The sequence below is a fragment of the Littorina saxatilis genome, linkage group LG6 (assembly GCF_037325665.1).
Source record: "Littorina saxatilis isolate snail1 linkage group LG6, US_GU_Lsax_2.0, whole genome shotgun sequence".
Lineage (NCBI taxonomy): Eukaryota > Metazoa > Mollusca > Gastropoda > Littorinimorpha > Littorinidae > Littorina > Littorina saxatilis.
In genome coordinates this window covers 29672366-29816544 of record NC_090250.1, presented here as the reverse complement: position 1 = coordinate 29816544, position 144179 = coordinate 29672366, and the positions used below count along the sequence as shown (strand labels likewise).

The 144179-nt window shown below is 43.4% G+C and overlaps 4 protein-coding genes across 5 annotated transcripts; all 4 read left to right on the top strand.

The window, feature by feature from the left end:
- Positions 1-5824: 5824 nt before the first annotated feature.
- On the top strand, positions 5825-44919 carry LOC138968969 (glycine receptor subunit alpha-2-like). Its single transcript, XM_070341657.1, has 9 exons — positions 5825-6262; positions 32106-32197; positions 35293-35360; positions 36592-36815; positions 37151-37233; positions 38365-38502; positions 39322-39527; positions 40444-40632; positions 42351-44919. Exons 1-9 carry the CDS (start codon positions 6192-6194, stop codon positions 42642-42644), a joined length of 1365 nt encoding a protein of 454 aa, XP_070197758.1. The 5' UTR covers positions 5825-6191; the 3' UTR covers positions 42645-44919.
- A 6538-nt stretch (positions 44920-51457) lies between these two features.
- LOC138968963 (trafficking protein particle complex subunit 11-like) lies at positions 51458-115718 on the top strand. 2 transcript variants are annotated; one of them, XM_070341649.1, is made up of 31 exons: positions 51458-51551; positions 52189-52410; positions 53791-53960; positions 54407-54477; positions 56821-56935; positions 57794-57893; positions 58626-58699; positions 59245-59341; positions 60294-60427; positions 60914-61055; positions 62169-62259; positions 80259-80338; positions 80925-81003; positions 81257-81311; positions 81639-81784; positions 82371-82432; positions 83343-83469; positions 84117-84189; positions 84514-84571; positions 85007-85171; positions 85687-85862; positions 87364-87489; positions 88248-88294; positions 95131-95282; positions 101480-101605; positions 110664-110771; positions 111191-111242; positions 111703-111808; positions 112213-112432; positions 113120-113287; positions 113910-115718. In XM_070341649.1, the coding sequence occupies exons 2-31, from the start codon at positions 52210-52212 to the stop codon at positions 113940-113942; spliced, it is 3354 nt and encodes a 1117-aa protein (XP_070197750.1). In that variant the 5' UTR covers positions 51458-51551; positions 52189-52209; the 3' UTR covers positions 113943-115718. The 2 variants fall into 2 exon arrangements, with proteins under 2 accessions (XP_070197750.1, XP_070197751.1); XM_070341650.1 differs by having other exon boundaries at positions 51479-51551; positions 52193-52410.
- Positions 115719-119240: 3522 nt separating this feature from the next.
- On the top strand, positions 119241-125278 carry LOC138968968 (glyoxylate reductase/hydroxypyruvate reductase-like). The gene is made up of 3 exons (XM_070341656.1): positions 119241-119582; positions 122409-122579; positions 123092-125278. Exons 1-3 carry the CDS (start codon positions 119273-119275, stop codon positions 123694-123696), a joined length of 1086 nt encoding a protein of 361 aa, XP_070197757.1. The 5' UTR covers positions 119241-119272; the 3' UTR covers positions 123697-125278.
- A 250-nt stretch (positions 125279-125528) lies between these two features.
- Positions 125529-143595, top strand: LOC138968967 (glyoxylate reductase/hydroxypyruvate reductase-like). The gene is made up of 3 exons (XM_070341655.1): positions 125529-125931; positions 132626-132796; positions 142037-143595. The coding sequence occupies exons 1-3, from the start codon at positions 125613-125615 to the stop codon at positions 142636-142638; spliced, it is 1092 nt and encodes a 363-aa protein (XP_070197756.1). The 5' UTR covers positions 125529-125612; the 3' UTR covers positions 142639-143595.
- The last annotated feature ends 584 nt before the right edge of the window (positions 143596-144179 follow it).

Sequence of the window (144179 nt, the reverse complement as noted above, 5' to 3'; positions counted from 1 at the left end):
TAGTAGTAGATGAACCATGCAGTCTTTGCTAAATGAAACCAACAGCTTCCCTGTGGTTGGAGCAAAACAAGTGGTTAATGAAATAGTCCTGGCAAATAAAGCTTGTATACAGTGAAAAAAAAACCTTCAGACCTCCACAAATATAAAAAAATCAGGTCTTAAAAAGGAGGGAGTTAAAATGGGGGTAAAACTACAGAGGTTATGAACAAAGTCTTAAAAAGGACGGAGTTAAAATGGGGGTAAAACTACAGAGGTTATGAACAAAAAGTCAGGTCTTAAAAAGGAGGGAGTTAAAATGGGGGTAAAACTACAGAGATTATGAACAAAAAGTCAAAAATCAGGTCTTAAAAAGGAGGGAGTCTTAAAACAAAATGGGGGGGGGGGGGGGGTCTTAAAAATGGGGTTCCACTGTGCAGGTTGTGTTTGGTTAGGGCAAAACAAGTGTTAGTCTTGGCAAAATGTATCTTATTGTATACAGGTTGTGTTTGGTTAGGGCAAAACAAGTGTTAGTCTTGGCAAACTGTATCTTATTGTATACAGGTTGTGTTTGGTTAGGGCAAAACAAGTGTTAGTCTTGGCAAAATGTATCTTATTGTATACAGGTTGTGTTTGGTTAGGGCAAAACAAGTGTTAGTCTTGGCAAAATGTATCTTATTGTATACAGGTTGTGTTTGGTTAGGGCAAAACAAGTGTTGGTCTTGGCAAAATGTATCTTATTGTATACAGGTTGTGTTTGGTTAGGGCAAAACAAGTGTTAGTCTTGGCAAAATGTATCTTATTGTATACAGGTTGTGTTTGGTTAGGGCAAAACAAGTGTTAGTCTTGGCAAAATGTATCTTATTGTATACAGGTTGTGTTTGGTTGTAGCATTAAAACAACCAGTAGATGAAACAGGCTTTGCAACATGAAGCCTTTACATTTCTTGTGGTAAAAACATTGAAGACAACTGAAGGATGAATCAGTCTGTAAAAGGAAGCCAGTAGATCGCCTGTGGTTGGAGCGATAGAGTGTGGGCTCATATAAGTTTAGTACAGTGGAACCCCCCCACACGCACACACACACACACACACACACACACACACACACACACACACACACACACACACACACGTTTAAGATATAAGAAAATGAGGTTTTATAAAGGAGTTCAAAGGAGGGAGTCTTAAAATGGGGGAACATTTACGGAGGTTAAGAACAAAAAGTCTGAGAAAACAGTATAAAAAACAGGGACGGACTAGGTAAGTACTTGGGGGGGGGGGGGGGGGGGTTACAGATGGGGGTCCAGGGGGCGAAGCCCCTTGGTGGGGGTCCAGGGGGCAATTAAAGCCCCCTTGGTGGGGGTTGAAGCTGAACGTTTTTTGATGTTTCTGGAGGGATCCAAGGAAGCCTCTCCTTCAACGAAAAAGGTAAATTCGACAGCAAGCAATGTAGAGGCAATGAAGAAACCACTGTCGCGGCAGTCTATACGAGTGCCGATGGATCCCCTATGACGCATAGACAACGGAATGCAATGCAAGGAATGTTCTCTTTTTCATGATTTTTTTAGAGGGGGTGAGAGGTGCGATTTCTCCTCGGATTTCATGATGATCCAGATGCAACCCCCCCCCCCCAAAAAAAAAAACCCAAAAAAAAAGCGTTTGGGAGGTACATGCTTAAGCCAAGGAGGGGGGGGGGGTTGCGCAACCCCTGTAACCCCCCCCCCCCCCGCCCCTAGTCCGGCCCTGAAAAGGGGGTTCCCCTGTAACGGACACTTTGCTTGGCTGGCCAAGACTAGTGTAATGCAGTTTTCTGTCATCGGCAAGCATTGTGGGACGGTTAGAAGAGTATCGTCTGCTCAGGTTTAGTCCGGTGTGTGTGTACGTGTGTGTGTACGTCAGTGTTTCTGTTCACTTTCGGCAAAAGTAGAGGTGAAACGTAGACGGGCTTCTGCTAAGATAAACTCCAGACTTAAGTGTCATTCAAAAACATACTGGGTAAGTTATGTCCCTACATGTGAGACGCCGATCGATTTTGCGTTGAAGCATTTTCATAAAGTTCGATCAGCAGTACTTGGGGGTGCGGAAGGGGGCGGGGGGTGTTATAGAATGTCAGTATGAAGTTCATATGTTGAATCAACAATTAAGACCCGGACGACGACGGTCCTACCTTTGTGACAAGAACCAGTTAGGAAAGAGAAAAGAAATGACGGGAAAACTACAGGAGCTTGTATCAAAGCGCGGTCGATCTACTCTTTCCTGTACGACTGTATCACTACAAGGAATATAATTATAACCATGGAAGCTTTCACTGCCGACTCGAGTCGCTCCGTTTCAAGCTTTGTATATACGTCGCTTTTTGCACCCCCTTCTCGAACGCATGAGGCTTAGTCAAGAAACATTAAGCTTTCACTTCAAGTAACAAACTCGAAACCACCACTGACTCACCAACTTCGAGAAGTTTGTCAAGAACGGGCGCTGTGTCAACACCACACCAAGCTGCCAAACGGGTGGTCAAGAATCATAAGTACAATAATTATGATAATGTCAATATGTTTACATAGTCAAGCAAACGTGGAACTGGGTTTTTTCCCGAGCTCCTGGTATGTTAGGAGGTTCTGTTGACAGGAGTTTTGAAAACAAGAGCAGAACAGATGCAAGAAATACGTCATGGGAATTGGGATCAAGCCGGAATCACCGTTTGTGAAAATGCCCTTATTGTTGAGTAGCTTAAGTGTGTGTGTGTGTGTGGTGTGGGTGTGGGTGTGTGTGTGTTGTGTGTGCATGAGTGTGTGTGTGTGTGTGTGTGTGTGTGTGTGTGTGTGTGTGTGTGTGTGTGTGTGTTCTGTGTAGTTAAAAGTGCAAATTACCACAAGCATAATATATATATGTGGATTTCCAGTCAGTTTTGAAGAATGAAAACATTACCTTTGATATATTGCACTTGTCCTTTAAATTATTCAAGATTGTATTAATTACAAACCAGTAGCATATCAAACTGACCATATCACCGGTGTTACTTTTATGGAACGCCGAATAGTATGGAACACACTGTCCAACTATGATTTGCTAACCGCTGATGATTTTCTGTATGGCAATAGAGACAAGCCAGACAGCGAAAATGCATTGATATTTGACCTGTTATTCAGGTTTATCTTATTAAGCAAACGTTTTGAATAATGAATGCATTTATCTCATCCATGTTCGAAACGACCATGTGCAATACTATTCACATTTTCCTGTTCTGGTAGTATTCTATTTTTTACCATGTGGAAGTCATTGTGTGCGTCAGTGTGTGCGAGTGAATGTGCGAGCGCGTGTGAGTACTGTTGTTAGTTTAGCATTGTGTTTTTTGTTCCTTTTATTGTTATATGATTGTCTACCATAATTCACCATTATTATTTTGACATTATTTCAAACTTGTTATATTACAATCGTCCGCCAAATTTCATTTGCTTTTAAGAGTACGCTCATAAGCCTAGCTTGTTGTGCTCCATGTTCCTTATTTTATGTATGCGGCATGCAGGCAATATTCTAATGAAATTTACTGAATAAACTTGTTTAAACCAATAGTAGAGAACGCCGAATAGGCCATGTCCCCGCGGAATTCCGCGCGGACTTTCGAGCTATTCTCGTCGTTGATTGGTCAGAAATTCCGACCGAACTTCGAACTTTTAATGTCCTCGCACAATTCCGGCCGGAATTCCACACGGAATTCCCGGACTTTGGAGCTATACTCGTGTTTGATTGGTTAAAATGTCCTCGCGCTATTCCGCCCGGACTTTTCTCGGGAACGTTCGTATGGGTTCGGCACTTTTTGCCCGGACTTTTAGATCGAGAAATTTAAAAAAGTTGGAACGAAAGAGAATCGGATCGAAGAACCAATAGATTGGTTAAAATGTCCTCGCGCAATTCCGCCCGGACTTTTATCGCAAACGTTCGGCACTCGTTTTGCACGGAATTTTAGAGAGAGACATCAAAACAGTGGGATTGGAAGAGAGTCGGATCAAAGAACCAACATTTATCGCGCGCAATCAAGTGTAAGCAACAAAAGAAAACAAAACACACAGCCATATCGGTTGAAGGGACGTTAAAAACCAACGACGAACCTCGCACTCGCATCACTAAATACAGACGTCGGCGTCGCGCGCGGGTTATTGATTTTAAACGAACCAGCTCGTCCACGCTGGGATTGTCGGGTCCATGGGGCTGTTTCGTGGAATAATCGCCGACGCGTTGGTCGCTACTCGCAGATGGCAGACATCCTCTCTTCTTCTCTGATTGTCAGCCTGCTGTGCTGCCAGAGTGGGGATGAGGAAATACCCGGAATTCAGATCTACCCGGACCTAGTACTAGTGATTCTCTTGGAATAAAACTGCGGACGTTAGCAATTTGTTTTATAAGGTAATTTCTTCGGTGTAGTGGTTGTTCTTAATCATGTGAAAACGTGTTTTTGAGAAGAGTGTGAGTCCGAAAGTACCCGGAATTCAGATCTACCGGAACTAGTGATTCTCTTTGGAGACAACTGTGGACGTCAGCGATTTGTTTTATAAGGGGATTTCTTCGGTGTAGTGGTTGTTCTGACTCATGTGAAAACGTGTTTCTGAGAAGAGTGTGAGTCCGAAAAAGTGTATGAGGATTTTCTTGTGGTATAACTCAGCGTACCACGGATTCGAGTGACCAAAGAAAACAACACTTCGTGTTTATAATGAATTTTAGAAATATAAAAAAATAAGGAAACGGTTTTTTTTTAAATTCCGAAAGATATTTATGGTACTTCTTTTTCTTTCTCCCTTATGCTAAAAACTCTTCTAAAAGGGATAAAGAAAGCAAGACAGGGGCTATGATGATCTATGATGAAGTGTATTTAGGAACGCGTTGCGATGTTCGTGCTCGGTGTGTTGGGGAAAACGTTGGTAAACATAAAGAGACACGGAATGATTGATATATTATTGACATCATTTTCGATCACACACAGACACACACACACACACATACAGACACACACAGATACACACACACACATACACACACACACACACACACACACACACCCACACATACACACACACATACACATACAAACACACACACACACATACACACACACGCATGCACGCACACACACACACACACGCACGCACGCGCACACTGACGCACACACACATACACACACACACGCACGCACGCACACACACACACACACACACACACACAGAAATCCGCCGTCTAATAAACAAGCGTATAACAAAACGACTTGCACCCATGTCAAAGAGACGTATATGTACATAAATTATCATAAAAGTAAACAGCGTGTGTGAATTCGTTGCATTTAGTACCCCCCACCGACTTTCAGCCTGAAAGACATTGTCAGAATATTGACGGTTCTGGTGCCTGAACAGAATGCTTTTTATGGTTCACGCCACGAGTATTGCCTTGGCTTTTCTGTTGAGCGGTGCCCTTTGGCTAGACATCTCGACAGGTTGTGGGCATGTTGTAAGGTTGCGAACTTTTGTATTGCAAGCTGTGAGATCAAGATTTTTAACAAGATTTGAATTACAATTGTGAAAGCTATTATGTTTTAGAATCTTCTTTGTACAGTGATAGACCTGATTGTAAATATTTTAAGCATGGAGCTTGCCATGTGAACTGAGAAAGGAACAAGCTAGCATCGGTCTCGAAAAGCAACTGTGGAGACGATACAAAATAATAACCCAACCAACCAACCAACCTGTGAGCTGTCTTTAATATGGAAAAAAAACCTCTTCGCGCGCATGAAACGACCGAAGAGCTTCATCGGTCACTTGTGTAAAGCACTGTATGCTGTCAATGTTGACGATTACTGTCGGCTGTAGAGTCATGTGAATTGATCTTATTTTAGCCGCGAGTTTTTTCTTTACTTTCAGAGAATAACCTTCTTCACCTTACTTTCTACCAAAGTGCTTCGGCAACGGTCAATCGTATGGCGAATCGTTTGCTGTCAGTATTTACGTTTACTGCAACACAATGTCTCCCAAACAGTCGCAGATTGAAAAATATCGGCAAGCCTCGATATGAATTGGTTGTGATTTCTTTTGGACGAAAGTGGTGAATGAACACACAAACTCAAAACAACACGACATATATGTAGCACTTGGTGACTTCGGTGCATCATCAACAACAACAACAACAACAACAACAACAACAACAACAACAACAACAACAACAACAACAACAATGTTGACACGTATTCTGTGCATCGTCTGCTTCATTACTTGGGTGTGGAATCGACAAGGCTTCGCCAAAGGGTGAGTTAAGCAAAGAATATTATTTTGACATTTTACTGTTTGTAAATTTGTCAAAGCTTTTCTGGTGCGAAGTGATTGCTCTGTTAATTTGTTTTTAGCACTTGTTGTCCCTCCTTTCGGTTTGTGACGGGCGCATTGGCCTGGTGGATAAGACTGACATCGGCCTGAATGTAAAAAAAGAAGAAGTTTTGTTGTGTTTGATTGAAAATGTTATTAAGATGAACTAATCATTGGATTAGAAACTACGCTTAACGTTTCGACTTTAAAAAGAGGATATTGATCGATAAAGTATTGATGGCATTTACTTGTGTCCCGTTGCTCTGCTCGAGTTGATGACGTCATGTATGTGTTTTAATCAAAGTTGAGGCAGCACTCTGGTAGCCGCAATTTTAAGGCTATTTTGTCTAAAGTTTAACCAAACAATATATGGCTCGGTCCAGACAATGGGATTGCATTTCAGCGTGGTAATTTAAAAATTCACACACTCGACAAACCACTCTTTCTTAGGGTACCGTTACACATAATTTGCCGTATATGATATCAGATCGATCACCGGCCAGAGTTTCGTAAGAAAGCTAATACAAAAGAACGTGTGTGCTCTCGTACGTGTAGCTGAATGAGGAAGTCAAATAATACGAGTTATGGTCGATGGCGTCTGTTCTTATGCAACCCGCAAAACAACGAATAAAAAAAACTTTAGACCATCGCTTTGGGTCCCAGAGAATGTCAGTGTTAGATGTGCTTAAGCGCAGGTTTTTAATTATCAGTTGTTTTTGTTTAACATTTAGTCAAGTTTAGACTGTGTTTTCATATAGACTGGGAATCGACACGAGCCTGGTGGTTGTGTATGTGTGTGAGTATGTACGTGTGTGTAGAGCGATTCCGAGAAAACTACCGAACAGATCTTTATGGAACTCAGCGTACACATTCTTGAACACATTGCACGATATGCAGCATGACTTTGGGTTATTTCCCTTCAGCGATCGTTCCGTTTTCAAGTTCCAAAATCTAATGATGGTGCAGTTAGTCGGAGAGAACGGTAAACACGCTTAAAAAGTGTATTGCTGATTTCATGCAGTAAAAAAACGGCTTTGTAATAAATAACATGTCATTTGGTAATCCAAAAACTGATAAACTGCCAACTTTTTAACAAATTTGAACAAATATGTTATTTGGTAAACTGACTTTCTTCTTTTAAATCTTTCTCAGACCCAAATAGCAATCTGAAAGCAACCCACGGGTATAAACATTAAATAAGTACACGTGACTGTTTCGTTTTGTCTATAATCAAACTTTCTATAAACTAACCTTTCTTTTTTTTGTTGAGTCGTGATTTGATCAAGTTAGCACAACAGAGTGACTCGTCTGAAAGAATGAACATTGTAATGTTTTCTACCACTACCAGTCATAATAACGCGTTTTTGTGGATATCTCAATGCTTTAGAACAGCATTTAACCATGAATGGTACTGTTTAATGTCGACCTCACTGCGGACTTCCTGGCAGCCACTGGTCTGAGCCTGATTTAGCACGGCCATCAACATCGAACGCAGAAGAAGAAGAAGAAGAATGTCGACCTCAGAAAATGTGTTTTGTGAAAGCAACACAAGGCGCTTTACGACAGATCACGTAGATGTAAACATTCAGTGATTCCTTCGGTTATACTTGTGTTGTTTGGGTGTCAGAAAAGGCAGTGCTTCGTTACCCGAGATATATTTCAGATCCAAAACAAAGATGTAATGTTCAACCGGGTTTCACTGCTTCCAAACAGTTACCCTTACAGGTGGATGTTTTACCCCCCCCCCCCCCCCGCCCCCCTCGTCTTTGTCGATTGACATTTTCCTCTACCCTTTCTTCTAGCCACTGTAGTAAACACAGTGCGCGATTTATTCTCTCCCTTCGAGTCGCGGATCTCCCGTGGTAAACACGCCAGTTCCAGACAAGTTTGGTGAGTGTCATGCAAATCGTGACAAAGTTGGATAAGTGTGTCTTTGTTTCCTTCTCTGATTTATTCATATATAATTTTACCTAATCTTTTATCCTATACATTTAGCACGTGGAATATTTTTGACATGTATTGTTAGCTCTCTGTTTATCATGTCAATGGCGATTGTGTCCTTTTGTCACCCTTGGTCAGATCGATTATTTATCAGGCGAGAATTAATTTGTGGTTCGATCAATGTCGAACGTACGAGGGTTGGTTCTACAAGAAGCTTCATTCAGGTGTCTTTTCTTCTTCTTCTTCGTTCATGGGCTTGGACTCCCACGTTCACTCATGTTTTTAGCACGAGTGGATTTTTACGTGTATGACCGTTTTTACCCCGCCATTCAGGCGGCATACGCCGATTTCGGGGGATAATATTCAGGTGTAACAATTGAACGTACGTGTCAAACGCATGGTGGGGCATTTATAAAAAGATTTGGAGGTAAACGCATTTTTGTGTTTTCTCTTTACACTCTCATTTTAATATTTGATTTATGGTGGCTTGTAAATAATATATCGTGCGTGTTCTCGAGCTGTGTATGCCTTCTTTAATCCGTGTATAGAAAAGCATAGGTACTGCGGTTTACTTCGAAAATGTATTTAGAACCGTGCCTTCTGAAAAAGGAGTTTTAAAGCTCACCGCAAGCTATCCGGCCACTTGATCCATAATGAACCACTTGTGATTCAAATTTTTAGAACTGGAGATCAAGAACTGAAGGAAGATATGAAGCGACAAAAAGCAAAACAAGAACAAAGCAAAACAAACACAAAACAGAAACAAGTCGCGTAAGGCGAAATTACTACATTTAGTCAAGCTGTGGAACTCACAGAATGAAACTGAACGCACTGCATTTTTTCACAATGACCGTAGTCCGCCGCTTGTGCATAACGGAGTGAAAGTGACGAGCCTGTTCAGCGCGGTAGTGGTTTCGCTGTGCTGCATAGCACGCTTTTCTGTACCTCTCTTCGTTTTAACTTTCTGAGCGTGTTTTTAATCCAAACATATCATATCTATATGTTTTTGGAATCAGGAACCGACGAGGAATAAGATGAAATTGTTTTTAAATCGATTTCGAAAATTTGATTTTGATCATAATTTTTATATTTTTAATTTTCAGAGCTTGTTTTTAATCCAAATATAACATATTTATATGTTTTTGGAATCAGAAAATGATGTAGAATAAGATAAACGTAAATTTGGATCGTTTTATTAAAACAATTTTCAGATTTTTAATGACCAAAGTCATTAATTAATTTTTAAGCCACCAAGCTGAAATGCAATACCGAAGTCCGGCCTTCGTCGAAGATTGCTTTACAAAAATGTCAATCAATTTGATTGAAAAATGAGGGTGTGACAGTGCCGCCTCAACTTTTACAAAAAGCCGGATATGACGTCATCAAAAGTATTTATCGAAAAAAAGAAAAACAATTTCCGGGGATATCATTCCCAGGAACTCTCATGTAAAATTTCATAAAGATCGGTCCAGTAGTTTGGTCTGAATCGCTCTACACACACACACACACGCACACACACACACACACACACACACACACACACACACACCACGACCCTCGTCTCGATTCCCCCTCTATGTTAAAAATAACACTGAACTTCAGCAAGTTTGAAGGAACATTAAAAACCAAAAAACCAACCAACTTCAGCAATTAACTAGGATGACGTTACATATTTCAACATGACTGTGTTACGAACAGCACCCGAAGCGGCATGGCCAGGCGATTTTGCGACAGGATAGCGAGCAATGCAACAACCTATTGAGTCCTTGCAAAAGCCTCCCAAGCGATAGCAATACTTTTGTGACTTGCTATTCAGTCATTGCTGCACATGGATATTTGGTGCCCTCCCCTGGTTAAACAGAATGTTGGGTTCGATGACTTTTCTGGTTCAAGGCCAGGCCCGCACACACAGCAACAGGGTTTGGTAATTTACAAAACTGTAGAAGCGGTGTGGCTGGCGTTTTGATCATTTAAACACAAGTCTGTGTGACACACTGATTGCTTTATTTCCTGGCGAGACTGTTTACACAGGCGCGTGGGGGCTACTACATCCGCTGTTACAGGGTTCGGTGAACCAGCTCATAATTTAGTGCTACATCGTGACAACAGCCTGAATGTGTCCACGTCAAAACACTGTATGTGTGTATATGTGTGTGTGTGCGTGTGTGGGTGGGTGTGCGTGTGTGTGTGTGTGTGCGTGCGTACGTGTGTGTGTGTGCGTTCCGGCGTGCGTGTCAGTGTGCCTGCGTGCGTGCGTACGTGTGTGTCACAGTGTGTGTGTGTGTGTGTGTGTTTGCAACCGTCGGTAATTATATACTTACTTTCCTTAATTTCTTTAAGTAAGAACCTAATTAAGGATAAACCTTGACTCGAAATGAACCTCTCTGCTCTCTGCTGAAAATTGAAAGAAGAAAATTCCTTCCTTCGATAAATGCACAAATTCGCACCGCTTACGCGTGTACATGCAAATTAAATCGGAAAACTCGGATGATTGCAACATCCGGTTATTTTTACCCCCACTAACCGTTGGAATTGAGTGTTCGGAAATGCACAGAAATCGGAGCAAATAAACTTAATTACAAACAAACAACAAGTCGCGTAAGGCGAAAATACAACATTTAGTCAAGTAGCTGTCGAACTCACAGAATGAAACGGAACGCAATGCAATTTTTCAGCAAGACCGTATACTCGTAGCATCGTCAGTCCACCGCTCATGGCAAAGGCAGTGAAATTGACAAGAAGAGCGGGGTAGTACTTGCGCTGAGAAGGATAGCACACTTTTCTGTACCTATCTTCGTTTTAACTTTCTGAGCGTGTTTTTAATCCAAACATATCATATCTATATGTTTTTGGAATCAGGAACCGACAAGGAATAAGATGAAGGTGTTTTTAAATTGATTTCGACAATTTAATTTTGATAATAATTTTTATATTTTTAATTTTCAGAGCTTGTTTTTAATCCAAATATAACATATTTATATGTTTTTGTAATCAGAAAATGATGGAGAATAAGATGAACGTAAATTTGAATCGTTTTATAAAAAAAATAATTTTTTTACAATTTTCAGATTTTTAATGACCAAAGTCATTAATTAATTTTTAAGCCACCAAGCTGAAATGCAATACCGAAGTCCGGGCTTCGTCGAAGATTACTTGACCAAAATTTCAACCAATTTGGTTGAAAAATGAGAGCGTGACAGTGCCGCCTCAACTTTCACGAAAAGCCGGATATGACGTCATCAAAGACATTTATCAAAAAAACGAAAAAAACGTTCGGGGATATCAATCCCAGGAACTCTCATGGAAAATTTCATAAAGATCGGTCCAGTAGTTTGGTCTGAATCGCTCTACACACACGCACGCACGCACACACACACACACACACACACACACACACACACACACACACACACACACACACACACACACACACACACACACACACACACACACACACATACACCACGACCCTCGTTTCGATTCCCCCTCTATGTTAATACATTTAGTCAAAACTTGACTAAATGTACCAAGTCGCGTAAGGCGAAAATACAATATTTAGTCAAGTAGCTGTCGAACTCACAGAATGAAACTGAACGCAACGCAACGCAGCAAGACCGTATACTCGTAGCATCGTCACTCCACCGCCCGTGGCAAAGGCAGTGTCCGTGGAATTGACAAGAAGAGCGGAGTATTCGTTGCGCTGAGAAGGATAGCACGCTTTTCTGTACCTCTCTTCGTTTTAACTTTCTGAGCGTGTTTTTAATCCAAACATATCATATCTATATGTTTTTGGAATCAGGAACCGACAAGGAATAAGATGAAAGTGTTTTTAAATTGATTTCGAAAAAAAAATTTTGATAATAATTTTTATATATTTAATTTTCAGAGCTTGTTTTTAATCCGAATATAACATATTTATATGTTTTTGGAATCAGCAAATGATGGAGAATAAGATAAACGTAAATTTGGATCGTTTTATAAATTTTTATTTTTTTTTTACAATTTTCCGATTTTTAATGACCAAAGTCATAAATTAATGTTTAAGCCACCAAGCTGAAATGCAATACCGAACCCCGGGCTTCGTCGAAGATTACTTGACCAAAATTTCAACCAATTTGGTTGAAAAATGAGGGCGTGACAGTGCCGCCTCAACTTTCACGAAAAGCCGGATATGACGTCATCAAAGACATTTATCAAAAAAATGAAAAAAACGTTCGGGGATTTCATACCCAGGAACTCTCATGTCAAATTTCATAAAGATCGGTCCAGTAGTTTAGTCTGAATCGCTCTACACACACACACAGACACACACACAGACACACGCACATACACCATACCCTCGTTTCGATTCCCCCTCGATGTTAAAATATTTAGTCAAAACTTGACTAAATATAACAAGTCGCGTAAGGCGAAAATACAATATTTAGTCAAGTAGCTGTCGAACTCACAGAATGAAACTGAACGCAATGCCATTTTACTCGTAGCATCGTCAGGCCACCGCTCATGGCAAAGGCAGTGAAATTGACAAGAAGAGCGGGGTAGTAGTTGCGCTAAGAAGGATAGCACGCTTTTCTGTACCTCTCTTTGTTTTAACTTTCTGAGCGTGTTTTTAATCCAAACATATCATATCTATATGTTTTTAGAATAAGGAACCGACAAGGAATAAGATGAAAGTATTTTTAAATTGATTTGGACAATTTAATTTTGATAATAATTTTTATATATTTAATTTTCAGAGCTTGTTTTTAATCCGAATATAACATATTTATATGTTTTTGGAATCAGCAAATGATGGAGAATAAGATAAACGTAAATTTGGATCGTTTTATAAATTTTTATTTTTTTTTACAATTTTCAGATTTTTAATGACCAAAGTCATTAATTAATTTTTAAGCCACCAAGCTGAAATGCAATACCGAACCCCGGGCTTCGTCGAAGATTACTTGACCAAAATTTGAACCAATTTGGTTGAAAAATGAGGGCGTGACAGTGCCGCCTCAACTTTCACGAAAAGCCGGATATGACGTCATCAAAGACATTTATCAAAAAAATGAAAAAAACGTTCGGGGATTTCATACCCAGGAACTCTCATGTCAAATTTCATAAAGATCGGTCCAGTAGTTTAGTCTGAATCGCTCTACACACACACACAGACACACACACACACACACACACACACACACACACACACACACACATACACCACGACCCTCGTCTCGATTCCCCCCTCGATGTTAAAACATTTAGTCATAACTTGACTAAATGTAAAAAGACGGATATGGGCAATATCCGGCTACGTGTTTTCTCCTGAGCGTTCACTTCTTTCGCACATTTCACATGCAGGTGGCCACACGTAGAGAATAAACAAAGCAGTTCTGCACTTGATATGCGTTGTCTAAATTGTGTGTGTGTGTGTATGTATGTGTGTGTGTATATGTGTGGCTGTGTGTGCGTGTGTGTGTGTGTGTGTGTCTGTGTGTGTGTGTTCGATGCCGTGTGTGCGTGAGTGTGTGTGTGTGTGTGTGTTCGATGTGTGTGTGCGTGAGTGTGTGTGTGTGTGTGTGTGTGTGTGAATGTGTGTGTGTGTGTGTGTTCGATGTGTGTGTGCGTGAGTGTGTGTGTGTGTGTGTGTGTGTGTGTGTGTGTGCGCGCGCGCGTGAGTGTGTGTGTAAGGAAAGTAAGGAATTTTGCCGTTCACTTCACTTGCCCCCACCCCCACCAGCTCCCCATTCCATCCGTCCGACCCTCCTTCCCTCAAATTCTTTTTTTTCCGAGGCATGACATGGTTGTTCGTTTTGATCCCCAGCAGTATTCATCCTCAAGTTCTCAAATGTTACAGGTGATTAGAGTTCTGTTTGTGATAGGATCTGGCTGCTGCGATCTCCTTGTATATGTTCTTGCTTGCCTTTGTGTAACCATAATAGTTTGTATAGGACTAAGAAATTAGCTCTAAAATTCTCAATCCTGTTTGATTGGACTTCGCCTCCAAAGGTGATTTTTGTGTGACGACACTCGGTTACATATACTTCTTTCTTCAAGTTGATCGTCCGTGATAAAACTACCACAAACCGGGCTTATTCTGGTTTCCCATGGCAACGAGGTAACTGCACCGCCAGAGTGCCGATGATTGACGGTGGCTATCCACGCTATCACACCATCACCACTGTGGTCAACCTGCAGTGGACACCTTCACTGGAAAACGGTGTTGCACAATGTTGTCCACGTATGGATGTTGCGGTCTGTCTTGGTGCAAGAGCCCAGTCAGCAAATCTTTAGGGGTGGGTGGGGGCGTTGGGGATGGGAGGGGTTTAGGGGAGGCAGAGTGTATAATTGTGTAGCTTTTTACACAGTTCTTGTTGTTAAATCAAGTTGCCTATGCTATGTTAGGGGAGGCAGAGTGTATAATTGTGTAGCTTTTTACACAGTTCTTGTTGTTAAATTGTCTATGCTATGAAGTGGAAGTGCACGTACTGTGGCAATCGTAGGGTTTGGGAGGGGGGGTGTTTGGGGGGAGGCAGGGTGTATAATTGTGTAGCTTTTTACACAGTTCTTCTTGTTAAATATTCTATGCTATGAAGAGCAAGTGCACGTACTGTAGCAATTGAAGACATTTTTGGAATGAAGATATCTACCTAACACAAGGTCTCTTGACTGTCCATGGCTAGCAGTATAAACTTCTGACTTTATAATCAATAGTTCACTAGCATTTCATGAAAAAAGTCCGCCTCTCCGGTCGAACTCAAACTTCTCCTTTTACATTTAGTCAAGTTTTGACTAAATGTTTTAACATAGAGGGGGGAATCGAGACGAGGGTCGTGGTGTATGTGTGTGTGTGTGTGTGTGTGTGTAGAGCGATTCAGAGTAAACTACTGGACCGATCTTTATGAAATTTTTCATGAGAGTTCCTGGGTATGATATCCCCAGATGTTTTTTTTATTTTTTCGATAAATGTCTTTGATGACGTCATATCCGGCATTTTGTAAAAGTTGAGGCGGCACTGTCACACCCTCATTTTTCAATCAAATTGATTGAAATTTTGGCAAAGCAATCTTCGACGAAGGCCGGACTTTGGTATTGCATTTCAGCTTGGAGGCTTAAAAATTAATTAATGACTTTGGTCATTAAAAATCTGAAAATTGTAATAAAAATTATTTTTTATAAATCGATCCAAAATTACGTTCATCTTATTTTTCATCATTTTCTGATTCCAAAAACATATAAATATGTTATATTCGGATTAAAAACAAGCTCTGAAAATTAAAAATATAAAAATTATGATTAAAATTAAATTTCCGAAATCGATTTAAAAACAATTTTATCTTATTCCTTGTCCGTTCCTGATTCCAAAAACATATAGATATGATATGTTTGGATTAAAAACACGTTCAGAGAGTTAAAAAGAATAGAGATATAGAAAAGCGGGCTATCCTCCTTAGCGCAACCGCTACCGCGCTTTTCTGGATTGTTAATTTCACTGCCTTTGCCACGAGCGGTGGACAGACGATGCTACGAGTGTACGGTCTTGCGGAAAAAATGCAATGCGTTCAGTTTCATTCTGTGAGTTCGACTGAGCTTGACTAAATGTTGTATTTTCGCCTTACGCGACTTGTTTGGGGAATCGAGACGAGGGTCGTGGTGTATGTGTGTGTGTGTGTGTGTGTGTGTGTGTGTGTGTGTGTGTCTGTGCGAAATTTTGGCAAAGCAATCTTCGACGAAGGCCGGACTTCGGTATTGCATTTCAGCTTGGAGGCTTAACAATTAATTGATGACTTTGGTCATTAAAAATCTAAAAATTGTAAAAAAAATAAAATAAAATTATAAAACGATCCAAATTTACGTTCATCTTATTCTTCATCATTTTCTGATTCCAAAAACATATAAATATGTTATATTTGGATTAAAAACAAGCTCTGAAAATTAAAAATATAACAAGAAGAGCAAACGCTCGATCGAGTCACTTTCGCAGTTCTGAATATTATATGAGGCATCAGATGGACAGGAAGAAATTGCTATTCACAACACAATGAGTCACGTTCACATAAAATTTGAGCCCGGTCACTTTTATAGTTTCCGAGAAAAGCCCAACGTTAAGTTGTGTGTTGCCGAACAGAAAAGGCTAGTTATCTCCCTTGTTTTTCTGATAACGTTCGTAAAAGGCTACAGATGTAAATACTTTGATGTAAAGAATAATCCTACAAAGTTTCAATCACATCCGATGAACTTTGTCAAAGATATAAAATGTCTAATTTTTCCTTTGACGCTGACCTGTGACCTTGAAAAAGGTCAAAGGTCAACGAAACCATCGTTAAAGTGTAGAGGTCATTGGAGGTCACGACTAAACAAAATATGAGCCCGATCGCTTTGATAGTTTCCGAGAAAAGTCCAACGTTAAGGTGGTGTCTACGGACGGCCGGCCGGACGGCCGGCCGGCCGGACAGACTAACACTGACCGATTACATAGAGTCACTTTTTCTCAAGTGACTCAAAAATTATGATCAAAATTAAATTTCCGAAATCGTTTTAAAAACTATTTCATCTTATTCCTTGTCGGTTCCTGATTCCAAAAACATATAGATATGATATGTTTGGATTAAAAACACGCTCAGAAAGTTAAAACGAAGAGAGGTACAGTAAAGCGTGCTATGAAGCACAGCGCAACCGCTACCGCGCCAAACAGGCTCGTCACTTTCACTGCCTTTTGCACTAGCGGCGGACTACATTCAGTTTCATTCTGTGAGTTCCACAGCTTGACTAAATGTAGTAATTTCGCCTTACGCGACTTGTTCTTTCTTTTTTTTTGTAATCAACAACCTATGTGCTTAGGATTTTCAACACGTATCCAGCGGTGAGTTTTAGCGTTCCTGACAGAAATTGTACGTACATAGACTGTTATTCTATCAGGTTTACGACATTGATGTTCCATTGGTCAATGGCTACCACTTGTTCTGCTCTTTGATCTGGAGACTCAGTCTCCATTCCGCAAGGGTTACTTCCTTTTGTTCGTTTCTCTTTTGTTTCGGTTCGTTCGTTTAGAGAAGAAAGCTGCTTCATCGACCCCTCGTTGTCCAGTTTTCTTTAGTTTTATTCAGTTTATAAAAGCATGAAAAGTCTCTGGTTTGATCAGCTTTCGTTTTAATGTCCTCTCCGCACGCGCGCGCGTGTGTGTGTGTGTGGTAAACTGTGCGTGAGCGTTCGTGCGTGCGTGCATGCGTGTTTGTGTGCTCGTGGATTTCTGATCATCTGTCTTTCTGTCAGTGTTTTTGAGTGAAAATAATGCATTCACACACAGGTGGTGATTTAAAAACAAATAAACTCAACACCGCAAGCGAAAACCTTTCTTTTCAACTAAAAGTGGGGCAGTGAATCGGTCGATGTCAGATAGCGAAGGTCATATAGCTGTCGTTTGTATTTCCGTTATGGAGTTTTTATCAGGCTTTTAGAGAACAAAAACAACAAGTCGAGTCGAGTCACCGATTAGCCCAACACGTCTGCCCTGTTTTATGTCTTTGGGTGGGTTTTTTTTTCGCCAGCTAATCAAGTGAATTTATGAAGTCATTTTTTTTCTTCAAGCTTCCTTTATTTCTTCCGCCCCGTGATCGGGAGGTCGTGGGTTCAAACCCCGGCCGGGTCATACCTAAGATTTTAAAATTGGCAATCTAGTGGCTGCTCCGCCTGGCGTCTGGCATTATGGGGTTAGTGCTAGGACTGGTTGGTCCGGTGTCAGAATAATGTGACTGGGTGAGACATGAAGCCTGTACTGCGACTTCTGTCTTGTGTGTGACGCACGTTTTATGTCAAAGCAGCACCGCCCTGATATGGCCCTTCGTGTTCGGCTGGGCGTTAAAGCAAACAAACAAACAAACAAACAAACTGTATTTCTTCTATTGCTTGTCAGTAGTGTGCCTTTCTGTGACTACTTTGACAGACCCTGAAGGCTGTTTTCGAGTTAGCTTTTTGCGTTTTGCTCTTTTGCCAAAAAGTGTGTAGTTACTCTTACTTGCCTAACAGAACAAGAAATTCCTCCGAGGTAGGAAAAACACCCCCGTCAAAGGGAAATAACCTTCTCAGTTGGTGGCAGTGAGAATGGTTATTTCCCTTTGACCATTAATATGTCCCTCTATAAGTCCTTGTATAATTTTAATCCACCAATAACTCCCTAACCGTGTGTTTGACTGGTCCCAATTTTTGTAAGGACCGTCTCAGGAATGTATAGAACCTGTTCACCAAGTTTGGTGACGATCGGTCCGTTCATTCTTGAGATCTATATGCGAACACAAACACACAAACAAACAAACAAACAAACAAACAAACAAACAAACACATCGACCGAATCCTATACACACCCCTATACCGGGGGTGTAAAAAGGGTTGACCTTAAAACAAATTTACGATGAAATAACTCTTCTAACTGTTTGTGACATTTATTTTTATGACAGACACATGAAAGATCGTGATACCGATAGTTCCTGTTGTTGCGGTCTCGTTTTCGTCCATACCAGTCGGCCATGAACAATGTTGAAATAGCGTCGTCCATCCCAAAGGAGTAATGGGCACGATAAAGATCCCAGGGTCACAGCGAAAGCCTCAGGGGGGGGGGGGGGGGTGGGTGGGGCGGGGCGGTAGAGACAAATGTGGTGGACAATCAGCGTGTTTTCAGTCAGTGTGAAACAGGATGTACGAGGCTATTGGTTACAAGCGATGAGACGATTTCCCAACCACAAATGCGTGATCCTGGGAGTTAAAGGCTCCAGACCAGGTAATTTGATTCGCAATTGAGAGAGATTAAGTTGAATGAAAGAGAAAACTCGAACTCGAAACTAAAGGAGAGAGAGAGAGAGAGAGAGAGAGAGAGAGAGAGAGAGAGAGAGAGAGAGAGAGAGAGAGAGAGAGAGAGAGAGACAGAGAGAGAGAGAAAGAGAGAGAGAGACAGAGAGAGAGAGAGAGAGAGAAAGAGAGAGACAGAGAGACAGAGAGAGAGAGAGAGAGAGAGAGAGAGAGCACCCGTTTGTATTCCAAACTACTACATCACAGGGGCTTATTATTTCTAAAACCAAACTCTTCTACCATGTACGACATATTTTTCCCTATCTCCGGGTATTGCAGAGCTATAAGTAGGCATACGACAAGCAACAGTTATATACACTCGCCACGGATGTTTGTGCATGTTTTTTTTTCTAGGTTGTAAACAAACACCTCTTAGTGGGGCTCCTATGTTGCAAAATCATTCAAATCATGCAACAAACACCAAATTAAGCAAATATGAAGAGTTTTATGTGCTTAACAAAACCTGATACAGAGCCATCGCGAAAATTAAAAAATGGGTAGTTTTTAAACAATTTTTCAAAATGGCCGCCAGTGTAAGCGGTTGGGTATGTTAGGCATATTTCACTTCATGTGATTAACAGCAAATTTGGCGTAAATGGACATTTGCTTTTGCTTAACAAAACCTGATACAGAGCCACCGTGAAAAAATTAAGAAATCAGTAGTTTTTTTACAATTTTCAAAATGGCCGCCAATAAAAGGGTATTTAGGCATTTTTGATGCTACAAGACATTCTCTTGCAATAGAAACTAACACAAACACATTTTTAAACAAAACAATACATGTATTGTTGGTGCAGAGAATGATTGGACGGTGTGGGTGGCAGGGTTGAAGAATTTGTGGATTACCTAAACTGTGCAAAAATAAATATATTGCACCAATTTTCATACCAAAACGAAAACATTCATTCCTGTGCTGTTATATTCAATGTATGCTAATGAGGGCACTCAACTTGGCTAACTGGAACACTTTTAAGATAAAAGGTGGCCTTTATACATGGGTTATTTGACCGCCGCCCAAATAAGGGTACCCCCAAAATAAAACTGATAAAAATGTAATGTATCAACTCAAAAGTCGACTAAAATTCATAATCGCTGTATTTCGAAAACGTTGTTTGTTCTCATGTGTTTACACAACTAGCACATTCCGGCAAGTGTCTATACTCAAAAGAAACTTTGGCAGTACTTGAAACAACCATCTGTCATATATACATGCGAAGTCAAAAATATGTGGGATGTAAGTCAACAAACCTGTGGCAGTTTTTAAAATATTATTTCGTGAAGATTTGAAAGTGTACTCAAACGGTTGAACTACGCCTCGTGCGTAGACACACATTCCTGAAAGTTTCAACGCAACCCACTTGGTCATTGCTAAAATACATGGATTTTAGTTGACTTGGGTATCCCTCAAATTTGACACATAAACATCTCATCCGCGAGATTGACACATACATCAGTAGGTACAATGGCACAACACTAGAAATATGCAAGATGGCGAAATAAAACAACCTGTTCTGGATGGATAATCAAGTTGACTTTCTCTTCGTATACAACAGTGACCCAGTTGTGCCTCAGGAATTGTCGTCGGCTTTTTAAAAGGTACCCGAAGTTTTTGTCACATCTCTTTGTCACGTCAAGGGTATCCTTATTTTGACGGCGTAAATGATGATGTTAAAAAAAAATGTGCCAGATAGCGAAGATGCGAGCTTTTAATCGCATAGACAGTTTGAATAAAATGACACAGGAATAAAAGTTTGATTTGGGGTATGAAAATGGGTGCAATAATATTTTTGCACAGTTTAGATGCTGACAGTTTTCACAGGCATGCAAGCACATTTGCAGAGAGCTGTGCTCTGCAGTCCTTCTTAGCAGCATTTGCAGCGTTTTGTTGTACAGCTCTTCTTGCAGGCACACCTCATGAGTTCTCGGCACACGCTGGATACCTCTTGAAAGCTCGTCCAGAATGACTCCCACTTTCCAGCCTTGAACTGCCAGCCCACAGAGTTTGGAAGTCTAATAGGTAGATGGCTCTTCTCAATCTCATGTCCTGCAGCAGCACCTCACTTGTAAGGGGATTATGGTCAATTTGGCAGCTCTTTTTACTGAAGAGGTACCGTCTAGCACTGTTTACACCCAGTACGTTGCTGGTTTTGTCCTACAAATGTACACCAAAAAGCTCTTGTGCTGCCCTGTCAGTGGTACTCAGCTTACAAAGAGGAGCAGACAACCTGAAGAAAGTTTGAGTGACGTCTTCAAATGCTTGCCATACTTCCCAAGCCTTCTGATTCCCCAATACCATTGAAGAACGACATAGTGTCACAGCCTGTAAGGCTATGCAAAATGGGCAGACAGGGTGACTTCTCTTGGCCAATGGCTTTGGCAATGTGGCGATACACTTCACGAGCAGAAAAAAACGCAACACAGCTGGAATGAGAAGCAGACTGTCTGGCCTCCTCTACATCCATGGTGCAGGAAATCAGCCTGTGGTACCCTTCACACAAAAGATGAAAAGTGACATTTTTATTTGAATGTATTTGAATAATGTTTACTATCTCAGAGAGTCGGTCAAAGCCGGGTTAGCAAGTCTTCACACAACAGACCAAAATGAAAGAAAATTATATTTTATGAATTCGTATAATTCTTACTGTTTCAGGTTAAAAAAACAAACAAACACAGTTTCCAGTGACCCAACTGATTCTGGAATCTTTCTGACCGCTACATTTATTCGCTTCAAACAGTCGCTAACAGAATGTTGACCATAGTGAGGGTTCGTACGTTAAACCCATCAAATTCACAGAGGTCGCTTACAAATGATGTGCAAACATGTTCCAATTAATACAAAGAAAAAAATCTTACTGTTAAGATGTATTAGGTAACAAACCTTGATACAGTAGTACTAGTGAAATCGGCTCCCTTCTGTGGCACCGGAATAAATGCAGAACGCTTGTTCCCAGGAACCGGCATGTGGTGTAACTCTTGTATATATCCTGTAAAAATACAATTCACACCAATGCACGGTCAACTTAAAATAAGCAAAAGGATGAGAAACAAGCAACAAACCAAAATTGTAAAACTCAAAGAGCGGTACCTCTTCATTTTTCAAAACCACTTATCTCATTTGATTAGCATACACTGTATGCTTTTGTCTGTTACCTACCGTCTTTGAAAGTTTGATCACAACACTGTAAAGACATGGGGAGTGGAGTGTTTTTATCTCCAGCTGGTCATCCTACTATCTGGCCTACCCTCACTCAGTTTTTGACTCTACCCCTCCCCACCTTATGGAAGTCCTTAACGTAGGCAGGACTAATCATTTATCATACCATGAACAATCTCTTTCTCCTCGCCTTTTATTAAAAGTTCGTTTAATCTGTTTAAAATCACCAGCGTGGCGATCATGATTTCCTTACTTGTAATCAACAGATAGATCTAGATCTATCAGCATCACAATCCAGCTTGATGAGCTATTGCAAGATTACTCTGCATTTCAGCGCTTCACCCGATGAATAACAGACCCCAGGGGAGAATTAAACAGTAAAATGATGTGACATTGGTGAATGGATGCGTATTCTTGAAAACTTACCTTCAGAAACGTTGTTTTCGCTCAAATCAAAACACGCAATGTTGCGGAGGCCGCCATCTTGAATTTTCATGCTGCGGATATATAAAATTCTAAAAACGATCAAATTAAATACCAGAACACAAAAATACCCATAAGAGTATTTATGTCATGCATGTGTTATCAGCAGACAACTTCTGGTGCATGGTAAACCATTGCATTTTACATTTGCTGAGTTGGGAATATTTACTGCTGAGCGCTTTTGGTACGAATTTCGTCTGCTGTAATGCAGCCTTTTATTCCCTATCAAAGACACAAAAAAAACGATTTCTGAAGTGGCTCTGTATCTGAAATCCCTTAAATAATTATAAGGAACAATACCACAAAGTATGATGTTTGTTGCAAGATGTGAATGATTTATGAGTGCGTCTGCAACATACGAGCCCCACTATCTGGGAAAGCGACAAAATCACCGTCACAAAAGATTGGCATACCCACCCCGGTTTCAACTTGGCATCAATAATTCAGTCAGGATTCTGCGTTAATGCCCCGAGAAAAGGCCTAGTAATGGGTTTGTAATGACCCAATAGGTGAATAGGTCACGCCAACAGCTTTCTTTAGGAAACCACTGCCCTGTTACGACAGTGGAACCCCCTTTATACGACCTCCAAAAATCTGAGAAAATCAGGTCTTTAAAAGGAAGGAAGTCTTAAAATGGGGGTACATTTGTAGAGGTTATGAACAGAAAATCTGCAGAAATATGGTCTTAAAAGGGAGGAGTCTTAAAATGGAGGTACATTTGTAGAGGTTATGAACAGAAAATCTGCAGAAATATGGTCTTAGAAAGGAGGGAATCTTAAAATGGGGGATCTTGAAAAGGGGGTTCCACTGTATCACCATCATTTTATTCTCATCTGGTTTACGTATGTTACTGGAGGAGGGTCTGGGATGGTGGCCAAAAGCATTAGTTATGTCACTAGAGCTTCCATTAATGACAGTTGAGAGCGATAACCCGCAAGATGTTTGTAGCACAGCATCTCAAGAGGTGGACCGAGTTTATGCAGATCTTTAATTTTGACCATCTGGACTCTCAACGGCCTTGCGCTGCGCTTAAGTTCTGAAAATAAAAACGTGTCTACGATTCCTCAAACGCAGAACTAAAACAAAAATGTACCCGATCGAAATTATATAAGTATTTGAAAGGGAAAATTACGAAAACATGAAATAAATCAGGTAGGGCAACATCCACCACAACATCAGACACATCTCAAGGGAATAATAAACCTCACACCGTCCCGTTTTCATCAGGAAAGTGCCAGAAAAAGGAATATTTGCCTCTGGAAGACCATCTGTGGTCGAGTAACTTTCAGAGAGATAACATTGATTAAAATGTCATGGTTTGATAGGAGGTGAATAAACACGGGTCTAACGTAAATGAAGGAAAGCAAATGATGGGACAGTCAGGCTGAGGCAGAGAGAGAAATAAAGGACAAACACTAGATTCACAGATGTAACAAGGATGGGACAGACAGGCTGAGGCAGAGAGATAATTCAGGGACAAACACTAGATTAACAGATGTAAAACAAGCTCAAGATTCAATCACCTGTGATTGCAATCGATTTGTGAGTACGCACAACTTCGGAAAATAGCGTTCTGCGACGCATTCACTTGAAACAATTAAACAATCTCTCTTTCAGGACGTCATAAACTGGTGAACCGAGACGACCCAGCTTAGCTATTGTTCTAAAATATCCGCGCACTTTCACTATCTAAAGGGATTTAATAGACAAACTCAGAACTACAGAATTGGCCTCCATTCGCATATGCGGACGCATTCCATAAATTGCCACCCACCCGTCGCACCGAGGGGAGACTCCATCAATAGACACATACACAAACACACACACTGACACACACACACACATATATACACACACACACGCACGTGCACACGTACGCACACACATGCACACACACGCACACGCCACACACACACACACACACACACACACACACACACACACACACACACACACACACTGCCTCTAATCGCATTAAGTTCGGGTTGGGGTTGTAATTACGTCACAACACAAGAGGAATCCATAAAAATAAGTGTTCTAACACGCTGCTATTGAATGAAACGGCTGTGTTTGATGATGTTTCGAGACTGGGATTTCTCCACTACACATTCTTCCGCGGCTGTCTTTGTTTTGATCACTTTTTTCGTCACTGAGAGGAGCTTGTACTTCATGCGCTATTGCTAGAGGTACATTCTTGAAATCGCCCAAAGAGCTACAGAGTTAGCTTTGGGGTTTGAATAGATTGCAACAACACACAAAGAATGCTTTAGAATTAGCGTTTGAGCGACTCTATTTTTGAAATCTAAATCAGTGATGTGCTGGGTAGTCTCTCGGGACTGTGTACATTTATTTTCTCCAATGGACAGTGTGTAATGTGTTTTAGCCCCGTACACTGATCATTGAGTGTGCATGCGTTCGCTAGATTTGAATTCCTAAATCCAACGGTTTTTGTCTGATTCGACGAATGCGTACCCACCAGGCGGACTACATGAAATATGACGACGAACGAAAGTCGGGACCCCTGATACAGGAGAGTGAGCGAAGGAAACCGCTCTCCGGTTAAAATTAATTAATTGGCATAGTCACGGAGCATAGTCGAGCAAATCTTTGCATGTGTAATTTAACTGTACTACAGAACTTCGATCGTCTCTTGAACTTGTTAAGGTCCAACTCACGAAACAACTTTTCCAGACAACTGTTTCCTTACATGGTGTTATGTCCGAGTTCGGTGGGTTATAGAAACACAAAAATACCCAGCATGCCTCTCCCGAAAGCGGCGTATGGCTGCCTTAATGGCGGGGTTATAAAGGGTCATACACGTAAAGACCCACGCATGCAAAAACATGAGTGAACGTGGGAGTTTCAGCCCATGAACGAAGAAGAAGAAGAAGAGTGACATGGTGGTACACCTTCAAGCATTGATGGACAGGCAGCTTTTCTTGTCTCTGCAAGATGTGATTAAACAAATTCAAGATCTTGAGGCATCACGTAAGTGAAAGGTTGAGACGATCACTCTGTTGCACGTGCGCCGTAGTCAATACGCACGTGTGCATACATATTTAACAAGAAACATCGGTTCCAACAATGAAGCTTTATATAATATTGATTTTCTTGTATAGAGAACATACGGATAAGACGAAGACATTCAATGTGTACATTTTGTATTTGTTTGTTGTGACATTTAGTTCACCTCATTGAGCCCCCCGCGGGTTAGGGGGAGTCCCATATTGGTTGGGTCGACGAGAAAGAATTTACCCGATGCTCCCCAGCATGTCGTAAGAGGCGACTTACGGATTCTGTTTCTCCTGTTACCCTTGTTAAGTGTTTCTTGTATAGAATATAGTCAATTTTTGTAAAGATTTTAGTCAAGCAGTATGTAAGAAATGTTAAGTCCTTTGTACTGGAAACTTGCATTCTCCCAGTAAGGTAATATATTGTACTACGTTGCAAGCCCCTGGGGCAAATTTTTGATTAGTGCTTTTGTGAACAAGAAACAATTGACAAGTGGCTCTATCCCATCACCCCCCTTCCCTCCGTCGCGATATAACCTTGAACGGTTGAAAACGACGTTAAACACCAAATAAAGAAAGAAAGTTCACCTCATTGAGAGGGGGGGAGGGGGAATATAACATGCGATGCAGGTCAGATTAGCTCTCTCTCTCTCTCCCTTCCTTTCTCTCTATATCTCTCACTCTCTCTTTCTCTCACTCTCTCCCATTGTCTCTCTCTCTCCCTTTCTCTCTCTCTTTCTCACTCTCTCTCTCACTCTTTCTCTCTCTCTCTCTCTCTCTCTCTCTCTCTCTCTCTCTCTCTCTCTCTCTCTCTCTCTCTCTCTTAAAAAGCAATACTCTCGTAAATAAAGAATGATCATATCCTTGACGCAGGTCATATTATCTCTCTCTCTCTCTCTCTCTCTCTTTCTCACTCTTTCACTCTCTCTCTCACTCTCTCTCTCTGTCTGTCTGTCTGTCTCTCTCTCTCTCTCTCTCTCTCTCTCTCTCTCTCTCTCTCTCTCTCTCTCTCTCTCTCTCTCATCTTCATATCTGTATATCACTTTAAGCTGAACTCGTATTTTCTTGAAGATGTGGTTCGATTTTACGACAAAAAGAACTTGGGTCGCCATGCGTTATGAAACTGTTTCGAAGGAAAACATTTCAAAAATCAATAAACTAACCGACCTTTTAGGATAATTACATTGAAACAATCTAGAATATGTATTTCTTTTGCTCAGAAGAATGTAATTGAAAGTTCCATTGGCTGCTTTTAAATAAAAATTGTGTTAAAACCTTTCCTACTGTACTTGATTTCTCCTCGTTGCCATGGGGACCGAGAAACACGCTTGATGACGTTGCCATTTCCCTCTTTTTGGGTCAGAAATTATTTGCTGTTGTCTAGTTTAAGTTTTTGAGGGATTGATGTTATTTTGCTTGTTAATGTTATTTTCTTCATCATTTTCTGGTAAATTTTGTTTGTCTTGACCAACGTTGCTCAAAACAAGACGCCTCTTTGAAGCCAGAAGTAGGATGTGATTGTCTCACATTCTTTGATTCAGTTAGTATGCAGCACTCTTCTGTAATTTTTTTAAAAAATATAGTGAGTTTAAGTGAACATGCCCGATCTGAAACCGTGTTTAAAAAAAAAAAATTCAGGTGATGGTTGGAACAGTGATGTGCTTTTCAAAAGAGGGGTTAGAAGTGGCACGTGGATTTTCAGGTTTTAAAGGTGCGAACGTGCAAACCAGAATCTTGTACGCACGAGGGGCTATTTCGGAAACTTTTTCCCCCGAAATCGGAATATCGTTGCCTAAATGTCGGGAAAACGGTTATACTCGTGTATAAAAATGAGTGGACGTGGAAGTTTGAGACCCTGAACGCAGAATAAGGAGAAGAAAAAGAAGGACGCGTTTTCAAATGAATCTGGGGAAGAAAAAACAAGTCGCGTAAGGCGAAAATACAACATTTAGTCAAGCTGTCGAACTTACAGAATGAAACTGAACGCAATGCAATTTTTCAGCAAGACCGTATACTCGTAGCATCGTCAGTCCACCGCTCGTGGCAAAGGCAGTGAAATTGACAAGAAGAGCGGGGTAGTAGTTGCGCTGAGAAGGATAGCACGCTTTTCTGTACCTCTCTTCGTTTTAACTTTCTGAGCGTGTTTTTAATCCAAACATATCATATCTATATGTTTTTGGAATCAGGAACCGACAAGGAATAAGATAAAAGTGTTTTTAAATTGATTTCAAAAATTTAATTTTGATCATAATTTTTATATTTTTAATTTTCAGAGCTTGTTTTTAATCCAAATATAACATATTTATATGTTTTTGGAATCAGAAAATGATGAAGAATAAGATGAACGTAAATTTGGATCGTTTTATAAACATTTTTTTTTTTTTACAATTTTCAGATTTTTAATGACCAAAGTCATTAATTAATGTTTAAGCCACCAAGCTGAAATGCAATACCGAAGTCCGGCCTTCGTCGAAGATTGCCTGGCCAAAATTTTAATCAATTTGATTGAAAAATGAGGGTGTGACAGTGCCGCCTCAACTTTAACAAAAATCCGGATATGACGTCATGAAAGACATTTATCGAAAAAATGAAAAAAATGTCCGGGGATATCATTCCCAGGAACTCTCATGTAAAATTTCATAAAAATCGGTCCAGTAGTTCAGTTTGAATCGCTCTACACACACACACGCACAGACAAACAGACAGACACACACTCACACACACACACACACACACACACACACACACACACACACACACACACACACACACACACACACACACATACACAACGACCCTCGTTTCGATTCCCCCTCTATGTTAAAACATTTAGTCAAAACTTGACTAAATGTAACACAAGTCGCGTAAGGCGAAAATACAACATTTAGTCAAGTAGCTGTCGAACTCACAGAATGAAACGGAACGCAATGCACTTTTTCAGCAAGACCGTATCACTCGTAGCATCGTCAGTCCACCGCTCATGGCAAAGGCAGTGAAATTGACAAGAAGAGCGGGGTAGTACTTGCGCTGAGAAGGATAGCACGCTTTTCTGTACCTCTCTTCGTTTTAACTTTCTGAGCGTGTTTTTAATCCAAACATATCATATCTATATGTTTTTGGAATCAGGAACCGACAAGGAATAAGATGAAAGTGTTTTTAAATTGATTTCGACAATTTAATGTTGATAATAATTTTTATATTTTTAATTTTCAGAGCTTGTTTTTAATCTAAATATAACATATTTATATGTTTTTGGAATCAGAAAATGATGGAGAATAAGATGAACGTAAATTTGAATCGTTTTATAAAAAAAATAATTTTTTTACAATTTTCAGATTTTTAATGACCAAAGTCATTAATTAATTTTTAAGCCACCAAGCTGAAATGCAATACCGAAGTCCGGCCTTCGTCGAAGATTACTTGACCAAATTTCAACCAATTTGGTTGAAAAATGAGAGCGTGACAGTGCCGCCTCAACTTTCACGAAAAGCCGGATATGACGTCATCAAAGACATTTATCCAAAAAAAGAAAAAAACGTTCGGGGATATCAATCCCAGGAACTCTCATGGAAAATTTCATAAAGATCGGTCCAGTAGTTTGGTCTGAATCGCTCTACACACACGCACGCACGCACGCACACACACACATACACCACGACCCTCGTTTCGATTCCCCCTCTATGTTAAAACATTTAGTCAAAACTTGACTAAATGTAAAAAAAGGCCAGCGTTCATTCGCGTCATCATAGCTGAAACATTGGTCCTATGGCACACCCGGTCTTACTCTTCAGCGTCGAAATTCCAAGTCTTCTTCGTCATATTCCCAGGAAGGTTTGTCCTGCATACGCATACGCATAACAGGCAAAACCAGTAGGATCTTGCGAAATTGAATCTGGAATCTGGCAAATTGTGTCGCAAGCTCCAGTGCTGTCAGGAGCGAAAAGCTGGACGAAGCAAATGTAACAAAGCGCTGTACCCAGAATCGCCTTTTGAGTAGGCTTCATGAACACGTTGCTTAATGATATACGGTACCGATGCATGCACATCCTGGCGGCGATCTTATGAGAAATTCTCTACTGCTGATGGACGAGGTCACCGAGACAAACTTCGTTCATTTCATTTTATTTGTCAGTTCCTCGAGGGATTATGGAGGAGAAATGTCAGCGTTATGACGTCTTGTCGAACTTTGTTTCGCCTTTGTCGTCAGAGATTTCAATTTCGAAGAAAGGGCCAAGAGGAGACGTCTTGGTTTATTCAGTTGGTGTCGTTTCACATTAAACCTAGAATACTTGAACTTTTCAAACACTAAGTTTTAAGGTATTCAAGAGTTGTCATTATTCCAAACCCGACACCGACATGTGTAACTCTTTGGGAGATCTGATATTTGTTTTTGTGTTGGGTTAAGCCCCTTTAAACAGCAAGGAAACGAACCCCGAACATAACAAGTGGATACGGGCGTGCCCAATTGCACTTTATTCTTCTATACTACTTCGTTTTCCTGATAAATACAGGAGCTACACTCATAACGTGCACAATTAGGAAACAAACGTTGGCATGATGGGCAGAAATGTAGAATACCATGACAGGCTTTGTGAAAGAAAGAAAAACAGTTCTTTGCTTAGGCGGGGATGTAGCTCAGTCGGTAGCGCGCTGGATTTGTATCCAGTTGGCCGCTGTCTGCGTGAGTTCGTCCCCACGTTCGGCGATAGATTTATTTCTCAGAGTCAACTTTGTGTGCAGACTCTCCTCGGTGTCCGAACACCCCCGTGTGTACACGCAAGCACAAGACCAAGTGCGTACGAAAAAGATCCTGTAATCCATGTCAGAGTTCGGTGGGTTATAGAAACACGAAAATACCCAGCATGCTTCCTCCGAAAGCGGCGTATGGCTGCCTAAATGGCGGGGTAAAAACGGTCATACACGTAAAAGCCGTGGGAGTTTCAGCCCATGAACGAACAAACAAACAAGTTCTTTGCTTAGAAATGTCAGTTCTGAGTTTCTAGGGTAACATCCTTAGGCTGATTTTTTCTGTGAACTGACAGTAACAAGAAGGCTTGTGGACTTCTTATAATCACTTGACACGTGCGTAGAAGTTTATTTCCTGAGAAACCCCCGGTCGGTAAAGAGATCAAGGCGCACGTTGTCTCTATAATGAGGTATCAAATAAAAGAAACATATCTTAAAAGTTAACGTCATTTAAATGTCATTTTCAATGTCATTTTCAATCAGTCATCATCCAAAGATGCCAAAACGAGATGAAAGGATGCCTGCATACATCATTAGTGTTGTAATCTACCTGAACAAATAGACTGTCAGGGGAAATTATCGGGGTGATCATTGTAGCTTCGGCCCAACCTGCAACCGCACATTTCTTTACAGATCGATCGTGGTGACGGTTACGGACACAAAACTTCTCTTGTAAACGATTCGGCTCACGATTTTAGAGCTGACCAGGCTTTTACATGGGATAAGACCATATCTCTACTCTCTGAGATCTAAATTGTCACGTGGGAAATTTTGCCTCAATAAAAGTAGGAGTATTCATTAATGTCACAACCCATACAAACCCGACAGAGTTATTTCCAAACATCGTCTATTCCGTCACCCCTGACCTAACACTGGACAGAGCCAAAAATAGAAAATAGCGGTGCTGTTTCCACGCCGGCTAACGACACAACACGCATGAGCAGGGGACAAACACACACTGAGCAGACGATTGAACACTTAATTTGATCCCCCTCCCCCTTCTTCATAAAATATTTAGATGCACTTTTGCTTTTATGTGAATGGATAAATGGCGGTAATGATGGAACGTTGCCTTTTTGATGTCCGGTGAAGTTTCCCTTTTTAAGTAATGTTACACTCACGCAAGCCGGTTATGTAACTGATAAAATGCTTCATTCACAACACTTCCTCAGATGTTTCTGCAAACTAGATTACTCTGTCTGTTAATGTTGAAAGAGAAAAAACAATCTGTCTGAAGAGCCAACCAACGTAGACACGTACTAACATCAAAACTCTCGTCTCCCCAGAGACAGTACAAGGCTAACCTGAACCAAACAAACAAACACTCTCATTATCACCACCTGAAAACAAATACAACAATATGGGGTGTGTTATTGCACCTCGGCTAAACATTCATGCCAGTGTTAAATGGAAAATGCCAATATAAAGCTATAGGCAAGATAGTTAAATATGCATCAATAGTACATCTGGACAATACTGTAAACTGTACTGTATACTTCTATAGTCTGGAGCTATTCGTCATTGTACAGCTTTCAATGTGGATGGGCATTGTCAAATAAAACCGAGCACTTAACTGCGCCATATAACCTCCAAGATCGAAAGGTGATTTGTGTGTAATCGTTTGCAGGGCTAACAGCAGTGGGACTTTGAAGGATATCATTGACAACTTGCTAGACAATGGCAGTTACGATCACACCATCAGACCGCTCTACGACTGTGGTGAGTTTGGTGTGTGTGTGTGTGTGTGTGTGTGCGTGTGTGTGTGTGCGTTTGTGAGTGTGAGTGTGTGTGTGAGTGTGTGAGTGTGTGTGTGCGTGCGTGCATGTGTCTGTTTGTCTGTCCATGTGGTTTGTTTGTTTGGTTGGTTGGTGTGTTGCTTTGGTTATTGAATGAGTGTGTGTGTGTGTGTGTGTGTGTGCGTGCGTGTGTGTGTGTGTGTGTGTGTGTGTGTGTGTGTGTCTGTCTGTCTGTCTGTGTGATGTGTTTGGTTGGTTGGTGTTTTTTTTTGGTTATTGAATGAGTGAATGAAAGTGTTTGTGTGTGCCAGTGAGTGAGTCGGTATGTGTGTGGGTGTGTGTGTTGGTGAGTGAGTGACTGAGGTAGTAAGTGGAAAAAAAGAAAGAAGGAAACAAAGAAATAAGCAAAGAAACACAGATGAGAAGGGAGAACGTGTGAATGAATAGCTAAATGAGTATCTTGAACCCAAAATATAGGCCATCAGTCACTCTTTTTGACATATCCGTAATCAAGCATCTAAACGAAGTACCAAACCGATTGGTAAATCAAACAGATGACCAAATTGTGTAAAAGTATTTACGAGTGCAATAAGGCGGGGAGGGACCTATTAATATGAGTTGAAGACTGACTATAGCTGACTGAATGACTTACATAATTAATGAGCTTAGAAGGAGCAATAGATGGACGAAAAAATATCATAATAGATAGATATAGACACGGGTCTCAACGACTACGTTTGATAAGGGGCTGATTTATTGTTAATTGATTTATACTTTTAAAGATCATTGTCTTGTAGTCTTGACTACTTCGGTGTCACAGTTAAAAGAAAATAATTAAATTTTCTGTCTTTTAATCAAAGACAAGCAAACAAAGAATTTAAAACAATTCGGTGTGTGGGAAGTGTGCACCTATTTCGACCTTACGTCAGTTGTAGGCCTACTTACTTTCATACTTGTTTTTTTTTAAAGTGCTTTTTTTTTAAATTGTAAATGAGCACGACTTTCTCCGTTCAAAAGAACCTCCTTGATTTGAAATCTGTACAAACTTTATCATCAATGAAAAACACAAGTTTTTTGCATTGTCATCCATCGTTTGACCGAATTGAGTTTCCTGACTGAACGAAACGGAAAGCAAGAAAATGGACATTTGTTTACACGTCCACTATAACCGAGAAAAAAAGAAAAAAATTACTTTAATTCTCATTGGAATATAAGTATTAGCTCCTCCAATTGAAAGTATTGATTCTATACCTTCACCTGACAGCGGAATATACCTTTGAATTTAAAGCACTGAGGTCTGTTTGTACACGAACGTGTCGAACACGTTATGTTTGAACTCGCAGAAAAGTCAGCAGGAAATGTTTTGGTAAAGTACCACGCTCGGTTTGTTCAGGAATACGTTTTGTTCCAGACAACAAGGACAGTCAGAATGAAGTGCCTCCTTCTTCTCTTTTCTTTATTTCAATAGAAATTAGGTTGGGAGAAAAAAAAGCAATGTCTTCCTCAAATGGGCATTGTTTCTTGTTTTGTATGAACGCGTTGCCCACTGTCTTCCGTGCGTTACAAACAACAGGCGTTACTTTGGCTTTACTTATGCACCATAGCAACCAAGTGACAAACAGATGAATTTTTGTTTTCGATTGTGTTCGTTAAAATTTAACAGAGAGGTCAAAACATAGATTTTTAAAAAGTAATTTCTCTTAGAAGCGCGTTAATTTGCATTAGATTCGGAGATAGTGCTTTCGATTCCTAGATTTTGCAGTGATCGTGTAAGACTGTTTTTACAGAGGAAAGAAGAACCCTGCAGCAAAAGTTCATTAGAACGTCTTCAATTTCTGTTGTTAAAAGTAATGAAATGTAACAGACAATGGACATAGTTGCCAGGTACGAAATTGTTTCATTCGTGTGTACACGCAAGCACAAGACCAAGTGCGCACGGAAAGGATCCTGTAATCCATGTCGGAGTTCGGTGGGTTATGGAAACACGAAAATACCCAGCATGCCTACTCAACGAAAGCGGAGTGAGCTGACTATGCTCTCAGAGTATAGTGTGGGGAACCCAAATGGGCAAACGAGCTCACACGTAACCAGAACATTCTGGAACGCTGAAGAAGAAGAAGAAGTTTCAGTGGAAAAAAAAACCTGCAAAAAAACAACAGCAAAACAAAGTGGAAAAAAAAAACCAGAAAAAAACCCACACACACAAACAAAGATCGAAGATTTTTAAAAATTAAGTATTCAAGTATAAGAATGCTGTCATCCAATATAAAAGCTTGGACGGACCAAAGGTTACTTACCACATGGTGTGCAGGGGAGGAGAGAGGTATATGTTTATATATTGAGTAAGCCAGAACTGGTTAACTATGAAAATGTACGCACCATTTTCTGGTGAGTACATTTTTCATTATTATCTTGGTCTAGTTCTTCTCCCCTGCACTCTCTTGTTCCATAATTGTCAAATAAGCTAACCATTGAAACGGGTAGAAAAGAAACAAACACAAAATGGCATTGTCAAAAGTTAATTTCAGCACCCAAAGAGAAAAAGAAAACTGGTAACCGCAAGAAGACTACGCCGTACCTTCCATGCAATATTTACCGTTGAACTCTCGATTTCTGAGTGATCTGTAGCTTATGGAATTTGGCATTTTTTTTATCATGCGGGGGTGGGGTTGGGGTGGCCACATTGGCCGGGCGGTGGTGGTGGTGATGGGGGGAGGGCGTGGGGGTGATAGTATTTGTATAACCCCATTTTATGTGTGTCTGTTATGTGATTTTTGTTGGTTTATTGACTACATGAATGACAACTTTTAGATCGTTTCAGTCGAATAACTGGAGGGAGAGAGAGAGAGAGAGAGAGAGAGAGAGAGAGAGAGAGAGAGAGAGAGAGAGAGAGAGAGAGAGACAGAGACAGACAGAGACAGACAGACAGACAGACAGACAGACAGACAGACAGACAGACATAGGGAGAGAAAGAGGGATGATGATGCTGATGTTATTGTTGCCGTTGATGACGACGATGACGATGACGATGATGATGACGATGATGATGACAATCACGGTATGGTTTGACTGTTTCAGACGAGGCCCTGAGGTTAGAGGTGGACGTTGTCCTCAACACACTGGGTCCCGTCATTGAGCGGGAAATGGTGAGTAGTTCCACAGTGAGGTGTACAAAGTCAGTTCCACACCACAAAAATGAATCACACAAGAAAAAAGAAAAGAAAAAAGTTATTGTTGCCGTTGATGACGACGATGACGATGACGATGATGATGACGATGATGATGACGATGATGATGACGATGATGAAGTACATGATGATGACAATCACGATATGCCAATGGTCACACAAGCTTTAAAAGTACAATGCAACCCCATTTACGACTTTGAAAAAATCATGAAAATCAGGTTTAAAAATGGGAGGTGGACCTGTTCTTGGCCAAGACCAGGCTACTTACGAAACACAACATGGTACAGGTGCATGCAAGAATATGTGCGACGATTCCGTAATGTCCTTACAGCAAGCCTTTAAACAGATTTTCTTTGCTCGTAATCTATATAGACATTTCTTGTGGGCTACTTTCGGCAAATGAACGCCAGTTTCTATCTACCCTTTGTACACCGATCCTGTACCTTCTCTAATGCAATCCTTATAATTGCTTTTCTTTGCTATAGTCATTTGTATCATAGACATTTCTTGTACTTGCAGCAAATGAGCGCCAGATTCTATTTGCAACAGTTTCTTTCTGTCATATCTTCAGGACTGTGTGCAGCAATCTCGTAACTGTTCTACGGCAAGCTTCGTCATCTGTATATAGACATTTCTTGTCCTAACAGCAAGCCTTTAAAATGATTTTTTTTTGCTCGCAATCTGTATAGATATTTCTTGTACTATTTCAGCAAATGAACGCCAGTTTCTATCAAGACTTTGTGCGGCGACCCCATAACTGTCTAACAGCAAGCCTTTTTAATGCTTTTCTTTGCTCGTAAACGGTACAGACATTTCTTGTACTTGCAGCATACGAGCGTCAGTTTCTATCTGCAACAGTTTCTTTCTGTCATATACGTTCACGACTGTGTACACTAATCCGATATCTTCCCTACTGCAAACTTCGTCATCTGTATAAAGACATTTCTTGTACTTTCAGCAAATGAGCGCCAGTTTCTATGTACCCTGTGCTCAAGACTTTGTGCGGCGATCTCAGACCTCAGTGCTTAACATGTATTTCTTTGCTTGTCATCTGTAGAGACATTTTTGGCAACTGCAGCAAATGAGCGCAATTTCTATCTCAGGACTTTTCCCCGTATCTTCCCGACGGAAAGCCTTTAAAATGTATTTCCTTGCTCGTCATCTGTATAGATATTTCGTGTGCTTGCAGCAAATGACCACCAGTTTCTACCTGCGTCAGCAGTGGCGGGACCCTCGTCTAGCCTTCCACGCAGCAGGCAACCAGACCATCCTGCTGAGTCACCGCAGACTGCAGTCCCTCTGGCTGCCAGATATCTACTTCTCCGCGTCCAAGAACGAGAAGAACCATGACATCACAGTGCCTAATGTCCTCATAAGGCTGCACCCTGACGGCACCATTCTCTTCAGTCAGAGGTACAATACAATACAATTCAATCAATACAATACAATTCAATCAATACAATACAATACGAAGTCAACTTCGGGCTCAACCAAGGATGGCCTAAAGGGTTGATTGTTGGGTGGGGCAAAATGGGCGAGGAATGTCCATTTTCATTTTACATAAACATGGAAATCTGTCAGTTAGCACCATATCGCATTTCTAATAACACAAACACACGGATCATAAAGCATAATTAGAACTCGAAAAACAAACAAACTGCATTACCAAAGGATTGTAGAATAAGCGGAAACAGACAGGCATACCGACAAGCAAAATGCATCACTGACTCTGATACTCTGCGTTACAGGCTGACGGTGACGTTCCAGTGTCTGATGGATCTTCGCAACTTTCCCTTGGACCGGCAGACCTGCTACATCCGTATGGAAAGCTGTGAGGGACACATACGTTTTGTCTGTTGTCATTGCTGGTTGTTGTTGTCTAGTAGTTTGTTTTCTTCTTTGTTCATACACGTAAAACATGTATCAGTCACTTAACCGATGTTTCGGTCAATAATCGTGTGTGTGTGTGTGTGTGTGTGTGTGTGTGTGTGTGTCGGTGTGTTTGTGTGTGTGTGTGTGTGTGTGTGTGTTACTGTCATGGCTAGATTTGTTGGTGTATGTCATTAACTGTACCAACTGGTAAATCTCTGCTTCGGTGGCCGTTCAAATCAAATCAATTAAAATCAAATTAACTTTATTATCCCACTGCAATTTCTCCATGTGAAATAATAAAGTTAATTTGATTTGATTTGATTTGATTTGATTTGAACGGCCACCGAAGCGGAGATTTAGGCTACCTCTACAGGAGAAATACACTTGTTGAGAGGGCTGTATTTTTATCAGTGAGAGGCACTGCAGTTGTTTTTTTGGGTTTTTTTGTTTGCTAAACGCCCAGCCGACCACGAAGGGCCATATGAGGGCGGTGCTGCTTTGACATATAACGTGCGCCACACACAAGACAGAAGTCGCAGCACAGGCTTCATGTCTCACCCAGTCACATTATTCTGACACCGGACCAACCAGTCCTAGCACTAACCCCATAATTCCAGACGCCAGGCGGAGCAGCCACTAGATTGCCAATTTTAAAGTCTTAGGTATGACCCGGCCGGGGTTCGAACCCACGATCTCCCGCTCACTGGGCGGACGCCTTACCACTAGGCCACCGTGTTGCGGTAGGCACTGCAGTAATCGATGAAGAAGACAAAAACAGATATTATAAAACATGGAAGACAAGTACTCAGGACCACTATTTATATGAGTTGTATCCTTTTAATTAACTGAGTGATCATTCTGAATTCTTCAGTACGGAAAATATGAATGTGTGTGTAAAGGGTAACCTACAGACTATAATGAAATGGTATCCTTATTCTTGTCAATGCGAAACAAGAATTGTGGGTAAGGAACATGATTTACCTTTGCTTATCCGGGCAGTTTTCAGATAAACGGTGTAACGTGAAATAGCAACACTTGTAGTAGAATTATCTACGTGATTGTATGCTTAATGATAGTCGTCCCTTTACAGACAGCTACACGACAGACGACATGTACTTCGCCTGGTCATCAGAGCGGAAATCTATGGACATTCTGGAGAACGCTCACATCCCGGACTTCGAGTTGACAGGAATCACCACGCATGACTGCACCGCTGAATATGCTACAGGTAATTCTACATTGTACTAGTCTTCCCGTCAAAGTAATCAAGCGTGGAGCATCACAGAATAGACCCGATCAGCCTCCTGCGCTGAAGCTTTGTATGACTACCGATCGGCAACCAAAATATAGTTCACCGAGAGTATTTGAAAGAGGAATGAGGCGAAAAGCGACTCTTGGGTCGCAGGCTACAGAAATCTCCATGGATGCAGTGTTCATTCTGGCATGTACCTTTGATGTGGTATATAATTTCTTTCTTCCTCTCCCAGTTCAGGTTGGTTTTTATTCGTCGTCAATGCTTCTGTAACAGTTGTGGGGTTTTGGTTTCTTGGCAGGGGGGGTTGGCCTAACGAGGTGGGATGGACCATGTGGTGGAGTGTGGTATATAGGGGAGAGGTTGTTTCAAAGAAAGCGCATGCAAGCCAATCTCCAGGGTTGATTTGTGAAGGTTTTAAAACAGAATAGGCGAAAATGAAAAGTTCATAGTTCAAAGTAAATTTTTAAACATAACAACAAACGAAAAAAAAAACCACAAACACACAACCAACAACAAACAAAAAGGTACAATATCCTGGCTTATCTAAGTGGCCTACGGGAATTGCACGCAGGCAGCAGTGAAGTGAGGTGGGGAATGGGGTGGGTAAAAGAAAGCCGGGTGTTTTAGACGCTTAAACTGAGTTAAGCTACTTTAATTTTTTACGAAATTGTATCGCATTTATTGTTTTCAGCATACATGAATAATTCAACCTGTCAATAAACCACCCAGCTTCTTTCAATTCTCACTGCAGCATTTTATCAGCCATCTCAAAACGTTCGTGTCCAACATCAGGTACTTTCCCGTGCCTGGAGGCCCGGTTGATGCTGCATCGTCAGATCGGGTTCTACATGACGCAGACCTACATCCCGTGCATTCTAATCGTCAGTCTCTCCTGGGTGTCCTTCTGGTTGGACACACAGGCCATTCCTGCGCGGATTTCTGTAGGACTGCTGACAGTTCTCACCATCACCACGCAGAGTTCCGGCGTACGGTCAGAGGTAGGAAAAACAGAGAAGGTGCTCGGATTGGGTTTGAAGGGAAACAACATTGAGAAACTGTTATAAATTCTCGTATTGTTATTATTAATAGATGGTTTGTAAGGCACACATATCTCACCACAAGGCGACTCAAGGCGCACAATATATAGCGCGAACCACAATTGACTGTGCTCTCCGCGCTTTACATATTCATTTCTGCCGTGTGAGATGGACTTTTTTTTTTTAAATTTTTTTTCACTATTGCACATCTGCCACGTTTCTTTTCGGCATGATTAGCTTGATACGCACAGACTCGTTTTGCTTTCGATCTATCAAATACAAACACTTATCAGAAAATGTATAAACTGACTTTGATGCCCAAATCTCCATCATTGATGTTGTTTTCTTCTCGCGGTTTTCTCTTTTGACCAAGTTATTCCACAAAAGGAAGCCTGTAAACAAGCGATCAGGACAGCAAGCAGACAGACAGGGCCAGTCTCCCGGAACGAAATAGGCTGGCAACTCCGTTCAGTAATAATGATTTTAGGACTATTTAAAGCACAGAATAGGTACAAAAAAGCAGAAAAAAAGTTTAAATAAGACTGTTAAAAATGAAGAATAGAGAAAAATTTAGGCTTAGATTCCCCCTCCGCTCTTGTCAAAAGAGATTGATTACTTCTATCGTGAGAGATTGATTACTTCTATCGTGAGAGATTGATTACTTCTATCGTGAGAGATTGATTACATCTATCGTGAGAGATTGATTACTACTTCTATCGTGAGAGATTGATTACATCTATCGTGAGAGATTGATTACTTCTATCGTGAGAAGCAAATCATTTGGTTTTTCTCAGAAGTCCTGTACGTCCTTTAGACCATGTATCACTTAGACACGGAGAACAATGCACACACATAATTATTTTGTTTGCATTTTCAGCTTCCACGGGTGCCTTATACCAAGTCTATCGACGTGTGGATGTCTGTATGTTTGGTTTTTGTGTTCGCCGCCTACATGCAGTACGCCTTCGTGACTGTCTTCTCACGGCGCCACCGCAAGTCCAAGGGTTTAGCACTGTACTCCGACATTCATCCCATCGACGGCAGAACCCCCACCTTGAACACTATCGTAAGTAATTCGATTAATATCAGATAGGATGAATAGAGAATACTACATGGCTTCTTTGTGGCAAATGCAATTTTCCATTGTAATGTATTCAAGCTGATGGACAATACAGAGTTTCATAATGTTATTAGTAAGTCAGTCAGTGAACATTTTGCAAAAATGTGATTACTTTCAATTGTTTAACTGTCTGTGTTCCTCTTACCAGCATCGCAGGCAAAGTAAGATTCACTCAGTTTTAGCGTCGAGACTCATCCGGGTGTCTTTTACTCTCTCTCTCTCTCTCTCTCTCTCTCTCTCTCTCTCTCTCTCTCTCTCTCTCTCTCTCTCTCTCTCTCTCTCTCTCTCTCTCTCTCTCTCTCTCTCTTCTTACTTTCATTTTATTATAATCATGTAGCAGTAGTTTTCTTTACTTGCTTATTCTTTAGCAATTTTAGACTAGTCCCTCTTTAGGGCGAGGGCCAGATGTAAAAAAGCAGATCACTGCTTACTCTATTACCCTCGTTAAATAAAGAATTGTTCTTGATTGTTCTTGTTCTTGTTCTCTCTCTCTCTCTCTCTCTCTCTCTCTCTCTCTCTCTCTCTCTCTCTCTCTGTCTCTCTCTCTCTCTCTCTCTCTCTCTCTCTCTCTCCAGGCATGGGAATTGAAAAAAGTAAAAAAGGCTGAAAATGTGTAAGTAATGGCAAAGTCGACGGCGCGAAGCGCCTAGCCCTGCTAGGGGAGTTCGAGGGCATACCCCCCCCCCCCCCCCTCCGGAATTTTTTTCTCCAAAGAACCCAAATGGTGCAATTTGGTGTCATCTAAGCTCCAAGTTTGCCATTAATTCAGTTTTTAGAACCATTTTTGCCTCCCCATTTATTTTTTCGGCGGACACTTTTGCTTTTTCGGCGGAACAAAAATTCGGCGGAAATTTGCCTTTCGGCGGACAATTCCCATGCCTGTCTCTCTCTCTCTCTCTCTCGCCCCCCCCCCCTCCCATCATTAATTTGAATTGTTGCTTCAACGAAAAAGATCTCCTTGTTAACCTTCGCCGTAGGTCGCTAAAAACATTCTTTGCAGCACGTCGTGAGTACTAATGTAACCATACTTCTCAAAGAAGGAAAAACATGCACGGGTAAACAAAACAAGAACAAGGCACAACCACAACTCACACAAACGTAGGCACACACACACACTCACACACACGATACAAAAAGAACAGGAAAGAAAAAAAGAAGAAAAAAAAAGAAAAGAAAAAAGGATGTAGAAGAAAAAATTACCCGGGGTTCTCAAACTCCCGCTCGAGTTCGCTGCTTGTTCCTTGAGCCATCTTGAAATAGATCAGAACTCTTCTCAGAAAGAGAACCAGAAAGTCACATTACACTGTTAGAAGTATGGTTACATAAGTACTCACGACGTGCTGCGAAGATAGTCGATGTTTGACCTTTGTTTATTTAATTACCTGTCAATCAATTATAATGCGGGTTTAGGAGATAATAGATGTTTAGGTGTTTGAGGCATTTCCAAAAGCTCATTACAGAATTCCACATAGTTTTTGAGATAGGCCTATTCGCAATTAAAGTCCGGACAGTTACTAAAGTACTCACGACCTACGGCGAAGGTTAAGACTGTTGAGATGGTAGCAGACGTAGGGCTACATAGCACCGCTCTGACTTGACGAAGAAGTTATGAACAAATGACGCTCTTGCATCGTTGAAATTCTGTGGGTTTTATTTTTTCTCAGCTCCGCTCTGCAAACAGCTTGGCAAGAAATTCAACAGACAGTTCACTACAGAACGGACATGCGGCAAATGGTAGCGTCTTGAACGGCCGTACTACCAACGGAAAGATGTCATCTTTGCGGCGATCTGCTTCCGCTTCCACTCTGCGCAGGCGCAGTAGCGTGTTCCAGCTGGATCACGAATCACGTGACTTGGGTCGCGTGGTCGACAAGTGGTCACGTGTTGCCTTTCCGTTGGCTTTCCTCGCCTTCAACGTCGGTTACTGGTTGCATTACACAAGAAGGTTATACATTTAGACAACATACGTGTTGTTGTTTTTACATCATTTTGATGGCGACGATCGTACCTGTGCCGTGTGTGGCAAGACTGACTCACTGACGGCCTAAAAGACGCTTTGAACAGGGATTTGCAGACACTTGCCAAAACGTTGCACTTAGAGGTTTTACTGAAAATATCCAGAGCCTCTGATAGCCTATAGGGCCTAATTGGGGTCAAGGTATGAATATGTTATGCATGCATTGCTTTCAGTGGCATTCGCTATACATTCAGACTGGCTTGTGATATGATGCGTACAAACAAAGAAATGAAACTCTTCTGTCTGTCTATCTGTCTAAATGTACGCCTTGAGTCGCCTTGTGGTGAGATTATGTGCGCGTTATAAATTCTCGTATTAATATTATTATTATTATTATCTATCTGTATGTCTGTCTCTCTGTCTGTCTGTGTTTAAAAAAAAGAAGTGTGTTTTATGTATGTCAGTGTACGCGCCCACTTGCTTTCATGTGTGTATACGCCTGTACCATTATGTAAGCCTTCTTTTGTTTGAACATGTGAAGATAAAAGAAACAGAAATACCATTTGAATGTTTAACTCCTCGATCGTGCATTCAAACATTGTTACCCTATCATACTTTATGTTGAAGTAGCACTTCGTCGGCTACGTCCATGCTGTTTTGACATCTGTTCATCTACTCGATCTACATCACCTCCCGTCATACAGGCTGAAGGATATCGCCCATGCTTTAACATGGGATAACAGTATCTTTCAACTTTGGCGGATGTGCAAACAATAACATCGACAACCTGGTTCATTTCTGTGAATTGACTTAGCATGCTGATACTAGTGGTGTCAGTTTCACAATCAAATAATGACATACGACACCGATTAACCAACTAAGACGCCTCTTCTTGACCCGCTTTTCCAAATTGAAATCTCTGACGTCAAAAGCGAAATAAAATTCGAGAAGGTCAGGTGTCATAATGCAAATAATGAAGCAACGCAACAAATTCTGTCACTTCTTCTTTATGTTTCCCTAGCTATTTGTTTGTTTGTTTGTTTGTTTGTTTGTTTGCTTAACGCCCAGCCGACCACGAAGGGCCATATCAGGGTGGTGCTGCTTTGACACATAACAAGACAGAAGTCGCAGCACAGGCTTCATGTCTCACCCAGTCACATTATTCTGACACCGGACCAACCAGTCCTAGCACTAACCCCATAATGCCAGACGCCAGGCGGAGCAGCCACTAGATTGCCAATTTTAAAGTCTTAGGTATGACCCGGCCGGGGTTCGAACCCACGACCTCCCGATCACAGGGCGGATGCCTTACCACTAGGCCAACCGTGCCGGTCCCTAGCTATTGCCCAAAAGATTGAGAACGCAGTTTGTCTCGGTTAAATCGTCATATCAGCAGTAAAAAAATCACCCAGCTGTATGATACTAGGCTGTGCATGTATCGGTATCACATCTCATTAAAAAAAGTTCATTAATGAAAAAAACACAACTAAAAGTACTCTACTCTGCACAGAAAGAGGCAAGGCCGTTCATTGTTGGTATGTGTTCAATGTTAGGGGTACTCACACTCTAAGCAAAAGTGTTACACTTTCGAACACACTTTTTATAACCAGTTGTGAACACTGTGTGAGATACTATATAATCTATACCAGCAAAAGGAGCACACATTGTAAACGTTATATTTAGAGTTTACCTGTGTGCTACTTTTGCTTGTAGAATCGTATCGTATTTCACACAGTGTTTACAACTGGTTACAAAATATGTGTTCATAAATGGAACACTTCAATTTACAGTGCAAGCTGACATCCCATGTAAAGGCTGGACAGGTGGGTGGTGGGTGACACGATGGGCTACATGACATGGAAGGCTGGACAGGTGGGTGGTGGGTGACACGATGGGCTACATGACATGGAAGGCTGGACAGGTGGGTGGTGGGTGACACGATGGGCTACATGACATGGAAGGCTGGACAGGTGTGTGGTGGGTGACACGATGGGCTACATAACATGAAAGGCTGGACAGGTGTGTGGTGGGTGACACGATGGGCTACATGACAATGGAAGGCTGGACAGGTGGGTGGTGGGTGACACGATGGGCTACATGACATGGAAGGCTGGACAGGTGGGTGACACGATGGGCTACATGACATGGAAGGCTGGACAGGTGGGTGGTGGGTGACACGATGGGCTAAATGACATGGAAGGCTGGACAGGTGGGTGGTGGGTGACACGATGGGCTACATGACATGGAAGGCTGGACAGGTGTGTGGTGGGTGACACGATGGGTTACATGACATGGAAGGCTGGACAGGTGGGTGGTGGGTGACACGATGGGCTACATGACATGGAAGGCTGGACAGGTGTGTGGTGGGTGACACGATGGGCTACAGAACATGGAAGGCTCGACAGGTGGGTGGTGGGTGACACGATGGGCTACATGACATGGAAGGCTGGACAGGTGGGTGGTGGGTGACACGATGGGCTACATGACATGGAAGGCTGGACAGGTGGGTGGTGGGTGACACGATGGGCTACATGACATGGAAGGCTGGACAGGTGGGTGGTGGGTGACACGATGTGTTACATGACATGGAAGGTTGGACAGGTGGGTGGTGGGTGACACGATGGGCTACATGACATGGAAGGCACCATACCTTTAATGTGTTGTAACCGTGTAATGAATTACAGATTTGTGATCGCTGTTGTGCGCACATTAACCGCAATATCCACCGAGTTATATATAGCATCTTCAGTGGATATTACTCAGCGGTTTCATCCAACAAATAATCCTGTGGCACGTTCCTCACTGATGAATAAATTATCACTATATGCCGTAATGGTACGTGTATTGATTTCAGACCTGATCTGGATACGTCATAATAAACTTTGCTGGACGCATGGTAGATGGCTGTACACGGCATGTATAACTAGATATTTTTTTTACTAAGTGTTTTCTGTGATGTAACCTTGCTTTATGAATAAAATATTGCACGCCATGATAATGGCGGTGGGATTCTTTCCCATACTTATTCTTGTGCAACGACATTGTATACAAGCCAGAAATGTTTTGTATGGAGAGCGGTTACATATTTTGTTTCTGTTTTTGTTTGAATGGTCGCGAGTTTTTCGTGGTTTGTTTTCCTTGTGTTTGTCTTGTGTTTACCTTGTACTGACAGTGTAACCCTATCCCGTACAGTACATGCAAATGACATATATATATGTAAGCCACACAAAAAAGATTATATTGTTGCATGCTGACGAAAGAAAATATAATGATGCATGCATTTCTAGCTACAGTTATTCAATTATCAATAGTAAAACCTGAAGCGAAAAGAGCGTTGCGTGATACAGTTGCATAACGAGGCATCCATAACTGCAGATATATGATCAAATTATTTCTAAAGAATCAGTTGCTGACAGCATGAGATATTTTGCTCTCGGAAAAAAATAAAAAGAGAGAGAGAGAGAGAGAGAGAGAGAGAGAGAGAGAGAGAGCTTTAGCTTTGTTTACTCCTCGGCTTTTTACTTATATCGCGAAATAACAGATTAAATCAGCGCTCGACATCAAGCGATGACAATTATTTGACAATGACAATGACAATTGTTTCTTTTACGAGGGTAATATTATAGGCGGTAGTTCGCTTTTTCACATCTGGCTCTCGTCCTGATATAAAGGGACTAATCTACTATTGCTATACAATAAACAAGCAAAGATTTTTTTATTTATTGTATTACAGATAAATTGAGTTTAGAACCCATAATGTCACACGCTTTCCTTCTTTGCCACTACTAAAGCAAACGTGTGCAAGATTGTATGTTACACGCTTTAGGAGCATGGCAAGAACGGATTCAAACTTAAAATCGTCCCTCCAAAAGCCAAAAAATTAACACACGACTAATATTTCTCCTGCTGTTATCGTTTCTTCTCTTTACACATTCTTCAACGCTCAGAATACTTAAAACGGCATCCCAGTACTGTTTCCATACGCGAATTTAGCTGCCCTTGGAAATGAGTGGCTAGCTCAGGAGGCCTGTTAGTCTGACACTATAAGGACAGAGTTCTGAACATAGATGACAAAGATCCCGGAATGAACAAACATTTCGCGGATGCAGACACAGAAAGACGTCATGAAGAATGCGATGCTTCAAAAGATACAGACTGTGACGATGACTGTGACGTCATTCACATACACCGAGACGTCATTCACGGTAGTTCGGTCACTTCCGTCAAAAAGTAGATCTCTCCACAATGGCTGCTCCTGTGTTTAGGTTTGTCAAGCTTCAGTACACAAAACGTGTTTGTTCTCTCCTCTGTTGAAGCTGTGAGACATAAATGCTATTCCGACTTGGTCGTGTGACAGAGTTTTCTTCCACACTCGATTAATTAGCTGATGTCTAACTCAGCCTGACGGCTTCGTTAGACAATCAACGTAATCTCGTATGGAAGAAAACGTCTGTCACACGACCAAGTCGGAATAGCAGGTATTGTAATTCAATCAAGTTGGCGTTTTAATGAAACAGATCCTGTGATTGGTCAGAATGCCCCAACTCATTAAAAATTACCGGTCATTAATCTCGATAACAACTCGCTAAAAGGGCCATTAGCTACCTGCTGGCGAGGCGCATTGATACAACCTCAACTAGTCTCGGTTAGCTTTGAGGGTCATTTTACAAGTAGGAAATATGAAGGCCAACGAAATACCGAGACCATAAGGTATGCGAAGTGATGACGTCAAATACGTGACGTAAGTTGATGCATGAATTCTTCCGGACTACGTCAGTCAATTCCAAAGATCGCTTTTGTGATGAAAAGAATTTGTTTTAGAGTTTGCTGTCCAGAAACCCGTCAAAAAAGAAGGGAAAATGTATGTGAAAGAAAACAAAACAGGAGCAGAGTGATAAGATAGGAATACAGAGACATATTTCTTGGGACTTGACCCTTGCAGGTATAGGTGGACTGAAAGTAGTGTGTGAACAGAACAGAACCAATTCTGTCTGTTTACCATCGCATAAAAGCAGGAAAGAGATCGTCGTCAGATTGAATTACAATAACATTAACATGCTTCCATTTGAAACTTGGAGGTCGTCAGCGGGGATTGACGCCCTCCCAAAGTCTAATTGAAGCCCTCCGTCGCTTTGGTCGGGCGTCAATCCCCGATGACGACCTCGAAGTTTCAAATGGAAGCATGTTAATGTGTAATTAACAAAATGTATCCTACATACGTGAGAGAGACACCCGTGAGATAATAATCGTTCAAATCACACGTGTGTATATCATGTAAATGAGGTCATGTCAAGCAAGTCTGGCAGGGACCTGTTTTTCCACTGCTTATGATGCCAAAGTCACCGAGACAAACGTCATTATAGAAACACAAATTGCGCTCGCTAATTACCCTCGATGAATCTTTAGAACTAACACGTCACGCCAAACTTTTAGAGTGACGTTTCTTTGCTTTGACGTAATAGATTGCACGAGGCTTTAGAAGAGATCGAGGTTCCAAAACAAGCGTCTTCAATTTAGCTGCCTCGAATGCAGGACATTTTCAGTAAAATACACGCAAGTACAGTATGTAGGATAAACAGAATACTACATGGTTTGCTGTGTCGTACCAGATTTACACTCGTTGCTTTTTCAAATAGTGAACAGCTCGCTTTCGCTCGCAGTTCAATATTTAAAAAAACAACTCGTGTAAATCTGGTACGACACAGCAAGCCATGTAGTATTCTCTATGTATCGAATAGGGGTTAAATGCGAGTTCACAGAGAGAGAGAGAGAGAGAGAGAGAGAGAGAGAGAGAGAGACAGAGACAGAGACAGAGACAGAGAGAGAGAGAGAGAGAGAGAGAGAGAGAGAGAGAGAGAGAGAGAGTTTGCGTGCGTGTAATAAAGTTTGTGTAATGTCATACCGTTACTGAGCTACCTCGATATGCATACCTATATTCGTACATATACATTGCGTATGCATGTCGATAAGCGGTTGTTTGTACACCGTTTGAAATAATTGTATAAATAGAGAATACTACATGGCTTGCTGTGTCGTACCAGATTTATACGAGTTGTTTTTTTAAATATTGAACTGCGAGCGAAAGCGAGCTGTTCACTATTTGAAAAAGCAACGAGTGTAAATCTGGTACGACACAGCAAGCCATGTAGTATTCTGTTTATCCTACATACTGTACTTACGTGTATTTTACTGAAAATGTCCTGCATTCGAGGCAGATAAATTGAAGACGCTTGTTTTGGAACCTCGATCTCTTCTAAAGCCTCGTGCAATCTATTACGTCAAAGCAAAGAAACGTCACTCTGAAAGTGTGGCGTGACGTGTTGGTTCTAAAGATTCATCGAGGGTAATTAGCGAGCGCAATTTTTGTTTCTATAATGACGTTTGTCTCGGTGACTTTGGCATCATAAGCAATGGAAAAACAGGTCCCTGCCAGATTTGCTTGACATAACCTCATTTACATGATATCCACACGTGTGATTTGAACGATTATTATCTCACGGGTGTCTCTCTCACGTATGTAGGATAAAATTAATTAATTATGTTTTTTTTTTTAGAGGGTAGGCTAATAGTCTATAATATTATATCTATTGTCACGTTTGCCGGGAGTGGGCAGAGTGTCGTATTCTGCTTCGATGTAAACAGTGTAAGTGGTGTCACGGTGTGAACTCGTTCTATGTTAAAGAAAATAGAAATGGTTCTTACGTTTTGTAAATCACAAAGTAATATCTGAAAATAAACACTGCCGAAACTGACTATTTGTTGTCCAGAATAATTTTCCTTTATTATACTGTTTGTATACATGTGTATGTGTGTGTGTGTGCGTTGTGTGTGTTGTGTTTGTGGTGAGTGTGTGTGTGTGTGTGTGTGTGTGTGTGTGTGTGTGTGTGTGTGTGTGTGTGTGTGTGTGTGACCGGACCAGCGAAAGTGAAAGAAGATGCAACTGATCAGTTCATTCACGGTATCGAAACAATTGCAGAGCAACTGAACAACCGGTTAACAAGCACACCGTGAACTACAAACAACAACAACAACAACAACAACAAAACAAAACGGCAAAACAAAACCAACAACAACATCCAATCAACCAATCAAAGAAGACTAAAAGCGTACGGCTGACATACGCCTTACTCAGTGATTAACTTACCAACGAAATAAATGATTTACTAACTAAATCAGTGCATAATCCAGACAATCACATATACGTACACCGTCCACACACTGACACAGACCCTCCCCCCCCCCCCCACACACACTCAGCTCACAGTCACACACACACACGCACACACATACCGTGGCACACACACAAACACACACACACGCACACCCCCACACCCCCACACACACACACACACACACACACACACACACACACACACAAACAATCTATATTATATCTGAATATTTTGGTTTTTGATGTTGTTTGACGTTGGTGAATATTTTCCGACTGGAAATTACACACACACACACACACTAACACACACTAACGCTGATGGGGTCTATATATGTCGACCAAAAGAGTGGGATTCCCTGTAGGTGGAGTTCCTGTAGGTGGTCAGTTTGCCGGCCTGTATCAGGGAATTACCACAGGGTCACAGCCTAGTTCCTGAGAGTTTCCGGCGCTGATATCGCTGAAAGTCACGTAATGCTTTGCGACATCGGTAGAATTTGATGTTTTTCGATCTTTTTTGGTATTTCTTAGAAATTCGAGTATGGTTTGCAAGTTTTATAGAAAAACTCCACCCTGTGGGATTCCCTGTATCGTGACAGGAAATTCTCCTACAGGAACTCCACCTACAGGGAATCAGTCCCACTCTTTTGGTCGACATCTGTCTGTGCTGATGTGGCTGAGAGTGTGACCCTACGATAGCCTCCGAATATAAACACATAACACCCATCCCACCGCTGCCACCATGTAATTGTATGGTGTTAGGTGTTTATATTCGGAGGCTATCGTAGGGTCACACTCTCAGCCACATCAGTATAACATCAGACGAATGTCTATCACTAAGTTTATTCATTAAAGTATAGAGCATAAGATATAAGCAGCATACAGTAACAGAGCTGAGCACAGAGTGAAACTCATTAGCATAAGGATGCTGTGCTGGAATAAGTTTAGGGTGCACAATGTACTCTTATTATAACTGATGATACCAGACCGTGGGAAGAGGTCTGAGAGATAACAGTGAGGAGAGGCTGGGTGGTGACACAGTTGCTAGTACTACAATCACTGGCCACACACACACACACACACACGTAGACACTGTGACACTGACGCGCGCGTACGTGCGCGCACTGCACACATGAATATTTTCCGACTGGAAAACCCAAGGAAGGCAAGCCTGAATAGAGAGAAAGAAAAAAGATTGAAAGCTAGAGAGAAAGACTGAAAGAAAGAAAGAAAGACCGAAAGAGGATTACAGCTTAAAAGTGATCAAGAGAAGAATCTAATCATGAAAAACAAAGGCGGAAAGAAGAAATAGCAAGATTGAAAAGATGAGGCTCCTCAGTGAAAAACAGTATTAAGAAAGTGGCCCTGGGTGGGAAACTAGAATTGAACTGCTGTGTTACTGTTTGACAGTAGTTTGACGGCTGCCGCTGTTAAAGTAATCAGCCTTTATTGAGTGATTCAAAATTTTCTAGATTTTACTAACCAAGATATGTTTTTATTTTTGTCATTACCGATCAAAATGTAAATAGTTTCGGCTAACCAACCCCATCCCCAAACCAGCCGTTAAAATTCTTAAACTAGTATACTGGTTGAGGCCATTCGTCTGGAATCAGTATCTCTCCTATTCTCAAATGGCTCGCCAGAATTGATGCTTGTTCACTTGAGCCTGTAAAGATGTCTGCTCTCTGTTGATATCGAATGAGGTACAGAAAAAAACGCCCATATTCTGGACAAAACCTGGTTAGTTCTGTTTGTCTGATGAAGTTTTGTTTTTGTTTGGTTTACAAGGGAAATATAGAATACATTTTGCATACTTAAAGCGTCCACATTTGATTATGTTTAGACTTTTGTCAGCAGACATGGCAGCAAAGGGTCAGTTGCTTTCGTTGCAGTTATTTGTGCACATCGCTTATGTTTCCATGAGAAATATAACTGTACTGTGCGTCAGTACAGATCGCTAATGTTGCACTGAACATAAACACTGCTCCCTGGCGATCTGACAAAATATAATCCAGGGGATTTAATTATCTCAGTCTCAGAACAGTTAGTGAATTACAGCACTGCATGAACCTATCATGATCATCCTGCTGTAATGTAACTTAGGGAATTGACTCAGCTTTTATTGTAGTAGACGCCTCTGTATGCACGTTGACGCATTTGAAATGCTGTTGGCATTTTACACATGCAAATGAAAAAGCATTAACTTCTCCTTTGAGTGTGAGATCTAACATTCGGACACTGTGTGACAGTATATATATGACTGTCATTGTAATTATACACATAAAGTGACATATGTACCATACTCACAAGTGCACAGTCAGTCTGTTTGTTCAACATAACTTCAGCACACTTACACAAAATTCTCTTTTTTGCCCAGACAGATAACTGATCACAAGCCATGTCATGGGCCAGTGAGCTTCCCCCGGAATTGCTGTGCCGTCCAGTGGGCTTGGTGGTCCTGACCGGCCTTGACACGACCTACAATGCTGTGCACAAGGCAGTGTGGGATGCCTTCTGCAACAATCGCCGGCCTGATCGAGTCCCTCTGCATTTCAGAGCGCTGGAGCTGGACCATGTGTATCCAAAGGCCAAGCCTAAAGTAAGAAGACTGCTGGCTTTGTGATGCATTGGGAGCAAGGGTGGTTGATGTGTGTGACAGAGTATGCATCTTACTCTATACACGTGTGTGTGTGTGTGTGTGTGTGTGTGTGTGTGTGTGTGTGTGTGTGTGTGTGTGTGTGTGTGTGTGTGGCAGAGAGACAAGGGATGGAAGAGGGAGGGGGAAGGTTTGGTTTGGGAAGCTTGAGGGAGGAGGGGGGGGGGGGAATGAGAAAGAGTGTGTGTGTGTCATGCATCTTGCCAAAACATGGGATATAATTGTATTAAATTAGGACTGGCAGAGTTGTGAAGTTGCCTGGATAAAAGATGCACTTGTTATTCATACTATTTGGTGTCAGATATATATCCAACGTAGACGTACAGTAGGAGATCTTCCATGCAGCACACATACAGTGGAGTCCAGCTATAACATACTGTACCTGGGTATAACGAAATCCCTCTTTTAACAAACTGCCATTGATTTCCCGGCAGACAGCCTTCTATTTCTTACTTGTTACCTTCCGGCTACATCGAACCTTTTCAACTCATTTGCATAACGAACCCCTCTTTTAACAAACACGTTTTCATCGCCCCAGAGCCGTTTTGTCTCTAAAAGTCACAAGGCTACAACGAACTGATGTCAATAATTGTCTCCAAAGACAAAAATACACAAACACAAGTGCACATCGCGTGATGAGCGAACTCTGAACAAACTAACAGCGGGAGGTGCACGGAACAGATCGAACCAAAACCAAAAGTTGTGATGATGTCATGACATTTTGCGATGTACGTCAGCAAAGCTCGTGCACATGTGGTCTGTCTTGCTAAAAACAATGGCTGACAAACAATTGGTTTCGAAATCTGGAACTTTTTTTTGTTTTCTCCGATCCGTGACCGAGTGACGCGATAATAGAACCACGCGGTGCTCAGGCAGTGAAGTCTCCTAAATTGCTCAACACTGTGGACAGTCCGAAGTACAGTTATTGTCCCGTGAATGAGAGAGTCAAAGTTTTATCGTGAAAACTGACGCTTTTCATGCACCTCCCGCTGTTAGTTTGCCTCTTTCTATGGATTATATTATGAAGCTGTTGAAAACATGCAGAGATTGTACTCTCCAAGGAAAGATCGATGGGACGATCATTTGAAGGTGATTGGGAAAACTTGTCTTGAGGCCATTTACTGATTTAGGGTTGAAAACTCTACAGCGAATTACTGATATAACGAACTAAAATGTATCTCCCTTGAGATTCGTTGTACCCGGACTCCACTGTATCTTAATTGATGTCTGTGCAAATTAGGGAACTTGGATGATAGACAGCTTCAGCATGTAGAAAACTACAAATGATGACGCAATGATGATTTGATATTGTTTCATTTTCAGAGAACATCCTACGAATGGTACATTCCCAAAGGCATCCTGAAGACGGGATGGATGAAGAAACATCAGAATGAGGTACCGGCAGTGGTCGTCATCTTCTTTGACCTTGACTGGGACGACCCCATGTGGAAAGAACGTCAGATGGAATGCTCCACCAGGGTAGAGATAGTCAGGTAGATATAAACATGCATGCGTAGTTAACATTTAGTAAGGTATTAAATATTTCGGATGTGTAGCAGACCATGTTGGAATGATGTTTTGACAATGCCTTCTGGATACTAGCTGGTGCAATTATTAGCTTGCTCCATTTTAGCTGTGGTCTGTAACCTTTCTTAGTTCATAATTATCTAACATTTTCATCAGTAAATAAACTTAATTATTATTGCTGAATCTGTTCAGCAGAACTTTTGTTGGCTTTGACCTCTTCTCCACTCTGTAAGATTTTTTAAAGTAATCCAGTGAAAATAAACACATTTTTTACATTGATTTTGTCACAAAATAACAGATCCAAAGAGACATTGACGTCAGTGACTGAATGTTAGTTTGATCAGACAGTTGGATTTTTTTCAGTCGTTGTCAAACAGAAGCGTATGATTGAATGTCTGCCATTCATTTGCAGGAACAGCCTCCAAGGTAGAGGAACCAAGATTGCTGTTGTGCTGTTGCAGAAATCAGCACCACTACCACCAGGTATGTCAAGTATCAAGAAGAGAAAAAAAAGGCTCGAGTTTTTGGATGCAAAGACAATAAAGACTGAAGGGAACAAGAATGATCCTCAACAGGGGAACGTTTCTTGAATTTTATATAATGGTCCATAATCACTTTAAGCATACAGTCGAGATCGCTTTACACGAAATAAAAGGGACCAATATTTTTGTTCGAGTTAACGTTTTTTTCGCGATAACGAAAATGATCAAACTATTTTGAAATTGGTTTACTTGCAGCGATGTTTGCGAAACTCGTTTGAACTGCTGACGCGATGCGGTTTCAGCTTTCGGTTTGAACGGAAGTACTCTTTTGTGTAAGAATACAGTATAACCTGTCAAATAAGGACACCCTTGGGACCAGAGAAAAGTGTCCTTATTCTGCAGGTGTCCTTATTTTACAGGTTCAAGCAAATGTGGTTGCGAAAAGGAAAGTGCTATATTGTATGTACATGTTTAAGAGTAAACAAATAACAAGTAAAAACAGTGAAATACAGTATTTTATTACCAGTTGTAACAGATCCAGTCCACAGAGAAGGACTTTTAAAAAGAACACTTTATCACATGTTGTTAACACAGGCAGAACAAGAATATATAAATTATTTAAAGTAAAAATAATTGGTCCTTTAGACAACTTATCACAACAGCTTTAACACAGGTTGAACACAAGTTAACAGCTACTAAATCACATTTGTAACACAGGCAACACATCGAAAATCTTCATCCCAAAAATATTTTCTCTGTCTATGCTGACTTTTGAAATCTGCGTCCTTCCACAGCCCAGCTCATGCGTGATCGATCGGCATGATTGTCCGCTCTGCAGCTTTTTCACCACAGACACTCGTTGCTCTAAAGTGAGAGCGTTTTGTTCCTTCCGCAACCTAGAAGCCATCGTGATTCATTCAAACTTCGGCAAAACGCGACTGAATCAGCTGTGCAAGTGTGTGAGAATCTTCGATGTTGTTTACAAATGTACCGACTTCCGTCGAATACTTTCGATGCATTTCATTGGCTATGAGGTTGCTGACCAATCGCTAATAAGCTTGTTTCAGTTTCAGCTCAAAGCCGACCAATCGCGATTAAGCTTCTTTTACCTCTCAAATCAAGCTTGCGAGAGAGAGAAGACAGACAATCGCAATGATGTTTGGAAGTTAAACGAACATCCTTTGTCCGTATTGAGCAGTTACACAATTTAGTAGGGACCTAAAATGAGCGTCCGCGTCCGTAATTCCGAGGTGTCCGCAAAGTACAGTGATTTTAATGAAGGAAACGATCCGTGCGAGTATATTGTGCGAGTGACCGTTAAATCCAGTGACCGCATTCTACAGGTTTTACTGTACAGCCCGCGTCTTGTTGTTGTTAACTTCGCAGGAGTCTGACTTTCGGGTCGCTTCATTTCTCTGACAGCGAATGAAAGACTCTATTTCCAAAGGAAGCTGCTTTTTTCCGTGTTTTGACGAGCCAATGAAGTGATGAAATGATTAAAGCATAGAAGATACCCGTTTTAAGTATAAACGCTTCAACAGAGTTGATCGGTGCTGACCAACCAAAAAACGCGCGTAAGCCGTAGAGTGTTTTCGGAAGTGGCTTCAGAATCTTGATACACTGTGACATTTGTGTGCCATCTGCTCCAATTTCCAAAGTGAGAGATTATGGAATTATCGGGAAGAATATGCACGCGCAAGAAGCAAACACCACAAGAGAGCTGTACCGACTTCGTGATAAAGTCTAAGTTTACGTCGACCATTCTTTCTTTCAATGGGCCGTGCAAACACGTGAACACTTCTCGCTTTGGAAGCTACAAGTTAAAAAAACCCAGTTGTTTGGTGGTGCAAGAGGCCGAGAATCGGCTTCGTGTAAACGTTTTTTGCGTGAGTCTCAGATCGTTTTATTTCGCGTTATGATGGTTTTTTTTAGTAGGGTTTATGAAGGGAATGATTGGGACTGACAACACGTTTCGCATAATGGTTTTTTTCGGCTTATCGTTTTTCGTGTTAAATGATCTCGACTGTAGGATAATATTATATTCGAGTTGTCAGTTGACTTCAGGGAATGTGTAGCATAATATAACTAAATGCAAGCTAGGTAACATTGAAGTTGATAAATCTGTTACATAAAGTTGTCAAAAAAAACTTGCCAAGGTTGTTTAAAAAAATTACAAGGTGGGATTGTTTGAAGAGATTCTTCAAACAGATAAGTAATTTGCAAACTGGAGTAGTCCAAAAGAACGTTACGCTCGTTATTGTTTTCCAAAAAACTTCTTTGAAGCTGCAAAGAGCTTGTAATGCAGAGAATGGCCGGCATGTGACACTAGGTATGTGTACAACAGGTGAGGACCAGGGTGCGGCGGAGAGAGCGTCGTCATTCTGCAGTGCTTGTGATATCTCGGCCAAGTCTCTCTACGTCCTGCCGCAGACCGACCACCTCCTCGGCTTCACCATCAGGTCTGGAACACACGATGTGTTGAGCTCATAGAGAGATTCATTGTAACCAATGGCTCATAAGGCTAAAAAACAAAAAACAAAAAAACTTTCCGATGACAGTGCCAAAAATATTTGGGTTAATTGGTAGGTTGGGTGCTTATTTTTTAAAAGGATATTTGCACATGTGCATGTGGCTTTTTATTGGCCGGAAATCTTGCGAGTTGGGTCCCCTGGATGTTAGAGAGATGTACATTTTTTTTTCAATTCTGCAAATTCATTTTTGTTACATTTATTTTGTTGGAAGTGCCAAATAATTTCCTTGGGTCAGGAGTAGAAAATTAGGGTCAATCAGGGAATTGGAAACAGAATTTTTTTTCTTGGCCCAAGGAAAAGTAGGCCTATGCTGTGGCTGCCAGTCCTTTGAGCATAGTGGAAGCAGGCTAGACCATGTGCAATCTTGTGCATAGTGCGCAAAGTGGTGCACAAGTGTGCTGTTGTGTCGTGATAGCGTCATAGTTATTTAATTCAGACAGGTTTGCAAGCACTGTTAAATTTATCTTTTTAAAAAAGAATCCCCTGACTATTGCAATGTCAAATGTAAGCTATCTGGACCGGTATGTAAGAGTCGAGGTTAGATACTTTAGTCCGGGATAAACTGAACCTTCAGTTAAAAAAACAGTTGGCAGTCTCTTTGTTTTTGGATTTGTACCTTCAGTTCAGTTTATCCCAAACTAAAGTATCTTAACTCAACTCATACCATACCGGCCATTGTCACTTCCCAGGCTAAACAGAAATAGTCAATATTGTTGTAGAAGTGCCCAGTGTAAACAGTTAAACAGTTATCTGATGACGATGGAATTTGTTGTTGTGTGGTGACAGGCTGGAGAATGCGTTCTACGAGCTGGCTCAAAGCTACCACCACATGGAGGCCAGGAAGGTCAAGTCACACAAAGACTTTCTCAACAGGACCACACACCAGGTACACCTTTTACCTCAGAGTGTATGAAAGAAAGAGGGGTCACCCGTGTTAATAATTTATGCTACTTCTTCTTCTTCTTCTTCTTCGTTCGTGGGCTGAAACTCCCACGTACACTCGTGTTTTTTGCACGAGTGGAATTTTACGTGTATGACCGTTTTTTACCCCGCCATTTAGGCAGCCATACGCCGTTTTCGGAGGAAGCATGCTGGGTATTTTCGTGTTTCTATAACCCACCGAACTCTGACATGGATTACAGGATTTTTTCGTGCGCACTTGGTCTTGTGCTTAGGTGTACACACGGGGGTGTTCGGACACCGAGGAGAGTCTGCACACAAAGTTGACTCTGAGAAATAAATCTCTGGCCAAACGTGGGGACGAACTCACGCTGACAGCGGCCAACTGGATACAAATCCAGCGCGCTACCGACTGAGCTACATCCCCGCCCATTTATGCTACTGATATATGCACAGCCTAGCAGTGACCTTACGAGTAGTTTTCTCCTGCTGATATGCCGAAGTCTTCCAGACAAACTTAGTTCCTGAAATTCTTTGTCAGTTCTTTGATGCTCCAAGGGAAATAACTTTGCTGAGAACATAAAACATTAAGTGATTTTGCAGATCTTTTAAAATGGCTAACAAGTTTGAAGGCATAGGCAAAAAATATTCTCAGTGGTAAAACTTGTATATCATCCAAGGTGTTACAAGTAGATACATTTTGTTTCTGTTTTTGCAGCTGCTGTTTGTGAGACATCAGTTCAAGACTGCATTCTTCAATGAGCTGAAGCAGGACACTCACACAGCCATCAAGTAAGTTGGTTTCTGGTCTTCTTTCAGTGGATTATACCTAGAAACATTTTAAATAGGCTTGTTTTTTAGCGGGAGTTTATGGTTTATGATTCTGTAGAAGCTTTTGAGAGTAAGAAGAGAACATTTCCGTCATAATTGTTACATATCATTTAGTTGCCCCGTGCAGTGTTGAGTTCATGATTTGACCAGTAATGATTTGGGGAAAAATACACAAGAAAACCACCACCAACACAAGCACGTGCATACACACACGTGCACACAAATACACATGCACATATGCACACACACACACACACACACACACACACACACACACACACACACACACACACACACACACACACACACACATACACACACACACACACACACACATACACACACACACACACACACATACACATACACACACACACACACACACACACACACACCAGCAGGAAGGACAGGAAAAATGAAGGCTAAACAATTAAGCTTAAAGAGCAGTTTGTATGCAAGAGATTGAGTAGGCTGTAAGAGTTACGAGTGTGTGTGCTTTGTGGCAGACACTACAAGCAGGCGTACGGACACATCCTGGAACAGCGGATGCATGACACCAACATGTTGGAGATCAAAACCATTGCTGGTTTCGTCAACTACAAGGTGAGATACTTTCATGATTAGTTACAGCTGACTGCAGCTTGATTTGTCAGCATTAGTAATAGCTTTATGCCTTAGTTTCCATGTAGCTATGGAGCAGTTTGATTTGTCAACAGTTGTAATAAATTCTTGCCTTAGTTTCCATGACATACAAGTATATATGGCTGTTTGTTTGTTTGTTTGTTTGCTTAACGCCCAGCCGACCACGAAGGGCCATATCAGGGCGGTGCTGCTTTGACATTTAACGTGCGCCACACACAAGACATAAGTCGCAGCACAGGCTTCATGTCTCACCCAGTCACATTATTCTGACACTGGACCAACCAGTCCTAGCACTAACCCCATAATTCCAGACGCCAGGCGGAGCAATATATGGCTGTTGATGTGCAAACTTAAAAAACAAGTACTAAGATACAGCAGACTTTGATTTGATGGGGAAAATGTGGTTTACATGACATTCCTTCATTTTCACATTGTGCTTTAGGCCAAAAAAAAAAATAGGTGTGGTTACGGTAACATAGCCAAAAAAAATAGGGTAGGTAGGTAGGCAATCACTTTTTTTTTTTTTTTTACTTTTTTTTCTAATGTGTACAAATTAAACCTACTTGACAGGGAAATAAGTGTGCGACTCGGGCGCTTTCGCTTTCATTGCGTTTTTTGCACTCGTTTTTTTTTTTTTTTTACAAATGTAATAAAAAGTTATAGGATCGGCCCCTAAAAATAGGGTAGGTCGGGTTACCGTAACCACACCTATTTTTTTTTTTGGCCTTAGTCCTTTGTCATAAGTTTTTTTTCTGCTTATGTCATCTGCTTATGTCAGTTCTTAGATTGTGATTCAGAAATTGAAAACAAACCGAGGTAGACAGTTTTTTCACCAATTCTGCTTCCAAGGGCAGACTTCATTTTGGATTGTCAGGCTGCAATGTATTACCTTCTGAATATTTTATTTGAACAGATCTGCCGCTTGTCATTCCAACACAATGTACCTCTGGATGCTATTGCTCAGTTCCGCAAACACATCGACTTCTTCAAGAATAGAGTTGGAATTCCTGAACTGGCTTTTGAACACAGTGCTTGGATGTCTCGCCAGTAAGTACTCAGAGAGGGAGAAAGAGACCTTGTCAGAGAGAGAGAGAACGTGTTAGTGCTCCAAGCATGCACATGATCAGAAACTGTCTGTGTAGATGTGATGGAAGTGACTGCTTTTTCAGTACATAGATAGAGTGCCTTACGACTATGAGTCTGACATAAAAAAGCTATTGAGCACTTGACTTGCGCTGCAGAGTTGAAGAGTACACAGGGGCCTCATATTATATGTACTGCTTTAGTTAGGTCTGGAAGTGTTGCTTTACGTAAGTGTTTAGAGACATAATTATGATGTCGATTAAAAGTTCTAAATCCCAAAAAATCTGTGAAAAGAAGTCATGACGAGAATAATTGCTCTGTCACATCTTCTGCATTTTTTCCAAGGAAGTGACAAAGAATTTCGAGAACAAAGTTGGTCAGAATGACTTCAACATATCAGCAGTAAAATATTAATCATATGTGTGTATCAGTATCGTATATCATTAACAGGTTTCAGCTGTTTGGTGACCTGTTTGACGAGGCGATCAAGCTGGGCCTGACAGCCATACAGACACAGCATCCAGGCTTCTACTACCAGCAGGCTGCCAACCACGCCATCTTCCGCAAACAGCTGTGTCACGGACTCTGTGTGGTATGCATGCTGCTTCGTTGCTTTCAGTCATGCAACGTACACCGCCACATATCACACTGTTTGTCACACCACACATTGCTTCGTGATACAGTGGAACCCCCTTTTAAGATCCCCCAATTTAAAACTCTCTTTTTTAAGACATTGCTTTTGGGGATTTTGTTTTCATTACTAAGAATCTGAAGAATGAACTCCATTTCAAGACGCCCTCCTTTTAAAGACCCTATTTTCTCAGATTTTTTGGAGGTCTTAAAATGGGGGTTCCACTGTAGTATTTTACATCCAGGAGAGTGTGACACACCCCCCGTGGGTTAGGGGGAGTCCCATATTGGTTGGGACGAGAAAGAATTTACCCGATGCTAACCAGCATGTCGTAAGAGGCGACTAACAGGTTCTGTTTCTCCTTTTACCCTTGTTAAGTGTTTCTTGTATAGAATATAGTCAATGTTTGTAAAGATTTTAGTCAAGCAGTATGTAAGAAATGTTACGTCCTTTGTACTGGAAACTTGCATTCTCCCAGTAAGGTCATATATTGTACTACGTTGCAAGCCCCTGGAGCAATTTTTTGATTAGTGCTTTTGTGAACAAGAAACAATTAACAAGTGGCTCTATCCCATCTCCCCCCTTTCCCCTATCCCATCTCCCCCCTTCCCCCGTCGCGATATAACCTTGAATGGTTGAAAACGACGTTAAACACCAAATAAAGAAAGAAAGAAAGAGTGTGACACAACTTCAGTATGATTTGCTTGGACATGTCAATTATTATGGATATAGCTCTAGCTTATCGCTGTCATTAACTTGTAGTTTGAACTCAAAAAGTTGTTAGGTAGCTCTATCTTTAAATATCTTTGTAGTTTTGTTATGACATATTTTAATGAAAATTTTTGAGTGTGTATATTTTGTGTATGTGTGTGAGTGAGTGTGTGTGTGTGCACGCGCTTGTTCTTTGTGTTTTAAGGATAATTGAGTTTCTCCTTTTGAGCAGTATCAGTTAACAATTTTTGTTTACTGTGGTCTTGCATCGGTGCAAAATACCAGGGACAAGACCATTGCAGAGAATGAATTCTGTGGGACTGTTGTTTGATAGTGGTGTGTATGAAGTACCGTGTGTCACAGGACCAAGAGAAACAGCCCAATGCGGCAATCCTGGAAGGACTAGAACACCTGGATTTTTATGGACAGCGATCTTGGCGCCAAGGTCATCAGAGTAAGTATGGGCTGTATACAAGCTTTTGGTAGAATGAATAATATTGTGACAGGTATTTTGTGACACTGGTAGCAGTGGCTGATATTTCTTCTGAACAGTAGGGGAGAGCGGGGCTGGTAGTAACATTTTTTAATTAAATTACATACACTACAGTGGTCGCGGCTTAATAAAACCACTTCTGGACCGACAAAAAATGGCTTTAATAAGCGGCGGATTTATTAACCGGCGGTCCAGGAATACGTCATTTTCGAAAGAAAAAAAAATCTCTTTTGTTTACGTCACTCAGTCACTTTCTTTCGTCATTTACACTTGTTTGAATCTAAACAAAACTTCACGAAGGATGTTGAACTTTTGTTTTAATTATGTACATGTACGTGTACTTTGATCACTTCGGTACATCAATAATTTCACAGTCACCGTCACGAACCATTACTCGTCAGAGAAGAACGATTTTATGAGTGTTTGTTTGTTGGTCGTCTTCCACATCAGAACAAGATAATGTGAGTTTTAGTCACAAACTACGTGATTTCTCTGAGAAAACTGGCTTTAATAAGCGGCGGGTTGGTTTTATTAACCGGCTTTTTTTAATACATAAGATATAGTGATGAATCCGGACCGTCTGAAATCGGCTTTTATAAGCGGCTGGCTCTATTAACCGCGGTTTTATTAAGCGGCGTCCACTGTATACCCAACTCACATATAGCAATTAACTCTAGTTCAGTGCTGGTTACGCTGTACGCGTCCCCTTGGTAACAAGGGAGACCACTCTAAAAAAGAGAGTGACCAATCCCATAAGGCCAGACCAACTACCGGTCCGACTTCCGTATGCGTGCGCATACGCCGCCATTTGTATCATTCCACTCTCAGCGATCCAAGGGTCTGGTCGCGTTTTATGTACGCTCCTGCTGTTGTCAGCTTTACACCTTGGTCTTAGGACTTCGGATGCACCCCTTGGTACCGCCTGAAGCTTTACACCTGTTCCTACGCTGTGTGGGGTGAGATCTTTCTGATTTATCGCAACTTTAGCGACGGTTGTCGCTGCTTTCGAACTTATAAATTTTTTGACTGAAAATTTTTGTGAGTTTGTTGTTGTAATGGCGGAAGCGGCACTCAAAGATAGTGCGTTGAAGAAGCCTAGTTCGAGACAGGTCTCGGCTGATGCGACTCCTTCTAGGAAATCTTCGCGAAAGTCTAGTAAGAGCGCTGGACTTGACGCGTCTTTGACTTCTGATTCGTCTTCCGCTAAGTCACCGGTTTTGGCTGACAAGCATGTTAGCCCTCCTCTGTCTAAAGTTGCCTTAGATAAAGTTAATGTTTCTGGCTTGGCCTCCGGTGTTTCGGATTCCACACCTTGCCCAGGTTTAGCTAATGCGGAGGTAGCTTCTCTGTTGTTGACACTTAGTGCGCAAGTTTTGACATTAGCGTCGGAGCTTTCCTCTACTAGGGAGGAACTTCGTTCCCTCCCGTCCGGTGTTTCGGATGTTTGTTCTCTTGCCAGGGTCGGGTCGTCTTCTTTGACTTCCTCCTCTACTTCCGCCCGGCCGTCTGCTACTGTGACTCAGGCAGACGTTCATGCTCCGCAGGATGGTGGCTCACGCTGGGTGTCTTTGCTGAACGTGCCCGCACTTGACAAAGGTAGAGGAGACCGGTAGGTCTCTTCTAGAGTTGTCCTCTGTCTCTGAGTCGTTACAGAGGTCGCTCTCTCGATCTATTGCGTCCTCGCTCGATCCTTTTGAGTTTCGGTTCGACGCTTCTCCTGCTGTGGCTACTACTCTCCTGTCTACTTTGGCTAAAGTGACGAGAGAGCAGATGGCTTTGTCGGCAAGGCTTTACACCCATGCGGTGTTGTCTAGGAGGTCAGCCTTTTTGGCGGGTTCTAAGATCTCGGACAAGGCTACCATAGAGGGTCTGAAGGTCTCGCCTTTTTCGGAGGGTGCTCTGCTGGGTCAATCTTCTCTTGACGCTCTCCGGAAAGAGACCCAGGATGCGAGAGACATTGCGATTGCGCGCATCGCGCAGCACGGGTTCCAGAAGCCGCAGAGCAAGTCCAGCACGCAGACTCAGGCTGCCAGCAAGCCTCAGGCTTCCTCTTCTGGGGGTGGCAAGGCGCATAAACAGTCCTTTGCCTCTAGGGGTAGGGGCCGCGGAGCGCCCTATCAGAAGAGGGGGCAGTCTTTTGGAGGCTCTAGGGGGTCGGGGCGCAAGCCTCACCCCCAATGAAACTTCCCCGAACAGCACGTCCCGGTAGCCCCCGCGCTTGTTGTAGCGGGTGGCCCGTCCAGGGCCCTCACTTCCTGGCTACAATTAGTGGACAGCAAGTGGGTTACTGGGATCGTGCGTTCGGGGTTCCGGCTGCTCTGGTCAGAGGAGAAGGCTCCTCTGGTCAGGATAATCCCGCCCTGCAGGGCGCCAAAGGATCTAGAAGCACGAGATGCTGTTCAAAAGGAAGTGACTGCTCTGTTGCTCAAGGGAGCAATAGAGGAGGTCATAGATCTGCGGTCTCCGGGGTATTACGGGCGGCTGTTCGTAGTACCAAAAGCCTCGGGGGCTTGGAGGCCGGTCTTGGATCTTTCCTCTCTGAACAAGTTCTTACGAACAATACGGTTCACCATGGAGACGGCTACCTCTGTTCGGGAGGCGTTGCGTCCGGGGGACTGGGCGACGTCTGTAGACTTAACAGACGCGTACTTCCACATCCTCATTCACGTTTCGGACAGGAAGTGGCTACGCTTCCCCTGGGGGGACAAAGTGTATCAGTTCAGAGCTCTGCCGTTTGGCCTGTCGCTAGCCCCTTGGGTGTTCACGATGGTTGTGCGGCAGCTGTGCGCTCTTGTAAGGAAGGACGGGGTCCGGTTAAGAGCCTATCTGGACGACTGGTTAATCCTGCACCAGCAAAAGGATCTCTGCGATCTGCATACTCAGACGGTTCTGAGTCAAGCTTCGCAGCTGGGATTCTCGATCAATCGCACAAAATCGGAACTGGTTCCATCCCAAAGTTTTGTGTATCTGGGCATGGAGTTCGATACGCGGGCCTGGTCAGTTCGCCCGTCTCAGAGACGAGTGGACAAACTCCAGGCACTGATACGCTCTCTCGACGGAGAGAATCAGGCCAGTGCTCGGGTTCTTACGTCGGTACTGGGGCAAATGGAGTCTATGGCAACTCTTATCCCGCTGGGCAGAGTGAACAAACGGCCGTTTCAGGTCGCTCTGCAGTCAAGGTGGGACCAGTCAGTCCAGGATTGGAACGTTCAGATCCCTCTTGGGGTGTGGTTTCTGGAGACCACTCGCGCGTGGCTGCTCCCGGTGCTCTTTCAGGGAGTTCCCATTGTGTGCCCTCAGCCAGAGAAGGAGCTCTTTACGGATGCTTCTCTGTCAGGGTGGGGGGCTCATCTAGACGGGCAGATGGTGTCGGGGGTGTGGGACTCAACACTAAGCTCCCTTCACATCAATCTGCTGGAGTTGGAGGCAGTCTCTCTGGCTCTGCGGGCGTTCAGGCCCTTGCTGGAGGGCAGACATGTCAGGATTCACACAGACAACACGACGGTGGCGTCGTATGTGAACAAGCAGGGGGGGACACGGTCTCCCAGTCTGTCAGACAAAGCCTGCCTCATTCTGACGTGGTGCAACTCTCATGGCATCCTTCTTTCAGCTGTTTACCTGAAGGGAAGTCTGAACGTCCTGGCGGACAGTTTGAGCAGGGGGGACAAGGTGGTTCACTCGGAGTGGACCCTCTCACACCAATCCCTGGATCGTCTCTGGTTGCAGATAGACAAGCCGGTGATCGATCTTTTCGCAACGAGGTTTTCAGCAAGGCTCCCTCTCTTTGTCTCCCCCTTCCCAGATCCTCTGGCCTGGAGGGTGAATGCCTTGGAAATCAGTTGGGCAAACCTGACAGCGTATGCGTTCCCTCCGTTTTGCCTCCTCGGAAAGGTCCTCAGAAAAGTAGACTTAGAGAAGCCAGCGCTGGTTCTGGTCGCTCCGTTTTGGCCAAGCCAGCACTGGTTTCCCGACCTACTGCGTCTAGCAGTTCGGCCTCCGATCCCTCTTGCCGTGAAAAAGGGGGACCTCGTGCAGCCTCGGTCAGGCATCCCCCACGAAAATCCGCGGCTCTTGAGCCTTCACGCCTGGATTCTATCCGAAGCGCTCTGCTTAAGGCGGGGGCCTCTGCGTCTACTGTAAAGTTCGTCCGCCACGCCCATAGAGAGTCTACAACTTCGGTATACTCGTCGCACTGGGCAGCTTGGGCTAGGTGGTGCGCGCTTAACGGGGTTAATCCCCTTGCACCAAGGTCCATGCAGGTAGCCAACCACCTTGCGTGGTTGGCAGAGCAGGGAGGTTCTCCCTCTTCCCTTAGAGTAAGGAGGTCGGCGATTTCCTCAACTCTTTTACAGTTGGGGCGTAAGATCTCACTTGGCGGGGTGATCTCTAGTGTTCTGAAGGGCGCTTCCCTTACAGCCGCTTGGGTTAAATCGCACCTCCCTGCCTGGGATTTATTTTTGGTTTTACGTTTCTTAGCCTCGGGGGAGTTTGAGCCCATCCGTTCGGCTACTTTGCTTAATTTGACTCGCAAGGCCGTGTTTTTAACTTTGCTTGCTACTTCAAGGAGAGGTAGCGAAATTCATGCTTTGTCCGGTCTAGGGAAAGACATTTCCTTTGAAAAGGATGGTTCGTTGTCTCTCAAATTTATTCCCGGCTTCCTCGCTAAGAATCAGAAGCCCGGTCATGTTTCGCCTGTTTTGCATATCTTGCCGTTAAGCACGGTTTTAGCTTCTGGAGATCCAGATCTAGCTAATTGTCCCGTCCGGTCGCTCAGCCTCTACCTGTCACGAACTCGGCATATTCGCTCAGAAACCCAAAAGCTGCTCTTTATTTCCTTAAACACAGCTAGGGATAAGGATATTGCGAAGGTCACGTTGACCAAGTGGGTATCTACACTGATCAAGCAGGCTTATGCCTGGTGGGAGGCTCAGTCAGGAGAGTCTAGGGCTGTCTTGCCTCTCACCTCTGCAAGAACTCATGAGTCAAGAGCCTGGGCGGCCTCTTTGGCCGTCCTCAAGTCTGGTCGTCTGGCTGAAGTGCTAGAATCAGCATACTGGAGATCAGAGGATGTTTTTATAAACTTTTACCTCAGGGACGTCGCTTCACTGAGGCAGGATGGCAGCTCTGCGCTACCAGCGATGGTAGCCGCGGGGCAAGTCCTGCGTCGTTGAATTTTGGTAAGTACCCACCACCTATAGTAGCAATCTGCTATATGTGAGTTGGGTATAGTGTATGTAATTTAATACAAAATTTTATAAGTAAATTTTAATTTAATTAATATACTTACCCAACTCACATCGTTTAATCCCTCCCGCCTCCCCGCTGTGGTGGTATTTGGGACTAAAAAAGGGAGTGAGTTGGGCTTCGATGGAATGATACAAATGGCGGCGTATGCGCACGCATACGGAAGTCGGACCGGTAGTTGGTCTGGCCTTATGGGATTGGTCACTCTCTTTTTTAGAGTGGTCTCCCTTGTTACCAAGGGGACGCGTACAGCGTAACCAGCACTGAACTAGAGTTAATTGCTATATGTGAGTTGGGTAAGTATATTAATTAAATTAAAATTTACTTATAAAATTTTGTATTACGGACCTCTCAAGCTGAATCGTAAGGACATTGTTTAGATCTTTCTTCAGCCAAATGATCCTACGACTATTTCCTTTTGATAATTGTTGAAGGTTTTACTGAAATCTGTCATTTTTAGAATACAGACTATGAAAAGTAATGCTACCTAATGTGTTACAACTAACCCCATATGTGGGGCAAGTTGTAACAGCATGTGGGGTTGATTGTAACACTGTTACAACCAGCCCCGTCAGAGTATCTTTATACAGTCACAACATGTAGACACTCGTAATACTTAAAAATATGGAAAAATAACAACTTTGGGTGGTTTGGCATTTATTTAAACCACAAAGGGAACAACTATAACATCAAACACAAAATGGTAGCTGGTAGAAGAAAAAACACCGTGATGAACTTTGACCTGTCATTCCGAATCCGAGGCACAGTTCTGGCAGACATAGATGTTCTTTTTCTCAGTACATTCTTCATGCGACCAGTCGTTGCATGACACACACATGGCCCACTGTTCGTTTGGACGACTGTTTGAATATGGTTCACAGCAAACTAAGCAAAAACAGTCATCGTCTTCAGACGAATCACCGCTAATGGCTGATTAAATTACATATCTTACCCAACTCACATATAGCAATTAACCCTAGTTCAGTGCTTAGCAACGCTGTATACGTCCCCTTGGTAACAAGGGAAGCCACTCTAAAAAAGAGTGACCCATCCCATAATGCCAGACTAACTACCTGTCTGACTTCCGTATGCGCGCACATACGCCGCCATTTGCATCATTCCAAAACCCAGCGGTCAGCTAGCTGGTCGCAGTGCTGTATGCTCCGGCTGATTTCTTCAGCCTTGATACTTGGTCCTTGGACTGGGGTCTTTCTCCTTGGTTTCTTCTTGTTGTCTTGTCTTTACGACTATGTGAAGACGAAGCTTCTGAGGCGGTTGGAGAGGCCTCTTTTTGCTGTCGGCTAAGCTGCCAGCTTTGTTAGCTCTGGCAGCAGGGGTTGCTACACGCTATTTTCCCGTAGGGGTAGTAGTGGCATCGTCTTCTGCCCTTGTCTTCTCCATCTTTTTGGCGTGTTTTGCTCCTTCTCAGGAACAATCTGTGTACTCTAACGAGGTTTTGCCCCACCTCTGCCTTTTTTTTGGCATATCATGGGGAGGCTCTTGCTTCAGGTTTGCCGGGGTGGCTTCATTTTCAGCTGCTTTGAACATTTTAAGGAAGATCTTCGAACGTATGGTTCTTAGATCCTCTACCGGGGGCGTGTGAGCTTGTGGAAGTTTTTCTCAAACAAGTCTCCTTTGTTAACACTTCCTTTATGAGCAGCGCTAGGCCAGGCACCGGCTGCGGTGTTGCGTTAGCGTGCGTCACTGGCTCAAGTTGCGCGTCACTAGCTGAGCGCTTTTCGTAGGTCTCGGTTAACACAAAGACTAAGAACTGAGTTTATTCTGGTGTTCTTTTTACGGAACCGCCCCCGGGTTTCCCGGATTTGATGGACATCCTTCTGGTTGTTTATAGCAGGGAGAATCTGTCTTTCTGTAAGAACAAGGATCTCCTGGCTGTGAAAGATTGGGGTCGCACTCCTTTATGTTTTTCGCCTTTGAACAAGTCTTTCGTTTGTTCTCTTTCTTGTGGGGTTACGTCCTCTTCGGATATCTTTGTGTTCCGTCAGGACGCAGATATAAAGGATGTAGCTTTGCTGTTCGTCTGAAGATAGGTCTCGATCTACAAGGATTGCTCTTTTGGCGAGACTTTTATCTCTTCTTTGCTTGAAGGTTCTCTTTTGCGTGCCACTTTTATGCTTGCGGACTTTTTCCTTACCAAGATAAGCCCGCGGTGGAAGAAAACGCTTGGCAGGTCTTGGCTTTCTCTTGTTTTCAAAGGAAAGCTTCAGGCTCGCCGGGCGGGGCTTTAGCTTCTTTCTCCATGCTCTATCAGTCGCGGCAGGGCTCGAGGCCAGTTACCCACCTCTCTTTCCCCTGGGGAGTCTTAGCGGTGGGCGCGAAAAAGCACGCTTTCTCTCTCACTCCCGACAGTTATGTCAACTGGAGTTTTAGTGCTCGGCATCGCTCTTCTTTAGGCCTTTGGGTTTTCACAATGGCGAAGGGGATTAGGACTCCCACGTTTTGGGAGAGACACTAGGGCCTTCCTTTTGGGTCTCTTTCAGAGTCCAATTGAATGTTGCTTCCATATTTTGCTTCACAAATGGATCGGAAGCGGCTACGGATGTTGGTGTTTTGAGCTTCAGGGTTCGGATTTCTATTTTAAGTCATATGTGGTTTTGGCTGTTTTTTGTCTCTTATGAGGAGACTGGGCAAGTGGCTCTGTCCAGTAACCATCTGCTCCAGGCGTAAGCTGGAGTTGCAGGGCTGGGACAACTTAGGTGGTTAAGGCATCACAGCTTTGTTATGGCCCTTTGTGGTTGGCTGGGTGTTAAGCAGTCAGGCAAAGGGCTGGAAATGGGTTGTTTCAAGCAGACAACACCATAGTGGTGCTTTATTTCTACATGCAAGGGGGTCTCTCACTCCCTATCTCTTCCTTTTTGAGCATGAAGGGTTCTGGTGTGGGTTTTACCAACACGAGTTCTTATTAGCAGCGAAGTACCTTTATGGGAGGCTTAATGACTTGATGGGCTCTAAGTCTGTCGATCAAGAAGGTCCACTCAGAGTGGACTCTGCCTCTCCACGCGCTTCTACGCCTTCGGGTGAATTGGAGAAGCCGCGGTTAGAAGGTTTTGCTTTTTGGTACTATCGCCTTTTGCTTATGTTTTTTCTCCCTGTTTTCCTGTTCTCAAAGCATGGAAGATCAATTCACTTGATTTTATTTTGAGCGGCCTGCGGGTCGCATAGTATGGGCCTGTACAATTTTGCTTGCCAGACTTCTTAAGCTGGCGAGAGGGCTCCGTCTTTTCTCACGCTAGTGTCATACGGATGTCTACTGTACGGGAGTCTTTGAGACGCTCTTGGGCTTCTGCCTCTACTCTGTTTTGGGCCAGAGATCCTGTAGGGGTTTAGCGCCTTCGTTTTACTTGTCGCTTTGACTGGCTTGGTTCAAGCGGCGTTTTTTATTAATGGAAAGAATTCCTCTTCGCTCCGTTTCATTGCAGGTGGCGATTCACCTGCCTTTGATTTCCGAATTATCTCCCGCGTTTTTTGATGTAAGGCTTTACGCGATATCAGTTGCACTGAATCAGCTGGGTCGCAAATTTTTCACGTTGAGGTTTTTTAGCCAGCACGTCTAAGGGGGCCTCCCTTGGTCTAGCTAAATCTTTCTCTAGTACCGACTTGCCTAGTATTGAAGCTTTTGAGATCGGATTCTTTGATCCTTTTCAAAACTAGCCTTGCTAATCAACAAGGAAATCGGGTATTTTTACTCTGGTAGCTTCTGAGGGAAGTGGGAGTAAGGTCATTCTCTGTCTAATTTTGCTAGAGACAGCTCTTTTGTAGAAAGTCTGATCTATGGTGATTAGGTGTCTTTCTAAATTTTCTGGAATGGTATAAGCAGAAACTGGAGTAACCAGCTCCGATTTACAATTTGATCCTCTTTGCAATATTTTGGCTCCTATTGGGCCGTATTTAGCCAATTGAACTTTTCGAGTTTTGAAAGCTGTTCTGACTCTCACTAATCTGTTTAGGTCGCTATAACAAAGGTTCTTGTTCATATCTTTTTATGTGGTTAGAGGTAATGACTATTTGAAGTCAACCTTAGCTAGATAACTGCCACAATGGATAGGCATGCCTTCAAGTGGTGGCAGTTAAAGGGGGAAGGGGGGCAGTCAGTCCTCTCTCTTTGGGCAGGACAGACTCTACGATCTGCTTTTGAGCAAGTTGCTTGCTCTTGGCGATTCTGTCTTACATGTTTGTCCGGTTAGAGCCCTCAAGCAGTTTTCTGTTAGGGGCTCTGCACATTTGTTTAGAAACTTAAAAACATCTTTTTATCTCACTCAACGGGGTGCAGTGTATGGATTTCTTGAAAGTCACTTTAGCCAAGTGGGCCTCCAACATAGTTTGGCAAAAATGTGTCTGGTGGCAGAGTCAGGCAGGTGGTGTCAGGGCAGTCTTGCCCTTTACTACAGCCACGTTATTATGAAGCAAGAGATCAAGTTGGTCTTCCGCTTTAGCTGGTTTTTGAGTTGGTCTCCTGGCATAAGTTCTTGAGTCGGCTACTGGCTTTCTAAGGATGTTTCGTCTATGTCTATCTCAAAGATGTTTCGGCATTGAGATAGGATGGCTGTTCTGCGTTACTTGCTTTGGTAGCGGTAGGACAGATTCTTTATTTCTGCTTTGATAAGGTGCCCTCCACCTCTATTAGCAATCTGCTATATGTGAGTTGGGTAAGATATGTAATTTAATCAAAAATTTTAGTAATAAATTTTCATTTGATTAATATACTTACCCAACTCACATCGTTTATTCCCTCCCTCCTCCCCGCTGTGGGTGTGGTTGGGTCTAAAAAAGTAGTGAGTTGGGCTGCGTTTCGGAATGATGCAAATGGCGGCGTATGTGCGCGCATACGGAAGTCAGACAGGTAGTTAGTCTGGCATTATGGGATGGGTCACTCTTTTTTAGAGTGGCTTCCCTTGTTACCAAGGGGACGTATACAGCGTTGCTAAGCACTGAACTAGGGTTAATTGCTATATGTGAGTTGGGTAAGTATATTAATCAAATGAAAATTTATTACTAAAATTTTTGATTTTAAGTTCCTGCTTGCTTTCCGCTTTCTCGTTTTGGGGGCTGACTTCTTCGTACCAACTTGAGCTGTACGGGTAGGTTTTTGTTTCTTTTCCTCTGAGAGCCGTTGTTTTTCTGGAGTGTCTGTTAGTATGGCCGACTTTCTCCGTTTCCTACCTTTGGAAGCCATCTGTCTTGGGGCAGCCTTTGGAAATGGCCTGACGTGAAAAGCGGAAAAGTTTGAGGTTGTTGGCTTTGTTGGTGTGTTGGTCATGGGGGTGTAGTCCTGTTGTGGTTTCTGGGAACGCTTGGCACTGGCAGAGTGGGTAACCTGTGAGTCCCTAGCGTCAGGTTGGACATCGGAGTCACGTTGGACGGCCGATGCAGTCTGGTTTGTTGGCTCTTGACAAGGAACGACAGGATTGTAGTGAGCTCCAAGCCCTTCACCTGTCATCTGAAAGCGGACAGTACCAGCCACGTTGACTCCTGGTCGACCTGGGCCATGGACAAATTCCTGAATTTGACCGCCTGTAGTTTGGTAAATGATGGCAACAACGGGAAGCGCATTGCACAGAGCTGCTAGCACTAAATCAATTGTATCAGTGTTGTACTGCTTCTCCACGATGAACCTCTGCAGGTCTGTCTTCAGGTCGTTGCCCTCGCAGGACAATTCCTGGTAGTGTAGTGTCCTAGGCTTTTGCGCATCTTTGCGCAGGATCTAGATGTACATCCGGGAACTTTACATGCGAGGTCTGCACGAGGTCCAACGACTTCACACCACAACTCTGTGCCTTTCTATTTTGATATTACACTGTTGAACTAGATCAGCCTCATGTTCACGTGTGCATGTGCTGCTGTATGAACTCTCTCGCACTCAACACCAACAACATTACACTGGCGACGAGTCATTCCGGCGAGAAAAACAGTGAAAATAGATCGACACACAGGTAAGTGACGTCACGCTGTCATTGTGGTACGCCGAACATTCAGTTACAACGACGAAGCAGCAGTAAATCTAGACTTAAATATTGCTGCACCTGTCGACATGGCTACTGCTCTTCCAACTTTCGACAAGTTTGTTGTCTTTTCATCCTCAACTGAACACACAGTAGGCCAAAGATGGAAGAAATGGCTGAAACGATTCGAAGTGTTGCTCACAGCAATGAACATTACTGATGGTGCCAGAAAGCAAGCTCTACTGCTCCACTATGCTGGGGAGGAAGTCTTTGACATTTTTGAATCATTTTCGGCTGCACAGAAGGGAGAAGATGAGGGCAATGCTGATGATTCATACGCCAAAGTCAAGACATCTCTATCAACCTACTTTGAACCAAAGAAGAATGTTGAGTTTGAGGTTTTCAAATTTCGTCAGATGAAACAAGAACCTGGTGAAACTGTCGACAACTTTTGCACAAGACTCAGACTTCTTGCTGCAACTTGTGACTTCACCAACACAGATCGTGAACTCAAGAGTCAAATCTTGCAAGGCTGCACCTCAACACGCCTGCGCCGCCGAGGTCTGCGAGATGAAATGGAGTTAGAGAATCTTCTCAAGACAGCAAGATCACTTGAAATTTCTGACGTACAAGCAACAGAAATGGAAGCTGACGAGGCTGTGAATGCAGTCTACAGAAACAAGCACCCCCAGCAAGGCGGACGAAGAAGCAACACTCAGAGTCAGCAGCAGCCGCTTCAAGAAAACCGTGGTCAGACATCATGGTCACACCAACACGGAGGCACAACCAGTTCTCGTCCTTGCGCTTGGTGTGGAGGTCATTGTCGCTCAAGAACGAGCTGCCCCGCTCGCGACAAACAATGCAGATCTTGTTCGAAGATGGGACATTTTGCCAAGGTCTGTCGCTCGAAACCTCAAGGTCGTTCCAACGCATCGCACGACGCTCGCATGATCAACACACGGGCAGATTCACCCAGTCAACATTCGTCAGACTCAGAACGCTCAGAGTCAGAGTATGCCTATGGGGTCTCATCTGTCACTAGCAAGACGCCCAAAGTCAACCTTCAAATGTACGGGGAGTCCGTTCCCTTCTTCATCGACACGGGGGCATCAGTGAACATCCTCGATGACGACATGTTCCGGAAAATCAATGCCCCAGCGCTGAAAATAAAGCCAACCTCCACCAACATCTTTGCCTACGGCTCCAGCCAGCCGCTCAAGGTCAGAGGAACCTTCGAGACGACAGTGTCGTACAAGAAGACTAGGGTCACCACGACCTTCTTTGTTGTTCAGTCAACACCACACGCCAGATGTGGAAATCTTCTCAGCGCAAAGACAGCACAAGAACTTGAACTCCTACACTACACTTTTGCCACATCAACATCAGCACCACCCCAAACGGTCGCTGATCATCTTGTCGAAAAAACTCCTCAACTCTTTGAAGGGATGGGGAAGCTGAAAGATGTCAAGGTCAAATTCTACGTAGATGAGTCAGTTCAGCCCACAGCGCAACCTCACCGTCGAATCCCTTTTCACCTGAGGAAGAAAGTTGAAGCCGAACTCAAACGACTCGAGCAGCTTGATGTCATTGAAAAGGTAGACGGCCCAACGCCCTGGGTGTCTCCGATCGTCGTCGCACCGAAGCCGAAGAAGCCAGAAGAGATTCGCATCTGCGTCGACAAGCGCCTTCCGAATCAAGCCATCAAGAGAACACGTCACATCATGCCTACGATTGACGACATCTTGTCAAAGCTCAACCAAGCCACTGTCTTCTCCAAGCTTGACCTTAACTCTGGCTATCATCAGTTGGAGTTGGATGAAGAATCGCGCAACATAACAACGTTCTCAACACATGTAGGGCTTCGCCGCTACAAGCGCCTGAACTTTGGTGTCACGTCTGCAGCTGAGATTTTCCAAAATCACATCGCTGAACTGCTGACAGACATTTCTGGCTCTCTCAACACATCAGATGACATCCTCATCTACGGCAAGAGCCAAGAAGAACATGATCAAGCGCTGAAACGGGTGTTCCACAGGCTCTTGGAGAAGAATCTCACTTTGAACAAAGGCAAGTGTGAATTCAACAAGGATCAGATTGAGTTCTACGGCTTCATGTTCGGCAAGACGGGCGTCTCCCCAGACCCCAAGAAGGTGACAGCGATTCAAAACATGAAGACTCCAACCAACGTCAAAGAAGTCCGGAGCTTCCTCGGTCTCACCAACTACGTCTCACGTTTCATCGCTGACTACGCCAACATCACAAAACCTTTGAGAGATCTGACCAAGAGCAACGTGGAATGGACATGGGGTCCAGACCAAGAAGCCGCCTTCAACCGCCTTAAGACTGAACTAACAGGAGTGAAAACGATGTCCTACTTCAACCCCAACCTTGAAACAGAGGTCCTGGTGGATGCCAGTCCTTTCGGCATCGGAGCTGTTCTTACACAACGCGACAAGCATATGTCACACATCATCTCTTACGCCAGCCGTGCGCTGACAGACGTGGAGTCCAGATATTCTCAAACGGAGCGAGAGGCCCTTGCAGTCGTCTGGGCGTGCGAACACTATCATCTCTACCTCTTCGGTCATCACTTCACAGTGTTGTCAGATCACAAGCCACTAGAGGGAATCTACAACAAGCCCACATCAAGAACCTCGAGTCGCATCGAACGATGGAATCTTCGACTGCAAGCGTACGACTTCACTCTCAAGTATCGACCTGGGAGTGACAACCCAGCTGACTATCTCAGTCGTCATCCCACTGAAAACGCCAACGCTACTACACGTCATGAGTCTAAAGTAGCAGACGAATATATCAGCTTCCTGTTGAGTCACACTGTCCCCAAGGCCATGACTCTGCAAGAAATCACTGAAGCAACGAAAACTGACCCAACGCTCAAAGCAGTAACTAGAGCTCTCAAGTCCGGACAGTGGTGCACACCGCATGATTTTGACATTGACATCACTTCGTTCAACATCTTCAAGACTGTCCGAGATGAACTTTCCTTCAGTGACGAACACAACGTCCTCCTGCGTTCGAGTAGAATTGTGATCCCTAGAAGCCTACAGTCACGAGCAATCGATATTGCCCACGAAGGCCATCAGGGTATGGTCAAAACGAAGCAGCTCGTACGAGAAAAGGTGTGGTTTCCTCACATCGATCGTCTTGTCGAGACGAAAGTCCAGTCCTGCCTTGCTTGTCTCTCGACAACCCCAGATCACCCCGCAGAACCCCTCAAGATGACCACCCTTCCAGATCGTCCCTGGTCCGAAGTCAGCATTGACTTTTGTGGACCTTTCCCCTCTGGAGAATACCTCCTTGTTGCTATTGACGCTTATTCCAGGTTTCCAGAGGTTGAAATCCTCACTTCGACCAGCGCCAAGGCTACAGTCCCAAAACTTGATGCAATATTTGCTCGCCACGGCGTCCCAGACATTGTCAAGTCCGACAATGGTCCGCCTTTCAACAGCCATGACTTTGCACAGTTTGCAGACTACTTGGGATTTCAGCATCGCAAAGTTACACCTCTGTGGCCTCAAGCAAACGGAGGTGTTGAACGCTTCATGTCCACCATCAAGAAGACCGTCCAGGCAGCACAAGTGGAGAAGAAAGCCTGGAAGCAGGAACTGTATCGGTTTCTGCGTAACTATCGTGCAACTCCCCACAGCACGACTGGGGTGAGCCCCGCTGAAGCGCTCTTCAACAGGAAGATGAAAATCAAGCTGCCTGAAATTAGCAAGAAGACGTCCCCTACAAAGCTTGACAAGAAGATCCGACTTCAGGATGAAGTCAACAAAAAGAAGATGAAGGAATATGCTGATGTGAAGCGCAGAGCTGCAGAACCTGACATTCAAGTCGGTGACCCAGTTCTCGTCCGACAGCGCCCAGAAAACAAACTCTGCCCTCACTACTCTCCAACCCCCATGAAAGTGACCTCACGCAAAGGGTCCATGGTCACTGCTGATGGAGGGGGTCGCAAGGTCACACGCAACTCCTCGTTCTTCAAGAAGGTCCCGTTGCAAATGCCTCCTCATGCAGAGCCGCCCGAAGTCAGTCCTGATGCAGAGCCGGAAGATGTAGAACCCACCGTGCCACAGTTTGATACCTGCCCACCTGAGTCACCTGAGCCACCGCCTGACTTACCCAGAAGGTCGTCCAGGGTGCGGCGTCTGCCACAGTACTTGCAAGACTATGAATGACCTTTGCGGATTGAATTTTGCGAAATGACTTTTGCTTCATTTGTTAGCTTTAAAATTTAAAGTTTGCATGCGTTTCTTTTATTTTAATTTCACTTCATCCTATCTCACCTAAGTGTCGGTCAGAGATGTATTACTTGTTTTTATTTTCCAGCTTTGCTTTCAACGGAGTTTTACAAATGTGTTTTTATTCAGAGGTGAGGAGGGATGTAGTGTCCTAGGCTTTTGCGCATCTTTGCGCAGGATCTAGATGTACATCCGGGAACTTTACATGCGAGGTCTGCACGAGGTCCAACGACTTCACACCACAACTCTGTGCCTTTCTATTTTGATATTACACTGTTGAACTAGATCAGCCTCATGTTCACGTGTGCATGTGCTGCTGTATGAACTCTCTCGCACTCAACACCAACAACATTACAGGTAGTACTGCAGATGGCCACAAACTTCGTCTGTCAGCTTATCACAGAGGCTGTCAAAAGAAATTGTCATGATGTTCTCCGCCTCTAAGCTTCGTTAAAATGAATGAAGGATACAATGGCCATCTCCTCGCACTCTAAAATACTTCCCTTCCCTGTGGTTTTCAAATAAAGGGCCATTGAAGTTGGCTGATTTACTGCTTGAGAAGAACCTGGATTTTGCGTTGAGGCTGAAGCTGCCGGTCTTTGTGTTTCTGGCGAAGACTAGGTCGCACAAGGTGGAGAAGAACTGTTGTCAGATGATTGACCAGGTTCTGGGCAGGGTCTGTCTGCTTCTAGGCAGGGAATATTTGTTTGAGGGCAGGGCCTGTCGCTGACATTATTTTCAGGAGTTTCAGCGGCTTGTGACGGGCAGGGTCTGTCAGTGACAACAGAGGGCTGATATTCCACATCTGTGAATATTTCTGGATCAAATGGGCAAATTCCAGTAACTCTAAAGCCTTTGATTACATTGGTTGGCACCCCTCTTATTCAATAACAGAATGAATTGAACAAAGGCCTGCCATCCGTTTATCATTCTGTTATTCAAACACACAGGAGCGCAGAGACTACAGTAAACACGGGACGGTGTGATAAAACAACATGACGGGGCTGGTTGTAACAGTGACGGGGCTGGTTGTAACACTGTTACAATCAGCCCCGTCAGTTTTGTTACAACCAGCCCCACACCATAGTACACCCGTGCATCCCAGTGACTCCATTACCGCGCTAAAGTATACGCAAATGTGAGTGCATCACAGGATTAACAAAGCAACAAGCATTCATGCTTAGTATGTTTTGAGATTCATTTCGTAAACACGGTTGAACAGTTACAAATTGTTCACAAGTTGAGAACTTTTACTCACCTGCCTGAATTTTGAACTTTTTGGTTTAAAAGTCGAACGTGCTGGCTTCATGCCGCCATTTTTACGTCAGTTTATAGTAAGGGTTAAAGGAAGGTAATACACCTAAATTAAACTGCCAATCATAAAACAATGAAGAGTTATTTCCATTGTTACTTCCAGCCCCTGTTACTTTTAGCCCCGCTCTCCCCTACTATACCACATTATGATATGACACCCTTCAAGACCTCCATAAATCTGAGAAGATCAGGTCTTTGAAAGGAGGGAGCCTTTAAATGGAGGTAATTTTTATAGGCATGAAAAAAAAATTGAAAATCTACCGGGATGGAAGGGGTGTGAGTGTGTTAAAAATGGAATTCCACTACAGTATATCTTTTCTGTGAAATGGAATTGTTGTTCTTGTCTTATACAAGTTAGATGTTTGTAGATTTTTGTTGTATTATGCAGAGACTGATACTGGATCTTGATAGTCAAATATTCTGATTTTGAATGCATTGTACTTTCTTCCTTTTTTGAGTCACTTGAGAAAAAGTGACTCTATGTAATCGGTCAGTGTTAGTCTGTCCGGCCGGCCGGCCGTCCGGCCGGCCGGCCGTCCGTAGACACCACCTTAACGTTGGACTTTTCTCGGAAACTATCAAAGCGATCGGGCTCATATTTTGTTTAGTCGTGACCTCCAATGACCTCTACACTTTAACGATGGTTTCGTTGACCTTTGACCTTTTTCAAGGTCACAGGTCAGCGTCAAAGGAAAAATTAGACATTTTATATCTTTGACAAACTTTTCTCGGAAACTATCAAAGCGATCGGGCTCATATTTTGTTTAGTCGTGACCTCCAATGACCTCTACACTTTAACGATGGTTTCGTTGACCTTTGACCTTTTTCAAGGTCACAGGTCAGCGTCAAAGGAAAAATTAGACATTTTATATCTTTGACAAAGTTCATCGGATGTGATTGAAACTTTGTAGGATTATTCTTTACATCAAAGTATTTACATCTGTAGCCTTTTACGAACGTTATCAGAAAAACAAGGGAGATAACTAGCCTTTTCTGTTCGGCAACACACAACTTAACGTTGGGCTTTTCTCGGAAACTATAAAAGTGACCGGGCTCAAATTTTATGTGAACGTGACTCATTGTGTTGTGAATAGCAATTTCTTCCTGTCCATCTGATGCCTCATATAATATTCAGAACTGCGAAAGTGTCTCGATCGAGCGTTTGCTCTTCTTGTTTCAGGTATTGAGCCACCAGATCCGCAGAAAGAGAAAGAGGGCATCATAGCTCTGCAGGCACTGGAGAGAAAAGTTGACCACTGTGTAAGTTTCTGTTTTTCCCAATGCAGTATGATCATTCTTTTGTCTGTATTGTTTTACCTCTGCTGATGGTAAAGTAATTTTTTGCTTAATCTTCTGCAAAGATTCGACTGAGTTGTAATACATTAAGACAAATACAGTTTGTACGATCATACGTCAGATGTGGTTGACTTTCTTGTATATATGTTCCAAGTATGTCGGAGAAGACAATATGTTGCTCACTATGCATAAATTGTTGGTTTGATCAACCAGAAGAAATTTTGTTCCTCTTGTGGCAACTTAGCATTGTAATTTTAAAGACAGCTGTTGTCCCCATTTAAATCGAAACCATCCTACTGCTTCATCTTCACCCGTTAGGCGGCTACAATCGCTGTATAGTTTATTCCGCTGCGTTGAGGATTTGACGTCGAAAGAACAGGTGACAAAAAAAGAGAAACTGTTTATGTTGTAAAATGTATATAAGGGATTTGATGACTTTATCCACAGTAAAAGCTCAGTAACGATCATTGAAAGTTTTGCAACTCTGATTCCGAGTGTTCTAGGAAAATACATTATTCATTGACCATATTTCATTGTGCACCTGTTTCAGTGGATCATCATCCCACTGTTGAGCAGTGCTGTCGCTCAGTTCCGCAAATACAAGTCTCCTCGGATGAAACGCTATCTCAGTAAGTCATCATTATGATCTGTACATGTGCATTTTGTAGCTGCAACATTCAGTAGCCTTGGTTTTGAACAGCAGTTATGTACATGTGTTCAAATCTTTCACAAAACTGCAGGAGAACAAACTGATTTCTTTAATATTAGGTGCTCAGGGGGCGTACCTTCACTTTTGAAGCATAAGGTAGCTCAGGAAAATAAAAAGTTGATTGTGCTGTTCAAAAGATGTTTTATAAGTGGTTTGGAACATTCTCATTGCAGTGGTTCAGATGGGTGAAGAGTACTTTCATGCAAAGGACTTCAGCAAGGCACTTATGTAAGTTCCTGTTTGCTTTTCTTTTTGAAAGGTCTGGTAGTTTTTTGACTTTTTGTTGTTGATAAGTGATTAGAAACATATGCTGTCTGTATGTGACAAGTTTTCAAAAGTAAGATTTCTGTTGCTATCTGTTGTAACACATATTCTTACGTACTTTTTCCATGATTTACAATACCACTTTTTTGTTATCTCCCTTTGTTATCTGACGGGGTTTACTCAATATAAGGATCACGGTATGATTCTAACTAGCAGGAACAGTTTTCAGGTTGCTGAACAAAGTGACGTGGGATTACGGCATGGAGCAGTGCATGATTCTAACTGTTTCAGGTTGCTGAACAAGGTGACGTGGGATTACCGCATGGAGCAGTGGTGGCCGCTGCTGACGTCAATCCTGGAGACGTCGCTCAAGTGTGCCTACCTCACCGCCAGGGTGCAGGAGTACGTGGCCAACTGCATGGAGCTCATCTGCAAAAGTATCCTTGATTATTTTCAAGTACAGTGGAGCCTGCCTTTGCGACCACCTCTCAAAAGCAACCACTTGCCCACAACGACCACTCACAAGGATTCTAGACTAGTTTTTCGTCAATATGAAACACCTTTCCATAGCCACCACCTGTCTGGCACTGAATTTTCAGAAAAAGGACTTCGCAAAGTCTTTGCGAATTCGACTTTGGGCTCAATAGACGATATTCGGAAATAACTATGTATTGTTTGTATGCGTTGTGAAAGAGTGAACACCTTTTCTTTTTCAGGAACAAATAAATGCACACATGCTCCTTGTCCACGTGTTACAGACACACTCCACACTAGTGATTGGCCTGTTTAATGTTTGTCCCTCTAAAAGCAAGGATATTCACTCTTTCACGACCTATACAAACCCAACAGAGTTATTTTCTGAATTTGTCTATTAAGGGTTGCCTTTTGACTCACCCTAACTACCAGGCTCATGGGACTGGTAAGACAAAAGCACTCTGTACAGTGACTAGAAAAAGAGTTGTATACAGCCTGACTAGAAAAAGAGTTTTATACATGGCTGTATAATCCTTCACTTGATGTTAGATTCTCAGTGCAGTCTGGACACAAAGACTCGGATCCAGATGAACCTTCTACAAGTTCTGTCGGTGAGTTGAAACCAAGAACTTTCGTGTCTGTCACTGTGTCTCTTGAAATTTGTAGTATTTATATGTGTTGCATTTTGAGTTTTCACCACAAATGCTGTTTTTATCAAATGTGAAACATCTTCTTGACCAGGAATTAGAAGGATATTAAAATTTACCAGGCAGCTTTTACCAGTTATCACGCTAAGTGTTTTCAGAACCTGTGACGGAGAGGATTGCTCTCACAAAACAGGTCTCTCAGGCACAGCAACCTTTCAGGTTAAGCACAGTAACATTGTGACAACTTTATTTCCATGTGGGAAAATGCCAGAAGGGCATACACCAATGACCAAATGCATGGAAGACTTGTATTGCAGAATCATTTTCCTATTGGTGTTTTTAACATGTATCCTGTTTGATGTGTGACAGGGGAGGCTACCGCTCCTTTCACAGCAGACTCTGCACCCGAGTTGTTGGCCTTTAAGTCAACACCTCTGGATTGTGGAATTCTGTTTGTGATGGGGTCTGGTGGTTTCCGATTGTCTATATGTTCATGGAAACCTTCGGGTTTGCATAACAGTTTTTATAGGGCTAAGAAATTAGCCCTAACATTTTCAATCCTGTTTGATTGCACTTCGCCTCCCGAGGTGATCGTAGTGTTATGGCACTCGGTTACAGATGCTTTGAATTTCTGGTCAACATGAGCACTACATTATTATTGTCAGCATATGTAATACAGTTTACCCTGTCTATACTGACCAGCCGAAGGCAACAACCAACAGAAGTCCTTACAGACAGGTGGTCGTTATGAAAAGGTGAACTATATTAGAAAGAATTTTCAGAGATTCGTTTGGGTGGTCATAATGGGCGGGTAGTTATTATCAAGAGGTGGTCATGAGGGCAGGTCTGACTGTATTATATTAATTGTTGCCAGCACGAAGGGCCGAGCTCAGAGCCGGGACTGGACCAGAAGTGCATGGAGCAGGCCATCAAGGCGTGGTCAGAGTTCAAGGCCAAGCCGCACGTCTTCACCATCGAGATGCAGGGGCTCATTCCATTCAGTGAGTTGTTGCTCTTGTTGCCACTCCTTAAGCCTCATATTAATTGAGTGTAGTTGACTTCCAGTGTCGACTTTGCAAAGTCTACTTCGCAAAGCTGGCTTCAGGAAGTTTTGAGAATGAATGTTTCGTATAAAGACTTCCCAAAGTCTTTGCGAAATTGACTTTGGGCTCAATTAAGAACAGTATTTAGGTCTTCCTTCATGCAAAGAATCTAATGTTGTCTTTGTAGATCCTATAGGGTCTAACATCGTACGCCAATCAGCACATTTATGATGACTTCCACAGTAAGCCAATCACGAGGTGGTATACACTGAGATGCTGTATTAGAGGTAATGTTTCTATGCAAATTATGGAGTTCCTTTGCCAGGAACAGCCACACGTATGCTCTAGGAATGCTAGTTTACTCAAATTCTTCCCCTTAACCCTGACAGGGGCATAAGGTAGCCCCCGGAGCCCTGCAGTCTAAACAAAATCTAGACCACTTTTACAAATGGTATGCTTGATCCTGACCCAAGCAAAGCACTGTGGGCCAGAAGGGAACAGTAAGTACAATCTGCATAATATGCGTGTGCTTAGAACCCTTACAAATGAAGAGATTTGATTGACCAAGCAGAAAGATAATGTTCAGTAAACATTTGTGATTGCAGTTGAGTGCAAGGCACGGTTTGTTGGAGAGACAGTCCCTGCTGACGGTGAGGTCCACTTGGAGGTGTGTTTCAGGTATGTGACACAGCAAAATTGTTACGCTGTTTTCTTTAAATTTGAGACCTGTGAAAGATATTCTAGTATTTGTTTTCTTCTCAAACGTTGAGTCATTTTGTGCTGTCATGTTTGAAAACTGTAGAATGTTACATAGGATAGTTGATGTTGCAATGGTTATATATTGACATGTTGTGATATCATCATTGTCATCATCATCATCATCATCATCATCATCATCATCATCATCATCATCATGATCATCATCATCACCCTTTGAACACACTTTACCTTCAAGTTCTCTTTGAGTTAGAGAATATGTTTCTAATGTCTTTTGTTTTTCAGGGTGACCTGTCCCCTCCCAGTTCGTTTCTCCAAACTGAGAATTCAGCTGAGCAACCCTGTAAGTTGATATTGGGTAAAGTTGTGAGTGTAGACGTTGTGAGCGCTTCATTTAAGTAATTATTTTTACAATTTAGAGGGAAAATTGCCATGATGGACTGAGTATATTCACAGAGACGTACACATTATTAGAGAGGCAGACGTGTATACAGGATGCAAGATTATGAATGTGTCTCATTGTGTAGGACATAGAGACTACTTAAAAAGATTTTCCTGCCAACATACTGTTTTACATTGCTTCTTATTATATGGTCTGGCTTTCAGATTTGAATAATAGCATCACATGACAGGAAAACTTTACAGTACTGGAACCTACTGACTGGTATAAAAGTATAGCAGTGATGAATCAAGATTCCAGATGTAAAAGGGTTGCATGTGTCTGGAATGGACCCTGTACTTGTAAACTTTGATGTGAAACAATCTGTGTTTTCTCAAGCGATACCAGCAAAACTGTGAGCTAACAGATGTGAGAGGAACCAATGCCGCCTCAGCATCTCGTGAGGAGAGTGATAGCGACGACCTTCACCTTGAGCCTGGGAAACCTCGGCTGTACCAGTTCTCCTTCCTGCCAGTGAAGGAAGATGTCGGTGGACAGATTGATGTGAGTGTTCTTTGATAATCAGCTAAAAATAAATAGGTACCTCAGCAGACAGATCGTTCACAGAAAGTTTGCTATGTTCCTTAACTCTCTGCCGGTCTACTGTTGACATTTATAATCCACACAGTTTTAGATTTCTCATCAGCATAAACTTTAGATGCTTTGACAATCTTGGAGTCATCCAAGTCTCATTCTAGGATTAGTCACATCATCATTTATTTTTGCCTGTTGTGTCTCTAGTTTGTTCACTTTACCGACCATGGGTCAAAGTTCTTGTAAACTTTCCAATAATTTAACCTTTCTTGTTTTTCGATTCAGCATTACATTTTAGAACTGATTTTTAGTTTTGCCCTTTTTCCTTTCCTCTAGTTGCTGTGAAATCTGCCCCAGTAAATGTTATATGTGTTGACACACAAAACGTTGCTTCTTATTCTGGTGTCAACCGGACTCCTGCTCTAGTCTGTTAGAATTGTCAGTGAGAAATTTCTTGATAAGCTGCCATTGTTTGTTTCTAACAGATATCCTCAGTCACTCTAGAGATGGGTATGGAATCTGGCTGCTGTGCTGTCCTGCGCTGGATGGGGGCGGGGGGAGAGTCTCTGATCGGCCCTGCCCCTGTGGTGGGCCCCTCCAAGAAACTCCCTGCAGGACAAACCTTTGACTGGGCCCTCTTCAAGGTCAACCCTATCATCAGGTGTGACAGTCTTCGCCAGTTAATGGCAACTAGAAAACTTGCAGTAAAACGCAACTGGTTTAAGAAAATGGAAGAGGTTGTTTTAATGGCCCTTAATGGTAGGGTAGCTAACTAGAATACAGTGGAACCCCCCTTTGAAGACCCCCCCCCCCCCCCCCCCCCCAATTTAAGACTTTCCCCCTTTTAAAACCCTGCTTTCTTAGATTTTCTGTTCATAGCCTCTATAAATTTACCTGCATTTTAAGACTCCCTTCCTTTTAACACTTTCGCGACGGGAGGTGAATAAATCAGTAGCAGCGCTGACACGCCCATGAACGGGAGGTGAATTTTTCAGCAACAGTCATACTAGGTACACGACTTGTGATTGCTTCCCGGTTTTTGAAGCTTGCAATAAATTGAGTTGTTTCCCTTGATACACATGACTTCCTTTTTCGCCCTGATCAAATTAGTGCAGATTTGCGTGGTTTTTTCGAACAAAAAAACTGAATCGAAGGCGAGCCTTGTCACGGGAGGAGATTCTCGGGATGTTGGATCTTGAGGATCCTGTAGATCATGATTCCGACGCGTCGTTTTCACCTCAAGAAAGCGATAATAGCAATGATAGTGAGGAAGAAACAGTCTTGTTGTTGCTAGTACGAGTCGGAAAACTACACGTGGCAGGGGTGGTACCGCTAGACGCACATGTATCTCGGAATCGTGTAGGTGCAAGGGGGCGTGGCAGCACTAACAATGGCTGGCTGGAGCCTCCTAATCCTTTTGGAAATGTTCATAGGTGTACAGTTGGTACTTTGTTGTGAAAATGTAACTTATATTCAATATGGATTACCTGGACATTATTTGGTGAGTGTCACAGTTTTGTTTCATTTGAGTCAGGATGCTGTGAGTGAATGCGTGATTTGCTTTTTTTTCTTGGTACTGTCTCCTTATTTCTGTGTACAATGTTAACAATATTTCAGCTAATTCATAGGTTTTACACCTTGTTTGGTTATAACATTATTTATGATACTTTCTGTTAAAAAATAACTTTTAAAAAAGCAGTGGAAAAGAAAACACATAAAAAACGTTAAAAAACACAAATTATCCCCCTTTCTTACCCCCCTATGCCAAAACAAATCGCGTGACAAACTTATAAATAGCACGACTGAACTGGGCATCCATTTTTTAATTAGTACACAAACTTTGGTGGTGATTGGACTTAATTCAAGCTTGCTAGACAGATTTCTTTGCAGTTAATGTTTTTGGGAAGTTTCTTGGTGGCAAGCTTAGGCAGGCAGGACGTTAACGCCGTGGCAATGCTAGTCACAATAGTGTTAAGACCTAATTTTCTGAGATTTTTGGAAGTTTTAAAAGGGGGGTTCCACTCTACATGTAAAATGTCAAAAGAAATTCAAGGGTTCGTGAAAATTGTATCCCATCAACCTAGAAGAAGATAAAGAAGTCAGCCTATTAAGAGTCTATAACAGTTGTACATAATATATTACCCCTTGACTTTCTATGCCAGGGTGACGCCTCGCAAGGCCTTGCTACAGCTGTCGGTGGATCACCAGTCCCCGTGTCTGATCAACGAGTTCTACACTATGACTGTCACTGCCACCAACACTGAAAACACTAGCATCCATAATGCTAAGTATGTGTTGCATCCTTGTATTGTATGTTCTTATTATGATTGTACTGAAGGTGTGGAGGTGTGAGGGTGTACTTAGTATGTGTGTGTTTGTGTGTGTGTGTTTGTGTGTATGTGCATGCATGCGTGTATGTGTGTGTGAGCACGCACCAAATCGTTTGTAGATGTGTACATGTATTTTAATTTTTTTAATTTTTTAATTTTTTTACAAATTTGCCAAGCACATTATTGTGGGGCTTTTAATCAAAAATATGCATCCGTCTGCACCGTATCAGCATTCATCCTCTAACATTTACCACTTAAGGATGTGTATTGGAAAGGCTCTTTTTATATCATGCAATTCTTTCTTCTTCTTCTTCTTCTGCGTTCGTGGGCTGAAACTCCCACGTACACTCGTGTTTTTTGCACGAGTGGAATTTTACGTGTATGACCGTTTTTTACCCCGCCATTTAGGCAGCCATACGCCGTTTTCGGAGGAAGCATGCTGGGTATTTTCGTGTTTCTATAACCCACCGAACTCTGACATGGATTACATGATCTTTTTCGTGCGCACTTGGTCTTGTGCTTGCGTGTACACACGGGGGTGTTCGGACACCGAGGAGAGTCTGCACACAAAGTTGACTCTGAGAAATAAATCTCTGGCCGAACGTGGGGACGAACTCACGCTGACAGCGGCCAACTGGATACAAATCCAGCGCGCTACCGACTGAGCTACATCCCCGCCCATGCAATTCTTTCAACTTTCTACTTTCTGTTTTCAGACTTTCCCTTGGACTGCAGACAGACCAAGAAGGATATGACGCCACAAGTAAGCAGGCTTCCTCCCAACTAAAGAGCAGCAGTAAAGCAGTCTTCCGAAAACCCAAGATTCCCATAATTTTATCAGAAAAATGCCAATCCGTTCAGCAAAGTTGACATCTCAAAGACAGTCAAGTATTAAACAGTATTAAATTACATATTCTTACTCCGAGTCACATATTTAGCATTGACGCAGTCGAGATGCTAGGTAAACTGAAACGCTATCCCGTCTATAGTCTAAGGGAAGCAACCCAAGCTAAAAAAGTAGCAAGCTTGCTACCCTGGGTTGCCTCCCGTAGCGTGTCACGCCACAGATCTCGTACCCAGTACGAGACACCCTCATTCGACATCTTTCAGCCAGAGAGACAGGTCGTGCTGATTTCGCTCCTAGGCTGTTGTTTGCTGTCTGCTTGACACCCACCGGCCTTGGCTCCCCGTCTGCTCATTGCTGTTTCTAGCGGTGAGATCGTTTCATTTTGTTGTTGTTTGCATTGCCATTCTGCTGAGAATTTTCTCGTCCGCGGACTTGTGAATTTTACTCGGTAGTTTGTTGCTGTGGCCGCCATTTTGGTCGCCATTTTTCGCTTACACGTGGTGTTTTTCGCTGGTTAGTTTGGGTCCGTGCTCGGACTTTTAGCGTTGACCAGTAGCACTATTACCTCCTTGTAACTTGTACTTTGTGCTAGTTTATTCTGCTGAAGTTTTACGTCCTAGAGACTTGTGTATTTTCAGTAGTCTGTTTTTCTTGCGCGACAGCATGTCGGATAGTGAGAAAAAGAGAGCGGCTAAGGCCGAGAGTAAGGGCAAAGGCCCTGGCAAACCTAAGTCCTCGGCTTCTACTTCTTCGGCTAGGAACCCCACGGTTCACGTTTCTGACCCGAAGACTAACTTCGTTTTTTCGGTGCCCATTTCGGCGCCGGAGGAGACTTTGTCTGGCTCGCGGGCGGCGGGCGTTTCTACTACCACGTCCGTTTTGACCCCGGTACCTGTGCCGGAGGCTGGCACTCTTGTGGCTAGCATTTTGTCCTCTTTGCTTCCAGAAATTCGGACGCTCGTGCGTTCAGAGATGGCGCGGACGGACCCTGTTTCCAGCTCTGCCTCCCTCCCGGGGGTGTGCGACCCTCGGTCGTTGGCTTCCTGTGTTCCTGCTGTTTCCGGTTCACCTGTCCAGCCTGCTGGCTTCGGCGTTGGTGCTGGAGGCCGTGAGCAGGGAGGCGTTTCTCTTCTCGGCCGGCGCTCGGTGGCTTCCGCTTGCGGGAGTGCACCTGCGCAGGTCCCTTTTGGGACACGGTCGTCGCAAGGTATGTGCTCGCAGCAGCCGTCCGCGGCAGCTGCACTTCCAGTTCCTGGAAGTAGTGGTTCACTGGACAGCGGACAGACCATGGTCCCTGCCGGTTTGAGCTACGAATTACGTAAGCAGTCGTTCACGGCAGCTTCCCTTCCGGCTCCGGCCGGAAGTAGTGGTTCACTGGAAAGCGGACAGACCATGGTCCCATCCGGTTCGAGCCACGAACTACGTAAGCAGTCGTTTACGGCAGCTTCTCTTCCGGTTCCGGCCGGAAGTGTTGGTTCACTGGTATGCGGACAGACCATGGTCCCTTCCGGTTCGAGCTTTGCCCAGTTTCAGCAGCCGTTTCCGGCAGCTGCCCTTCCTGCCTGGGCGGGAAGTGTGGGTCCAGCTGGTCGTGCACAGTCCTCTGTCACTTCCGGTTCCGGCCTAGGGCTTCCGGGTTGTAGCTGGCAGACTCCACAGCCATGGCATAGCTATGCCGTTGCGTCTGCTCTTCCGGCTCCTCCCGGTTCTTCCGGTTCGGTTCTCGCCGCGTCCGTTGGGATGCCGGCGGATTTCGAATTCGGTCGTTCTCCTGGGCATTCGGGCTTTCTGCCTCTGTTGGATCAGCAGCAGCCACACACTCCGGTGGTGTCTGCTAGCTCCTCCCTTCAGCTGCCTTCGGTTGCTGGCGTTTCTCACCCTCCTCTTAGCCAGGGTGTGAGTTTCGTCGATGACCAACAGGAGGGGCGTTTGGCTTCCGGCCTGTCCTCGCAGCGTCATTTGTCGGGTTCCTTGGGCTATGAGCCATCCCCGTCATGTGGCGTTTCGGACCTTGGGTCTGTGGACGAGGAGCAGCTGCCTTCGGCGGCTCCGGCCAGCTTCAGGGTAGCGCTTGAAGCGGCCGCGGAAGTCACTTCGCGATATTTCCCGGAAGGGGCTTCGTCTTCGACCACGCCTTCGGCGTCGGGTCCGTCGGCGATGGCAGACTTCCGGTGGGCGAAGGAGGAGGACAGCTACTTCCGGTTTGAAGAATCACCGTCAGTGGCTTTCCAGCTTTCTCGTTTGTTCGCCAAGCCCGCTCCTGCCGGCAGCGGGTTGCCTCCAGCAGCAGTTCCGCTTCTGGTGCCGTATGGCACAGCTCCGGAACATGCTTTGCCTTATCTGGCTGCTGCAACACAGGCAGACTTCTTCGTGCCCTTGGCGGCTCAAAGGAAGTTGCCTTGGCCTAAGGCTTCACGGAACCTTCTTTCGTCCTTTGCTCTGCCGCGTGCGCCGCTTCCGGTCACGCCGGCATTGCTACCTCTTTTGACGAAGCCTTTGAAGAAGGATTCCGTTCTCCCTCTTTCGGAGCAGTCTCTCCTGTCCTCTGAGGAGGTGGGAAGGCAGCTCCTGGAACTCAGTTCCATTTCGGAGACTATCCTGCGGGCTCTTTCACGTGCTCTTACAGAATCTTTGGCTCCCTTTACCTTGAGTAAGGAGCAAGATTCGGAGGACGTATCCACACTCCTCTCCACGCTGGCAAGGGTGAACGAGGAACAAATGAGATTGTCCTCTCTGCAGTACGTACATTTTGTCTCGTGCAGAAGGGACTTGTTTCTCACCCACTCCCAGTTCTCTGAGGAGTCGACGAGAAACACTCTCAGATCGTCGCCCTTGGTGGATGGTGCTCTCTTCGGCAACCTGGCCGCTGATGCCAGGAAGCAGGAGATCGACACCAACAGAGAACAGCAGTTCTCTTCCTTTGCGCTTCAGTCCCTGAAGCAGCCCAAGCAGGCTGCTCCTCAGCAGGCTCAGCACAAACAGGCTAAGACCTCTGCTCAGGCACATCCTGCTTCCCGGAAAAGATCTATTGCCCCTTCCCGCGGGTCGGGCAAGAGATCTTTTTCGAGGAGGGGTAGGGGCTCTTCCAGTGGAAAGCCCCACCCCCAATGAAGCGTTCCCGGCTTCACGCCCCCCCCGCCCTCCACCTTGGTGATGGCGGGGGGCCTTGCTCGGGCACTCCCACATTGGCTGGCCGCCATACGCAGCCGATGGTTAGTGGGTGTTGTGAAGTCGGGATTCCGCTTGCTTTGGCTGGGGGACAAGGCCCCTCTTACCAGGTGTCCTCCAGCCTTCAAGCCCCCCTTCTCACAGGAGGCAAGGGCCGTCCTCCAGTCGGAGGTTGCCTCACTGATAGAGAAGGGCGCGGTGGAAGCGGTCTCGGACCACAGCTCCCCGGGGTTTTATGGACGGCTTTTCGCGGTCCCCAAAGCTTCGGGAGCTTGGCGTCCTGTCTTGGATCTTTCGTTTCTCAACAAGTTTTTGAGAACGATTCGATTCAAGATGGAGACTCCTGCCTCGGTTCGGGACGCTCTCCGCCCAGGAGACTGGGTGACCTCGATCGACTTGACGGATGCGTACTTTCATATTCTGGTGCATCCCGCCGACCGGAAATGGCTCCGTTTCCGGTGGGCCAGTCAAGTCTACCAGTTCCGCGCACTGCCTTTTGGGCTGTCCCTTGCCCCATGGATCTTTACCATGGTGGTGAGGCAGCTTTGCGCGCTGGTGAGGTCACAGGGGGTGCGGCTGCGAGCATACCTCGACGACTGGCTCATCATGGGCCAGAGCGAGGCTCTCTGCAGGCAGCACACTCTCTTGGTTCTCCGAGAGGCCAGCTTGCTGGGATTCTCGGTCAACCAGACGAAGTCAGAGCTCGTGCCGTCTCAGTCATTCACTTACCTGGGGATGACGTTCAATACGGTCACCTGGACTGTCCAGCCTTCGCAGAAGCGGGTGGACAAGCTCCAGGCTCTCATCCGCTCTACTTCGCTTCTCCTGAGAGCTTCCCTTCGGACTTTGGCCTCCATCCTGGGGCAGATGGAGTCCATGGCCCTGCTGGTTCCACTAGGGAGAGCTCACAAACGCCCGCTTCAGCACGCGCTGAAGCCGTTGGTGGACTCTCCTTGTGTGGATTGGAACACTCTGGTTCCCCTTGGGGATTGGTTCCAGGCTGCAACCCTCCCGTGGCTGGACTCGGGATGGGTATGCAGGGGGGTTCCCATTGTTTCCCCCCCTCCCAACATGGACCTGTTCACAGACGCGTCCTTGCTGGGTTGGGGGGCTCACACGGACCGGCTCACGGCCTCCGGACTGTGGTCTGCGGAACAGAGCACATGGCACATCAACTCGCTAGAGTTGGAGGCCGTGTTCCTTGCTCTGGTCGCGTTCCTCCCTTCCCTGGCAGCCAAGCGTGTGCGTCTGTTCACGGACAATACGACAGTGGCTGCCTACGTGAACAAGCAGGGAGGTTCGCGGTCCCCCACTCTCTCCCGCAGAACGTGCGAGATCCTCTCCTGGTGCTCCCAGCGGGAGATCTCTCTCTCAGCGCGTTACCTGCCAGGGAGCCTCAACACACTGGCGGACGCGCTCAGCCGCTCCGACAGGGTGTTGCAGGCGGAATGGACCATCACGCATGGTGCCCTTCTCCGCCTTTGGGCTGTGGCCCCGAAGCCTGTGGTGGATCTCTTCGCCACCAGATTCTCCAGGCGCCTTCCGGTGTTTGTCTTCCCCTTCCCCGATCCGGAAGCGTGGGGGACCAACGCCTTGGACATCCCCTGGACAGGGCTGGAGGCTTATGCCTTCCCACCCTTCCAGCTGCTCAGCCAAGTCCTCAGGAAGGCGGAATTGGAGAGGCCGTCCCTGCTTCTGGTCACCCCTCTGTGGCCGTCTCAGCCCTGGTTTCCGGACCTTCTGAGACTCGCACACGGCCCTCCAATTCCTCTGGCTCTGGTACCAGGCGAACTCGTTCAGCCTCGCACCGGAGTTCCTCACGGGCACCCGCAGTCTCTCAATCTTCACGCGTGGAGACTGTGAGGTCCGCTCTGAGGCGGTCTGGGGCTTCCGACCGCACTTTGGAGTTGGTGCAGCGCTCGCATAGGGCCTCTACCTCCTCAGTGTATTCGTCGCATTGGCGTGCCTGGGTCACCTGGTGTCAGGCTCATGGGCTGAACCCGGTGGCTCCTCGTACTATGCACGTAGCCAACCACTTAGCGGATTTGTCTTCCCAGGGGGCTTCTTCCTCCTCTTTGAAGGTTCGCAGATCGGCGATTGCCTCGACTCTTAAACAGATCGGTCATACCATCAATGTTAGTGGAGTTGTCGCTGGGGTTATTAAGGGCGCGTCTTTGCAGGACGTTAAGCGCTCTCCTCTGCCCAAGTGGGATCTTTTCCTTGTCCTCGAGTTCTTGCGCTCGGCGGACTTCGAGCCTCTAGAGGGCTCTAGCCTCGCGAACCTTACTCGTAAGGCTCTGTTTTTGCTACTTCTGGCTTCGGCCCGCAGAGGTAGCGAGATACACGCTCTTTCAGGCAGTCCGCAGGACATCGGCCGAGAGCGTGACGGCTCCTTGTCTTTGCATTTCCGGGAGGCCTTTCTGGCCAAGAATCAGACACCGGATCAGCCTTCTCCCTGTGTCCTTGTGAGGCCCCTGTCTCATATTGTGGCACAAGATGACCCAGACATGGTCAATTGCCCGGTTAGGGCCCTGGAGGCATATTTAGCCCGGACTCAACCCATCAGGTCGAGCTCCCAGAAGCTCCTCTTTATTTCCTTGAATACGTCCATGGACAGAGATATCACGAGGACTACCTTGGCCAGGTGGGTGTCGGCTCTCATAAAACAAGCTTATGTGTGGAGTCTGGCACAAAAGGGGGGGGCTCAGCCTGCCTTCCCTCTCCAGTCGGCTAGAATGCACGAGTCCCGGGCATGGGCATCGTCATTGGCTGTTTTGAGGTCCCGAAGACTCGACGACGTCCTGCGCACAGCATACTGGCGTTCAGACGACGTCTTTATCTCGTTCTACTTGAGAGACATCGCCGCGGTATGCCGTGATGGCTCAAGGACCCTCCCCGCACTGGTGGCAGCGGGGCAATGCCTCTCCAGATCTTAACAGTGAGTTTGAAATTTTTACTTCTTACCCACCACCTTGTTGGAGTTATCTGCTAAATATGTGACTCGGAGTAAGAATATGTAATTTAATCGAAAATTTTTAATTAAATTTTCATTTGATTAATATACTTACCCGAGTCACATAAGTAATTCCCTCCCACCTTCCCCGCTTGTAGTTTCTTTGGATTCTAGAAGTCGAATGAGGGTGTCTCGTACTGGGTACGAGATCTGTGGCGTGACACGCTACGGGAGGCAACCCAGGGTAGCAAGCTTGCTACTTTTTTAGCTTGGGTTGCTTCCCTTAGACTATAGACGGGATAGCGTTTCAGTTTACCTAGCATCTCGACTGCGTCAATGCTAAATATGTGACTCGGGTAAGTATATTAATCAAATGAAAATTTAATTAAAAATTTTCGATTACAATACAGGGATATACACCCTATGATGAACCCCACCAATCAAGAATTGTTCTCTTGCCTGTTCATAATCTCCGAATGTACTTCCATTGTAAGTCTTCCTCTTTTTTAAGGCTTGGTTTTTGTGTGGTTTTAAAAGAGGGATTCTCTCTGCGATTAAACATGATTTTATTTAGATGACAAAGGGTAGCATATAATACAAAAGATATAACTACATGCGCTTCATGTTACAGCTCACATCTGCAGCAGCAGTCCGGAGTTTGATGGTACAGTGCAGGGAGAACCAGTTAAGCTTGACCTTGGTACAGTGAAAAAGGGGGACAAGGTCACCAAGCAGTTCTTTGTCAAGTGCCTGCAGTCTGGCAACAGGTCACTCTCTGTCAAGGTCAGTGGGATAATCTGTTCACACTTAAACCAACCCCCAAATGACATGTGAACTTCAAAGTCTCAGGTCTTCACAATGAACAAATTCTTCCTCCGGTGTTAAATGTACATCTTGGACTACAAAATAAGTTCATTTGTCATTTTAGGCTTGGATCCACTTTAAAATACTTTTGTTAAATTTTGATGGCAGAACATCCCAATCTATACATTGGTGAGGGAATGGGAAAATTGAAGAGACAGTTGCATTTTTCATACCTTGTATAATCCAGGGTGTAGAACAGGGATTAAATTACATATTCTTACGCAACTCACATAGAAAGCATTAACTTCAGTTAAAGTGCTAGGACACTGAACTACGCTTCACCCCAAAGGGGAAGCAACCCCCTAAAAAAGAACGGCCTTGACCTATAACCCAAGCTATACAAGAGTCGAGGTCATACCGTCACGTGACCTATCACGCGTGACTCAACCGCCGCCATGTTGAAAGCTCACTCCCACTTCAGCCACCAAATAGCTCGGACGCTTTTTACACTACGCTGCAGGCTTTTAGCCTACTGTCTTCTGGACAGTGTTTCACCCCGTCTACAGGTCCCTGCTTCTCATGCACAAGTTTGGGTGAGCTCGTTCTAATTTGTTTGCTTTTGCTTGCGTTTGTTTCTTTCTCCGTTGTTCGGTCTGGTTGTTGTTTATCAATATCATAACTCAGACTGGTTTTTTTGTCAGCAATGGCTGACAAGGAGAAATAGAAACCACAGACTAGTCAGTAGCTGCTGAGGTTTCTCCTATTAAGTTTCGCATAAAGAGAAAGGCAAAGGCACTACCATTTCTGTTCTTGACCCAGCTTCTCTTACTACTACGTCTGTTAAATAACCTTGAATGGTTGAAAACGACGTTAAAGGCATATGTACGCGCTCCCGTGTTTACAAAGTGTAGTTTGCCCATAATCGATGTCAAACGCACCATAAGACCATGTAATGACGATATGTCGCCATGCGCGGACCATATACATGTATTACAGCTTGTTCTAGCCTCTGAAAAAGTGAGGATGTCAACAAAGACGCGGAGGTATTTCCCTTGCGTCAACGCTACCTCTGTTGGCAAATCTAGATAAATAGGACGATCTAGATCAAAATAAAAATTCAAATATCTCAACTTTTAAGAGGTCCTAGACCACAATATCTTACAGGGAACTTAATTTAGCATGTCTCCAGCTGTGGGTAAAGCAATTAGCGTGTATAGTCATCGAGTACATATGGCTTTAAACACCATATAAAGAAGAAAGAAAGAATGTCTGTTTAATTTCGGACTCTATGAGTCCAATCATGCCGGTGCTGAAGCAGGTTAAATTTAGGTTACTTCAGCCAAGGCAAACACAGTGGGAAAGAATACTTGTGTTAAAGATGGTTTTTCTTCCCTTTTTTGAGATGTTTTCGACCCAAATGTATAACATGTTGCCATTCGTCGAGTTTGCGCTCGCTCCCGGCGGGAGTGGGCGACGCGGCTTGTTGTCACGCATCGAGGTTCCGCCTTCATGCACAGTCACTTCGGCTGACGTGCACGCAGAGGAGTGTGTTTACTTCATACGAGGAGCTTTCACGCTCTACAGGTTAGTCAAGTTCACCGGTAGCCAGGTTCTCTGGTGAAAGTGTTCAAGTTGGGCCGGAACTAGTAGCCCCCCCGCCGCGGCTGGGGGGTGAAAGTTTGACTTTCCCGGAGGCTATCGCTCTTTTTAAGAGGCGGAACTCACGGGGGGTCAACACCGGACAACAAGTTGGGCCGGAACTAATAGCTCCCCCGCCGAGGCTGGGGAGTGAAAGTTCGACTCTCCCGGAGGCTATCGCTCTTTTTAAGAGGCGGAACTCACGGGGGGTCGACACCGGACAACGAGATGGATGTACTCACGGGCAGACTGGCATGTCTCCGGTGAATGTATACAAGTCTCAACTTCCTCCCTCTGGGCAGGAAGCTGCTTTCGGGCAGGCTTTGCACGGTTCTTCCGTTTTGCAATCAGCCTCGCCTGTGGTGGATCGTTTTAGTGACGCAGCTAGTCACAGTGACTTTCACGGTCCAGCCTTAGCAGATTCGGAGTTCGACTATTCTCACTCAGTTTCTGAGGAGGAAGTTGATGTCAAGTTGTCACTCAGACTTAAACCAGCTATGGTTACTGCAGCTCAGGTGTCTGCCAAGTACTTCGCTGAAGGGGTGACAGCTACGACAAGCTCTGCGGCACCACCACCCTCAGTGGTGGGTGATTTCCGCCCTGCTTTAACGGAAGTTCAGGGATATCGTTTTAGCGAGTCTCCTTCTGTTGCTTACGAACTTTCCAGGGTGCTGGCTAGAACTTCGGGTTCTGAGAATAGCTTGCCTGTGGATACTGTGCCTTTACTGGCTGCACACGGTCAGGCTACTGATGCTGCTCAGCCATGGCTTGCCTCAGACCAGTTACGGAAGTCGAGCACTTCGTTTCATTCACGCAGGTTTGCTCTCTCCCGTCGTCATCACAGTCTTATTGAGACTTACGCTTTGCCGAGTGCACCGCTTCCGGTCACTCCGGAGTCGGCTAATCTCAGAGAGGATGTCTATCGTTTGGACAAAACTTGTGCTTACTCTGAAGGCGCATTACTTGGTTTGGATGAGACGGGAAGATACTCGTTGGAACTTGCGTCTCTTTCAGAGACACTTCTTCGATCTCTTTCGCGGTCGATCGCGGTGTCGTTGGATCCTTTCGAATTTCGAAACGACGCTAGCGTGAAAGACGTCCCCATACTCCTGGCCTCTTTGGCTAAGGTTTCAGCCGAACAAATGTCAGTCGTGGCACGGTTGTACGCACATGCGGTTTACACACGCAGGGACGCTTTCTTGTCTGGCTCTAGAATTTGAACTTGGGGAAGTTTTCTCATATGATTCTCCTTTTCCACCACTTCCTTTGTGGGCAGCGATGCGGCGTTGCTTTCGCTTGCGTCACCTGCACAAGTAACGCTTCACTCGCTGAGCGATATCCGTAGGCCTAGGTTACACCAAGCCTAAGAACTTAGTTTATTCTTTTCTTCGTACTACGGAACCGCTTCCGGTTGCACCGGACTTGTCGATCATACATCTTAATGTTCATAGCAAGGAGAAACTGTCTGTTTTCAAGAACAATGATCTCCTGGCTGTGGAAGATTGTGGCCGCTCTTCTTTCTATTATCCGCGTCTTGGTACAAGACTTTGATTCGTTCTTTCCCTTGTGCGGTTTCGTACTCACGGGATGCCTTTGTGTTCTGTCGGGACACATATACAAAGGGTTTAGCTTTGCTGTTCGTCTGGGAAAAGGCCTCGGCCGACAGTATTGTTCTGTCGGTGAGACTTAATCTCTTCCTTGCTCGAGGGTTTTCTTTGCGAATCCTCTTCTTTGCACGCGGACTCTTCTCTAACAGAGAGAATCTCACAGCAAAAGGAAAGCCCACGGCAGGCCTCGGCTTCTCTTATCAGAGAGAAGCGCTAAGCTGGCCGTTCTCAGCTTTGGTTTTTTATCTTCTTCTTGGTATGGCACGTTGCCAAATACCCACCACTTTATCTCCTCGAGGCGATTTAGCGGTAGGGTTCAGTGGGCAAACAATAGCACGCTTTCATGCATACTCTTGGCACTTGTCAACTGGAGTCTTAGCGTTCGGCTCCACTCTTCTCTCTGCCTCTGTGTTTTCCCACAGCGGCTGGAGGGGCGATTAGAACTCCCACTTTGAGGGAGGCACTGGGGCCCTTCCTGTTGGGTCACTTATATAGATCGTGCCTATGTTTACTTCCACCTTTGGATATACAAAATAGATCGGAAGTGGCTGCTTTTTATTTAATTCAGATCTTCAGGGCTCTGGTTTCGTTTTCTAAGCAATCAAATGAAGAGCTGGAACATGTTAGTGTCTTTTCTTGACTGGTTCACAGACACAACCAATCTTTGGATTCTCACACCACTGCTCATGCAGGGCGTTCCCGTTGGTTCTCTCTCCACCAGCGAAGCAGTTCTGTCTCTTGTGGATTTCTTTCCCCTTGTCAGGGGAGAACATGTGTTGATTCTATCAGACAACACCACAGTGGTCTTTTATCTCAATAAGCAGGGGCTGGCATCTCGCTCCTTATCACTGCCACAGCGAGCATGCGAGGTTTTTGATGTGGTTTTTACCACCAAGAGATCTTATTAGCAGTGAAGTACCTTTCTGAGAGGCTCTATGTATTGGCAGACTCTAGTCAGTCGGCCAAGAATGTCCACTCGGATTGGACTCTATCTCACTACGCGCTTCTACTCATTCTGGTGAATTTGGAGAAGCCGCTGATAGAAGTTTTGCCTCTCGGTACTATCACCTTCTGCTAAATGTTCGTCTCCCTGTTCCCGGATAATACTCTCGATTTTACTTTGAGCGGCCTGTTGGTCGCACATTATGGGCCCATTCAATCTTGGTTGCTAGTCCTTTAGGCTGGCAAGAGGGCGCCGTTTTTTTACACTCGAGCCACACGGGTGTCTACTGTACGGGAATCATTGAGACGCTCAGGGGCTTCTGCCCCAACTCTGGATTTGGTCTAGAGATTCCATAGGGGTTCAGCGTCTTCGTTTTGTGTCACTTTGACTGGCTTGGAACTTATGGCGTATATTAACGGAAAGAACTCCACTTCTCTCAGTTCAATGCGGGTGGCGAACCACCTATCCTGGCTTTCCGATTTTTCTCCCACGTCTCTGAATTAAGACTTTATGTGATTTCAGTTGCACTGACACAGCTAGGTCGCAAAATATTTTCACTTGGGTCTTTGTAGCCAGCGTGATTAAAGGGAACCTCCCTTTGGTTGGCTGAAAGCAAATCTCCAGTCCCGACTTGGGACTTGCTCCTAGTTTTGGAGTTTTTGAGTTCGGATTGTTTAATCCTTGACAAAATTAGCCTCTTCTAGAGGCAATGATTTAGTGAAGTCAACCTTAGCTAAATGGACTGCCACATTGATTAGGCATGCCTACAGTGATGGCAAGAAAAAAAGGGGGGGGGGGGGGGCAGTCAGTCCTCCCTTTTCAGGCAGCACGGGCTCAAGAGGTCAGAGTGTAGGCCTCTTCTTTACCTGTTCTCAAGTCTGAGAGACTTACATAAGTCATGAATGCAGCTCATTGAACGTTCAAGGACGTAGTCATGAGTTTCTATCGGCGGGGTATTTTAAGTACCCGCTATTTTAGCACACATCTACTAGACATCTTCTTCAGAAGATGTCTTTTTATGTTTTCCTGGGGACGTATCTGGTGCTCGGCAGAACAGAAATTTCGGTTTGCCAGCTATTGTAGCTACAGGCCAGATACTTGCAATATGTTAACTGTGAGTTCATTTGCCCACCACCTAAATTAGCAATCTGCTTTCTATGTGAGTTGCGTAAGAATATGTAATTTAATATAAAATTTCAAAAATAAATTTTGATTTAATTAATATACTTACCAACTCACATATTGAATTCCCTCCCAGCCTGCCCCGCAAATTTTTTAAAGGGGTATATGTTTTAATACGGGATGAGTTTCACCGGTATACATCCTGCGCAGGCGCAGTACACCGGTAGTGGAAATAACCTCTAAGGACCATGCCTTATATGGCATACGGTTTTTGTTTCAGAGTTATTTCCCCATGTTGCCATGTAAGAGTGCTTCAATGTCTTATCACAAAACGAAGTTATTGCTTAGGGTTTCCCTAAAAATGAACAGATTACTTCAGTGGGAGTGAGCTTTCAACATGGCGGCGGTTGAGTCACGCGTGATAGGTCACGTGACGGTATGACCTCGACTCTTGTATAGCTTGGGTTATAGGTCAAGGCCGTTCTTTTTTAGGGGGTTGCTTCCCCTTTGGGGTGAAGCGTAGTTCAGTGTCCTAGCACTTTAACTGAAGTTAATGCTTTCTATGTGAGTTGGTAAGTATATTAATTAAATCAAAATTTATTTTTGAAATTTTATAATTCCAAGTATAGTACACTATAAAGGAGAATGAAAATTCATGAGCTTTCGTGCTAGTATGCTGTCCCATTCAGATGGAATAGAATTTGTTCACTACATGTGATCATTAGCACTTGTCTCGTGTCTCTCCTCTCACAGATGGACAAAAAACCCAACAACGTATACATTTTGTTGTTGTTAAATCACACACAAAAAATCCATACTCTGCAGCGTAACATTATACTTGTCCCCCCTTTTTCTCTCCCCTGAAGGTGGAATACACTGTGGACGTGAAGCAGGGCCAGCATGCAGTGAGCTGTCAGTGTGTGAAGGAAGAGGTGGTCACTCTACCTGCTGTGGCGCCCTTCGAGGTCTCCCTGCTTCTGCAGTCTCTGAAGGTGAAATGTTTACTGTCGAAATCATGATGATGAACACTAACAATGAACACTTTTGAATGAAGTTGATTTATTTTGATTTCCTTTGAATGTCTTGTAGTAGTCTTAACCATTGTTCTAGCTTTTTTGTTATTCTGTTGGTAATAATTTGGTAAGAGATGTATTGTAAATGATGAATGTTATTTCTGTCGTAACAGGGAAGAAAGGAAAAATACATGTATTCTGATCTTAAGGGTTTGCACTGTATGTATGTTGTATTACACCTGTGGCAGTGTCTGTATTTTGTGTCCATTTTGTTTAACTTTCATTCTGATAACACACTAGACTTGCAGCACAACTTCTTCAGCAGTCAACTAACACCGGTTGTAGTTTTTTGTTTAAAAAGCTTGTGCGCGCCTTCGTGAGCGAGGCTGGTACTACATATTGTTCATACGAAATGACAAACACAGGTTACAAGCGATAACGCGCAAAAGTACTGGTTTATTATTTTACATCTGACACTAGGGATCAGTAATGTATATATATCGTTACAGTACCACGTATTGCGGTAAAAAACTTATGAACAGAAAAAGTCAGAGAAAAACGTTTCACTTCGAACTTCGTTAACCACAGAAAACACAAGTTATCATAAACATTAGCGACTTTCTAGCGTCTACAAAACATTGCTGTACGTTCACAACACTAGAACAATTGAACACACAATAAAGAAACACTACAACAAGTCAGACTTTCAACTCACGTTATACATAAACAACTCACAAAGTCATTACAAAATGGCGACCAAAACACAACACAAACAAGTAACAACAAAATTACCTTATGCGCTGTGTGGGTTGACCAGCAGTACCAAAACGTGTTGCCTCACAAACGAAGGGCACAAAACGATTCACACTTGAGAAACAACTGTCTCCAAGAACATTACGTTGACGTTAAAACATAAGAAACACTCCGTTGGTTCACTTGATAACCTTCATACGTTTACATCAAAACCAAACGCTTCCTAAAACCCTCAGATCGACTGACGAGACAGGAGTCAAGCAGCGGTATTTATGGAAACAAAAACCTAACATGGAATAGTTATTCAAAAGTCAAAGGTCACCGGATTGACCAACCAACAACATTCCTAAGACAGAATCGGGTGAAACTACTATTTTACAACCAATCAGTAACCGATCACGCACTCCGTGCATGCTCAAAACTTAAAACGGTATATTTAACAGAAAGAAGACCAAGGAACTAGCTGACATCACAAAGCTAAAAACACGTGAGTCACACGTATTCTAAAACTTGCAACGCAGATTCGCAGGGCTCACCTCAAAATCAAGACACGGAAAAGAGCACGTGAATCTCACGGTGTTCTAGAACTAAAACGACGCAGTTTGTGACGCTCCGACCAAAACCAGGTCACAACAACTGAACAAGGAGCACGTGAATTACACATAAAAATATTAATGCTCCACAAAACGGGTCACAACAAGAAAAACACGGTTTACTTCTTTTTACATCGTGCAATGGCTTGATCAAACGTGATTACAACAAAAGTAGGTGACTGCATGCCACATCGGCATGCACACTCCCACCGGAAATTATATTAATATAATTTACTTCAAAAAACCTTTGTACAAACACATTCCTTATATCAAAAGAAGAAAAACGCAGATTTAGACATTTCAAATTTACAACTCAAAACCATTGTGTTGCAAAACATTTACACAGCACTATTACGGTTCAATCATTTTCAATGTTTCAACACATCTCGTTTCAACTAAATGCCACTAGTCATTTACTCGACGGCATAAAAAGAACGCACCACTTAAACCATAAATGTCCGTTACATCATCTGGTATAAAAACAAACCGCAACAATCTACAACTGTCAAATTGGAAACACACTCCAAAGTTCAATGTTCTTTCAGTTCGCTTACACAGCTTTGTCTTTGTGATTTTCACGATCTACTAACACAGTCATTTTGTGAATAGGTCGCTCTAATATGCGACTATCACCAGTGGGACGGCCGTGATTGTCTAGAGCCTTTGTTCCAACATGCACTTTCACTCGTCTGACCAGTCCATCAGATCCCGGCATCACTTCGACTACACGAGCCATGCACCACTCTGATCTGCACAAGCTCTGGTCATGCAAGACAACAACATCTCCCACCTGTACGTTTGCCTGGGGACGTTGCCAGACACGACGTTTCTGCAAAAGTGAAAGGTACTGGCTCTTCCATAGCAGCCAGAATTCGTCTGCCATCCGCTGGACACAGCGCCAACGTTTCCTGGCGTACAGGTCTGGATCTTCAAACACACCAGGGGGCGGAAGGATGGCACCTGACTTCATGGTGAGGACGTGGTTGGGGGTCAAAGGGCGTGGTCCATCTGCCGATTCCAATGACTCGACAGACAGTGGTCGACTGTTCACGATGGCCATCACCTCGTATAGGAACGTACGAAGTGATGAGGTAGTGAGACGCTGGCCTGATCTTCTGAGAAGACCATTCAGGATGCTGCGTATCGTTCGGATCTGACGCTCCCAAACGCCACCCATGTGACTAGCTGCAGGGGGGTTGAACTTGAACTCACATTTGCTTTCCAGCATCTTTGATGTCAGTCGTTCAGAGTCCATCTCCTTCCATGCCAGTTTGAACTCATTGCATGCACCTACAAAGTTCGTTCCTTTGTCACACCAAATGCGTGATATGTTTCCTCGCATGGAGACAACAATGCGTAGGGCGTTGATGAAGGAATCACTTGACATGTCATCCAGGGTTTCAATGTGGATTGCCCTAGAGGCAAAACACGTCACGATCAGCCCGTACAAGATTAATGTCATGACCTTGACGCAGTCATCACGGTACCCTCGTTTTTTCTGGCGTTTCAGGCCCTTCAGATGCTTGACTGCGGCACTTCTGTTGTCGGGGAGGGACGGTTTCTCTGGTCGAAATGGTAAGAGCATCTCGTAGTGACCAGCTTCGTTGACCTTCACGATCTTCTTGAACTTTACATCGTCCTGGGACATGGATCCTGAGTCACTTGCAAAGTCTCTTTCCATAACATGTAATGGGTCAGTACACGAGACTTCGTCCACCTGTACCTTGTAGACGTGAGCTACACGTTCTTCTTCCCTCGATCCTGGCTTGACGATGACGCGCATGGACGAGGCTATGCCATCAAAGGCGACGGAATGCGGTGCCTTGCCGACGATGCTCCAACCTAACTTAGTCTCTACTGCAAATGGCAGTCCTTGGACAACGTTTAGGGGCATGAGGGCTTCAGCGCAGTCATAGCCGATGAGGAGGCCTGCTTCGCAATCAGGGTACAAGGGGGGCAGTTTTGGGGACAGGTGTTGAAGATGTGGGTAAACTTTGACAGTCTCTGAGGTGGGGATTTGCGTGGGGTCAACGGACAGGTAAGGTCGTGAGATGGCAGAAGGGAGCCTGACAAACTCACTGGAGGTAGGAGAGCGGACACGCAATCCAGAGTACTTCCTGCCGGAGACCACAGCATTGTCCTCAGTCAGTGTGGAGACCCTGAGTGTAGTCGGCTGCGATTTGGCTTTAACTTCTTCAGCCACTGACTGCACTACAAAAGTGGCGTTGGACATAGTGTCCAGTAGTGCGTACGTCAGCACTTCTACGTTGGGGTTAGAGTCACTGGAAACGAGAACGAGAACGATCATAGACGTGAAACCGATGCTGTTTTCCTCGCTGGCCTTAAGAGCAGACACCGTAGGGGTCGACGATGTCAGTGGCTCTTGAACGTCAGCAGCAGAGGTACGGTAATTGTTCTTGTGTTCACTCGCCCCTTTGTTTTCACTCATACTGTTCTGATATTTGAAATTGTCATCGTGAAGACAAGTGGGATGAGCCTTCTTGCACTTCTTGCACGTCTGTTTCTGCATACATTGACGGCTCTGGTGATCCTTACTTCTGAGACATCCGTAGCAGATACGGTTCTTGAACAGAAAATCTCGTATCTCAACCAGAGGCTTCACTATGAGTTCCTTACATGTCCCAGCGTCATGGTCCGGAAGTTGACAGTGCAGACATGCGGTGACATCCTCTGTCAGGGTTGACAGGTTCGTTGTGAACTTTCTTGGTGTCCCCGATGCACTTGTCAAGCCGAAAACAGGGTCGTTAGAAATGTCTGCTTCGAGAGTAACGAACGACACGAGTTCATTGAACAGAGGATACCTCTTCTTTTCAACCTTAGTTCGAGCAACTGTTCTAGACCATCTGTGACTCATCCAGTCTGGGAGCTTTCCGACGATCTTCCGTAAGTACTGGGCATCATCCAGGATGCTCAGTCCACCAACTTCCTGGGCAGCAACGGAACATTGCTGCAAGAAATCGGCCAGACTTCTGAGTCCCTTGGGATCCTTGCTTTTGACTGGGGTCCATTCGTCCAGCTTGGTCCGGAAAGCTTGCGAAACGACGTATGAGTTGCCGAACCGATTTTCCAGCACTTCCATGGCTCTCTCGTAGGCATCACCTTCTCTTAGCAGAAAGAAGCCGGTCACGGCCTCCTTTGCTTGACCTCCGATGTACCGTTGCAGATACAATAACTTCTCACTGCTGGTTATGTTTTGTCTCTCGATGAGGAACGAAAACGACGACCTCCAAATTGGATATTGGAGAGGGTCACCAACAAAAATGCACGGCTCCTGCATCGGCAAACGGTTGATCATCAGAGCGTCTGATAGGGTTTTGGCAAGAGAGTCCATAGGAGTGTCCTGCTTGGCAGGAGTAGCAAGTGGACGTTGGTAGTACGCAGACGGGGGGTAGGAGGCAAATGGACGATCTGCATGACATTCCTTGTCAAAGTTCATGTACGCAGGGGGCCTTGCGTTTTCGTTTCCCCAAATAACTTTGGGGGTGGTCTGATGTGGGTCCAGGAATGTGGGCACGAAAGGCTCTGGTTTGGGATGTAGGTGGGTATCATAGGGGAAACAGGGTGGGGTCACTTGAAAACGTCTGTGGTCCATGCGTTGGTGACGTTCTTCTGGGAAGTAGGTGTGTCGTTCTTGCGTCTCATCACCTTCCCTTGTCTCTGGTAGGTGATAGGACCAACCTGTGTGGTCGAGATCAGGCGGGCGAGAGCCTGTGACGCTTGTCGTTGAGTGTCCAACGTTGTGCAGAGGCGGCTGACCAGTGTATGCACCGAGAGGGTGCTGCAGTGTGGTCAGCAGCGCTGTAGGCCGCATGGAGGATGTAGTTGCAGCCGTCGTGTAGTTGGGTGTGAAGGGCTCCTGATGGACGAAAGGAGCGCTCGTTCCGACGTGATGGGGGGCGTTGACATCCTCTCTACGTTGAGGTCCGTACGCCTCATAGGTGGCGTTGTTGGTACTAGCGGCACGTGTAGAGGCGTTGACTCCAACGACGAGGTCCACGACAGGTAACGCGTGCTGTCGTGGCTCAGTCGTTGTGGTTCCTGCGATGAAGTTGGTGACAGCAGCGTTGACAGTAGAGATGTCACGGGTGCTGGCGGCTTGGCAGACAGGAACAGACGTGGCGTCCAAGGCTGGCTGGTGTGTCCCTTGGTCAGCAATGACGGCAGCACCTGTCCCTATTCCTATCGCTGTATGTTCATTGTTTAGAGGAGGGGCTACAAGACTGTACAAGGGAACGAAAGGACGAGGGTGGAACCTAGTGTTCAACAAATCAACTGACGGTAGATCAGGGAGATCCTGCTGAACGGATTCACCTTGTTCCAATACTTGTAACATAGCTTGTTGTTCTCTTAAGCTAATTTTCAATTCGGTGGACTGAATTTGTCTCAAAGCCTTTTTCTGTTTAATATCTTCAAGAGCTGCTTCAGCTGTGTCTTCGGCCTGCCTAGCTGCTGTTCTTTCAGCTTCCTTAGCCTGCCTAGCTGCTTCTTCGGCCTGCCTAGCTGCTGTTCTCTTAGCTTCCTTAGCCTGCCTAGCTGCTTCTTTTTCAGCTTCCTTAGCCTGCCTAGCAGTTTCTTCGATCAGCCTAGCTGCATTTCTCTCAGCTTCCTCAGTCTGCCTAGCTGCTGTTCTCTCAGCTTCCTCAGTCTGCCTAGCTGCAGTTCTCTCAGCTTCCTCAGTCTGCCTAGCTGCAGTTCTCTCAGCTTCCTCAGTCTGCCTAGCTGCTGTTCTCTCAGCATATTGTTGTTGTAAGAGATCCAGTTCACTAAACTGAGCTTCCTTTATTGCGTCACCTTCCACTTTTATGGCCAGGGAAGCAGCCTCTAGTTTAAGAGCCAATTTAGTGTCTTCAGAGCTAACACTTTTAGAGCGGAGAGACTCGGCGCGAGAAGCTACTTGGCTACCTGATCTCCTGCTACCTGACTTGTGGCTAGCTGACTTGTGGATGGCTGACGTAATGCTAGCTGCTTTATGGCTGGCAGTCTTACCACTGGCTGACTTGTGGGTGGATGACCCAACGCTAGGTGTAACACTGCTATGCCTGGAAGTAGGCTCCTTAGCCACCTGCACGCTAGTCGTTTGTCTGTCAAGAGCTCGATCAATGTCAAACATAATGTTCTGAACTGTTCTCTGAACATCATCCCAACTTTCCTGAATGGTTTCACCGCTACCAATACTACGAAGACCTTTCTCTATGTCACCAAGATCCTTGTACATGCTCAAAACAATTTGTTTCTGACTGGTTAACGACTCTTGATTAGGAGTTTCTTGGTTAAGCTCTGTTACTACCTCACCGATTGCTCGTTCCAAGAATGTTCGTTGTCTTGCAAAGTTTCTAGTTTTGATCTCAATCTGGTAATCTCTACCTTTTTCAGTAGGCTTAATGTCACGCCTAGGCCTTTGAGAATGTTCATCTTCATCGCCGTTAATGTCATAACCTGAAGCTTCCAATGGTTTATCTGCTGGAATCTCCTCCATTACAATGTTCGCTTATTCAAAAGCACTAAAAACCTACATAAGGTTTATCTGTTTAAAAAGTAAAATGAATCGATCTGAGGGTCGTTTGGGATAATACACAAAAGTCACAAAAAATGCGCCGGATACGGAGTAGGAAGATCTCTAACCGACAAGTTGATCTATGTCAAACTATGGTTCACTAACACAGTGACAGGTAACAATAAAGTCTTTTGCTGGTTATCAACAGCTACGTTTACGTTCATTGAGCGTCAATAACAAAAGTTCTTTACTGGGCGTCAGCAGCTAAGTTTGTTTACTTTAGCTAACGTTCTTTCACTGGGCGTCAGCAGCTAAGTTTTTTACTGGGCGACAGCAACTAAAATGTTTACTTCACTGGGCTTCAGCAGCTAAGTTTTTTACTGTGCGCGCCTTCGTGAGCGAGGCTGGTACTACATATTGTTCATACGAAATGACAAACACAGGTTACAAGCGATAACGCGCAAAAGTACTGGTTTATTATTTTACATCTGACACTAGGGATCAGTAATGTATATATATCGTTACAGTACCACGTATTGCGGTAAAAAACTTATGAACAGAAAGAAAAAGAGAAAAGAAAACAAATTATTAGACATGGCAAAAGTATCAAATGCATTAACAAGACACGAGAAGTAAAAACAAGAAAAATAAACAATCACAAGACAGGAGAAGACAAACAGACAAGAAAGTTACAATTACCAAACACTCGTTGGTTAGTCCTTCAACAACAATAAAGAGTTACGTTCTGTACGTTCAACAACAATAAAGAATTACGTTCCGTACGTTCAACAATACCATAAGCACTAAGAATACTCAAGAAACTTAGCATACATACGTTTAAAACCAAAATGGCTACTTTCAGAAAAATACAAAACGTTGACTCATCAGGCCAGGAATACAAAGCAAACTGTCAGTGTCATACCAAAAAGTCTCCTAACGACAATGTTCCTGCGTTAATCAAAGTCACAAACAAGATATTTACTCATCCACTTTCCCTCAATAACGTTACAAGAAATAAGCCCGTTTACAAACGATCACCACAGACCGCAAGCTTCTTTTACCTAAATTCTTTTAACGTAAGGCTGAAAAAGTCAGAGAAAAACGTTTCACTTCGAACTTCGTTAACCACAGAAAACACAAGTTATCATAAACATTAGCGACTTTCTAGCGTCTACAAAACATTGCTGTACGTTCACAACACTAGAACAATTGAACACACAATAAAGAAACACTACAACAAGTCAGACTTTCAACTCACGTTATACATAAACAACTCACAAAGTCATTACAAAATGGCGACCAAAACACAACACAAACAAGTAACAACAAAATTACCTTATGCGCTGTGTGGGTTGACCAGCAGTACCAAAACGTGTTGCCTCACAAACGAAGGGCACAAAACGATTCACACTTGAGAAACAACTGTCTCCAAGAACATTACGTTGACGTTAAAACATAAGAAACACTCCGTTGGTTCACTTGATAACCTTCATACGTTTACATCAAAACCAAACGCTTCCTAAAACCCTCAGATCGACTGACGAGACAGGAGTCAAGCAGCGGTATTTATGGAAACAAAAACCTAACATGGAATAGTTATTCAAAAGTCAAAGGTCACCGGATTGACCAACCAACAACATTCCTAAGACAGAATCGGGTGAAACTACTATTTTACAACCAATCAGTAACCGATCACGCACTCCGTGCATGCTCAAAACTTAAAACGGTATATTTAACAGAAAGAAGACCAAGGAACTAGCTGACATCACAAAGCTAAAAACACGTGAGTCACACGTATTCTAAAACTTGCAACGCAGATTCGCAGGGCTCACCTCAAAATCAAGACACGGAAAAGAGCACGTGAATCTCACGGTGTTCTAGAACTAAAACGACGCAGTTTGTGACGCTCCGACCAAAACCAGGTCACAACAACTGAACAAGGAGCACGTGAATTACACATAAAAATATTAACGCTCCACAAAACGGGTCACAACAAGAAAAACACGGTTTACTTCTTTTTACATCGTGCAATGGCTTGATCAAACGTGATTACAACAAAAGTAGGTGACTGCATGCCACATCGGCATGCACAAAGCTTCTCAAGCAATACGAAAGATTACAGGAGAAGACTAGGAAAGAAACACATTGCTTGACCCATAACTTGTGTGTTTGACAGTTCGAGGCATTGGAGGCGGTGCATGCAGAGGAACCGTTCCTGCTGATGACGGACATCCGCTGTACGTCACCCTGGCCTGTTGACATCAAAACATCCAGCGTCACTCTGGTAAACTAGCTGCCTCTCACTGTCTCCCCATTTCTTGTTGATCAATGACATATTTTTAGTCAGATTTGTCCCCATGTGATAACCCCTTGGCTTCTTTGGACAACATTTAGCCTTAGAGTTATGGATCAAAGGAATAAACATCTAGACCTGTAGAAAATTTCTGTGATGCAGATGTTTGTTGAAGAGGGTTTGTGGTATGTTTAGCTGATTTAAAAGTGCAAAATAATGATATGTGGTGAACAAAAAAACAAGTGTTGGTTTCATATGAAGAGAGGACATTTTAAGCATTCAATTTTATTTTAATGAAGTTATCACTTATAATTACAGTACATTAGTAAGTGTAGAAGTGTCCATCCCTCCATGTCTTCATGTTGTTGTATTACCATTTGCAAATCCTTTTAACTATTTTTTCTTTGCAGAGTGAATATATCAAGACGGCCAGTGATGTGTTTGATTCCCAAGTTGAAGGAGGTATGTGAAATGCATGCAAGCTCCATGTAGCATTGGTTAAAATTAGAGGATTGCAATTTCGTAGAATTCTCTGTTAACTTTGAATGCAGGACTCCACTGTTTGTTTGATTGTTTTTGTGTGTTTTTGTTTACTGTGAGTCATGGGAAAATGAGTTTCAAATTCAAGGTGATGTGAAATTGCAAGACAAAAGGGATTATGAAAGTGAAACATGTCTCCTGACACCTCAAACAAAAAGAAGCATTGAATGAAAAAGTGATTTTCAGCCTCAGCAAAAGAACAGTGATTGCCCTGGTTTGGTATTTTGGTCAGATGAAAGTTATGTTGGAAGTGGTTTTTTTCTCTTGCCGCAGCGTTGTCCTGTTTTGAGTGGATCTTTCACTGAAATTGTTTGACCTAACGGTAACGGAAACCTGTGTGATTGTTGTTACATTGGTGTTTGATGTTGGGCTATTTGTGCAGTGCAACTGAACAAGACAGAGTGTGCCTCTGAGTGTCTGTGGTTGGTGGCAGCCTCCTGCATCCAGCCCTCTGTTGCCATGGGAACATACACCATTCACTGGCGCAGGTGCGTAAACTACATGTTGAACAGATTTCCAGTTTTGCTGTGTGTGTTCACATGAAACGATAGTCCAGACTTCTTTGTGTAATTTTTGAAGAAGCAGATGAACAAGAAATAGCAGCAAGAGGAATTAAGCTCTGTGGAAAATCATTTCCTATTTTGATGAATTTGTAACTTTTTCAGAGTTGATAAAAAGAAGTAATTGCTCAAAAGTAACTGCACAGACCATTTGGTTTTCAGTCTGATTTTGTCAAGCATTCTGTGATGTATGTTATGTACTTGTCAACATGATAGTCAGTAAAGTATGTAACTAGAATTCCACAAAGTCATTTGTCAGTTTATTTTTGCTTAGGGTAACTGATGCATTCTTTGACCAGCATGAACGGGCATTGTGTTTTGGCTTTCAACAGACAAGGGGAGGACACACCCTACGTCAGCACGTCCTTCCCACTGCCGACAGTAAACATCGAGCACATCCCAATCTCCGTGCATCTTCAGCTTCCAGCCTTCGGCCGCGTCAAGACTCTCTTGCCTTTGACCTACGTCATCCGCAATCGCACGGCCTACGTGCAGGAGTTAGAGATAAACATGGAGTCCACCGATAACTTCATGTTCTCTGGAAACAAACAGGTGAGTGAGACTGACGTGATTTGAAAGAGGGAGTGTTCATGTTAGTGGAGGCTATGTTGGCTGCTTAGTCAAGTCAGGCAAAACAGAATTTTACCACACTTCTTAGATCATAATGTTCACAGTGAAAAAAGAAATGACAACCTGGAAATTCTAAAGTATGCAATTAGAAATTATCATCACATTTCATCTTTTTCAGATTGTCAATTTGTAAGGGTTGGATAACCATGTGAATAGTTTGTGTTGGGTTGTGTTTTATAAATGAATAAAAGGAATTTTTTGTATTTTTTTTTTCTTTTTAAGCAACAGACACAGACAGACAAACAAACAAAGACATTAAAAAGACTGTTCACACACATACACACACACACACACACACACACACACACACACACACACACACACACACACACACACACACACACACACACACACACACACACACACACACACACACATATGCACATACACTCATACATCCTGAGTATGCTGTTGTCATGTGTGCTTGCTTTTTTCAAAGTTACAAAGAAACTTATACATGTACCTGGGAAATCACTTAACATGTCTGAACATAATTTACATGTTTTTTTAACAGGTTGTCAAGAGTTATGCACCAGAGCTATGAAAAGGTTAAAGGACATACTCTTATTCTATGTATTTTGCATCACAAAATCAAATGTGTTTCATCAGACACGTTTCCGAGTTCTGCCAGCGGAGGAATACCGACTGCTGTACAACTTCTTCCCCCTGGTGGCCGGCCAGGTGGCGCTACCCAGACTGCATGTCAACATGCTGCGCTATCCGGGAACCATGGACGACCTGATCTACAGCATGCTGCCCTCACACATCTTTATCAGGGTGAGTCTCACAGGCTGCTGACTTTGGTCATTATGAACATACATGTACATACTTTGTGCGCACATACACACACACGCATGCACACAGTGGTGAACGCATTCACACACACACACAGACACATTGACAAACACACACACGCACAAAGACAGACAGACAGACACACACACACACACACACACACACACACACAACACACACACACACACACACACACACATGCTTTTTTTCCCCTGCCACCACACACCACCTTTCCCCCCTCAGCCTACCATCCCTGGTGCCTATCTTAACAATATACATATCCTTCAGATTGAATAAGCTTTTGCTATTTGTAATACTGACAGATAAAGAGTCTCTGACATGACAAATTTGTTCCACAGTAAAGTCCTACACTCTTAATCAGTCCTGAAACAAGCATCTTCCAAAGATCCAGTAAAACTGTTTGTTCCACCCAGTTCAGTGTGTGTGTGTGTTTGTGTGGGTGTGTGGGTGCGTGGGTATGTGTGGATGCATGGGTGTGGGTGTTCAGGAGGCCGAAATGGAAAAGGCATAGGCACATTTTAAGAAAAGATCGCGTGTTAAAAACAGCAGTATTGAACATTTTTTCTTTTCTTTCTTTTTGCAGCCTGTTGGAAAGTCTCTACAAATGCCAACATGAGCAGTGGAACTTCATGAAATGACTTTACAAAAAGGCAATTTTAGATTAGCTCGTTTGACAGACTTTTTTTTCAAATAACCAAAGGGCCTCATTTGTTTGAGAGACTTTTTTTCTTCTGAACTAAGTTCTGTTGGTTTAGAAATAGCCAGGCATGGGAATTGTCCGCCGCCGAATTTTTTGTTTGTTCCGCCGAAAAAGCAAAGGTGTCCGCCGAAATAATAAAGGGGGAAGGCACACAAAAAGCACTGGTTATTTTTGCCTTTGCGCAAAAGCCCGCGAAAACTTTCCGTACTTTGTTCACGCACTGCTACCGCCAGCCTCAGTTACTTGAACCTTTATGTTTGAAAGTAAACCAGATTGGTAGAGGTAAACCAGATTGCACAGATTGTGTTACAAGTTACATTTTCCTGTTTGTCTCAACAGATCAATTTTTTTTTTAAATTTAAACCATATAATACATGTTTTGGTTTTTTTTATTCAAAAAATCAAAAAAGCAAAAATTGGTACTAAAAACTCTGATTCTAAAAACAGAATTTAATGGCAAACTTGGAGCTCAGATGACACCAGATTGCGCCATCTGGGTTCTTTGGAGAAAATATTTTACCCGGACCTCCCTAGTAAGGCTAGGCGCTTTGCGCCGTCGACTTGACGCTTCGCGTCTTCAGTTATAAACAGGGCCTAGCATTGTAAGCCGTTCGGCGTACTTTACGCCAAAATAACATCTCCAGTACGCGGAATTGGATTTGGTGTACGCCGAAATGCAAAAACCTGTTATTCCCAAACGGTAAACCCAAACAGTCCCAGCTTTCGTTTTGTGCGCTGTTCGGTTCAATTCTCAATCGGTTTGACAGTTTGCTTCAGCACGCACTTCCTCTGGCATCGCGCGAGCATGCTTTGTGCCGGTGTTTTGTGGCTCTAGACTTGAAATAATGTCTCGAAGCGACATTGTTGAACGTGGTCAGCCATTCAGTGAGAAAGAATCCAGGTATTCCTGGAAGTGGGAATGGCTGGATTTCGTTCCGAAGGCGGAAGCAAGTCAGAAGAAGTAATGTGCTGATACGGACTGTGGCTCCGAAAGGTTGCTATTTCTGTGAAGGCATAATTTAGTTGCTCAATCTTCTTTGGGGTGGGGTCATTTTAGGTAAAAAATCTCTAAAAAAATCTTCAAATTCGGGGGGCTTTGCCCCTGGACCCCACTGGGGGCCTCCTGCGGTCCCCAGACCCCCGCCTTTGTAAGCTGAACTCACTTTTTCCAATGCTAGGCCCTGTATAAATTTTCAGCCTTTTTTACAATTTTCAATTCCCATGCCTGATGGCGGGCTAATTCACTATGAGACTGTGATGTATTATTAGTACAGTAATTGGTTCTTAATTTGATTCCATCTGATTCTTCTCTTCCTCTCTGTCTGTACCCTTTTTGTCTGTCCGTGTCTCCCCTATCTCTATGATTAGATGTTGATGAATTTCCACTTTGTAGTGTAAGTGTAAATGTTGAACATTGAGTATGTACATTAACTGCACACAAGAGGTTTGAGATCCAGAGCATTGTGTTGTTAGATGTGCATTTTGTACTTTCTGCTGTAATTTCAAAGTGCAATAATGTATTTGTAATCCATGATTACATGTACTTGTTTTGATTACCCCTCCGTTATGTAGAAGAAAGATAATCTTTGATGTACATTCTGGCAGGAAAAAGTTAAAACAAGTGAATGATTTCATTGTTAAATTTTGAGTGTTGGGTTTCAGAAATCATTCGATTTTTGATTATATATATATGTCGTGCCGAATTCACGGAATTGCCGAATTCGCGTAATCGGCAACATTTTTGCCGATTTCGCGTAATCGGCAAAACGCTGCCCATTACGTGAAATCGGCAGCGTTTTGCCGAAAATGCGGAAAGGCTTCAAAAATTTGCCCATTTCGCAAAAGCGACAGCCAGTCTGTTACTTTTTGTGTCACCATAACATTGCATTAACATTGCTTTACCTCCCTACTATGTTTTGTATGGTCTATGTTGGTCTGTGTCGAGCATAACTCCGGAAATGCACGAAAACTACACTTTCTGCAATAACTTGCCATAACTTATCGATTATTGCGATATCTATCCATTGGAGTATCTAGTTGTCTAAGTGTGATGATATCCCAGGCTTTTGAGTACTTTAAAACCAAAAAGTGGCTGCCGATTTCGCAAAATGGGCAAATTTTAGAAGCCTTTACGCGATTTCGGCTAAACGCTGCCGATTTCACGTATTGGGCAGCGTTTTGCCGATCACGCGAAATCGGCAAAAATGTTGCTGATTCCGCGAATTCGGCAATTCCGTGAATTCGGCACGACATATATATACATGTATGTGCTGACAATGCGATACTTTTTAGGAATCAGGACACAAGTCGGTTTTGTTTTCATAAAGGAAAGACAGGCATTAAAGGACAGTTCATTGCATTTTCAGCATCATAAATTTGTAAAAGACTTCAATGTTTCATAGACAGGTTCTGTCATTTTTCTCAACTTCTAGTTCTAAAAAAGTATGCTTGAATGGGGTCAGTCAAGATTTATCTGCACAAAATATCTCAAAATACTCTCTGCCAAATTCAGCTGTAACAAAGTAAGAACAACAAAAACACAGTAAGTTTGATGAGATCATTTCTGCCAGGGCCAGGTTCTTGCACAGAGTCTGTGTGGATATCTGTGGATAAAAGAATGAAAGATACGTTTTCTCTTTCTCCGTTTCTCTATTTTTTTGGTAAATGTCCCCATCTTTTTAAAAGATTTTTCCTGTAATTCTGCCATGTTGCATATTACATCTTAATGCAGAGTTACTGTCCTTGTGTTCTTTTCTTCTATCTGATTCTTTTTCCATGACTGTTAGAGTTATGTTGACATAGTGTCTGTCTGTCTCTCTGTTTCAGCAGTACACCAGTTGTTGTTATTTATTTATCCAAGCGGAGCGCGGGCGAAGCCCGCGCGTAGCGAGGTAGTTTTTTTTTTCATCTCCCAGCACTGAAAATTTTTTTGCCAAGTGGTGTCTGTCTGTGAACATTGTTCTAGAATTCATCTTTTAGCACAATATTAGCGACACTGTTTGGACAATTCTATTAAAATTAGGCGTACAAACTGATTTTGTTTCGGGGAATCCTCTCAGAGGATCAGAATTTTCATATAATATCATCGGAAGCTGTTACAACGGGAAAATGTGAAACTTTTGTCACTTTTTAACATGGAATTTCATCTTTGAGCGTTTCAAGCGGACTTTAATAAAATAGTTATTTGCGAATTAAGCAGCGGAAGACACTCACCGGTTCAACATGTGTATGGTCATTAAACCTCAAAACATTTCAGTAAGTGGTTTAGACAAACACCTCCGACATGTGAGGGTGACTGGTTTGTAGCTGAAGAGTTTTTTTCTAAAGTGTGTTCTAAATACAAATGACGTACTGGTAATGATGTAATGAGTTGTTCTAATCTTGTTCTTGGAACTCTTGCTGTTCCAAGCTTGTTCTTAGCAAGTCTTGGTGACGAGAACAAAGACTATCAATGAAATCTTTAGAAATAACCTCTGACAACGACGACGATGACGACGACGACGATAACAACAACAACAACAAATGACATCGACGACGACGACAACAACAACAACAACAACAACAACAACAACAACAAAAACAACAACACGAGAACAACAACAATCACGACAACGAACATGACAACAACAACACCAACAACTACGACGACAACTACAACGACTGGGTTATGATGACATCACCAATGATTTAAAGGCCGTTAAAAAATCGTTAAATCCTATTTCTTCACTGATTCTTATGAAATTTTAAAGGTAGGTTTGTTGTCCCCAACTTATTTTCACTCCATACTTTTCCAGAAGAAAAACATAATTTTGGCAGTTAAAAACCGTTAAATTTCAATTCTTCACCGATATTTATGAAATTTTGTGGGTAGGTTCGTTGTCCCCAACTGATTTTCACTCTATACTTTTCCAGAAGAAAGACATAATTTTGGCAGTTAAAAAACGTTAAATTTCAATTCTTCACCTATCTTTATGAAATTTAGTGGGTGGGTCCGTTGTCCCAAACTGAATTTTAAGACATACTTTTCCAGACAAAAAACCTTATTTTTGGCAGTTAAAAACCGTTAAATCTCAATTCTTCATCGATATTTATGAAATTTTGTGGGTAGGTTCGTTGTCCCCAACTGATTTTCACTCCATACTTTTCCAGAAGAAAAACATAATTTTGGCAGTTAAAAACCGTTACATTTAAATTTTCACCTATCTTTATGAAATTTAGTGGGTGGGTCCGTTGTCCCAAACTGAATTTCAAGACAAACTATTCCAGTCAAAAAAACTTATTTTTGGCAGTTAAAAACCGTTAAGTCTCAATTCTACACCGATATTTATGACATTTTGTGGGTAGGTTTGTTGTCAGATTTGACATGATGGCAGAATTGAAAGTGTGAGATATCCTGATGTTTCACAATTTATGCTGCATAATTCAGCCCCATAGGCGCTTGAATTTTAGGTGGAGTTGGGTTTTTTTTCAGCCCAAACCAGTAACCCCCACATGGTTTTCATGTCCCTTTCTGAGAGACTTCAAGAAGTTTCAATTTGACGTCATGATTAGCCTGCCGCATTAGCAAGTATGAAAACACGTCATCGATGACACATTTTAAGACAGAGAGAGAGAGAGAGAGAGAGAGAGAGAGAATCATGTACACACAGATGGACGACTTCGCTTGGGGTATGTACTGCCCGGCAGTACACATCTACTTTATTATTATTATTTAAAAAAAACCTTTTCCTGTATAGTGTTGTCTTTTGATGTTTGATAATTTGATTTGTGATGCTGAAATAAACTTATTGAAATGTAGTCTTGTGTTGTGGAGACTTTGGGACAGGCTGTGTTGGAGCATGACTATGTTTATGGGTGTCTGTACACGTGTGTGTTTTATAATGTTTTACAAATGCATTTTACTGTTAGACACAATGCAAAATGCAACACACTGAGGTGAAACAAAAAATAACAGAAACAAGAGATTTTTTGTTTTACTGTACATGTACTCAACTGTATTCCTTACTGTAGTTTAGTGCAAGTGCAAGTAAGATAGTTAAGTATTTTTCTCCGACCCTCAATTTCATGCAAATATTGCAGTCTACAAAATGTAAATAGGAGTTGATCAAAAACCAATGTAAGAACTTTGAAGTGACCGCAAAGAAACCTTTCCAAAGTCGTAGCAGACGACAATTTAGAGTCATGAGAGTTGCACCCCTTGCCCGTCAAACAAACTCTGCACTCGTACACTCGCCCAGACAGTGGACATGATAACACGCCTAAGAAGTTTCCTAACCATTCGTGTGTTGAACGGCGGTGTTGCAAACTCTTTATCATCTCATCTGCGAGTGATTTCGTGTCAAAGAATATCCAGCATGTCGACAAAACCCAAAGTTTTCATCACCCGTCGTGTGCCTGAAAGTGGGCCGACTCTATTAAAGACACAGTGCGAGGTTGCACAGTGGAATAAGGACGACCCTATCCCAAGGAATGAACTTCTTTCCAGCGTGAAAGGCGTTGATGCTCTCTTCTGTTTGCTGACGGAGAAGATCGATGGCGAACTCTTGGATGCTGCTGGTAAGTCTTGGGAAATCCCCATAATTTCCGTGATGCGGGAGAGGTTGGTGAAAACACAAATAGGCTGCACGTCCGCACATTGTGCGGCCACACTAGCGCGCACGTACGTAGTACTATTCTCTCTCTCTCTCTCTCACTCTCTCTCTCTCACACACACACACGCGCACGCACACACACACACACACTGACGCACACGCATTCACTCACTCACTCATTCATTCATAAGTCCTCAAGTACTAGGCAGGAAGGTAAACGTACACTTTTGCATGCACGCACGCCCCTGCTCTATTCTCTGTCTGTCTCAGTCTTCAGGATATCCCGGCATGTCCGTCAGTGTCTGTCTGTTTCTCTCTCTCTCTCTCTCTCTCTCGCCCCGTCTTCAGGATATCCCTGTCTGTCTGTCAGTGTCTGTCTGTCTGTCTGTCTGTCTGTCTGTCTGTCTGTCTGTCTCTCTCTCTCTCTCTCTCTCTCTCTCTCTCTCTCTCTCTCTCTCGGAGAGACCGACAAAAAATCTTAAACATGCCCGCTGATAAACATAAAACGCGGGTTGGTTCATTTTTATTAATCTTTCAGTTCCACAGCTAGTTCTGCACACAAGCAAGCAAGCAAACAAAATTACAGTCATTCGCCCATTTTTGCCTTTAGAGTTTATCCTTCAGACAGGCAGTCCCACATAGCGTGAGCGTGGCTACCGATATACCGCTCAATGTCGAACCTCTTTCTGTTCAGCCGATCCCTGATTTTTTTTCAATTTTATTTTAAAGAGCAGACAAATCGGACCACTCGGCCTATAAATTTGAAACTTGGTGATAGGATCATGCATAAACGAAAGTTAATGTTGACCAAATATAAAGTAATTCGTACTTCTTCTTTTTTTTTTCTTCCAATAATGTTCAGCGATCAATGAATTGACCATTACTAACATGTTGGCGAAGTGCAAGTGTGTGTCCAACATAAAATAAAATTTAAAAAAAAATAAAATAAAATAAAAGGAGAAAAATAAAAAATAAAATAAAAAATAAAGATAAAAAAAAATAAAAGAGGTGGGGGGGGGGGGGGGGGGGGAGGGGTGGGGGGTAGCAGATGCGTATTAGCATTTTTATGGGTTGCATTTTTTTGGGTCACTCTGTATGTATGTATATATGTATGTATGTATGTATGTCATTTTCTGCTCTCAGCGTATATCACTGGTGAATTATGATTATGCAGCCGGGTCAGTAGACAGTGTTTCAATTTTACATGGGAGCAGTTATCTTGTGTTTGTCCTTGAGTGCAGATAACAGCCAAACGAAACTGGGCCACTGTCTTATGATGCATACGTTTTCAGTGACATGCCTGTTTTTGTGTTCGAGGCAGAAGAAGGATGAGCTTGATAAGACAGGTGCATGATAAACTGTGGCCTCCTGAACTTGCTATCAGCTCAAGTCCCCTATCCCTCCTCAAGTTCACCGACCCCCCCTCCTCCTCCCATTAGAATCTTTGAGAAGCTATGAGAGAATGAATAAATTGTCTTTTATTTTTAATGTTACTCACTTACTGAGGAGGAAGGCCACATTAGAAAGACCCCTCGACAGCAATGTACACGTACATAGTTCAATTTCAAACATGTTTCAGTTCAATGCAGCTCAATGTCCACAAAGACAAGAACTAAACACTCGGAACATTTCGTAAACTCTTACTAAGACAGACATGCATACAGATCGGAAGGCAGAAAGATTCACACAGAGGTTGATTTCCCACATTCCATTGTACAAGCCTGTAACTAGCATCCAGTATTTTGTCATGTCAAACAGGGTGACCCCCCACCCCTCCCCCCCCCCCAAAAAAAAAAGAGTGCAACCGACAAAAATTCCAATAACTTCTACATATGTAGACGACCTAATTAATTCATATTTGGTCTAGGAGTACCGTGGCTTCTGCTTCTGCATAATCGATTCAAAAAGTGACAAATGTATAGGTCAATTGGTCTGACTTGTGTGCGCTTTCAACAAAATTCGAGGATCGACTCAACAGTACAAGGTTTGACATTGAGCGACACCCATACTTACCTGTTTTAAACCCTCCAGGCTTTTACCTTTTGGATTATCTGAATGTCAGAGTATACAAAAACACTCCCCCTCCCCCAGGTCATAGGTGACCTGAAGACAGTAGTTATACAAGGCAAGTTCAGGGCAATCCCTAGACATGATTGCGTTCGTGTCTTTGACAATTTCGGAGGGATAATTTGGAACACCGTGGCATTTTGGAGAGACATTTTGGACCATTTAACCTGTTGACAGGAAACTCTGGGGAATGGTCGTGAACACACTGAAGGTCATGCACAACAACTATGAAGATATTCGCTGAACTCAAATGCCTAGGAAAATGTCCCCCGTCGTCGTTGTAAAATCACACTTGGCGCGCAAAATTCATCAATGACATGAACGCATTCCTCCAAGGGAAATGCCCTGATCCTGCCTGTAATTTCTGTATTGAAGTCACTGATTGTCTAAGGTTGGTTATGATATATAGGTCCTAATTCAAATAACCCACGAGGTAACAATCTGGGTGGCTGAAATCAGAGTAGTTTGGCTACCGCTTAATTTCAAACCTCGTACTGTTGAGTCGATCCCCGAATTCGGAGTTTTCTTTTGAAAGAGCCCAAGAGTCCATTTGACCTACATGCTTGCTACGTTGTGGACTGGCCATGCATTCACTGAAGTTAATGTACACCAAATATAAAGTAATTCGCTTCATAGATATGTAGAAGTTATTAGCATGTTTGTGAGTTGCACTTTTTGGGGGTCGCCCTGTACAATTGTGTACACATTCAGACTTTATTTCCAGGTACCAGCCTGAAAGTAGTAGGCACCATGTCGGTCGGCTATGATCACGTTGACCTTCAGGCCTGTGCAGAGCGAGGGGTCAAGGTTGGCTTCACACCAAATGTGCTGACCAATGCTGTGGCAGAGCTAACTGTGGCCTTGCTGTTGGCCACTTCACGGCGCCTGAAGGAAGGTGAGCTAAGGACACACTTGTGTTTGGGGTTTGACTTTTTCTTGGATTGCTAAGCAGTCCTAAAAGTATTCTAATAAACAAAGGGAAGTAAGCGCTCTAAATACATACGACATGTGTTATTTGAATAATTAAGTGAGAGTTATTCGGAACCAGTCTCCTGGCACCTGAGAGAATAACAAGCATTGAAATGAACAAGCGACTTTCATTCTCTTTGAGTGCTAAAAGTAGCTTACTGGTAGCCTTTACCATATTTAATAGGTTGGGCAGGATCCCCAGAGACAAATACAAGAATCTGTATTTATTCCCATGCTTCAACGCAGCATTGACAGCTTTGTGGCTGGCTGGGTATCTTTCTCTCTGTGTGGGAGGTTGTTGTTAAAGCTCCAATGTCTTTTTTTCGGTTCTGGCATGTACGACACATTTGCGATTGCTCGGACCTCTGTGTGTGTGTCGGTCTCTCTTGTTTGTTTTGTTTTACTAAGATGTATTTGGTTGTGTTTGTTTTTGTGCAGCCATACGTGCTGTGGAGAATGGACTGTGGGGAACGTGGAAGCCAATGTGGTTATGTGGTCCAGGACTGGAAGGTTCTACTGTGGGAATTGTGGGATTTGGTCGTATTGGCATGGCTGTCGCACGGTGCCTGAAACCCTTTGCCGTGAACTGCATGCTGTACACAGATTTTGCTGAGCGTCCGGCAGAAGCCAAAGAAATCGGTGCAGAGTTCAGGTCTCTAGATGAGGTGTTAGCAGCCTCTGACTTTGTCCTGGCATGTGTCGCCCTGACACCTGATACCAAGGAGATGTTCAACAAAGACTTGTTCAAGAAGATGAAAAAGACGTCAGTCTTCATCAACACAAGTCGGGGCGGTGTTGTCCAGCAGGATGACCTCTACCAAGCCCTGGTGTCCGGGGAGATTGGAGCAGCAGGGTTGGATGTGACGACACCTGAGCCGCTGCCTACAGATAGTCCCCTGCTGACGCTAGATAACTGTGTGGCGTTGCCTCACATTGCAAGCGCCACTCATAATTCGCGAGGCGCCATGTCCGAGCTGACTGCCCGCAACATTCTGTCGGCTCTGAACAGTCAGCCAATGCCCAGTGAAATCAAAGCCAGTTAAGTTTTTTTTATGACTTATAACAACTACAGCTGGCATTTTGTGTCTACCTTGAATAAATGCAAGGTAACTGTTATAGCAGGATATCATGAGTAGTTGTTGAAATTTTCTTTTGATAATTATGCTGTTGTTTTTTTTGGGTAAAAAGGGAACGGTTTGTGTGTGCCTGCCATAATTCCCCTACTTGTTATTGCAGAAAATCATGAGTATTCATTGTTGGAATTATTTAAGATAAGCCTTATACATTTTTTCTTGAATATGACATTTTTACCCAGATTTTTGTTTTTAACCATTACTAGGTGATGTCTGTTTACTGTTTAAGGGTCAAAATAGAAGCTGGACAGATGTTTATTTTGGTTTAAACAATATCCTGCCTTCAGGACTTAGCCATTATTAACACTTGTCAGTATATATGATACTAGATGAATACCCGCTTCGCCGGGTACCCGGCTTTGCCGGGAAGAAGTAGAGCCAAATACCCGGCTTCGTACGCCGGCAAACGAAGGAAGGAAGATAAACGCGCAAAACACTGGAGAAGATAATGAAGAGTTACTGGGAATGGATGTACAGAAAAACCAAAATTGGTTCAGCGCTGCGCGCTGAGAGCACGTGTTGAACATTTTCATCGACCAGATTGTGTCCGGGGTCTACCTGAATATGCCCACCAAATTTGAAGCAGATCCATCTAGAACTTTGGCCGTGCATGGCGAACACACAGACAGACAGACAGACAGACAGACAGACACAAGCCGTATATAGATATAGATATATGGATCACAGTTGTAATGTCTTCGGAAACTTAAAGCGACTCAAAAAGTTTGCTTGTGTAATTGCACTTGTGCCAATTATTTGAGCTGCCACAATTTGTCATTTCTTTGCAGTGTACTTTTATGTTAAACATGTACAATGTGTGTATGTCTGCATAAGAAGTTTTTAGGTTAACTGTACATTTTAAGCACTTTACTGGCTTTCATGTGAAAATACTAATTTACAAAGATTTAGTAAGACCACTGATCCAGTAGTCTTCAAGCCGAAAGACAAGTATAGCAGTTCAAATGATCAAAAGCCTGATGTTTTTGATGCCATGATACATGTACATCCCGCATGTTACCATTTTCCACCACACATTTATGCATATAATATATATAAATTTCATATCATGTTGATACAGTTAGATACAATGTTCAGTAAATTCAAAAACTAAGACTGAGCATTTGTGTGATCTTTTATGTTCATATGTTAATGAAATCATGCAGTCTAGTCACAAAAAACTCATACCTTTATTTAACATTTCAAGTTTTACGACCATTATTTTTTCCCCTGTATTTAGAAAGAGGTGGGATGGAATATTTCGTTTCAAAATAATAAATGAAAAAGAAGTGGAAAGGAGAGAAGCAGCTGTACCTTATGCAGAAAATGTCATGAAGGTACCTTTTGAAAATATGATACATGTATTTTAACATTTATTAATTTTTTGGTTTATTTATTTAGTTAGTTGGTTTAGTTAATTTGCATGATTTCCTTCTTATTGTGAAAAATGAAATTTGCTATGAATATTAAAGAATCATATGTTGCATGACATTAACCAAGCCCATGTCTTTTATTTTATTGATATGTACATTTTCGAAAAGAACTGTCACAGGTTTTTAATTTTGAGGTGTCTTTGGAAGAGTGGTTCCCCCATGGACAGAAAATTGTTCGTCTTTCTTAGATATAAGCAGAGAAAATGACATTTTTTGGGTTGGGTATATTTCAGACAAAAATTATAAAAGTACAAAGAATCTGGTGCCGCAGTTAACAACAATTATAAAGAGAAACAAATCAAGTACAGCACTCCCAAAATTGCACGTTGTCGTAGCAGACGACCTCTTAGCATTTGAGAGTGACGTCCCCTGCATGAGAAGTAGGTCTCACAGACGATGATTCTGGCACAGCTACACTCTTTTCAACGAGTATTCCCTGGTATTCGCGCGGCAAGGTTACTAATCTCATCTTTACCTCAGCAAGATTTCATTGCGTGCGAAAAAGTCATGAGCACGTCTGCAAAGCCCAGAGTTTTCATCACTCGTCGTGTGCCAGAATGTGGTCTAGCATTGCTGAAAGCGCAGTGCGAGATTTCTCAGTGGAATAAAGACGATCCCATACCACAAAGCGAGCTTCTTTCCAGTGTAAAAGGAGTCGACGCTCTCTTTTGTTTGCTGACCGACAAAATTGATGCGGAAGTCTTGGATGCGGCCGGTGAGTCTAACAAATGTGTACTAACAGTGTGAAATTGTGCATGGGCAGATGCGCGCAGGTGTTTCCCTTCAACATGAAAGTTGGTCAGAGATTTGTGGAACACTGAACACAATGTAAACGTGGCGACTGGCGGTCGGGTCACTTTGTGCCCCGGACTACCCCTGTGTGTGTGTGTGTGTGTGTGTGTGTGAGATTTACTCACAGAAGAGCCGTAATCAAAGTAATAGACATGGCCAAGTAACGAATGAGATTTACTAAAATGGTGCGAATTCTTCTGTGAGTTCGACAGCTTGATAAAAAACGCTCGCGCTGGACCCGAGTACTCTTCACACACACTCTCTCTCTCCCTCACTCCCTCTCTCTCTCTCCCTCTCTCTCTTTCTTACACACACACACACACACACACACACACACACACACGAGTACAGACTCATGCATGCGCACGCACACACACACACACACACAAACAGTAACACTAACACATCCCAGACCAGATCCCAAACCGCATCCTGAAGGAGTGCGCCAATGAACTGGCCCCTGGACTCACTGCCATCTTTCAGCTGTCTGTCGACTCAGGCTGCCTACCGTCCGACTGGACAAATGCAAATGTCTCCCCCGTCTACAAGAAAGGCGACAAACACCTTGCTGAAAACTATCGCCCCGTCTCCCTCACCTCCGTACCCTGTAAGCTCCTTGAGCACATCATCTGTAAACACCTCCTCAAGCACTTAGAAAAGAACAAAATCCTCACCAACCTCAACCATGGCTTCCGATCAGGCTACTCATGTGAGACACAGCTCGTCGTCACACTTCAAGACCTCTGCAGGAACTATGACAACGGTAAACAGACCGACATAGCCATCCTGGACTTTTCAAAAGCCTTCGACACTGTGCCACACCCAAGCCTGCTGTATAAATTACAGAGTTATGGTGTGAAAGGCAACCTGCACAGCTGGCTGCAAAACTTCCTGACGAAAAGACTGATGAGAGTGGTAGTCGACGGAGAGGAGTCAGTTGAAGTCCCTGTAGATTCAGGCGTACCACAGGGTACCGTACTCGGACCAGTCCTATTCCTCTGCCACATCAACGACTTGCCAGCGTCTGTGAAGTCACAAGTGCGCTTATTTGCAGATGACTGCCTCCTGTACCGCACCATCAACTCCTACAGTGACCACCACATACTCCAAGCCGACTTGAAAACCCTGGAAGAATGGGCAAACACCTGGGGCATGCGCTTTAACGCAAAAAAATGCTACATCCTTAGCATCAGAAACAAGTCCAGCTTTTTCTACAACCTGGACAACCACATTCTCCAGAAAGTCAATAGCAATCCCTACTTAGGCGTCACCTTTACTGATGACCTCAGCTGGACCACACACATCAACAAAATCGTCAAAAAGGCAAATTCCACCCTCGGCCTACTTAGAAGAAACCTCCGCTCCTGCCCACAAAGCTGTAGACGTACTGCAGGGTTCGTACGCTCCTTGAATCCCCTTGAATTTTCAACCCCCCTTTTCAAGGACCTTGAATCTCCTTGAATTTGGAGAAAATGGTCATTCTTGTGTTTAACCTCCTTGAACCTCCTTGAATTCTGAAGTGCAGGCAAAAAAAAATGTTAATATTAAAGATTTTCAGCAATTTATATCGATTGTGTGCGTGTTGTGTGCAAGTCGTGTGTCGTCTGCCATCGTGCGAAGGGAAGTTGAAACCGATTACTTCCCCTTCATCCGGGTAGCTTTTAGCGCCATTTCTGAAGAAGCAGTGTGTCGATTCATTGTGACACTGACAGCGTTTCAAGCCATCGCCGGTCGAAAATCGTAGTCATGCCGGGTGGAAAGTGCTTTTTTAACCCACGATGGCTGGAGGAAAAGGAATACAAGGATTGGATCCAGCGGGATTGCGACAAATACAAGGCTTTTTGCAAATGCTGCAAAGCACGTGTGGATATTTCAGTGATGGGCGAGTCAGCCCTGGTTAGCCACGGAAAGGAAAGAAACACACAAATAATTTAAAAGCGTCTGCACCTGTAGTCCCGATTGCAAACTTCTTTTCTGTAACGTCATCGCAAAGCTCTCAGTCTGCTTCTGTAACTGCAACCCCGGGTCCCGCGATGCCAACGTCCTCTCGGACTCTTTCATCATTTTGCACCAAGACCGATGTTTTAAAATCGGAAGTCATGTGGACAATGAACGCTGTGAACTCGCACTACAGTTTCAAGTCGTGTGAGAACAACTCCAAACTGTTCCAGGCAATGTTCCCCGACAGCCAAGTAGCGAAGGGATATCAATGTGGCGAGGGGAAGACCAGGTATCTAAGTACTTTCGGCCTTGCGCCATATTTTCATTCGCTGCTGAAAAAACGAGTGAAGGAGGAATCCGGATACGTTCTTCTGTTCGACGAAACGTTGAACAAGCACATCAAAATGAAGCAACTTGACATTTTTGTTCGTTGCTGGAACGGGCAGCAAGTCCAAACGGAATACTACGCTTCCAAATTTCTTGGACATGCTTATGCAACCACCCTGATTGATTCTCTGGAGCCTGCCATGGTGGAGCTGGGATACCGGAAATACTCCTTGAAAACTCCTTGAATACTCCTTGAATTTCACTGTCAGGTGTCTGTATGAACCCTGTACTGCCTATGTGTCCCTCATCCGCTCAACCCTGGAGTACAGCTGTCTCGTCTGGGATCCGTACAAACAAGGCGATATAGACAGCCTGGAAAATGTACAGAAACGAGCAGCCAGATTCATTACCCAAAACTACAGGGACCGAAACCCAGGATGTGTCTCAGAGATGCTCAGCAGACTACAGCTTCCCCCACTCCAGGAACGCCGGAAACAACAGAGACTCACATTTCTGTTCAAAGTGGTCAGAGGGCTGGTCCCCGCAGTACCCCCTGAGAAATTCATCCAGCAACAAAAATCAAAAAGACAAGTGAAACAACGAGTGAACAAAGACTTTACATCATCAGCCACAGTCAGAAATATCACAAGAAACAACAGCCAGTGCTTTACTGTGGAGTGTACTAAAACACCAGTGTACAAGTACTCTTTTTTCACAAGAACAGTTATTGACTGGAACAACCTTGATGACAACACGATCCAGTCGTCAACGGTCAACGAATTCAGAGGAAAACTGCCAACCGCTGACTAAAACACCAAGTGCTCTCCCCAAATTCCGCCAACGTATATTCCCAAGCTTGGGACCTGTTGGCGTAACATATCAAGATCAAGATCAAGATGTGCACAAAATGAACACACACACACCGCGCGAGAGAAAAAGACTACAGGGAGGCATGACGTCATGATGAACTTTTGAACGAACTGCGCCCAATAGTTTCCCAGCAATAAGCTGTTAAGTCCAGACAGACAGACAGACACACACACAATTAAAGTCTGCTGAGCCCTAGTTTTAGCGTACTCGGGGATAAACACAGATCAATAGATTGTGGCATCACATGATCTGTCTTTGTTGTCCAAACATTTCTTGTAGTCCGGGGCAGTCCGGGGCACAAAGTCTGGGTTTTGTAAATAAACAGAGATCAATAGATCTGTCTTTGTTGTCCAAACATTTCTTGTAGTCCGGGGTAGTCTGGGGCACAAAGGGTTTTGTAAATAAACACAGATCAATAGATCTGTCTTTGTTGTCCAAACATTTCTTGTAGTCCGGGGTAGTCTGGGGCACAAAGAGTTTTGTAAATAAACACAGATCAATAGATCTGTCTTTGTTGTCCAAACATTTCTTGTAGTCCGGGGTAGTCCGGGGCACAAAGTGACCTGACCCTAAACGTGGATATCGAGATGGCACATAGACTCTGACAGGATACCAGTAAGTTTGTCACACGGTAGATTCGTCACCGGTCCCCGGTAACTTCGCCACAGTAGTCCGAGCGCGGCTGTTATGTAATGGTCAATCAATCAATATCAATCAATATGAAGCTTATATAGCGCGTATTCCGTGGGTACTGTTCTAAGCGCTTGTCGAAGAGTTGTCAACACAGGACTAACAAAGAAACTAACATCTTCTGACGGACACGAACCCTATCACACACTAGCAAACCCTGGTAAACAAACAACTGTTTAACAACAATGTACACATCAATAGCTAGGTCCAAACAAAATAATATTAAGCACAAAGAAAACACCTCTCACAGAGCACAGCACAAGAATGTCTTTTGGGGCACAACACATCACGTCGAGCATGAAAGTCGCAGCCAGCTACGGGAAGAACTGAGTCTTCAACCTACTCTTGAACGTGTCAAGAGAGGGGCTCTGGCGAAGCTCAAGCGACAGGGAGTTCCAGACGGAGGGGCCCGTGGAGGGAAATGCACGCTGACCAGCAGATGCGAGTTTCGAGCGAGGGATGTGGAGGCGGAGAGGGTCAGCAGCAGAACGAAGGGGACGGTCGGAGGGCTGGGTGTACAGGTCCAGGGAGGATTGAAGGTACTCGGGAGCAGAGTCGTTGAGACACTTGTAGACCAGAGTGGACAGTTTGTAGGAGATTCGGGTGTTGACAGGGAGCCAGTGCAAGGAGCGAAGTAGGGGGGTGATGTGGTCTCACTTCGTCTTCCTCAACGTCAGCCTGGCAGTGGCGTTCTGGACTCGTTGTAGGCCATGAATGGATGAGGCGGGGAGGCCAGCCAGAAGGGAGTTGCAGTAGTCCAGACGACTGAAGATGAGGGAGACAATCAGCTTGACACAGGCGTCGTGGGTGAGGTAGCGACGGATGGAGGCGATGCGTCGTAGGTGGAAAAAGCAGGTTTTGATGATGAAGAAGATGTGTGTCTGCATGGAGAGAGTGGAGTCGAGAAAGACGCCAAGGCTCTTGACAGCAGGGGAGAATGGAACAGTCGCGTCATCCAGCTGGAGGTCGGTCACAGTGAGGGAAGCAATCTTCTGTCGTGTTCCAACGAGAAGGGCCTCCGTCTTCTCACTGTTCAGCTTCAGCTTGTTCTCAGTCATCCAGTTCTTGATGTCAGTGAAACAACTGGAGATGGATCCAAGGAGATCGTCAACGTCCTCCGGCTTGGCGCTGTTCTGGAGCTGCGTGTCATCGGCAAAGGAGTTGTAGTTCAGGCCGTGGCGTTCGATGACCAGGGAGAGGGGTTGGGTGTACAGGGTGAAAAGGACAGGGCCGAGGACAGATCCTTGTGGGACGCCGAAGCGGACAGGGACAGGCTGAGATGGTAATACAACCTTGCACCTCCCCCACCCCCCTTTCTCTCTCTCTCCCTCTCCCCCCCTCTCTCTCTCTCTCCCTCTCCCCCTCTCTCTCTATTGTTTAGGCCAACAAAAAAAAATAGGTGTCGTTACGGTAACATAGCCAAAAAAAATAGGGTAGGAAGGTAGGCAATCACTTTTTTTTTGGTTTACTTTTTTTTCTAATGTGTACAAATTAAACCTACTTGACAGGGAAATAAGTGTGCGACTCGAGCAATTTCACTTTCATTGCGTTTTCTGCACTCGTTTTTTTTTGTTTTTTTTTTTTTGACATGTAATAAAAAAATTATAGGGTCGTCCCCTAAAAATAGGGTAGGTCGGGTTACCGTAACCACACCTATATTTTTTTAGGCCTTATTCTCTCTCTCTCCCCCTCTCTCTCTCTCTCTCTCTCTCTCTCTCTCTCTCTCTCTCTCTCTCTCTCTCTCTCTCTCTCTTTCTTTCTCTCTCACTCCCTCCCTCCACCTCCTTCCAGTTCCACCCCTCCCTCTCCTCACATTGAGTTTCTCTGCCTCCTTGACAGTGAGGTTGAAATCATAGGACTCCCTCTCTCTCTCTCTCTCTCTCTCTCTCTATCTATCTATCTCTCTCTCTCTCTCCCTCCTCTCTCTCTCCCTCTGCCTCTCTCTCTGTCTCTCTCTCCCTCTCAGTCTCTCTGTCTCTCTCTGTCTCTCTCTCTGTGTCTCTCTCTCTCTAAAAATTGTGAATCTTGAATCTCTCCCGCAAATCAAACATCTGAAAGCATAAGCTCTAAGCATAAACACCCGCCCACCCTGCCGGTAACTTCGTCACCCGTGACGAATCTACCGTGTGACGAACTTACTGGTAGCCCTCTGACATACCTTAGCACATGCCATCAATCGACCGACGCAGTGGCTTAGTGGATATATATCGGCCGCCTATGCGGAAGGTTTGAGTGTTCAAATCCCGGTCAGTCGCGCCTCAGTCGTGGGTTAAGTGTGGTGATTCTTCTGATCTCCCAGGTCAACTTATGTACAGACCTCTTAGTGCCTTATACCCCTTCGTGTGTACAGACAAGCACAAGACCAAGTGCGCACGGAAAAGATCCTGTAATCCATGTCAGAGTTCGGTGGATTACAGCAACAAGAAAATTTTCAGTATGCACACGAAAAAGGCAGAATAATCTATGACGTTGGTGGTTGCTAAACGGATGAACATGAAGACATACACATGTGTTGGCCTTTGTAGAGTAGAATTTGTTTCCTTGACAATGTGTTTGTTATTGTCAGTGTCACTGTCAGTCCGTACAATGTAGTTGGAAGTAATTGGAAGCTAGCTTGCTTACTCAGATCATGTGTGTGGCTATGCGTGCATATATATATATATGCATATGGGTGCAAATGTATGGATTTTTTTTATTTTAGAGGGTATTGTGTGTCTGACTTTCCCCCAAAACTCCTCATGTGCCGGATAAACCCTCCTTAAACATTTGTTTTTTTCTTCCCAATCTAGGCCCCAGTCTAAAAGTGGTGGGCACTCTGTCGGTGGGGTATGACCACATTGACACCACTGCCTGTGTCAAACGAGGGATCAAGGTTGGCTTCACACCTGACGTTCTGACCAATGCTGTGGCAGAACTGACCGTTGCCTTACTCTTGGCCACATCACGTCGTCTGAAGGAAGGTAAGCTGTACAAAGAATACTTTAAAGACCGCTAACAATCTGAGTTTGTTTGTTTGTTCGTTCATGGGCTGAAACTCCCACGGCTTTTACGTGTATGACCGTTTTTACCCCACCATTTAGGCAACCATACGCCGCTTTCGGAGGAACCATGCTGGGTATTTTCGTGTTTCTATAACCCACTGAACTCTGAAATGGATTACAGGATCTTTTTCGTGCGCACTTGGTCTTGTGCTTGCATGTACACACGCGGGTGTTCGGACACCGAGGAGAGTCTGCACACAAAGTTGACTCTGAGAAATAAATCTCTCGTCGAACGTGGGGACGAACTCACGCTGACAGCGGCCAACTGGATACAAATCCAGCGCGCTACAGACTGAGCTACATCCCCGCCCAACAATCTGAGTAAATCTGGTCTTAAAAAGAAGCTAGGCCAGGAGTCTTAAACTGGGGGTGGATTTACAGGGCTTATGAACAGAAAATGCAATAAGACAAGGTCTTAAAAGGGAGGAAGTCTTAAATTGGGGGGTCTCAAAAGGGTGGTGGGAGGGTTCCACTGTAATGTGGCTTTTCTTCCAGTGATTGTGATGCCTCCAATTTTTGGGGGGGTGGTCATTTCAACCATCTTGGATACATTACAGTCATATTCTAACTCATAGCATCAGTAATCATTCATCTGTGTCTCTTGTCTCTTGTTGGTCAACTTTAAAGGCCCACAGGACAAAGTTGTTGTGAATGTTTTGTTGTGTCCCGAATGAAACCTTCCAATAAATAACCTTTTTTCTTCTTATTCTTTGAAAGTAGAGAGGAATTCTTAGTCATGAGGACAGAGATTAGGAGATCATGTATAGCTGCATGAGAAAGAGACAAGTAATATTGAATCGAAAAGGTGACAAATTCCAGTTCCTCTATAAAATCATATCAAGCAGTTACATGCAAAGATCTTGGGTTGTTACCCTGAATGTGAGGCTTGGTTTGAAGTGGTTTCTTATCATTTTGGCCAAAGCGTCTAAAAGTGTGAAAACCACAAATGAATTTTAAATCTATATTTATCAAGTTTTAGCAGATACGTACATATATCGTCGCTGTCAGTGCAAGACCTCGTGTGTGCAGTTTTGAGAAAAACGAAAAATAAGTTTAAAAAAAATCTGTGTTAATGTTACCTATAACATTCGGCCTTCCGTGGACTTCTAATGTACTGGGGAGGCTTCGTGTATCTCTGTGTTAATCAAAATTATTCAAATGCAGTGCGCGTGACGTAGTCAGGTACAAACATTTGCAGATACGAGGAATTGACCCTAAGTCATGGGCTGTTTTCTTGTGTATACGAGGTTTTGCATTCACAAACTCGACAATAATGACGAGACAAAACTGTTGAAAACATTTAGTTTTGCATGAACACGCAGAACAAAAATGATTTTATGCAATTCCTCACATGCGGGATCGTAGGTTCAGACAGACCAACAGAGAGAGAGAGCGAGAGACAGACAGACCGACAGTCAGACAGAGAAAAAGTGAGAGAGAAAGAGAGAGGGTGAGAGAGTTAGACAAGAGATAAGATTAAAACAAAATATTACAACCATTTACCAAACATTATGTAATTAGAGAGTAAAATATAGTAATCAGCAATAGCATCTAATTTAATTCAGCACAATCAATTTGTAGAAAGTTCGCAAGTGTGTTTATAAAGCCTCTCGCACTTATGGTTTCTCTGATAATTTTAGGGAGTAAGTTCAAGACACTGCTGTCAGAAATGTGTATGCTTGTTATAAAGATTTGTTCGGGGAGAGGGGCGGTTAGACATTTATTTGGGTATCGTGGATTAATGATTACAAATTTAGAAAGAAGAAGAACAGCAGTTCTTCTGTTTATAAATTACCTGCTTTAATTTTGAAGCTTTATTTCATATAGTGGCAATAATGTGTAAATGTTTGTAATCTTTTGCTAGAAGAGTTGTATGAATTAACATAATTACTTTGAGTGCTCTTTTGTAAAACTTAAAAATGACTTCATTGTCTTAGCACTTGAAGTGTCCCATAGTCAGTTTTGATGAATAGTCAATTCGTGTTTGAATGTGTGCATAAAAAAGTGATTTTTCCAAAATATACAAAGCATTTAATTCTTGACAGTAAATCTATCTTTTCAAAACTGTCTTGCATTGTTAAGTTCCGAAACATGAGCAACACAATAATAATGAAAGATAACACCTTATACGTTGGGATGTTGAGCCTAAGTTATATTTTTGTTGTTGTTTACTTTTGCAAGTCTCAAGTTTTGTTTTTAAAATGTATTATGTTTTATCAATATTGATTGAAATGTGGTTTAGTTTGGTCCATTAGAGTCGTTGACTGATGCTCTCTTGAAAATGTTTTGATAACATATCAAAATATCTATGGCAGGAATGTAAATATGATCGCATCGTCTGCGAAAAAATCACACAGATGGTAAGTCAAAGAAGTATAAAAAACAAACACAGAATTGGAATAAGAAGAGAATCTTCGGGAACACCATATTGTAATGTCTAAGAAGTACATGTATCTCCATTTGCAAAGACCATTTGTTGTTGTTTGCTTTAAAATGACACGAAGAGTAATGTATCTTTTTCAAGGAAATGCAGTGTGTGTTTTCTGAAAAACAGAGAGAGAGAGAGGAACTGACGGAGAGAGAGAGAGAGAGAGAGAGAGAGAGAGAGAGAGAGAGAGAGAGAGAGAGAGAGAGAGAGAGAGAGAGAGAGAGAGAGAGAGAGAGAGAGAGAGAGAGAGAGAGAGAGAGAGAGAGAGAACTGACAGTTGGAGAGAGAGAGGCAGGAGAGAAAGGGGGAGGCAAAGAGACAGACAAGAACTGAGAGAGAGAGACATAAAAGACAGAGACAGTGTGTTATTTTCTTAAAACCCCATTAATGATATTCTGATCCCAAAAGTGACTTAAAACACAACTGTTTTTGGTTGGTGTGGGAAACAGTATCCACAACCATGATAAAACGGCCTTCTGACAGGCAAACATGATATAAAGGTAATGCACAATGTGCGCGCCTTCGTGAGCGAGGCTGGTACTACATATTGTTCATACGAAATGACAAACACAGGTTACAAGCGATAACGCGCAAAAGTACTGGTTTATTATTTTACATCTGACACTAGGGATCAGTAATGTATAGATATATAGTTACAGTACCACGTAATGCGATACTACGTATTGCGATACTACTTATTGCGGTAAAAAACTTATGGACAGAAAGAAAAAGAGAAAAGAAAACAAATTATTAGACATGGCAAAAGGTATTAAAATGCATTAACAAGACACGAGAAGTAAATACAAGAAAAATAAACAATCACAAGACAGGAGAAGACAAACAGACAAGAAAGTTACAATTACCAAACACTCGTTGGTTAGTCCTTCAACAACAATAAAGAGTTACGTTCTGTACGTTCAACAACAATAAAGAATTACGTTCCGTACGTTCAACAATACCATAAGCACTAAGAATACTCAAGAAACTTAGCATACATACGTTTAAAACCAAAATGGCTACTTTCAGAAAAATACAAAAACGTTGACTCATCAGGCCAGGAATACAAAGCAAACTGTCATACCAAAAAAGTCTAACGACAACGTTCCTGCGTTAATCAAAGTCACAAACAAGATATTTACTCATCCACTTTCCCTCAATAACGTTACAAGAAATAAGCCCGTTTACAAACGATCACCACAGACCGCAAGCTTCTTTTACCTAAATTCTTTTAACGTAAGGCTGAAAAAGTCGGAGAAAACGTTTCACTTCGAACTTCGTTAACCACAGAAAACACAAGTTATCATTATAAACATTAGCGACTTTCTAGCGTCTACAAAACATTGCTGTACGTTCACAACACTAGAACAGTTGAACACACAATAAAGAAACACTACAACAAGTCAGACTTTCAACTCACGTTATACATAAACAACTCACAAAGTAATTACAAAATGGCGACCAAAACACAACACAAACAAGTAACAACAAAATTACCTTATGCGCTGTGTGGGTTGACCAGCAGTACCAAAACGTGTTGCCTCACAAACGAAGGGCACAAAACGATTCACACTTGAGAAACAACTGTCTCCAAGAACATTACGTTGACGTTAAAACATAAGAAACACTCCGTTGGTTCACTTAATAACCTTCATACGTTTACATCAAAACCAAACGCTTCCTAAAACCCTCAGATCGACTGACGAGACAGGAGTCAAGCAGCGGTATTTATGGAAACAAAAACCTAACATGGAATAGTTATTCAAAAGTCAAAGGTCACCGGATTGACCAACCAACAACATTCCTAAGACAGAATCGGGTGAAACTACTATTTTACAACCAATCAGTAACCGATCACGCACTCCGTGCATGCTCAAAACTTAAAACGGTATATTTAACAGAAAGAACATCAAGGAACTAGCTGACATCACAAAGCTAAAAACACGTGAGTCACACGTATTCTAAAACTTGCAACGCAGATTCGCAGGGCTCACCTCAAAATCAAGACACGGAAAAGAGCACGTGAATCTCACGGTGTTCTAGAACTAAAACGACGCAGTTTGTGACGCTCCGACCAAAACCAGGTCACAACAACTGAACAAGGAGCACGTGAATCTCACGTAAAAATATTAACGCTCCACAAAACGGGTCACAACAAGGTGCCACAATAAAAACACGGTTTACTTCTCTTTACATCGTGCAATGGCTTGAGCAAACGTAATTACAACAAAAGTAGGTGACTGCATGCCACATCGGCATGCACACTCCCACCGGAAATTATATTAATATAATTTACTTCAAAAAACCTTTGTACAAACACATTCCTTATATCAAAAGAAGAATAACGCAGATTTAGACATTTCAAATTTACAACTCAAAATCATTGTGTTGCAAAACATTTACACAATATTATGGTTCAATCATTTTCAGTGTTTCAACACATCTCGTTTCAACTAAATGCCACTGGTCATTTACTCGACGGCATAAAGAAAACGCACCACTTAAAACATAAATGTTCGTTACATCATCTGGTATAAAAACAAACCGCAACAATCTACAACTGTCAAATTGGAAAAACACTCCAAAGTTCAATGTTCTTTCAGTTCGCTTACACAGCTTTGTCTTTGTGATTTTCACAATCTACTAACACAGTCATTTTGTGAATAGGTCGCTCTAATATGCGACTATCACCAGTGGGACGGCCGTGATTGTCTAGAGCCTTTGTTCCAACATGCACTTTCACTCGTCTGACCAGTCCATCAGATCCAGGCATCACCTCGATTACACGAGCCATGCACCACTCTGATCTGCACAAGTTCTGGTCATGCAAGACAACAACATCTCCCACCTGTACGTTTGCCTGGGGACGTTGCCAGACACGACGTTTCTGCAAAAGTGAAAGGTACTGGCTCTTCCATAGCAGCCAGAATTCGTCTGCCATCCGCTGGACACAGCGCCAACGTTTCCTGGCGTACAGGTCTGGATCTTCAAACACACCAGGGGGCGGAAGGATGGCACCTGACTTCATGGTGAGGACGTGGTTGGGGGTCAAAGGGCGTGGTCCATCTGCCGATTCCAGTGACTCGACAGACAGTGGTCGACTGTTCACGATGGCCATCACCTCGTATAGGAACGTACGAAGTGATGAAGTAGTGAGACGCTGGCCTGATCTTCTGAGAAGACCATTCAGGATGCTGCGTATCGTTCGGATCTGACGCTCCCAAACGCCACCCATGTGACTAGCTGCAGGGGGGTTGAACTTGAACTCACATTTGCTTTCCAGCATCTTTGATGTCAGTCGTTCAGAGTCCATCTCCTTCCATGCCAGTTTGAACTCATTGCATGCACCTACAAAGTTCGTTCCTTTGTCACACCAAATGCGTGATATGTTTCCTCGCATGGAGACAACAATGCGTAGGGCGTTGATGAAGGAATCACTTGACATGTCATCCAGGGTTTCTATGTGGATTGCCCTAGAGGCAAAACACGTCACGATCAGTCCGTACAAGATTAATGTCATGACCTTGACGCAGTCATCACGGTACCCTCGTTTTTTCTGGCGTTTCAGGCCCTTCAGATGCTTGACTGCGGCACTTCTGTTGTCGGGGAGGGACGGTTTCTCTGGTCGAAATGGTAAGAGCATCTCGAAGTGACCAGCTTCGTTGACCTTCACGATCTTCTTGAACTTTACATCGTCCTGGGACATGGATCCTGAGTCACTTGCAAAGTCTCTTTCCATAACATGTAATGGGTCAGTACACGAGACTTCGTCCACCTGTACCTTGTAGACGTGAGCTACACGTTCTTCTTCCCTCGATCCTGGCTTGACGATGACGCGCATGGACGAGGCTATGCCATCAAAGGCGACGGAATGCGGTGCCTTGCCGACGATGCTCCAACCTAACTTAGTCTCTACTGCGAATGGCAGTCCTTGGACAACGTTTAGGGGCATGAGGGCTTCAGCGCAGTCGTAGCCAATGAGGAGGCCTGCTTCACAGTCAGGGTACAAGGGGGGCAGTTTAGGAGACAGGTGTTGGAGATGTGGGTAAGCTTTGACAGTCTCTGAGGTGGGGATATGAGTGGGGTCAACGGTCAGATAAGGTCGTGAGATGGCAGAAGGGAGCCTGACAAACTCACTGGAGGTAGTAACAGAGCTTAACCAAGAAACTCCTAATCAAGAGTCGTTAACCAGTCAAAAACAGGTTATTTTGAGCATGTACAAGGATCTTGGTGACATAGAGAAAGGTCTTCGTAGTATTGGTAGCGGTGAAACCATTCAGGAAAGTTGGGATGATGTTCAGAGAACAGTTCAGAACATTATGTTTGACATTGATCGAGCTCTTGACAGACAATCGACTAGCGTGCAGGTGACTAAGAAGCCTACTTCCAGGCATAGCAGTGTTACACCTAGCGTTGGGTCATCCGCCCACAAGTCAGCCAGTGTTAAGTCTGCCATTCATAAAGTAGCTAGCATTACGTCAGCCATCCACAAGTCAGCTAGCCACAAGTCAGGTATCAGGAGATCAGGTAGCCAAGTAGCTTCTCGCGCCGAGTCTCTCCGCTCTAAAAGTGTTAGCTCTGAAGACACTAAATTGGCTCTTAAACTAGAGGCTGCATCCCTGGCCATTAAAGTGGAAGGTGACGCAATAAAGGAAGCTCAGTTCCATAAGTTTTTTACTGTGCGCGCCTTCGTGAGCGAGGCTGGTACTACATATTGTTCATACGAAATGACAAACACAGGTTACAAGCGATAACGCGCAAAAGTACTGGTTTATTATTTTACATCTGACACTAGGGATCAGTAATGTATAGATATATAGTTACAGTACCACGTAATGCGATACTACGTATTGCGATACTACTTATTGCGGTAAAAAACTTATGGACAGAAAGAAAAAGAGAAAAGAAAACAAATTATTAGACATGGCAAAAGGTATTAAAATGCATTAACAAGACACGAGAAGTAAATACAAGAAAAATAAACAATCACAAGACAGGAGAAGACAAACAGACAAGAAAGTTACAATTACCAAACACTCGTTGGTTAGTCCTTCAACAACAATAAAGAGTTACGTTCTGTACGTTCAACAACAATAAAGAATTACGTTCCGTACGTTCAACAATACCATAAGCACTAAGAATACTCAAGAAACTTAGCATACATACGTTTAAAACCAAAATGGCTACTTTCAGAAAAATACAAAAACGTTGACTCATCAGGCCAGGAATACAAAGCAAACTGTCATACCAAAAAAGTCTAACGACAACGTTCCTGCGTTAATCAAAGTCACAAACAAGATATTTACTCATCCACTTTCCCTCAATAACGTTACAAGAAATAAGCCCGTTTACAAACGATCACCACAGACCGCAAGCTTCTTTTACCTAAATTCTTTTAACGTAAGGCTGAAAAAGTCGGAGAAAACGTTTCACTTCGAACTTCGTTAACCACAGAAAACACAAGTTATCATTATAAACATTAGCGACTTTCTAGCGTCTACAAAACATTGCTGTACGTTCACAACACTAGAACAGTTGAACACACAATAAAGAAACACTACAACAAGTCAGACTTTCAACTCACGTTATACATAAACAACTCACAAAGTAATTACAAAATGGCGACCAAAACACAACACAAACAAGTAACAACAAAATTACCTTATGCGCTGTGTGGGTTGACCAGCAGTACCAAAACGTGTTGCCTCACAAACGAAGGGCACAAAACGATTCACACTTGAGAAACAACTGTCTCCAAGAACATTACGTTGACGTTAAAACATAAGAAACACTCCGTTGGTTCACTTAATAACCTTCATACGTTTACATCAAAACCAAACGCTTCCTAAAACCCTCAGATCGACTGACGAGACAGGAGTCAAGCAGCGGTATTTATGGAAACAAAAACCTAACATGGAATAGTTATTCAAAAGTCAAAGGTCACCGGATTGACCAACCAACAACATTCCTAAGACAGAATCGGGTGAAACTACTATTTTACAACCAATCAGTAACCGATCACGCACTCCGTGCATGCTCAAAACTTAAAACGGTATATTTAACAGAAAGAACATCAAGGAACTAGCTGACATCACAAAGCTAAAAACACGTGAGTCACACGTATTCTAAAACTTGCAACGCAGATTCGCAGGGCTCACCTCAAAATCAAGACACGGAAAAGAGCACGTGAATCTCACGGTGTTCTAGAACTAAAACGACGCAGTTTGTGACGCTCCGACCAAAACCAGGTCACAACAACTGAACAAGGAGCACGTGAATCTCACGTAAAAATATTAACGCTCCACAAAACGGGTCACAACAAGGTGCCACAATAAAAACACGGTTTACTTCTCTTTACATCGTGCAATGGCTTGAGCAAACGTAATTACAACAAAAGTAGGTGACTGCATGCCACATCGGCATGCACACACAAGTTCCTCCAAACCTTGTATCTGCATCATTCTTACCGGTTTTTCACGAGCAAAATACCCCGAATGATCCTTTACGAGGTTTTGCAGTTCATTGTTTGGATGTGTATTCATTTCACATACGAGCGTTTGACACTAGCAATAATAAGCGTTTCCAAGAAAGCTATCGATTCCAAAGTCTTTTCAAAAGGCGCGTAGAATTTTTAGGGAGGCAACCATGCAAAAAAACCGTTTCGCGCCAAAATGTCGGATACAAGGTTTTTCACTGACAGCGAAGATATATATATCAATGTTTGTGTGTTTCAGCAATGCGTGCTGTGGAAGATGGATCGTGGGGAACGTGGAAGCCCATGTGGTTGTGTGGACCAGGACTGGAAGGTTCGACTGTGGGAATCGTGGGGCTAGGGCGCATCGGACTTGCAGTCGCTCGTTGCCTCAAGCCCTTCGCCGTCAGCCGCATCGTGTACTCAGGCTCAGCAGAACGTCCCGGCGCCAAGGAAATCAACGCAGAGTTTGTACCCTTGGATGATCTGTTAATCTCATCCGACTTTGTTATCGTCTGCGCTGCGCTTACGCCCAAGACCAAGGGGATGTTCAACAAAGACTCGTTCAAGAAGATGAAGAAGACGGCAGTTTTCATCAACACAAGTCGCGGGGCCGTTGTCCAGCAGGATGACCTCTACAAAGCCCTGGTGGATGGAGAAATAGGGGCTGCTGGTTTGGATGTGACGACGCCTGAGCCGCTGCCTACAGACAGTCCCCTGCTGAAGCTGGACAACTGTGTGGTGTTGCCTCACATCGGCAGCGCTACCCATACTTCTCGCAGTGCTATGTCAGAACTCACTGCCCGCAACATTCTAGCTGCCTTGAACAATCAGCCCATGCCCAGCGAACTGAAAATCAGCTGAAACTTGGTGCTAATTTAGACCTATACTTTCAATTAATTGCCTCCTGTTTTTTGTTCGATGTTGGGTTTTTGTTTTGGTCTTAAAAATGTGATTTTTGTGTGTGATTTTTTTCTCTAATTTTTTTTCTCATCATTTTTCGACAGTCAAGGGATGCAACACTGTGAAATTGAACTATATTTTTCTTGGCAGTGGTGGCATGATAGCTGAAATTTCAAAAGCAATATATTTGGCATATATGCCAAATTGCTGAAGTGTATCGCGAATCAGCATTTTGTCTCTGTGGCCGTGCAGTGGCAAGCCCCCCGCGGGTTAGAGGGAGTCCCATATTGGTTGGGACGAGAAAGAATTTACCCGATGCTCCCCAGCATGTCGTAAGAGGCGACTAACGGATTCTGTTTCTCCTTTTACCCTTGTTAAGTGTTTCTTGTATAGAATATAGTCAATGTTTGTAAAGATTTTAGTCAAGCAGTATGTAAGAAATGTTAAGTCCTTTGTACTGGAAACTTGCATTCTCCCAGTAAGGTAATATATTGTACTACGTTGCAAGCCCCTGGAGCAAATTTTTGATTAGTGCTTTTGTGAACAAGAAACAATTGACAAGTGGCTCTATCCCATCACCCCCCTTCCCTCCGTCGCGATATAACCTTGAATGGTTGAAAACGACGTTAAACACCAAATAAAGAAAGAAAGTGCAGTGGCAACCGTGCAATAGTCCCCTGAAATTTCAAATGTCTGGTTTTTGGTTGGATGTTGTTACTGCGTTTTTCAATGCCAAGCCAAAGGTCGCACTGCATTCATTCCTGCTTAGACGCTGCCATGCCATTTGGCCAATCACAATAGCTCTTGCAGGCTTCACAAACCAGAACAGATGTCTCAGTTGTGTTTACAAGCTGTGTTTGTATGCTTTGTCTGGTGTTTTAAAGTATTCAATAAACAAGACAGGCTTCATGCACACATTGCTCTTGTTTTTGTCATTGTCTTCGCACTTTCGTGCGTGTAACACTGAACACTTTGCAAAAAGCATTGAATCAGAGGCTCTTTTCAGCACAGGAGTACCCCAGCATGATTATATGTAGCCATATATATGTACGTGTTTGACAACCAGCCTGATAACACAGACGTTTGGATTAAGTGGCATTCCAGGTTCAGCTGATAATTCTTACAGCCTAAGCTGGCTCCTAGTCTGAGACTGGAATTTCACATCATAATTAGCACTTTGTGTTTAGTGTGTGTGTTCAAGTTTCTCTCTGTCTTTCTGTTTGTCAGTCTGTTTGTGTTTTTATTGTTTATGTCTTCATTTGTGTGTGCGCACAATGTACATATGTGTTTGCGCAAAATGTACATATTTATAAATATATATATACTGTTCAAAAAAAGAAACGCATAGTTGCTACTTGCCAAATTTGTTTTATTTTTCGAAAAAATTAACAAAAAATCCAATATTTAGATTATTTGTTTGAAATTTGGTATGGACACAGTTGAATGCACACACAGTTCATTTGCATCTTCAAATCAATCAGTCAATCAATACGATTGGGTGC

Bases quoted from the DNA above. Each gene is read 5' to 3' on its own strand.
- LOC138968967 (XM_070341655.1), top strand. From the start codon at position 125,613: ATGATTCTGGCACAGCTACACTCTTTTCAACGAGTATTCCCTGGTATT. The intron at 125,932-132,625 runs GTGAGTCTAACA...TTCCCAATCTAG, and splicing joins GGAAGTCTTGGATGCGGCCG to GCCCCAGTCTAAAAGTGGTG. The intron at 132,797-142,036 runs GTAAGCTGTACA...TGTGTGTTTCAG, and splicing joins ATCACGTCGTCTGAAGGAAG to CAATGCGTGCTGTGGAAGAT.
- LOC138968963 (XM_070341649.1), top strand. From the start codon at position 52,210: ATGTCATGGGCCAGTGAGCTTCCCCCGGAATTGCTGTGCCGTCCAGTG. The intron at 85,172-85,686 runs GTGAGTGTTCTT...TGTTTCTAACAG, and splicing joins ATGTCGGTGGACAGATTGAT to ATATCCTCAGTCACTCTAGA. The intron at 101,606-110,663 runs GTGAAATGTTTA...TGTGTTTGACAG, and splicing joins TGCTTCTGCAGTCTCTGAAG to TTCGAGGCATTGGAGGCGGT.
- LOC138968968 (XM_070341656.1), top strand. From the start codon at position 119,273: ATGATAACACGCCTAAGAAGTTTCCTAACCATTCGTGTGTTGAACGGC. The intron at 119,583-122,408 runs GTAAGTCTTGGG...CTTTATTTCCAG, and splicing joins CGAACTCTTGGATGCTGCTG to GTACCAGCCTGAAAGTAGTA. The intron at 122,580-123,091 runs GTGAGCTAAGGA...GTTTTTGTGCAG, and splicing joins TTCACGGCGCCTGAAGGAAG to CCATACGTGCTGTGGAGAAT.
- LOC138968969 (XM_070341657.1), top strand. From the start codon at position 6,192: ATGTTGACACGTATTCTGTGCATCGTCTGCTTCATTACTTGGGTGTGG. The intron at 6,263-32,105 runs GTGAGTTAAGCA...AATCGTTTGCAG, and splicing joins CGACAAGGCTTCGCCAAAGG to GGCTAACAGCAGTGGGACTT. The intron at 37,234-38,364 runs GTGAGGGACACA...GTCCCTTTACAG, and splicing joins CTACATCCGTATGGAAAGCT to ACAGCTACACGACAGACGAC.